This window comes from Sus scrofa, chromosome 9 (assembly GCF_000003025.6).
Source record: "Sus scrofa isolate TJ Tabasco breed Duroc chromosome 9, Sscrofa11.1, whole genome shotgun sequence".
NCBI classification, from domain to species: Eukaryota; Metazoa; Chordata; class Mammalia; order Artiodactyla; family Suidae; genus Sus; species Sus scrofa.
The window spans coordinates 38,130,337-38,240,598 of record NC_010451.4 but is presented as its reverse complement, the minus strand read 5'-3'; the positions used below and the strand labels follow the sequence as shown (position 1 = coordinate 38,240,598).

General features: G+C 40.4%; 1 protein-coding gene across 5 annotated transcripts; it reads right to left on the bottom strand.

The window, feature by feature from the left end:
• On the bottom strand, positions 31,234-107,159 carry ZC3H12C (zinc finger CCCH-type containing 12C). Of its 5 annotated transcripts, none has more exons than XM_021102346.1 (6): positions 106,861-107,159; positions 66,418-67,169; positions 46,962-47,101; positions 41,775-42,009; positions 40,172-40,278; positions 31,234-38,581 (listed from the first exon to the last, which is right to left on the bottom strand). In XM_021102346.1, the coding sequence occupies exons 2-6, from the start codon at positions 67,095-67,097 to the stop codon at positions 37,182-37,184; spliced, it is 2,562 nt and encodes an 853-aa protein (XP_020958005.1). In that variant the 5' UTR covers positions 67,098-67,169; positions 106,861-107,159; the 3' UTR covers positions 31,234-37,181. The 5 variants fall into 5 exon arrangements, with proteins under 5 accessions (XP_020958005.1, XP_005667367.1, XP_005667368.1 ...); XM_005667310.3 differs by lacking the exon at positions 106,861-107,159 and adding an exon at positions 102,380-102,478; XM_005667311.3 differs by lacking the exon at positions 106,861-107,159 and adding an exon at positions 87,176-91,149.

Genomic DNA, 110,262 nt, shown 5'->3' with positions numbered 1-110,262 from the left:
CCTTTCTTAAGTTTGTTCTAAGTGAACAGAACTTTAGCTTTTCTTACTCTGTTCTTCATTCTTTTTTTAAACTAGAAGATAATCTATTAAATAATTCTGATGTGATCTATCATGTAGAATGACAACATTCTAGTACATTTTAAAAGCACAGTGGATTCAGCAAATAACGATAACCATAAAATGTCAAGGCAGTATGAAGCTTCACATTCTGCCCTGTTAGCAAGGAAAAATTGGCTCATGAGAGTGCTTCATATGTTAAAGCTTATCACCTACCTTCCCATCCTTCCAATTAAATAATCTTAATTCCCATTTTTTCCTAGCAGACCTATTTCTTAATATCTCCTCCATCTTTAGTGATTTTTAGAGTTGCCATTTTCCCGTCTGGACAGATGACAACTTCTTGCCTTGTTGCCTCAATATTACAGCCACCCTTAAACTGCAAAACAAATTTTTCTGATTTGAAGTTACATATACTGCTTTAGGAGTTGAAATATCCATCATTATTTCTCAGCAAATTTTAAAGTTAAAGATCATGACTGAGATAATTGACTATCCCATGACACATCTTTTAAATTCAGGTTTATGTTTGGCTCTGGAGTTCCCTAGCTACTAAATGGGGTCAGGTTCTTTAATGACCTTCATTTAGGCAATATGCTTTTTTTAAATACGTCCTGTATATATTCTAGGGTACAGAAGCAAGATTAGAAGGACTGTGACCCTTTGTTTTGGACTGTCTTAAGTGTGAACCTTCAAATATTTATCTTAGCTCTTGGGTGATTTGCAATAACCTGTTCCGATACGAGATTTCTTTGGCAACACCATTTTGTTGCTTCACGTTATTTGTATGCCCAGATTCCTCCGTGCTTATATCTAGTCAGTTGCTTCCATCCATGTAATTATTACTCTGTTCTAATTGTTCACTTTTATTTAATGCTCATTTTTAAAATTTAGATTTGCTTTGGTATTTATGCATGATGCGTAGTGTGCTCCTTAAAGTTATTTACTGGTTTAGTTTATCTTTACTCTCAGTCTACGTAGCCAAACGTCCATCTTTGTGGTAGTAACATGGCATCGGAATTTCTGAAATTTATGTAATAATCCTCAGAAAAGTTTCTTGTGATAAAATACGGATTTGTTTTATCAAGTTCTTCTTGCACTGTGTTATAATGTATGCCATACTATCTCTTAATTTTTTGCAACTTAAGATGTTTTCCCTTTTGTTTTAAACCTAGAAATGCGTGTATGTCTTAGACTCGTGAGGCAATGCCAGCTTCCCCTGCCCTTTCCTTTTGTTTATACTGAGAAGTCTGTGTCATTCAAACCCGGCGTTTGAATCTTATATACCTTCATTCCATTTATGTAATTATTTTTAAATTTTAGCTAATTTGGATAAAAAGATACGCTGTGTAATGGAAGAAATTACAACAACATGAGGAAGAGCAATAGAGGAAAACAAGCAACTGTTGGAGAATAAGAATACACAGTATAATTTCTTAAGTGTGCTTGTTTTCTGACAAATCACTTAATTTTCACTATGTAGATCAGGTTCTTAACACTGGCCAATATTTAAAGATATCCTAAAAAATAAAGTGCCTAATGTTAAAAGTTTTTCCATCTTTATGAAAAGACTCATTTTATACCCAACTGTCAGTATATAGTAATTAGCAACATCTGTATTAAATACTGAGACATTTAATGGAGCTAGGAGATTTCAGTTTAATCTTCATTGCTTTATTGCATTGAAGTATTTTACATAACACAATACTATTTTAGCCACTTTTAAAGGTTGAGTGCCATTATTTTCACATTGTTGTGCAACCATCACTACCATCCATCTCCAGAACTTTTCATCATCCCAGATAGAATCTCTGTACCATTAAATACTAACTCCCCATTCTGCCCTCTTCCCAGTCTCTACTGACCATTTGCCTACTCTCTGTGAATTTGAATTTGACAGCAGTACCTCATATACATGGACTGACCGATAATATTTGTCCTTTTGTGTCTGACTTACTTCACTTAGGATAATGTTTTCATGGTTCACCTATATTATAAGGACATTAGAGTTTTATTCTTTTTTTGTTTGTTTTGTTTTTTTGCTTTTTAGGGCCACATATGGAGGTTCCCAGGCTAGGGGTCTAATCGGAGCTGTAGCCACAGCCACAGGAATGTCAGATACAAGCTGCATCTGCAAACAACATCACAGCTCATGGCACTACAGCCCGTGGCAACACCGCATTCTTAACCCACTAAGCAAGATGAGGGATCGAACCCCCAACCTCATGGTTACTAGTCGGATTTGTTTCCACTGCGCCACAATGGGAACTCCAAGTGTTATTCTTTAAGGCTGAATAATATTCCACAGTATGTATTTACCACACTTTCTTTATCCATTCATTGGTTAATGGACCAAATAATCTGGATTATTTCCTCTTCTCGACTGTTGTGAATGATGCTACGTATGTTGGTATACAAATATCTGTTTGAGTCCCTGCTTTCACTTCTTGGGTATATACCCAGAAATGGAATTGCTCAATGATGTCATAATTCTTTAATTTTTGAGGAGCTGCCAATATTTTGCAGCAGCTGTACCATCTTACATTCCCACCAGAAAAGTTTCCAGTTTCTCCACATTCTCACAGTAATTGTTATATATATATTTTTCATACTAGCCAAGTGGGTGAAGTGGCATGTCATACTGGTTTTGATTTACATTTCCCCATGATGCATTTCTCTCTGATGTTGAACATCTTTTCATATGCTTATTGACCTTTTTTAATATGATTTGCTAAAGTACATATTCATGTTCTGACAATTTTAAAATGGAGTTGTTGAAGTTCCTATCACGGCTCAGCATTGACGAACCCAACTAGTATCCATGAGGACGTGGGTTCGATCCCTGGCCTCGCTCAATGGGTTAAGGATCTGGTGTTTTCGTGAGCTGTGGTATAGGTTGCAGATGGGGCTCGGATCTGGTGTAGGCTGGCAGCTGTAGCTCCGATTCTACCCCCAGCCTGGGAACTTCCATATGCTGTGGGTGCAGCATATGGAAGACAAAAATAAATAATAATAATTGAGTTTATTTTTTTGTGTTTGTTGAATTGAAGGAGTTCTTTATATGTTCTGGATAGTAATCCCTTGTCATATATGTGAGTTGCCAATACTCATTCTGTGGGTTGCCTTTTCATTCTATTGATAGTAGTCTTTGAGGCACTAAAGTTTTTAGTTTTGATGAAGTTTGTCTAGTTTTTTTTGTGCCTGTGCTTTTGGTGTTCGTGTTTTTTTAAAGAGAAAAACTTATTTTTTTAACAAAGATGAGATTAAAAAGCCATAACAGAAGAGAGATTATGTACAATGTCCAGAGTCCAGTGAGATGAAAAGTAGACTGTTTTGACTAGAATAGAAAACATGATTTCCTGTATACTGACTCTGGGATGGTAAGGCTAGAGTTAGAGTGGGTTGGGCCACGAATTTATGGAGCCTTTAATCCTCTGCTGAGGTGGTTTAGTTTGAGTTGAAGACATCTGGTGCCTTGGGAATGCAGTTACAGGAAGGAATAATAACTAACTTTGCACCAAGGAAAACTTAATGCTGCTCTGTGGAGTATCCTAGAAAGGCAGAGGATAAATGGAGCTTAATAGAAGAACAAGGCTGTGGTCATGGGAGTGATATTACTACCTTCTGAGTACTTAAAGGAAATGTTAGATGCAGTTTGCCCTCACGTTTGCTATATGTAGTAATTTTTTTCTTCTGCTTATTTTCCAAATGACCTCTTAGGGGGACAGTTAAGACCTCCATTTTTATACTTTTATCCGTGGCTTTTTAAGAATGGGTTCTTTGGAATTCCCTGATGGCTCAGTGGGTTAAAGATCCAGAGTTGTCACTGCTATGGCTTGGGTCACTGCTGTTGTGCAGGTTTGATCCCTGGCCCTGGAACTTCTGCATGCTACCAGCACAGACCAAAAAACAACACACACAAAAAAGAGTTGTTCTTTAGTTGCACTAGAAATTAAAGTCACCCAAGAACAAATGGATTTGATTCTGAGTTCTAACTGCTGGTCTTACACACTCTTGTACTCTAGTTTTATAAGCAGTTTCATAGTTCTGAATTACATTAACTAGTTAGATTAACTAGTTATACAATCAGATAAAGACATTTGGGTTCCAGATGCATTGTTTCACCAAAATGTAATGACCACATGTTAATATCCATGTACTTTTGAATTATTAATACTTGTTTATAGTTGAAAAACTATTAACTGTGGAGTGTGCTTGCAACAGTTCTATCAAGATCCTTTTTGCTCTCAGATGATTCTAACATGTAGTGACTTGAAAGATGTTTTGAAATAGGTTTTAAGGAGTTAGGAAAATAGTTCATTTAGGTCATTTTGAAGGGGTTATATTCACCAAAACACCATTCAGTGAAGATTATCTCAGAATATACACATGTAAGTATTCACTGGAAGTGACAGCTTTGAACAAATTACTTTGGAAATTTCTGTAGGTTTTCTTCAAGTTGAGAGTCATTTGATTATGCTCATCAGCTTTCTTGCTAGATTTGATTCATGTGCTTATGCCCAAATGATGTTAGGGATTTTTTTTGTTGTTGTTATTTGTTTTCTTATTTTTGCTTGTTTTCCCCAGATAATTCCTAATACAATATATTTCTCAATTTTTAGGCCATAGAAATTTTGAATATAGGTAAGTATATCATTTGGTAATCTTAAGTTACAGGTAGATCATTTGCCTCCCTATTAACCATAAATGTGGTACTGTACCATTGATGTGTAGATTAAATGTAGAATTTTGCAACTTTTAATTTGTGTGTTTTAAAAGTACTTCCTATCAGAAAATGTAATATCTTTCACTGTTCGTAAAAGGAAATCATAATTTCGTGATTTGTTTACTTTCTAATTATTTCATTAGTATTTGCCAATGTACTGCATGATAGTAGCTCATTTAAGTTTCTTAGAACTTTAACATTGATTAAGCTATAATTTTTTTCCCAAGAAGTATAAAATCTTTTAAAAGTAGTGGATCATAAATACAGAAAGGTTTTTTTTGTTGTTGTTAGGAGCCAAATCAAATCACTGTTATTTAGCAGTTTCTTGTATTTTTAAATACCTAAGAGAAAACCTCCATTTTGTAAAAACTAGGGTGCCAAACAGTGTAAAATCTGGAATTAGAACCCAGAACCTAAGCATTTGTATCATTTATAGTATAATTTAATGTGCTGGGCCTCATTACATTTCAGAATAAGCTGATGTTTTAAGAATATGTCTAGTGAATTGGGGGGACGTAGGCTGTACCAAAGATTTTGCATCAAATGGATAGAAAATACATCCACCGGAAAGGTAGTTTCGTCTTTAGAGGAGATTATTAGCATTACTGTTTTTGGAATAGTCTCACGCATTAGGAAGACTGGAAACAAGTATGTCTTATGTACACAGGTAAGAAAATATTCTCTACTACCTTATTTTTGAGCCATTATGTTTTAGTCCTTAAGCATTAGAAATTTAAGGAGGCTTCAATTTAATGGTGTTAGGAAAGCTGAATGAGAAACAAGGAGGCCTGCCTTTTGCGCATCAAGTCAGAAGATAATACATATAACACATGTGTTCATAGAGGTAGTCACTCCTCCAGTGACTGACAGAGCGGTTGCTGCTGATGCAAAGCACCAGTGGATTTATATGAGAGAGACATGACCCCGTGACCATGTCAAGGAAATTGTAGTCAGGACTTGAGACGTGGATTCAAATGAAGTGGTAGAATAAAGAAATGAAAACCAAAAGAAAAACTGGGATAAAATGCTCAGGAGTTAGAGAAATGAGAGGTTATAAGTAGGTGCTAATTAGCATACAAAGAAGCATGATACTGACTTGACTAATGAAGGGAAATATTTTCTTGCATTTGTAAAATTACAGCTGCTTGGGAGCATCAGTTATAAATTAATCACTAGGTAGGCTAGATAATGTTAACTTGGTTCTCTGCCATGAAGGAATTGCATTTTTTTGTCTTTTTGCCTTTTTCTAGAGCTGCACCTGCGGCATATGGAGGTTCCCAGCCTAGGGGTCGAATTGGATCTGTACCTGCTGGCCTACGCCAGAGCCACAGCAACGCAGGATCTGAGCCACGTCTTCGACCCACACCACAGCTCACGGCAATGCCAAATCCTTAACCCACTGAGCAAGGCCAGGGATCAAACCCGCAACCTCATGGTTCCTAGTTGGATTCGTTAGCCACTGCGCCACAACGGGAACTCCAGGAATTGCATATTTTTAAAATAAAATGTGTCTGGTTTTCTTAGAGCCTACTGACTATATGCAACCTTAATAATAAATAATAGCTTATATTAAGAATAGCCAGTATTGAAATTAATTTAATATGAAAGTTTTCTTACAGCCTATTTTGTTGCTAATTTAACTTGCTGTTAAGTTTACCATTTTTTACTACAAATTATTTTTCTACCTTAAGTAAAAGGATATCCATCACCTTAAACATTACAGGTAAAATTTCCTTCTCAAGCATTAATTGTTTGTGTTGATTTTTGTAAACTTACATAGCAGTGGTTTGTATCATAGCAAAGCATAAGAAAACTGGGATATTTAAGGATTTTTTCCCCCCTTTGGTTATTTTCTTTGGAGATTATTTTAAAAATTAAAGTATTTTGTTATTGCCAGATTATCTCCTTTTTTATCAAAAAAATTTTCAACTATGCATAAAGAGAATTGTTTTTAAAAACTAGAAAAGTAGATATTAAATTACAAATATTTTCAGAAAAGTGAATTTTTCATTTGCTTCCAGTATTAATTATCGTGTTATGTGTTGAAGTTGCCAATACTAATGGTGCTTTAGGTCATACGTAGCTACTTTATGACTAAAGCCTCATTTAAAAAAAAAAAAACTTAGTTAAATCATTGAAGTTCTAAAAAATAAATGAACATGAAACAAAATTCAATAGATTGCAGTAGAAAAACACAAAAAAGTAAGCCTACTTTCTCTGTCCTCTGTAGTCTTCCAGCTCTCTCCAAAGGTAACTATTTTTTTCAACTCGTGCCTCTGGAGGTCACCTATACATGTAGAAACATGCATATATTTTATCCTTTTTCGTTGTTTACATGAGGCACAGCATTCTGTGTACTTCTTTCACTGAAGGGTGTTTTTTGGAACTCACTGCATGTAAGTATAAACGTACCATAGTGTGGAATTGTATGGATGCCCCTTAACGTGTGATGAACATTCATGTTTTTACCAGTGCTTTGCTATTACAAATAATACTGCCCTGTATTCTTATGCAAATGCTGCTTGCATTTTATCCTATTTAAGGTAATGTGTTACAGTCCAATGGATAAGGTAAGTTTGCTTAAGATTTAGGTATTCCTAAAAGATAGGAAGTTATTTCTTACTTAAATGATGTAGTTGTACCTTTGTAAGAAAAGTAGATCCTTTCTTTTCACAAATTGAAAAGGAAACAAAATTGGATTTCTGTATTTCAGGGTTTACTTAAAAGCTGACACTGCTGGAGTGGTCTAATGTATTCTTTAGGGCCCACGTGAAAAACATCTGCCAGTAATTAAAACTTCTCTGACTTTTCCAACTTTTATCAGAAAATGTTTTGTTTGTTTGTTTGTTTTTTTAAAGAAACAAATCAATAGGTGGATTTTCTAAAGTTACTTTGGTAGTTTTTGGTTTTTCATTTCCTTTTGAGTGCCACCATTTCCTCAGTGTAGAGTTTTCATTTGCCTACTTTTATTAAAATGGAAAATGACAAGCTCAGATATTACAGAACACTTAATAATATCAAACACTTGACCATAACACCAAACAATAGCAAACGTACTTCAAAGACTATCAAATATTCTCTTTTTTTAAGGAGGTAGCTCAACTTAATTCATTCTATCATTAATATAATGTTTCTGACTTTAAGAAAAACATCCTTTGATTTCAGATGTTACTTTTCACATCAAATATTGCTCTCATACCATAAACTTTTGGTTCTTAAACGATTTTCTTGGGCCCCAAATATCTCTTGCTGGGGGAGGGGTGGTTAGAGCCTAGATTAGTTTCTAAGTGCTAATGAGGTTTTCAGTCTCTCTTTCTTCCTCTGGTCCCTGAGATTCACACTAAATTCTAAGCTGATTTGCTGGAGAGGCTTGTAACTATTAGGTCCTTAGGCTAAAGTGGTCACCATCTTTTTATTGCTGTGCCAGCTGCCCAGTCTGCCAAGTTCTGATCCCTGCTGTTTCTGCAGAATTCGTCAGCATGCTCAGGAACTGCCAGGAGTCAAATTATAGACTCCATAGCCCATGGTCGTCCCCATTCTAGGGCTGCAAGAATCCTTTCCCAGATTCTCCTGCTTTTTCAGTAAATCTACTGTACCTAGTAAATTTGTTTTTTACCAAAGATACTTAAACATAGGTTTTATTAGTTCAGAGCACATTAGATACACGACCCGTCTGACTGGCTTCCAGTGTTTGGGATAGAGGTGAAGCAGCATGAGGAGTGTTAATTGCATCCCTTAGGTTTGAATGCTGGCCTGGCCTCTTTCTAGGTGCATGACATTGGGAAGCCACACACCCATCTGAGCCTCGGTTCTGTTAAGTGGAGGTAACACTGTTGATGCTGTGAGCACTCTCTGTAATATACGTGGAGTACTTTATGATTCTCTTCCTTGCCACCTCCAGGATTTTGCTTAAATGTCACCTCAGTGTGGCGTTACCTTACCACCCTATTTAAAAATTGCACTTTCCCCAGTATTTCCTACCCACGTCTTTTCATTAATTTTCTCTATAGCACCTACTATATATATACTATATATATATATTTTTATATTTATTTTAAAAAAGATTTTTAACCTATTTGTATTCTATCCTATTTGTATTGAGGGCAGGAATTTTACTGTTTTGTGCAATGAAATATGCTTAGTGCCTCAAGCAAGGCCAGGCACATGACAGAGATCAACATTATTTGCTTCATTCTGGGAGCTCAGAAGGAAGCACCTCATCTTGCTGGTGGGCTCCAGGGAAGGCGTCCTGGAGGGATGATCCCTAAGCCAATTTAAGAATGAGTTATACTTAGTGGGGGTGGGGCAAAGGTAAGGCTATCCAGAAAGCAGGAACTTTGCATGCAAACGCATTAAGGCACCACAAGATGTGCAGTGTGCTGGGACTGCCTATTTCTATTGAAAATATATAAAGTGTGAGATTCAGAAGGTGGTGTCATGAAACAGTGGGGAATCATGAGGGGAAGCAGGCGTGTGGCTGTGCTGGTGATGCTGCTTTTTGGACAACTTTAAGTTGGGAAAGCTGACAGAATGTCATGGAAGTTCCCAAGGAGAAAGTGTAAAGACATAACAGTAAGAGCCTTGGTGAGCCAAGGACTGGTGAAGTAAGAGGAGCAGGCTCAGGAGAGAGCTGCGTCAACACTGCAGGGCAGAGTTCAATACCATGCATGACTGCCAAGGCTGTAAAAAACAGGCCTGTTACAATGTTGAAATGTGCCTTGGCCTTGGCAGCTAGAAAATCGTTGGAAAGAGCAATTTCTTTGGGATTAGAATAGTTTTGCAGTTAGCTTAACCGTATGGTGTCCTCTGGCAAGTGCCTCCCATGAACCCACACATAGATCAGGAAAATGCTCTTTCTAGCAGTGTCCTCTGTCAGCACCAGGTATCTGAAGCATCTGGCGTGAACCCCACCCCACACCCCTGCTCAAGTCATGAGTCTGCAGCTAGTAAATGAAACTATGTACCTGTGTTTCATAGAAAAAAGTGTGTTCCAGGAAAAAGTGATAACTTACGAGTGATTTCCGTGCTAGAACCAGGGACGCCAGCTATGTGAGCAGAGGCTGATGAAGTTGAGACTGAAGCCACTGCTAGAGTTGAGGAGGGGAAGGTAGGACTTCCTTGGGCTGTGGTTCAGAAAAGTCCACTTACAACTTGAGCTACTTCTAGAAACCTCTAGGTTAAAGTGGGTTTTGTGTATGTTCTAGAGCTTCTAAAGAGCTTGCATTTATTTATCCAAATATTTCAGTGCCTAGTACCTTCCAGGCACCGTGTACCTGAGAATACAATGGTAGAGAAGACTAGACTTTCTATGGTGAGACATGAAACATGTACAGAATAATTAAGGTTGCAAATTGTATTCGATGGAATCATGTAAACCTGCCAGTATTCAGCCAGCTTTGACCTATAAAAGCCACCAATTCATATCTACTTAGTCCTATGAAAGCAACAGGGACTGAGTTGGGGAAATATGAGGATGATAATTGTCAGTAGGAAGATCAGAAAAAGTCTCTGTGAGGAAATGGCATATAAGATGGCCCCTAAAGAAAGAGAAGTCTGGCTTTTTAAATTTAAACCAAGGTGGCAAATGCAGAAGTCCAGAGGGACCAAGTGAGCACCCTGGGCCTGGGCAGGGGAAGAAGTGGGGGGAGGGGATGCTCCCGCCCCGACTAAAGGGGGCAGCAGCTCCTCTAAGCAGCAGGTCCAGTGCTGCTGTATCTTCTGGTTTTCCAAGACAAGCCAGAAGACAGCTTTTTAAAAATAGCCTCCAAAGAGCAATGCTTTAAGTATCAAGTTGAAGTGTAATTTTTATGCGACAGCTCTCAGATTTTACTTATCAGCTGTTTAACAAATTTTAGAAAATGTTTTGCAAGCCAGGCAATGTATGTGGCTCTCCAAAAGGGCCCTCCAGACGGCAGTTTGCAGTCTGCTTTAAAGTATTTCAGCTAGAACAGCATGTGCAAAGACCCTGTGGCAGGAAAGGGCTTGACTGGTTCTGGGAACAGGAGGGAGGGCAGCACATCCAGAGCTAAATCAGCCCAGGGAGTGTTGTCTGTGAGATGAAACTGGAAAGGAGCTCACAGAGGTACAGGGGCAGAGGTGGAAGGACAGACATACAGACTGAGTGTGTATGGTACAAGCATGTACCCTGGGGCCACACAGGCCTGCATCTACCCCCAGGGAAGGGACACCCTTTCCTAATCAGCACAAAGATGTCATAGATGCTGGAGGTGCCCATTTTAGAGTTGAGTAACCTGCCCAAAGCCCCCATAGTGGCAGTCTGCATTTGGGTTTGGGTTTCTTTGAATTGAAATTCCTCCCCTCCCCCCCTTTTTTTCTTTTTTAACTTTCCTATTGAGACATATTTAATTTACATGGCAGTGCCTTTGGAGGATTTTGACTGCATAACTCAAAAATGAATGCACCCATTAGTTTCAAGGCCAGAGAAGAATGCTCTAAATATTGCATTGAACACAGAGTAGTAGTGACGTGGGGAGCAAACCCCACCCAGTTGGAGCCCAGACTTACCCCCCGTGTTGTGTGGGCTGCTAACCCAGCCTGCAAAGGGCTCAGTACTCTCCTTTTCAGGAAGAGGTGAGTAGAGATGAGATTGAATGTTGAAATGTACCATTTACTCTGCCAGGGCGAGAAAGCCTCCTTTTCTTGATGCTGAGTGTCAGAGCCCTCAACATCACACAGAGGTCCTGGCTCAAGGGATCTTAGAATCCAGATGAAAATGAAATACAAGAAGCGAAGATGGATATGGGCAGAAATAGGCTTTGGGGGCTAATTAATGACGGTTAAGTAAACTATTTCTAAACTATTTCGGAAATTCAGTGCGCAGGACTTCAGTCATGTGAACTGAACTCAGTCTAGAAAAAACTTAAAAGGCTGAGGATCAACCGCCTTGGGGGGCCAGGGAGGAACGTGGCCACAGCGCGAGGCTTGAGAAACCAGTCGCTTAGTGGCCTTGCGATGAGTGCACAGTTGAAGGGAACCACCTGAGGAGGCGTCTATGGGAGGAGGTTGCTCAACTAGTTTTCAGAACTAGAGGTGGTAGAGCATTTTGTTAAAATTCGCCAGTCACTTGTTGAATATTTGAAGAGAAAGTAGCATAATTAACATTCTCCAGATGCTCTTGCGTGAATTATTTGGTTTACTCTGCAGATAAAATGGAACCGATTTAACTTTCCTAAGGGTTCTTTTAAGCTATTAGGTTTTTGCCTATGGAATTACAATGAAAATTGTATTTTTAAGAGAAAAATCACTATGATTATATTTTGCTTTGAGATTGGTACTATAATTATTGAATAAAGCAGGAGTTGACAACTTTTTCTGTTCAAATCCAGATATTAAATATGTTCACCTTTGCAGGCCACATCGTGTGTTGCAAGTACACAGCCCTGCTGACGTGGCACAAGGGCCACTGTAGGCCGCGTGAGGGAAGGAGCCTGGCCGCCTTCCAGTAAAAGCTTTATTCATGGACACTGACATCTGAATTTCATTTAATTTTTATGTCATAAAGTTATCTTCTTTTGGTTTTTAAGTTGTGGTCTCTGCAAAAAAGGATGGGAAGCTGGATTTGGTCCATGAGCCGTAGTTTGCTGACCTCTGAATTAAGATTTTAAAAACAATTATGCTCTTCCAAGGGCCAGGGGTGTGGCTCTCTCAGCTGTCCGGATTGTTTATTTCATGGTAGAGGCGTCTTATTTTGTAGTAAGGGACAGATTTCCTGACACATCTGAAAAACTTCCAGCAGTGGTTCTCAAACTAGCACACGTCAGAACCACCCGCACACTGGTGAGACACAGATGCCGGGGCTCTCCCTGGGCTGCGGGTTCAGTAAGTCTACACGGGACCCAAGAACCTGGATTTTTAACAGGTGAGGCTGACGCTGCTGTTCTGGGACCACGCTTTGAGAATCACTTATTTAGAGATGAGGGGATTTGGATGCTGGGAGTCACACAGCTGCTTCTTTTACTCCATGTCTGTAGAGTAGAAATTGACTTTTCTACCTAGACAATTTCTTTGAGACCCTTACAATTTTAATGGTTCAAAGACCAAGCTTGTAAGTGGAACCAAATTTATAACTTCCCTATCCATTATAGTGTTTTTCCTCCATCAATTTCTGACTGTTTTATACATTTACAAACTAGAGATTGTTTAACAACAGGGTGGGGAAAGAAATGTGCCTATCAGAAGCATCAATAAAGAAATACTTATATATTAAAGTACATAGTATTGCAAACATATGTATAATATTCATGTATCATTTTTTTAAAATAGCACATTGCCAGCAACTTAGGCATTTTGTATTCCTCTATCAAGTCAGTTCTTTGATTTTTACTGTTGCAACATAATGTTTCTTTTGCACACATAGGAACTTCACCTACTTTGATTACTTACACACATATCATTTTGATGAATGTGCTGTGGTTCATTCATTTTCACTGCTGTGAACTTATTTGTTTGATGACTGCACTACAATTTATCCGTTCTCCTGGTGATGGACACATGGATTATTTCCATTGTTGTTATTTCGAAACATATAGGCTTACATCTCCTTTTTTTCTTTCTTTTCTTTCTCTCTCTCCCTCTCTTTCTTTCTCTCTTTCTTTTCCTTCCTTCCTTCCTCCCTCTTTCTTTCTTTCCTTTCTTTCTTTTCTCTCGCTCTCTCTCTCTTCTTTTTGCCTTAAATCTTCTTGACCATGTCTCCTCCCGGGATGGGAAGGTGAGCAACACTATCGCTACACTAAGACCTAGGGAAGGGAATTGTCCAGTTTCAGGGGCATCTTCAATTTGTCCACATAACCATCAACTGATTTTCCAAGGGAAGGATGTATCCACACCTTCAGCACACTTGATATCCCTAGATTTTTAACTTTCTGCCAATTTGATAGGTTTAAAACATGCTTTTAATTGGCATTTTTTGATAGTTACACTTTAAAACTGTCTGCGGCTAGTGTAGAGAAATGAAGTTGATTTTTTGTTTGCCAACCTTATATTCAAGAACCTTACTTTGTGTGTATCTTGATTTGAGTTGATTTGGCTAAAACTGTCTGTACAATGTTGAATATAAGTACATCTCATTTCTGATTTAAGAAGAATGCTTCTAACATTCGCCGCCACATGTGCTGTAGGTTTTGGTAGATGACCTTTATCTGGTTAATAAAACTACTTTTAAAAAGTATTTAAAAACTCAGCAAAATGGGCATATATATGTTTTTTTTTTTAAATAAAAAGGATGTCTAAAATGTACCAAATGCAATTTCCGTGTGTATTGAGATGGCATGTGTGTACTTTTCTTTGTTTGTTAACATACTTAATAGGTTTTTCTAATATTAAAGTAAGCTTGTGTTCCTTGGATAACTTGATATGAGATGTGTGTCCTAACCTATGGCTTGGCGCTTCGCAAATTCCAAACCACCTGTATGGTGCATATCCCACTCCCCATTCGTAGGTTTCTTACTGCTCACCACCCCCAACCCCATCAAGGATTGTTGTTTTCTCGAGGTATTTTAATTTCATGGCGCCACCTGGTGGCAAACTTTCAACATTTCCTACTTGATCTTTTTTTCACCTCCTTTTTTCTCTTAGGGAAACATATCATGTAATTTCCTCTGTTATCACTGTAACCCCTCATTTAACTGTTTTCTTTCTTGTACCTTATATTTATTCACTTTACTCCCCATCCTTCTTCCTCTTGCTGTTTGAAATTTGCTCATATACTCATGCAAATCACTCGTTTCTTTCTTTTGTTCTTTTTCTCTGCTTTTGTTCCCTTACAAGTACAGTAAATCTACCTCAATTACGGTTAAAGATGATACGAGGAGTGCTGGTTAGTAGGGAAAAAATACAGCAAAACATTTTTAAATGACATTTGGTCCAATAAATACCAGCTCTGCTAATCTTCAAAGTCCTTGAATATACTTAGAATTCTCTTGAAAATGTTCTTAAACTTCAAATATTACTTAATCACCTTCTAATTCATTTTTCCCAGTTAATAACAAACTTCAGTATTGGGGAAAAATTTTAAACCCCTTATGTTTCATTGTTTCTGTGTTCCTTTATCCCAATTTGAAGGTTCTGTTGTATTTTACTGGAAAGACTCAGTTTTTCATCACCCTGTGAAACTACTTGGAAACCAAACTGATCATCTATAACATGGGAGAGACAGCCCACCACAGACAGGAGACAGCCCACCACAGATGCCCTTTTGATATATAACCCATTTATAAGATAGAGATTACCAGTAACTTCATTTCCAATTGCTTAACCTTCAAGCATAAAAAGTACTGCAATAATACTCTTCCCAGAGAATTGACACCTGGATAAGCTTCTTTGGCTTAGCAGTTTCTTTTTAGCGTTAATCGTGACTTTGTCTGTGGCATCTCTAAGGGCTGAATCTGAGAATGGCAGGTGAGTCAGCTGAAGAAGATAGACCAGAGAAAGTGGGGCTGAACTTGATCCCTTTAACTGCCGCAATGCTAACATGGCTGGAGGGGAGCTGGGGTTTTAAGTTATTTCTTTATCTTACCCACCCTAGTCTTTTAGTAGGCAGGTATAATATATTGAGTCTTTGCTTGTCCAAGTATTGGTTTCAGAGTAGGCACCACAAAATAGTTTGGGTACCTAAGTCTGATCGGTGTCTGAAAGGTATTTTAACAGTACCTAGACTCATCAAGAACAGGACCTCAAATAAAATCTTATCTTCAGCATTATTCTAAAACTTGCAAAGCTTTGATGTCTATGACTTCAAGATCTGTTAGTCTTGGGAAACTGACTAGTTTGTGAGCAGCTGCAACTATAAGAATCCTAGCATCTCTTTAAGAGAGATTTAAAGTTATTCTTATTTCCCCATTGTAATGGTAGAGATTCAGAAGTGACTGAAAAAGAAGAGTTGTGGCTCAGAGGGTTAAAAACCCAACATGACGTCTGTGAGGACTCGGGTTTGATCCCTGGCCTCACTCAGTGGGTTAAAGATCTGGTGTGGCGGCGAGCTTCAGCTCAGATCTGGTGTTGCCGTGACTGTGGCATGGGCAGGCTGTTCCAGTTTGACCCCCCAGCCCAGGAATTTCTATATGTCACTGGCGTGGCATTAAAAATACCAGAAAAGAAATTGAAAAAAAAGAAAAAAAGAGTTGGAGATTAAAGATTAGGAAGGAGGAGTTCTCTTGTGGCTCAGTAGGTTAAGGATCTGGCATTGTCACTGCAGCACTTGGGTCCTGCTGTGGCACAGGTTTGATCCCTGGCCTAAGAAGTTCTGCATGCTGTGCAATTATTAATTTATTAATAAATGATTAATTTATTAATTTTGTTATTAAGAAACATGCCACATGCTGTGGAATTGTTAATTTATTGATAAATTATTAATGTATTAATTCTGTTATCAATAAATATTCTACATGCCATGGAATTATTAATTTATTCATTTATTGATAAATTATTTATCAATAAATGACTATTAATTTTGTTGTTAATAAGCAAAAAAAGTTTGCTTAATGATTTAAAAAAAAAATGATTAGAAGGCGATGACTTGGGCGATTTGGCTACCCAGAGGGCTCGACCTCATGCGGGGTGACAAAGGTTCTGCCATCTGTACTGTTTGGCTTCCTTCTGTGTTCCTTTGCTAAGTGCTTTCTAACCTTTTGATGTCTCTTTTGAAAGGTGGGGACCCAAACTGTATGCACTGTTCCAGATGCGTTCTTGCCAAAGCAGCATAAAGCAAATGTGATAGGAAGGAGGCTCCCTCCCTCGCGGGGTAAGTACAGCTGGTAGCCTTGACCAGGGCCAGCCTAACGTCCCTTTAGACTTGCCACCCCCTCTCCGCTCTCCAAATGCTGCCTGGGACCCCATAAAACACGAGTCAGCTAATCCACAGCCCAGAGCTGTTAGTCTTGTGAATTGCCAGTCCAAAGAGCCCACCCAGAGCCAACCCCTAGTCCCACCCCCTCCAGGTTCTTTCTCAGTTGTTTGCATCTCTTTGGATCTTTGCCAATCAAGATATCCTCCTCCACTTTAATAATTTTGAGGTCAGAGTCTATTAAATGAGATTTTACCTGTAATCTTGGAGAACTGGAGTGAGTAAGTATTATAGCACCAGCTCACATGTAAAGCATTTGTGCACTGCTGGAGGGTTTTTTTTTTTTTTTTCTTATTAAAAAAATGTTCAGATATATATTAAAATGAAATGTCATACCTATACATTGAGCAGAAGAATTCCAGTATTGAAGTCTTAAGCCAGGTTAATATTATGCATTGACCTCAATTTGAAAATATTTAAAAATCATTGATCAATGTAACTACCATGACAAGAGGTCATTTTAAAGTTCTTTATTTTTTAGAATTCCTAATGTGGCTCAGCAGGTTAAGAACCTGACTAGTATCCACGAGGATGTGGGTTTGATCCCTGGCCTCGATCAGTGCCGTTGTGTAGGTCACAGATGAGGCTTGGATCTGGCGTCATTGTGGCTGTGGTGTAGGCCGGCAGCTGTAGCTCTGCTTGGGAACTTCCATATGCTGAAGGTGTGGCCCTAAAACCAACAACAACAAGAAAAGTTCTTTATTTTTTGACCCATCCCATTTCCAAATAAAACCACAGCGTTGCAGTTTATATTGTAGGTCTCGAATGGTGCATTTGAGTTCCCTCGACTTGCTGGTTAAGCTTCCCAAATTTCCATAAATCAAACTTTAGCTATATGTGGATATATTTGAGGTAGCTCTTTAAGAAGTGGAATAAATGTCCATTTATAACAATATTATGTTTTAGATTCTTTTCATGTGACATAAAAAATAGCGGTATACGTTATTCCACTTCCGCTGGGGCATTTTTAGAAATGATGTGCTCCTTTGGCCTTGACTCTTGCATTGCTCTGCAAGGAGTTTAAGGCCGTGCAAGAATCTCTGACATTCCATGGCATCACCAAAATATCTTCACTCTTTCAAAATCCACTTGAAGTGCTGGTGGCACATCCATCCTCGTTTGCTTTCTTTCACTTGTTTTGAAAGGGCGGTAGCTATTTGTGAATCCATAGAATCTGGTTTGTCTTATCCCTGATATTTGAGCTAAACTTTGGGTTAAAACATGTTCTTAATCATCCAGAGCTTGCTACAGACAATACTGCTCTTAGCTATTTATCTATAAACCATTTCTTGCAATGCAGGCATTTATATAACTCTTTCAATTTTGCTTGATGATTGGTAAAATCCCTCCAATTGAAATTTTGCAGTTTTTTCTCATTGACTTTTCACCCATTAATGTTTTTGATTTTTATGTTTTTGGCTATGCTTACAGCCTGTGGAATTTCCTGGGCCAGGGATGGAAGCCACGCCACAGCAGTGACTTGAGCTGTTGCAATGACAACACTAGATCCTTAATCTGCTGTGCCAAAAAGGAACTCCCTCTTTTTGCTTTTTATTTTTTTATTCTTATTTATTTATTATGGGAGTTCCTGGGCCATGGATTGAATCTGAGCTGCAGCTGAGACCTACGCCATAGCTGTGGCGACGCTGGATCCTTTAACTCACCGTACCAGACTGGGGATTGAACCCGCACCTCCGCAGAGACCTGAGCTGCTGCACTCGGATTCTTAGCCCACTCTGCCATAGCAGAAACTCCTGTTTTTGCTCTTTAGAGTGCATCCTTTGTGTTTGACTCTGTGCTGTTGCTGTCAGAAGTAGGAAAAAAAAATTTTTCTGCATGACTCACCAGAAAAGTCAAGATCAGGAGTTCCCATCATGGTGCAGTGGAAACAAACCTGACTAGGAACTATGAGGTTGTGGGTTCGATCCCTGGCCTCACTCAGTGGGTTAAGGATCCAGCGTTGCTGTGAGCTGTGGTATAGGCCGGCAGCTACAGCTCCAATTCGACCCCTAGCCTGGGAACCTCCATATGCTGTGGGTGCAGCTCTAAAAAGACAGAAAAAGAAAGAAAGAAAAATCAAGATCAAATAACAGAGATTTTGATTTGTCCAGAGATTAATTTAATTAAAGGATCAAGGGAACTGACAATCGCCACATCCTTCAGCTTGAAATGTCACACGGCTGGCAGCCTCAGAAAAATGCTCGGTCCCTCCTTATTGGCCCAAAACAGGGGCTTCTGACAGGTTTCCAGTCCTCCTCCCCCCTGTCCTGAGGGTTTCCCCACCAGAACCCTCCTCTGTCTCCCTTGTGATGGAGCAGGCCTGTGGGACTATGGTGGCGTGGAATTGGAGGTGACACAGATAGCCATGGACCAACCATAACTGGCGGGTTTCTTCACGGACAGAAACCCCTGCAACCTCAGAGGCCAGGCTGTCTCCAAATCACAAGTGAAGCCCCAAGGCCTCTGATCCCCCGGCTCATTCAGATCCCCGGCTTCTTGCTCTCAACCTTCAGGCCATGTCTTTTCTCCGGGGTGCCAGGCTGATGTTAGCTCAGGAGGCTGTGTGAGACCTGATCCGGACACCTTCTCTCCTGGACCCCTGAACGGGGGTTGGGGGGGGTGGAAGTATCCTGAGGCGGGTTAGACAGAGCTGGTGCAAGTAAGGTGACGAATCCTCAGGCTGCTCCACGGCTTCTCTTGTGACTCGTGTCACAGAGGTTCCCATGACTGTGACAGGAAAGGGAGTATGTGTATACCAAGGTCTCATCTCCACATCGTATTTCTGCATCTGAACACTGTGAGATCTACCACGTTTGCTTCCCTCTGAGAAGAAAAATAATTCCAGCTGGAGTGTGGGGTCTGGGGGACCCCCTTGGCTTTGGCACAGCCTGGACGTCACTGCATCTCCTGGGTGGGGGTTCCACCTGCCGCGTGACTCACCAGGAAAGTCCGTTTCTGCCACATGTTCCTGGGAAGGTATTCGAGGTGGTGCTCTTTGCAACCCTGTGATGCTGCTATTTAAAAGTGGGGTTTCTTCTTCCTGGCCTAACTTTCCTGCTCACTCTCTGTGTCTTCCTGCAGGCCCCTGGCATCTCCATGTGGCGAGTTTAGGATAAGGACACACCAAGACCTGCCTGAGGGTCTGAATGTCTGGATGCTCCAAAGTCCAGAATTTCAGCTGGAACCCCAAGGACAAGTGTTCCCCCAACCAGGGCGCTTGTTAATGGTTCTTTCCACATCTCAGTTTCCTGTTGATTTCCCCTTTCCTGCTGTTCTGTCGCTCCCTGCTCTCGATGGCCTTTCCCAGTGGCAGATCTCAGAGGGATGGGCCAGGCCTTGGGAACCCTGCGCTGCACCCAGCAGCCCTTGGCCAGCATCCTCTGCATCCTGTCTTCCAGGCATTGCCCCCAAAAGATGCCTGAAGGCATAAGCTTCGGGAACCCACTTTTTCTGCATGACTAGCTTGTAAGGAGGGAAAGAGGGGAAGAATTTCAAGAACCTTCCACTGTAAAAAAAGAAAAATGTATGTGATTTACTTTCGGCTTCACACTGAGCACCAACTCAGTGGTACAGAGTTCTGTTGACTTGGGCACATCTGTGGCGTCTGCAGAAATGGTTGCAACACCCCCTTTCCTGTCCGGGCTGTTTGTATAATTGTATATATATGTAGCAATAAATATATTCTCACGTGGGCCTGGGGCCCGACTGCCCACTTGGCGCTGCACACTCTGGGATAGTGTCGGCAGGGAGAGCACCTTGAGAAATTGCCCTACTGACCACGGGCTTGTCTGCCTCATCTCCGTTTCTCATCTTCTCTGATTTCACAAAGTGTTAACTTGGCATCGGCCAATGTTTGGAGAAAGAAGCTTGAGCAGTATGGTGGCGGGAGCCGTGACATGAAGCCACATGATTAATTCACCAGGTGGCACCCTTCTTGGCACTCCAGGGTGGCTTGAATGTCCAAGCACTGAAGCCTAGAGGATTGGGTGACAGTTTGGCGACAGGAGGGAGCTATTTTCATAGTCCTTCAACAACGTTTTGGGCTTCAATTTATAGGGCAGACAGTCCTCGCCAGGCACAGAGTTACCCCTTAAAGATTTTTAGAAAGACCCATACAAAATATGCCAACACGACATTGAATTTTTCTACCTGTCCCTGATGTTTCTCGAGGGCACTAAGTCAGTCTGGTTGTTTTAGAAACAGTGCCCTTCTAAAGGGTACACATAAGGAAACAACCTTTTTTATTTGGCAGAAAGAATGCTGTTTGTCTACTATCAAGGAGCATTTGTTCCGAAACTGGTCTCATAATTTATTTGCCATCTCTGCTTCTCAGGCATTTTTATAACTTGAAAGAAAACCACATACGTTGTGTGGTCTCTTATCAAATTGCTGTTTCTCAGGCCTCTCCTCGGGTATAAGCAGAAGGGGGTGTAGACTCATTGAGCCCTAAGACCTGGGGGGTGCAGTGGAACCAGAGGCTGGGGCTGTGCGGCAGGAGTTCCCAGGCTGTGTGTGAAAAACTACTTGTTATGTATTAAAACATAGAGCCAAAGACAGGAAGCACTTGAAATCATCTACTTGGGCCTTGGTGGTTCGACATTGATTGGGTAACTATCTGAACAATCATGCCAGGCATGTTCTTACTTTCACCTTTTAACAGAAGCATCAGAGGATCTGAGGCTCAAGATCAACAGGTAAAGAAGGCACAGCCTGGGCTGCTGTCACCATAGTAAAGTCCCATGTGCTCCCTCCTGACAGGCCTTTTCCACACAGAGATGTCTGGCCAGGATAGTGATACAGGGGGAGTTATTTAAAAAGAGGTTATAGTGTGATAAGAGGTAAGCACAATTCTAGGTGGCGATGCTGCGTATAAGTTGTTTGTGCAAGTTGGGGGGTGTGGGTTGAGGATTTTCAGCCTGTGGGTGTCAAGCCTGGGCACAGGGCATGGCTGTGCCATGAGTGCATGGGACAGGGGGGAGCTCCGGACAGGTCAGGATGCGTCTTCTGGAAAAGGAGGTGTTTGGACTAAGTGATTTCTAAGACCTATTCTGTTCTTTGAGTCTCCTCCTTTGGAAAGGGAAGGGGGCAGTTCCTGTTGTGGCTCAGTGGAAACGAGTATCCGTGAGGATATGGGTTCGATCCCTGGCCTCACTCCGTGAATTAAGGATCCAGCATTGCATTGAGCTGTGGTGAAGGTCGCAGACTCAGCTTGGATCCTGAGTTGTTGTGGCTGTGAGTGTGGCCCTAAAAACAAACAAACAAAAAAAAAAAAGAAAAAAAAGGGGGGATTAGCCAGTTTTAATGCTAAAGACAAAGGTCACAGGATGGACGGCAAAAGTGGGCAATCAAGAGGCAGAAGGGAGTTGTGAACATGACTTCTTTTCAGGAAACAAGAAATACATGAAGATAACGATCAGTTCAAGCACCACCTGGTCAAACCCCTTCCGAGGAAACAGCGTGTTCAGCTCTCGCTTCCCACCAGAGGGGGAACTGGCTGGATTCCTTCCCGCGCAGGGCAGAACGCCTGCTGTCTACACTCCGTGCTGGGACAGACAGGTAGGGAGTAGCCTCAAAGCAAGAAGCTGATTTTCTTTAGGAACCGCCCACACCCGCCAGATGGGGCAGTGCCAGGAAGAGTGGCCCAGGCTCTTGGAAACTGCAGTCACCCAAAGGGAGCAAGCTGATCACTTCCAACCGGGAGTAATCCACAAGCAGACTTAGGATCCCCCTGGTGGGTGCCCTCCTCACAGACACACCCCTCCTGCCCCCCTGGCCCCTCCTTCCCTTCCAGGCAGGTGGCAGGGTTGCTGGAGCGGGTGACTGTGGAGAAGGGCTCTGTACCCAGTCCTGCTCTCCATGGCCGTAAGGTCGGCCCCTCCATGCCCTGGTTCTGCTGACGGGGCCCGGCTGCCACACCAGAGGGGTGTCTGTCTGACTTGGGGTTCAATGTCAGGGAACCCAGCTGCCCCAGACCTGAGCCCAGATTCTCCAGCACGAGCTTCATCAGTGATGAGGGGGGCCTTGTGGGCTTTACCTGCTTATACTTTTGCTTGAATCAATTTAGCCCAGTGGGTCTCACTTTAAGGAGCATCAGCATCACCCTGCCAGCTGGTGAACCGCAGCTGTGGCCCCGCCCCCAGGGTGTCTGATTCTCAGGTTGCGGGAGGGGCCCGGGAAGATGGGTCTCTACCAGGTACACAGGTGAGGCTGCCGGGCTGGGGTCCCCACACAGACCCGGGGGCGCTGGACGGAGAGAAGGAGTTCTGTTTATTGGCCCCTCCAGCTCCAGAACTGAATGTTCTCAAGGCCGGCTGAGTCAGCTGGGAGCCCTTCGCTCAACCAGGGCGCCAAACGTTCTTTGGTTCGTCTGAGTAATTCTCCCAAATCAATGTCCTTGCTCAGGGACAAATGCTGGTGGCTTAGACTCATTTCTGTTCTAAGTAGAACACGAGATAAATCAATGTCGGCCATAAATCAGCCCTGAAATGCCAGTTTAAAAACAGAATCCACCACACGTGGGCGGTGCTCCTTTGATAAAAACTTGCAGAGCGCTGTGCACACATCAGCATGGAACTGGGCCTTTGGAGAATGCTGAAGTGAGTGCATTTAAAACACTTTCCGTTGAAATGCAAAGTACAAATATTTGCCGATTGGTGGACAGCGCGAAAAAGCTTCACAAACTGGATGCACTAGTGGAACCGGCACAGCAGGAGACCAGAAAGTGACCATTTCTTCCCCCGCCAAGTCCCCTGTGCTTTTCTCAGTCCCTAGGTCCTTGCAGAGGGCCAGTGCTGTCTTGAATTCTCACAGGGAGACCTAGGTTTTACTAAGCTTTACTCAGCTTGTACTTGTCAGTGAATTTTTTTTTTTTTTTTTTTTTTACCTCACAGATTCATGGATTCTTTTTTTTTTTTTTTTTTTTTTTTTTTTTTAGTATTTTCTAGGGCACCCCCAGCATGTGGAAGTTCCTAGGCTAGGGGTTGAATCAGAGCTGTAGCCACTGGCCTACACCACAGCCACAGCAATGTGGGATCCCAGCCGTGTCTGTGACATACACCACACAGCAACTCCAAATCCTCAACCCACTGAGCAAGGCCAGGGATTGAACCCTCAACCTCATGGTTCCCAGTCGGATTTGTTAACCACCGAGCCACGGGAACTCCAGATTCATGGATTCTTAAAAATCACACGCATCTAGGAGTTCTCATTGTGGCTCAGCGGGTTAAGAACCTGACAAGTATCAAGGTTCGATCCCTGGTCTTTCTCAGTGAGTTAAGGGGCTGGTGTTGCTGAAAGCTTCTGGGGCGTAGGTCAAGGCTGTGGCTTGGATCCTGCATTGTTGAGGCTGTGGTGCTCACAGCCTATAGCCGGCAGCTGCAGCTCCAATTTGACCCCTAGCCTGGGAAATTCCATATGCCATGGGTGCGGCCCTAAAAAAGACACACACACACACACACACACACAAAAATCACATGCATCCAGTCTGCCTTGTCGCCTACCTCAGGGCACTTTACTCTGACCTCTCCGGCTGCTGCTCACCGCCCCAAGTCCCCACCTGTTCTGGCAGAGCCGGTCCTCCCTCACCTGTCACAGCTGGGCTTCCCACCTCCAGGTCATTCCACAGGCTCCCCATCCCCATTTCTATTAGTCAGAATGGGTGAGGCTCCAGCTGGTCCTCCACGGGGCCCTCCGCTCTGAGGCTCACCCCTGCTGTGTGCGTTTGGGGCACGATGTCCTCCTGGCTCTTCAGGGACTGGTCATCCCTGAACTGCATAGGACACGTGGTCTCTTAGGCACTGTCGCGGGAGGGCTAGAGATGGGGACCCAACACAGGATCCCAACACCTCCCCCCCACCCCACATGACACGTGTTTCTTCTGCTCATATTTCATTGCTCAAAACTGGTCACATGCCCCTTCTTAGCTCCAGGGGGGCTGGGAGAAGTAGGGGGGCACCCAGAATGTCTGGTGAGCATCACCGTCTCTGCCACGCCAAGGGCACACTCCTCCAGGCTGGGTTATGTCCCCCCCTCACCCTTGGGCACCTGCCACGTGCCCTCTTCTGCATTATCCTACAGTATTTGTATGCTATGCACCCCCAGTTCTCAGCCAGGGCAATTTTGCCTCACAGGGGACATTTGATGAGATTTTTTTGGGGGGGGGCAAAGCATGAAGAAGTTCCCGGGCCAGGCATCAAACTGGTGCCACAGCATTGACCTGAGCTGCTGCAGTAACAATGCTGGATCCTTCACCTGCTGTGCCATCAGTGAATTCCTGAAGACCTTTTTTGTTGTTAGGAGCTGGGGGTGTAAGGTCCTGGCACCCAGCAGGGAGGGAGCAGGGATACTGGTAAATACCCTACAGTGTGCAGGACCATCCCTCAGTGAATCCCCAGCCTTGCGCAGCCCAGGGTCACTACCCACAGCCCCGCTGCCCACAGTGCTGTGTTCCTCCTGCATGGACCTGGTCACCCACCACATACCAATAGGGCACGAAAACAGCCAGACTGTGGCCTGTGGTCTGTCCCCTCAGGGGACAGGAGGAGTGAGGTGCAGGGAGACCAGGGTACAAAGTGGTGGTGGAAAAAGAAAGGGACCAGATAAACCACCTCCTTCTCCGGGACAGCAGGTCCCCTCACTGCACACAGGCTGACACTGACCTCAGGGGCCCCAGCCAGGAGCCAGGGCCCTGGGCTGTGAGCACATGGACCTCCATCTCTGGCACTGCTTTTGCCCCCTGTGCTGGCTGAACCAGGGCACCAGCTGGAACCCAGGTTAGCAAGTGTGAGTCATCACTCTTCCTCCTCACAGTGGACTGGCCTCTGGGGTCTGAAGTGAGACTCGGTCTAATTCCGTCTGCTGTGTGACCTTGGGCAACTTGCGTAACCTCTCTGGGCTTTAATTTTTACCTTGTAAAAGAATGAATTGATGTCTATGACATATATTTTTGGTCCCCAACTAGATAAAGTCTGTAGGTGCTCAGAACCCCCGTTTGGCTCCCTTGGGCTTAGTCGAATGCAGCAGGGCTAGTCAGTGTCCTTTTGCTCTGGGGAGGCTCTTCCCTTGGCCCCAAGGGATTCGTGCCAGAAGGGATGCAGAGGCAGGGGCTGAGGAGCGTCTGCATGTGGCAGCGAGGAACGAGGTTATGGGAGAGAAGGCCATTCTTTCACTCATTTGTCTGACAACTGTTTCGGACCATCCGCCAGACTCCAGGCACCAGGCTCAGAATGAGTGGCTGGAAGGAGGCCCGACGGTACCTGATAATTCATGGTGGGGATGGAGCTCTGTCCTCCAGGAGAGCTGCTCAAGCAGCAGGCCAGCTGCCGTGGGTCTCATCCCACTGGCTGTCTTCCTCAAGCTCTGTTCCTTCCTCCCAGCCCTCCTTGCTGTCAGCATCTCTGTTTGGCCCCAGGCCCAAGGCCCAGTGTTCCTGGCAACCAGGTTTTGGCTTTATCATCTGTCTCCCCGACAGTCCTCTGCCTTCTGCTAACTGAGCCGAGCTGCTTGATCCTTGAATGCACCTGTATTTTAACGCCAGAACCAGGGCTTGTGGCCGTATTCAAATATTCCGCATGCCCCTTTAAGCACCTAGCATGTCCCACTCCCCCCCAGCTGGGAAATGGCATAAGAAGTCTGTATAGTAAATTGTTGGAGGGTTAGAGGGGGTCTTTCAAAGCCAGTTGCCATCTTCTTTCTTCTTCCCCCACGGCCATGGCCTCAGTCCCCAGGCAAACTCTGGCTGAAGAGGGGAGGGGCAGAGCTGAGGATGCTCACCTTTCTGGGTGACTCAGAACCGGGAAGAGATCATGGGGTGTGTGAAGGCAGGAGCAGGGCAGCCTCCTGCAGGCACTGCCCCGGTGAGGGGTGGGGAATGGGGCCCCTCCCCTGTGCTGTCCCCCGGCTCCGCTCCCGCTGGTGGCCTCCTCCAGGCTCCCTGGCAGCCCTCCCGCCGCTCTCCGCTTCAGAGCTCCACACAGACTGAGGTTGAGCCAGGACTGGAAGGTGCATTGTGCTGCACTCCCTGCTTTATGATTTGCAACATTTTTTTTTTTAACGGCTGCCTTCACAACAGTGCAGTGCGCTTTGTCCTGGTCTTGTTAATTTGGTAACAGAAAAAGCAAACCGATAAATCTCCAGTTTATTGAAGAGCTTTTCCTGTAGTTACAAAATTGTATTTGCCATTTCTCTTAATCTTTTCACATGCATATTGGAAACAATTATTCAAATGGATGATAATTACATCTTTGGAAAATGGAGGGGGAGAGAAGAGCTTTGAAGGCTGTGCCCTGGACTCGAGTATCTGGTGCCGGCAGGGCTTGAGGGCTGAAGGCCATCTGGCCGCTGAGCCTGGCCGCGCAGGCCTCTGGACCAGGGCACTGGCGGGCGGGAAGTGTCCCTCGCCGGCCCAGCTCTCCTGGGGAACCGGGAAGGGAATTTGTTCCACTGCCTAATTAGATTTTTCTGTTTCTAATCTCATGATGAATTTGTACAAATAGAAAGCATGGGAAATGCAAATGGCAGCTGCCTCACATAAAAGGTGCATGTTTGCAGAGGGCATCGTCAAGGCACTGAAAGCTAAATGGGGCCTCTCAAGACACCCCAAAGGGCTCTGTGTATGGGAAACATCAGAAAGGAATACAAGGCCTTTTACTCGCCAGGACTACAAGGGGTGCCAAGGAGAGCAGACAGAGTACAGCCCGAAAATAACCTCCTTCCTCGGCAGAACCCAGCAGCCTCGCTCCCTGGAGTGGCTGTGGGCCTGTGCACTAAGGCGGATCTGCTGGCTTGGGTCCAACAAGCCCTGGGACAGGCAGATCTCTGGGGAGTCCTCCTTCCCCCAAATGACTTTGCATGACTCTGGGTGGACCAGTATGGATGTGTGGGGATCTAGTGAAGAAGAGAAACAGTTCTAGCTCAGGGGTTTCCTGGTCTCGCCGGGCCTCTGGGGAAGTCAGCATGTTTAAGAATATGCAACTAGGAGTTCCTGCCATGGCTCAGCGGTAATGAATCCGACTAGGAACCCTGAGGTTGTGGGTTCTATCCCTGGCCTTGCTCAGGGGGTTAAGGATCCGGCGTTGTCATGAGCTGGGGTGTAGGTTGCAGACGCAGCTTGGATCTGGCATTGCTGTGGCTGTGGCGTAGGCTGGTGTCTACAGCTCCGATTAGACCCCAGTCTGGGAATCTCCACATGCCATAGGTGTGGCCCTAAAAAGCCAAAAAAAAAAAAAGGAAAATGTATGGCTGCCTTGTCACTGGCGGTCAGTCCTCAGACTCAAATTTTCATAAAGAGCACATGCTAGGGATACTCATGGGCCCATCCCCATTGCTGTCTTGCAGCAGAGTAAAAAGATAAAAGGACTTTGGAAGCATGGAGAGGAGGTATTTGCCTTTGAGCAAGTGCTTTTTTTTTTTTTTTTTTTTTTTTTTTTTTTTTTTTGTCTTTTTGTCTTTTGTTGTTGTTATTTCTTGGGCCGCTCCTGCGGCATATGGAGGTTCCCAGGCTAGGGGTTGAGTCGGAGCTGTAGCCACCAGCCACCAGAGCCACAGCAACACGGGATCCGAGCCGCATCTGCAACCTACACCACAGCTCACGGCAACGCCGGATCGTTAACCCACTGAGCAAGGGCAGGGATCGAACTCGCAACCTCATGGTTCCTAGTCGGATTCGTTAACCACTGCGCCACGACGGGAACTCCTGAGCAAGTGCTTTAAAGTCTTTGTCTTCTCATTTCTAAAATGGAGCTAATGCTGCTTATCCAGGATTTTAGTTTAACATGTCTGTAGTACCAGACCTTCAGATGGGCCTGGTTTCCCCACCCAGCCCCTTCTCTCCAACTCTACGTACAGCAGTTCGTTATAAACCAGGAGGAGATGCTCAGTTAAAAACAATCACCCAGGAACTCCCGTTGTGGCGCGGTGGAAACAAATCTGACTAGGAATCATGAGGTTGTGGGTTCGATCCCTGGCCTTGCTCAGCAGGTTAAGCATCTGGCGTTACCATGAGCTGTGGTGTAGGTCACAGAAGTGGCTTGGATCCTGCGTTGCTGTGGCTGTCGTGTAGGCCAGCAGCTGTAGCTCTGATTTGACCCCAAGCCTGGGAACCTCCATATGCCACAAGTGTGGCTCTAAAAACAACAACAACAAAACCCCCCCCCAAAACTCAATCACCCAATTTCACCAGACATCTTCCCAGAAATGTGATTTTCCATCTGCGACCGTAACAGCGCAGACTGTCCAGACTGGCTTCTTAGTTTCTGAGGCACAAACATTCCCTTCCACTCAGGGTGGGGTGCAGACAAGGGCTGCTCAATGTCGTCTTCCAGAGTTAAACTGGAGCTCATGCAGCCCTCAATCTCGTCTTCCAGAGTTAAACTGGAGCTCATGCAGCCCTCAATCTACTGAGCTTCTGAAAGTTTTTTTTTTTTTTTGGTCTTTTTGCCTTTTCTAGGGCTGCTCCCGTGGCATATGGAGGTTCCCAGGCTAGGGGTCCAATCGGAGCTGTAGCTGCCAGCCACAGCCACAGCCACAGCAACTCGGGATCCAAGCTGCATCTGCAACCCACACCACAGCTCAGGGCAACGCAGGATCCTTAACCCACTGAGCAAGGCCAGGGATCGAACCTGCAACCTCATGGTTCCTAGTCGGATTCGTTAACCACTGAGCCACAATGGGAACTCCTGGAAGGTTTGTTTTTTAATCACTGTTATTTTTTAATTCCTCTTATTTTCTTATTACGATAGATAGAAAACCCTTGAGCCAAGACGGGCCCAACGACGAGGGTAGCAGGGAAATGGGGGCCACAATCTCTTTAAGGTTAGAGGGTCCCTCCTGGGACCCCCCTTGCACAGAATATACATGACACTGATTAACCCTACAGAAAGGAAGGTTCGAATAAAAACATCTGAGGAATATATATACATAAAGCACGTTGCATTTGCCTAACCAAGTCTGTCACTACGGATCTACCTGTTCGTAGGGTTTAACTCATTCAGTCTTAATAAGCCTAGGGTTTGGGTCATTATTACATTTGGAACTTGCCCATTTCCCCTAGAAGACACACGCAGTGGGATTAGGCTTCCAGAAGTTGTGCTCTTAACACCTGGGCTGATGGTTGCACGTAGACAGAAATACATTTTTAAAAATGTTACTTTAAAAATCTTTTTTTGGCTGCCCTGTGGCACATGGAGTTCCCAGGCCAGTCATGACCTAAGCTGCAGCTGTAGCTACACCAGAACCTTAACTCCCACTGTGCTGGGCCAGGGATGGAACCTGCATCCCAGTGTTCCCAAGACGCTGCCGATACCCTTGCCCCACAGCGGGAACTCCTACTTTAAAAATCTTAAAAAAGGAGTTCCCTTCGTGGCTCAGTGGGTTAAGGATGCAGCGTTGCCGTGAGCTGTGGTGTAGGTCGCAGACACTGTTGGATCTGGCATTGCTGTGGCTGTGGCATAGGTCGGCGGCTACAGCTCTGATTAGACCCCTAGCCTGGAAATCTCCATATGCCGCAGGAGTGGCCCTAGAAAAGGAAAAAAGACAAAAGAAAAAAAAAAAAAAAAAAAAAAGAAAAGAAAAGTCTTAAAAGAAAAACTTTAAAACATTGAAAAACTGGAAAAAAAACTTTATAAAAGCCTTTTAAAAAACCCAAATAAATATCCTTAACTTAAAAACAGCATCTGAGGCTGAGGCATAAATGCTAGTAAGTATACACCTTAACTAAGGAGAGGCCCAACTATAGGTATTTATTTTGAATGAATTCACCACTTTACTTGCTTTAAAAAATCTCTGCTTCCTAAGCATTGCTTGATTCATCAATGTGTGTGAATCCTTTCTCTTTAGACAAAGGTGCTAGGTGGGGGAGAAATAAACTACAAGCTCTGTCAATACTGCAGCCTAACCTAACAGTCGCCTAGATTCTCAGCTCAGACGCCCCCAGCTGAACATCAGTAATGAAATCTGCTGACAAAGCTGAAATAAGGTACCTAGGTGCATAAGACCCCTGTTAAATAGTTTAAGCGGGAAGAAAGAGAATACCTGACAGTGGCAAAGAGCAACTTCAGAAAAAAATAACAAGAAAAAGCAAAGGTCTAAAAAGCAATGAAGGGGGAAAAAATCTGCTATCTGAAATATACATTCACACAGGATGTAAGTAAAAGCATGAAGATTATGAGATGATTTCAGAATTATGCCAATAGCATAATTCTGTATTTTCAATTCCTAGGAGGACATAAAAGAAGGGAAGTGAACTTATTTTTGAGGGGCGGGGGAGGGTAGAGGCAAAGATCAATACAACAAAGACTAATAAGAGGTAACATGGAAGCCTCAAACAAAGGCAGGAACAGCTTAAGTTAACCACTGATAGAAAATTATTAGAAACATAAGGTAGGACTAGTCTTTGGCATTTAATTCTGGTTGTCATATGAGTTAATCATGGCTGTAACTCACACGCTGATACTGAACGGTCATCCTACCGAGGACGCACCTGTTCCTGGCCACAAGCAGAGACAGGCCGTGGGAGGGGGAAAGGATGCTTTTACTCATGTGGCATCTGTACTGCTGCATGTCAATTTCCTCATGAAACAAAAACAAACCACCATAAGAAAAATGAAATTTTTAATTTTTTTTTCTTCTCAGTGGCAGAATCACATGTTATGAGACGGATTTCCAGTGGGTCTAAAATACTGCTTTTTAGAGTTGTAAAAATTCCATTACACAAACACACAGAACACTCGGGATAAACAGAATCACATCAATTGATCAGATGGTTGTTCCAAACATATGCTTTGCCTTATTTTCCTATAAGAAAAGTCTGAAGGATCAAAATGGAACTTCCACTCTCAACAGACAACTACAGTTTGGCAGAAGAAAACCTAGAAGGAAAGGATGAAGTCCGAAAGCAGCCTCCTGGCAATGCTGTGTCAGGTCTCTGCAGGAGAGTGCATGTTGATGGATATTCTGTACTAGCTGGGACAGTTAGGATTTCCAAAAACCAAAGGAAATCTAAAACATATTTTTATAAAAACACCACTACTCTTCAATGTCTTTTGCCCATGAGGAACAATCTGCTTTAAGAAAGGGGTCAAAAACTTTCATGAACAACAATTTGTTATTTATCTGAACTATCTGAACAGGAAGCTAAAAAATCGGGTATGGTACATGGTTTAAAAAGTGAAACTTCTACACCTTTTATAAAACCAAATTTAAACATGCATTTTTTTTTTAATGCCAAATTGCCCAGTGGTCAAAACCTTGATGTATTTTTAAATCTGAAAGACTAAGGACCTTAGGGAAAAAACCACTCCAAACACAGGAAAGTATTATTGTAACAGAAGCAAAAAGCAGGTTAACAGAGGGCGTTAAAAAAAAAAAATTAAGTAACCATTTAAGACAGTAAACACCCATTAAAAGCTAGGGTTCTATTCCAATCTTAAAAGAAAGGGTGACTACTTGAGTGGGTGGCAATGCTCAAGACTACTTACTGTTACTATGGAAATGATGTTACAATGTTAACACAACTTAGGAGCACAGTGAATGAACATGCTCCGGGTGTACTCGGAGGATGAATTTAAAATCACACATGGTCATGATAATTCACCAAGGACAGTCCCAAACTGTCTTAAAAAATCTATACTGAAGGTTTGGACAGAGAAAGCAGGGGTACATTTTGTTCCTTATAAAGAGAGTCACAAAACAGCAAGTGCACTCACATTACAGCTGTAATTACACGAGTCACAATTTTTAATTTTACAGAATAAAGTTACAGTATGTGAACATACAATATATTGATCTTCTTTAAAATCGTTTTTAAAGAAGGGCACATTTGCCTTTTTTTTTTTTTTTGAGAAGTCAAAAATCAGCAGAAAAAATGTAACTGATAAACGCAGTCTTTAAAATATTTTATGGCTAATTATGTGCTAATTTTCAAAATACAACAGAATATTTGGTCCATGAGGCCCTTAAGAAACAAAAGGAAGGTAACAGATTCCCATTTATCAATAGAAATAGAAAGTTCCTGAAAAAATTTCAATACTTATTAAAACATCTTTTTACAGAATGCTTTCTTTCTTGAGTGGTTACATACAAGAAATGTCTCTAATAATGGTGTGACCAGGCTAAAAACACAAGCGAATTAAGATGCTTTCATATGACTGTCACAGTCTTCTTTTGAAGGCCATCAATAATAGGTTTTCTTGAATGCCAAATGAAAAATAATTATTATTTCTTACCTTTACATCTATCAGGATTTACTGCGTGATATGTCAGTTTCTTTCCCTCTAGGGCAGGAATCGGCAAACTACGGCCCACAGGCCAAATTGGTCCTGCTGCCCCTTAAAATAAAGTTTCATTGGCACACAGCCACACCCAGTCATTTATGTGTTTTCTGTAGCTGCTTTTACACTCTAAGGGCAGAGGATGAGCGGTTTATAGAGACCCTATGAATCTCAAAAGTTTGTCAGCCCCTGCCCTTGGGGGTGTCACGAATCAATCAATCGAAGCAAATGCATGTTTCTCTACCGTTGTTAGTGCTCTGCTCTCCCTTTGCTAATGCATGTGTGTCGTTCACACATCTTGTACATCATTTTATTTGTCGGCGTACACTCAGGAAGCTCAGCATCCCAGCTGAGTTCCCATGTTTAATATATTTGCAACATAACCCATCTGTCCGGCTGTGACCTGTCTGATTTGAGGTCACTCAGGAAATCTCCAGGAGTTGGATGATAACAGAATGGATGAACCATATCTAACAGAACGGCTGGGAAACTACATCTTATTTTGTCTTTAATAAGGAAGGTGAAGAGCAAGGAGAATGACAAAAACCAAATACCCCTGAGGGTAAATGTCATTGAGTCAGGAGAAAAACAGCTCAAGAGTTTTCAAAACACACACAGACATTTCCAGAGCCCTCCTCCCACCTACCACAAACCAACAACTACAACATAAAGTAGATTTATTTTATAAATATATTACTGTCTATGTACATATAGATACATCCATAAAAGGCATGTTAAATAATTATCTGTATAATCAATACTACTTTCAGTTTTTTTGTGTGTTTTAAAATTACACATTCTTTTAAAATTATCAAAATAATTATTTAAAAATACTAGGAAAAAAAAAAAAAAAACCAGTGAAGAGTTGCTTTTCATTCAAGTGGGTCTACATCTTATCATTGGTCATTTCATCTACACTCCAGACTTGGTCGTCCATAACTCAAAGAAACATAGTTCAATTAAGGAAAAGTTAGCCATCAAGCCGAACACTCTCCCATTTTTAATACTTCATAACAAATATGTATGATGTATGTATATATATATATATATATAAAACACTCTTTTTCAGTTATATTACATATTCTCATAAATGCATTTTCATAAAAACACAATGTTCAAGTTTCTACCAGTATCAAATACTTTACACTGGTGTGCATTTCTCTCAAATGTTTAGATCAATGACAAACTCTATCAGGACACAGAGATCATTCAATGGAGACTGAAAACTTTATGTATCACATGCAAGAAAGGAGGAAATACTAAGGGCCAGAATTTGGCCAGTTGGGTACTACTCCCTCTGTACTAAGACACAGAGACAACAAATTGGCTCATTACTGTGTAAAGTACAGTAACTGTCAGTTACTCGGGGGCAGAATATTCCAACCTGAGTCCCTCCTTTTCTATCAGTTGATCACGTCTGGCAGTTTCACTACTTACTAACGCACCTCTCTCCTGTTATTTGTTAGCAAATCTGGAAACAGATAGGATGAAGGCGAAAGTTTTGGCGGAAATGAAGGTTTGGGATCAGCTCTGGCTTTAATGGAACAATGGAGCATTTTACTTATTGCTTTATTAAAAACTGCTGTATCTAAAGTCAGCCAAACACCTCATTCTTAAGTCTGAAAGCAAAACTGGTGCTTCAAAAAATAAATAAATAAAAGGGGGGGGCGCACAAATTGCCTCTCGACCTAAGAAGACTGCTATTTCTTAACTCCCAATCAATTGCGCTGCAGCATCTCAGTGTGGCTCTTCAGAGCTATTCATTTTAGGACAGGCTGCAGCAAACCCCACTGTTTTCCCACAGTCTAAAATCCAGGAAGTAACAACCAAGAGTTAACTACAGACATGAGGAGGTCAAATTAAAAGGGTGCAGCACACATTTTACCTAAGATCTCACTGAAAGAAATTTAATAAAGTTTGGCAGACTCTGCAAATAATTAAAATGCAAAAACTCCAAAAATGGAAGCAAAACCTATATGTACAATTTAAAAATGATATCCTACTTAAAAAAAAGAAAGAAAGAAAAAAGAGGAAAAAAGCAAGCAAGCAAGCTTAGAATAAGACTGAAATGAAAGGTCCTCCACGTTTGTAACCCTATTTTTTGGCACTGGGTTAGCCTCTGCATTAGACTTGTTACAGAGAGTGACCGACAAAATCAGGAGAAGGGTTTCACAAGTGAGCAGCCCGCTCGGAGGACGCCAGCCGGTCCGTGTGGCAGCGCCCGTGTCCTCTGCGGGCACAGCGAGGGCCACCTCACCTCGCAGACGGCAGCAGCAACTGTGAACCCCACCTTCCTGAATTAGGTTTGCTGAACACGGTTCAGATTATTGGATATGTCAATATGCACAATGCCTTTTAGAAGCATTTACTGTAACCCAAATCCTACTTCAGGTGACACACAGTGTCACATGAGTAGTGAAAATGTTGTCCTCGTCAAAGATGCTTGGACTTTATTTTCAGGCAGCATTTTACCTTTATTTTAAGTTCACGCTAGATAACGTTTTAGGAGAAAGAAAATGCCAATAAATTCCTTTAATATATTTTAATATAGAAAACTAAGACAGACACTTTTATTTACCTAAGTGGTTAACTTTTATTTTCTACCCTATTCTAGACCTCAATTGTACTTTAAAAATTTGTATTTAAATAAGGGATAAAATGTTGCCCAAAAGTCTAACCATAGTTACACGTTGGTGTTTTTAACTAGATCTACAAATCAAAATAGTTCTTATAGTTAAAAAGATACAATTTGTATCAACAGTAATAGGTACTTTCTGGCTTTTCAGGGCTTTACTTCAAACTGTAGCAAGGAGAATAACCAGGATAACCAGGGCATCTAGGCAGACGACAGAAACACATCGCAATGAGTCTGTTACACAAAGTAAAACTCAAAAACTGGAGGCAATGGTGAAGTTGTGTCCGTCACACCTCTGCCTGCCGCTGATTGCATCTCACCTATCTTCTAATGACAGAAAGGAACCCACATCCAGCAAAACCCATGACTTTGAAACCAGAAAAATCCCTTACTAATACTAGCACAGACTCGAGTCTGTATCTAAAACTACACTATTAGTGGCAAGAATCTGGCCTTAATAATATAACAGGCCTTCCAAAAAACTACCGTCAGGAAAATGGAAAATATACAGTATCTTACAAAAATCTTAAGTTACCATTTACAAGTCCTCCATCACCATTTCTATAGTGCAGTATCAATAAAGGTTGCATATCCTCAACACATAAAACCACCTCAGGCCAGCCTTGATAAACAGCAGGAAAGCTAAAGAGTATATTAAATATAAAAGTTGCATTGCGAATAATTAGATTCATTAAAAACAGGCAAGTACTGCGAAAGGGTTATTTTATCCAGTATTGTTGTGCCCCCAAACAAAAAGACAAACACATTAAAAATACAGGTTAATGGAAGTCTAGGAATTCAATTCCATTTCTACTGTCTAGAAGCACATCATATAGCTGGATAACAGAGCTCTAAACTGTAACAGTTACGGCTTTTGCCTTTTTCTTAATAAAAAAAAATGGAAACTTTTTTTTCCATTGATTGCATCTGCTTTCCTTTAAATCAACCATATTAAATTAACTAATTACTTAACACAAAAATCCAAACAAAAAGAAAATGAAAAGTGCCATATTGTAAATTATTCTAATATATACCGTTACCCATTTCAACATAAACTGGTAACTTACATTTTGTTTAAAATATAAAGTCAGTGCTGTAGTATATCTTTGTTTCTATAAATAATGATTATAGCACAAAGAAGCCCACTTTCCCCAAATAAAAATAACTTAAAAAGCTGTAAAAGATTCCAATTAAGCTTGGCTTGAAAAAATAGTTTGCTAGGTTTAGTCAAATGTTCAACATTCTGAAAGTATTGTAATTGCTTGCAATCGATAGACAAACACCAAGTTAATAAAACATGAAACAAGGATAAAAAGTGCTGCATATAAACCCCTGGTGCACCAAAGATTAATATCAAAGATCACAGATACATCTAATAAATCAAACTGGAAAAATTTCCAGCCAAGGATAGAGCTTTAAAAAGGAAATGTTAAAAAAAAAGTTTGAATGTAAAGTAATCCCGTGATATTTCCACTATGTGGGGCTATACATACAGATTCCATGATACAGTATTTCACATAAATGGATACTATATAACCTCCTTGCTGAGAAGGAGATCACATGTGCTATTGTAGCAAACCTCCCTCAGCATTTGAGCTGAACAAAAAACTACTAAACACCACAAAGATGCATCATCTTTCAATAACCCAGCTGTGATTTCTCCACCAGAATGGCTGCAGCCAGCTGCTGGGCATCTGTCATGTGAGGGTTCCTTTTCATCACAATTCTCACAAGGTCGGGCGGGAAGATGTTGCACAGGTTGATGTAAATCTTTTCGCGGCTGTCCTGGTACCTCGGGGGGTCCTGCGGCGCTGCTCCGCAGTACGGGATTCGCCAGGTGGGCTCCGGCTGTTCCGGGAGGCTCTGGAAGGTGAACTGCTCGTAGCAGGGCTGCGTGGAGTTATCAGGCAAGGAGTAGGTCTGCCGGTAGCCATAGGCGTCTATCCCGTAGCTCTGCCTGTCCCAGCTCCCCAGCCCTTCCTGGCGGGAGTAAGGCTTTCTTCGCCTGGAAGGAGAACTGTCGTACAGCCGAGAGTCAGAGATGCTGTCGATTCTCGTGGCCACTAAGGACCGCCCCAGGTGTGGTGCCTTGGAGTGCGCTGAACTCGGAGGAGAGGGGTAGTCGCCGGGACAGCTGGACCGGGCCCCCACGGCGGGGTGCTGCAGGTGCACGGCCAGGTGGGGGAGAGGTGGCTTGTGATGGTACTTTGGTTCTTCGTGACTATAACTCTGCACTCTGGCTAAGGGGTCGTGGAAGTTCTGCAGGAAGGGTTGGGAATTAAGGCGGCTGTGGGGGTGCATGTGCTGACACTTGAGATTCTCTTCCAGCTGCGGGTCGGGGGAGCTGACATAGGAGCGGTCGTTGTACCCCACGTACGAGTCACTGCTCCCACAGCTCATGCTGCCTTCGCTGCTGCAGTCAGAGGCGACAGAGCTTATCCTGTAATCTGTGTCTAAGGAGAAACGCCTTTCAGGACTCCTTGGGCCTGAGATGCTCAGATTTGAATACGCGTTCAACATGGAGTAATACCCGACGTCGACAGGTGAGTCGCATTTTGGATACTGCTCATAAGGCATTGGCGTTCCATGGTTTTTGGTTGCCATCATCATTGGAGGGTACTGTCCCTGTGGTCTTTGATCCTGAGGTGGGAAATGAACTCCAGATGGAAGGCCATTGCTTAAAGATGGCGTGCTTTGGGGTTTTGCGGTAGAAGTAGCCGGTATACTAACTAAGGACGGTACAGACCTGGTTTCTAGTTTGTTTTTGGTGGGAAGCTTTTCCTCGAGGTCTTGGTAGACCTGAGTCCTTATGCTTGGATCCGATTGCCTCTTTGGAGCACCTCGCTTGACGTCGGAAGTGCTGTCAGCCTTTGTGCTGCAGGGGACACTGTTGCTTTTCACCAGCCCTCCTTCGTTTGCAGTTTTGGCTGCTGTGTTTCTAGACATGGCTCGAAGTTCATCGGCCACCGACCGCTGAGGCTGACTGCCCCTCTCGGGGTGGTAATATTTGCACTTGTGTCCATAGGTACACTTCTTTCCTGTGAGGAGGGAAATCAATTAGACAAAGGAGCATACCACCACAGCCGGACCTCTCAGGGCGGTGCTCCTCTTTCAACTTGGGCAACAAACAAAGGCAGAAACAGGAGCTGTGCGCAGTGCTGCTCTGCTCCTTGCTTCTGAGAACTGCCACCTTTCAGTCTGCCCACGTGACTACTCTCTCAAGAGCAATAAGAACGTCGGCTGAATGAGTAACAATCACCTGCAGAGTTTCGGTTAATAGCAAATGTCCTCACCTCCTACCTGCCTCTTCTCTTCCACTATGACTCTGCAATCAGGTCGGACGTTCTGTTTTGAAGAGCAAAATGTACTGGCCTGATGGGATAAAATCATGCTATTGTGATGTGTATCTAGATCTAAGAACTCCAAATTTTTATCTACCTGAAAACTAACTTCATGGAGAAGTAACTGAGTTTTTGGAACCATGTTTTAATTCAGGGAAATGCACATGCATTCAACCCACCTAGGTAAAACTATTTTTTTCATGGCTAAGATATTTTCTTAAATATTATTACATTCAGAAGAACCACATACTCCGCCATCCAAATTTTTTTTAATGGCTGCACCTGTGGCTTATGGAAGTTCTTGGACCAGGGTTTAAATCCGAGCTGCAGCTGAGGCAATGCCAGATCCTTTAGCCCACCGCAGGGAGTTCCTATTGTGGATCAGAGGGTTATGAACCCGACTGGTATCCATGAGGTCGTTGATTCGAACCCTGGCCTTACTCAGTGGGTTAATGATCCAGCGGTATTGCCGTGAGTTGTGGTACAGACTGGAGATGCAGCTTGGACCCTGAGTTGCTGTGGCTGTGGTGTAGGCCAGCAGCTGAGGGTTTGATTCGACCCCTAGCCTGAGAACTTCCATATGCTGCAGGTACGGCTCTAAAAATAAAATAAAATAAAATAAAATAAAATAAATAAAAATAACCTACTGTGCTGGGCTGGGGATCAAACCCATGTCTCCACAGTGACCCGAGCACTGCAGTTGGATTCTTAATCCACTGTGTCACAACAGGAATTCCCAATTTTTTTGATGCTACTTTATTGATTTTTATTTTTTTATTGTTGAGAATTTTGTTTTAATGGTTGTAAGGATTTAAAAAATTTATTAGAGTATAGCTGACTTATAATGTTGTAATAGTTTCAGGTGTACAGCAAAATGATTCAGCGTACATATACTTATATACATTCTTCTTTCCATATAGGTTATTACAGAATATGGACTAGATTTCCCTGTGCTACCCATCAAAAATTTTAAATGTCTTTTTTTTTTTTTTTGTCTTTTTGGCTTTTAGGGGTCTAATCAGAGCTGTAGCCACCGGCCTATGCCAGAGCCACAGCAAAGCGGGATCCAAGACGCATCTGCGACCTACACCACAGCTCACAGCAACGCTGGATCCTTAACCCACTGAGCAAGGCCAGGGATTGAACCTGCAACCTCATGGTTCCTAGTTGGATTCATTAACCACTGAGCCCGACGGAAACTCCATTAAATGTTTATTTTTAATAATCAAATTTAACAACATATTGTGTTCTAAAGGCATACATTAAATACTCATAAAAGAAAGTTACCATATGGACAAGGCTGCTTTTTGTGTTCAGGAACAATAGGTTTCTTCCTCAGAAAGTTATCCAGGCTTGGGCCATGTCTGCCAAGAGGGTCATCAGGAGGCATGAACCTGTCATGGACATAACACAAAATTATACCTAAGTAGGAGGTTGACAGTTTAATTCTAAAAACAAAGTGTAAGATTATTCACCCTAAGCTATTTTGGGGGGATTTTTTTTTTTTTTTTTTTTGGTCTTTTAGGCCCTCACCTGAGGCGTATGGAGGTTCCCAGGCTAGGGGTCTAATCCGAGCTACAGCTGCCAGCCTATGCCAGAGCCACAGCAACACCAGATCCGAGCCTCATCTGTGACCTACACCACAGCTCACGGCAATGCCAGATCCTTAACTCACTGAGCGAGGCCAGGGATCAAATCCACATCCTCATGGATCCTGGTCGGGTTCATTAACCACTGATCCAGGAAAGGAACTCCCTGCAAGTTTCTTAATAGCTTTCATAATCACAATTCTGAATTGGTGGATAATATTCCACCAGGAGATGTATCACGATTTAACTGATTTCTCTAATATTGTACTTTTAGTTGCCTTTGAATTCTTGCAATTATAAATATTCATAAATAAAATATATTTGGTCTTTTTTTTTCCTCGATACATATTCCAGGAAGTGAGATTATTGGCTTGGGTTGAACGGGAACTGCAGCTGTAGGCCCACACTACAGCCACAGCAATGCTGGATTTGAGCCATGTCTGTGACCTACACCGCTGTCATGGCAACACCAGATCCTTTAACCCACTGAGCAAGGCCAGGGATCAAACCCGCATTCTCATGAATACTAGTTGGGTTCTTAACCTGCTGAGCCACCATGGGAACTCCCGTAATTATTCTTTATAGCCTGAAATCTGCAAATTTCACTTTTAAAAACTTTTGGTCATGCAGTTCTGAATGAGTTGCTAAATAGAGGGTATTTTTAAGACCTCTGCTAAACCATGCCAAACTTTATCAGTTTCACTATACAGCATAAGAAAAAAACATGTTTTTTAATTTTGTGAATTAAATGGGTGAAAAAAATATACTCTGTAGATTTCGTCTACATTTTTGATTATCCACAGGTGAGCTTTTCCCACATATCTGTAAATCCAACTGACCCCTGGACAACACAGGTTTGAACTGTGCAGGTGCACAGATTCTTGGATACTTATTTCTCAGGAGACATTCTTGTTCATGTCACTTGTCCACTTATCAACTTCATCATGACTAGTCTCACATTGCTAGAATACTTTTTACAAATTACATATTTAAAAAGTCATCTATATAAGTATGCACTCATGCTCTAAGTGGCGGTCAGTATGGTGTCTGCCTCCTCAGAACCAGAACGTGGCCAGTCTCCTGCTGTCAGTGACTCCAGGTTATTTCAACAGTGCAGGCTCTGCTAGTGACTCAACACAGGGCCTCCTGCGGAGGACGCTGCAGTTTTCTGCCTCCCCCTGACGATCGGTGGGAGGAAAGCCGGTCAGGTCAGTGGCAAAGAGAGAAGGCTTCTGTAGCAACTGCCAGGGACAGTTACAGGGTGAGGGAAGCCGCATTACTAAGTGAGTGGTTTTACTTACTTGTCATTGACAAACGAATACATGAGTAATCGTTCATCTATGAACTTCTTCCATTCTGGTTTCTCATTGGCCAAATCCCTGTAGTTGTCATTGGATACGATTATGCCGTCCGACTCAAAGGCCAGCTTCACGATGAACCTGTCGTCATAGCACACCACTCGCCGCCCCTGCACTCGCCTCGACGGCGTAAACACCAGGATTTTCTCCTTCTCTAATTTACGGAGAATTTCTTGATCTGCAAGGATGATCAGGGTAGGATTTCAGTAATAAACATACACAAAGCACATCTAGCAACTTTCTCAGGAAGTGAGTGTTTTGAGTATGAACTGGATACACGTAACCATTTAATTAGGGATCATGATTTACAGTTTGCAAATGGAGCACATTTGTAACTCCCAGTAATAGTTTGCCTTCAAGATTTTCAATAGAAAAGGCTTAAAAAGTTTGAAATTTTAAAAAGCTTTAAAAATTTGAAGAGCATAAAACTTAAACACGATTGAGCAAATTCCGACTTTCATTACACAAAGTTTTTGCCTGACAGCTAGAGCCGCCAGCACTACACGTGAACCAGCTTCTCTCACGTTCCCAGCATAACCCCGTTCTAACGAAGCAGCTGTGCTGGGATCAGGTGTGAGCAAGAGTCTTTCCTCCAAATGTGTTTGTTTATTTTGCAGCTCCCTAACTAGTGGATGTGATGGGTGGGAGAGTGTGAACAGTAGAAGACGTCGAGGCAGCAAAGGGAAGAGTCTCAAAATGCAGACGTTTCAAAGAGAAAGGCGGCAGTGATGTCAGCTGTTGTTCTGGGCACAGCCACTCTAGGCTGTGTCCTTTCCTGTGGAACAGGTGCTGATAAAGGCCAGTCCTGTGGGGCTGAACTAAGTAAGAAATTAGAAGTGAGGAACACAGCCAGTGATTAAACACAGAATGCCCGTTTTCTCCTTGGATGGCACACTCTTTCAGCATCAAGTCTATTGACTTGCTTGGTGGGTTTTGTTTTTTTTTTGTTTTTTTTTTTTGTTTTTTAAAGGTGCCAGAGTTCTTATTTTGAATAATGATAAAATGCTCTTCTCACCATGCCTTCTTCTTCCTCCTCTACTCCCTGACTTTTCAACACTGCAAATTCTGGCACAGAATGCTGGGTGTAAGCTGACAGATGTCATGATTTTTTTTTTTTTTTTTAAAGGCTCACTTCTTCTCAATGCTTATTAACTGGTGTTACTAATTTTTAAAAAATGTCTCTTTTCAGCAGATAATTACTACATGCCTCCTCTACGGTAGGTACAGTGCTAAGTATCAGTGTCCCCCAAGAATGCTCTCTCCTCAGATACTGGACTGGACCAGCAGGTAAACCAGGTGAGCAGAGGCTGTAACTGTCACAACAGGAGTATGAGCAGGGTACGAGGAAGGGGGAGTGGAAAGTGTTATGGGTCAGCTTTGGCAGACAGATTTCACGATGTTCCCGACAAATAGATTCATTAAGACAGGAACTTTGGTTGAGAAAAGGAGCAGAGTATGGAAAACACACTTATGGTTAACAAAGGGGGAAGGGGGGTAGAGATAAACCAGGAGTTTGGGAACTGCGTATAAAACAGATAAACAATAAAGACCTGCTGTACAGAACAGGAAACTAGACTCGATATTCTGTAATCACCTATATGGGAAAAGAAATCTGAAAAAGAATAGACACATATGTGTATGTGTAACTGAATTGCTTTGCTGTACACCTGGTTGTAAATCAACTATACTTCAATACAAAGTGTATATAAAAAAAGGAGTGGAAGAAACATGAGTGCTCCAATCAGCAACTCATAGAGGAATCCCAGGTTCTGCCATTTCTCTGCCTGCCAATCAAAGTCTTATTGAGGCTCTTTCTCCATGTCTTCAAATGCAATTTGGCAGCTGTGAGGGGTCGTGAGTGATCATGTGTGCACGGTGCCTGGCAAGCTCTCAATAAACACTGTCCTTCAACTTGATTTTGTTTACTAGATGCATGTAATTGTTGATTTCTTTTGAAAATCAAAGAAAACCAATATAAAATCAAAAGCCTAGTCATGAGATGGTTACTGTGCGTGTCCCCTGACAAACACTTTGAAGGCAGGCTCCACATTTATGTGTCCCTCTCCCACGCAGCACAGGAAGCACCTTAGCACAGTAGTAGATACTCAATAAATGTCTGTGAAAGGAATGCACATGCTACTTAAAGATGTGTATTAGGAGGCCTTCGTTTATTCACTGCCCAAGATCCTCCGTAGCCCTTTATTTGTGGGAGTGTTTAGTTGCAGGGGACATGCCTGGGTCCTGGAAGTGACCAAGGGTGACGGGGTGGCCTACCAGCTGTCACCCTCTTGCTTAATTTGCATTCTTTAACAGCTAAGGAGGTTAAAAGGACATTAATTGGGAAATAATTAGTGATGGTTAATTATGATAAATAGTTCTAACTTAAATAAATCTGGGTTCAGTCAAGATGATAAGTTAACTGAACCTCTAGTTCCCAGCATGGTACCTGATCATAGCCTTGTGCTTGCTTGTTAAATATTTGTTCAATCAATAGAGAGCTGGCTAAAGCACGAATCTGAATCTATACCTGAGAACTTGAAAATATTTCTTATCAGGTTTCTTTTTTGGTATTGTGAAAAAACACTGGACTATTCAATTTACCAGGTATTATTTGATCGAGGCTTTTAGTCAAGAGAATGATTAACTGGGGGAGGAAGAACTTCTGAAAATAGCTGTGTATATTTTAAAAAGTAGCCTGCATACCGATGTGTTCCAGGCCCCGGCGTGCCGGTATTGTAAAAACTACACTCGGCCACACCTTGCACTGAGTGTTACCATTTCCCTTCTTGATCTCATATTCCTTTCATATTCAAAAAGCTTTCCCATCATTTACATGTTTCAATTTTTTTTCCTTTTTCAGTTTTTCTCCTCCCTAATCATTAATATATTAAGTTCCCTGTAAAAATTGGGAAAGTAAGAAAAAGTACTAAGAAGTAGGGAGAGGAGTTTCCTGGTGGTTCAGTGGATTAAGGACCTGGCATTGTATGCTGTGGTGTGGGTTTCCTCCCTAACCTGAGAACTTTTAGGTGTAGCCACACACATACACCCAAAAAGTAGGGAGAAAATAAGACTTCATAAAGCCAGAGCCAGAGGCAATTACTGTTCATATTTTGGCATATTTCCTTCAAATAATGTTCTGTGTTTTTTTCTTCTGTTGTTGATATGTGTATGTATGTGCGTGCACGTGAGTGCAAACACACGATAATAAAACCTGCCGTTTATGTAAAAGCACACTTCCTGAGATGATTAAAATTCTGCCTAAATGTTCTAGTACTACATATTCTATTATATAGGTATATATTAATTTATTGAGCCATTCTTCTAATGAAAGTATAGTTTGTTTCCACTTTTGTTCTTTTAGCGCTGCACCTGCGGCATATGGAAGTTCCTGGCTAGGCGTCGAATCGGAGTTACAGCCACCGGCATACGCCAGATTCTGGCCCCATCTGCTACCTACACCACAGCTCACAGCAAGGCCGGATCCTTAACCCACTGAGCAAGGCCAGGGATCAAACCCGCATCCTCATGGATACTAGTCGGGTTTGTTACCGCTGAGCCACCACAGGAACTCCAACTTCTTTTTCTATAAGTAATACTGCCCTCAGTGTCTTTGTGCTCAAAAATATTTGTTTCTATTTACCTTCTGGGGAATTATTCCTAGAAGGGGAGCTAGTAGATCCAAATATTAACATTTTAAGACCAAATTATTTTCCAAAATGTCGCAATAGTTTGTTTCCAAAGCAGTGTGGAATTAACTCCCTCCAGGCACTGAGGTTTATCAGTTTTTTAATCTCTGCTAACTTTGATGGGTAACAATGAACAGTTGTTTAAACCTGCGTTTCTTTACTCACGAGCTTGAAGGTTTTTTCCCTCTTAATTGCACTTGCATTCTTCTGTGAGCTGTCTATTCTCACCATGTTATCATGTGTATAGTATTTTATCAGTGCATAGGAGTTCTTTATATATTAAGGATGGGTATTCTTTATTTGTTGTACTTTTTCTTAGGCAAATAAAAAAACGTTCTTATTTTAAAGAACATCTCCCAAAATATGGAAGTTTGATACAATTAAATCTATCTTTCTCCTTGTAATTTCTTCTAAAAAATTTAAATTTAGAAAGGTCTTCCCCAGCCTTCAAAGATTATTTATAATCTCTAATGGAAATTTCTAACATTTAATTATTCAGCCATCTGCAATTTATTGTTATATGGTATAAGATAAGGATCTAAATATGTATATTTTTTCCAAAGAGTTACCCAGTCAATGTCTTGGTATTCTGATTGAATTATGCCCACCTTTCTCACTTTACAGTTTATATAGACTAGGGTCTGACTCTACCTCCACCATAACTTGTTTATGGATCCTTAGGCTAATTTAATAATAATTTAATACTTATAGATAAAAATAAAATCTTAAAATAGTCTTCCTTTTGGGTACATGGTGGGTGGTCTCTCCATTTGTTTTTGATTTGACAGGTGTAGTTTTCTTCACACAGGCTCCTCAGTTTTGTTAATGTTGGACAGAGAAGCAGTGGAAAGGGGTGGATGTTGGTTGAGAATCACTTGAACAAAACATCGAACAACAAAAATTCACATTTCTAGGGGACATCTCTGCCTGAAACTCAGGCATTTGAAAATTACAAGATAAAGCAAAATACAGATACTTTATTGGGATCAGTATTTTGACATTGGACGGCATGCCCCCAGGGTCTCACGGCTCTTTTTTGATGTGCAACCACTAGAATGTGACTGTCACCTAATTTCATACTGCAGATGAGAAAGCGGGTCATGGGTTGCCCAAGTGCGACGGCCAGTACCTGGCACAGCCGGGACATAAACCTGGGACTCTTGTCTCCCAGCAGGTCTCTAAAGGTCAGAATTTTATGAAATTTGAAGTAAAAACTTTCCAGGTGAAACCAACCAAACAAACAAACCCAAACCCAAAAAACAACTGGCTTGTGTGGCAAGAATTACTGTTAGGTAACATAACTAGAGAGTTTTTAAACTTGAAAATAACTTTACCGTCTCTCCCATGAGAATGTGACAGTCACACAGACTGAGTCAACAGAAGTCGTCAAACAGATTATTCAGCAAGACACCAGCGTGGTCCGTGCGAAGGAAAAAGCGCTCACCTGTGATGAGAGCGTCGGGTCGGGACTGCTCTTTTCTCCAAGCCGGTACAAAGACTGTGACATCCTTGTGGCCTCTTTCCAAAAACCAGTCCACTGCCAATTTTATTCCTCGGCAGGAAAATACTTCTTTGTTTCCATGGCTGAAAGATATGTTTAGAACACTTTTACAACACAACCAAACTGAAATTCAACTCAGTTAACTGAGATGGGTGAATAGAAATGATAACATAAGGAAAACAGTAAAAAGAAACTCAATTTTAGAAGGCGTTTTATGGCTCATTGAAGCATTAAAGCAACTGAGCAGTAGAAAATCTTTGAGGAAAAAAAAAAAAAAGAAAACTGGGATGGTAATTCCACGAAGAATAAAGCAAAGTGAGTTTTCAAATGTGAAGTTGCAAAGGGTCACGAGTTAGAAAGATACAAGCTCTTTTTGATAAGAGGGGAAAAGGGGCCTCAGCCACAGCAAGAGTAGTTTCAGTCAAAGGTAAAAGAGAACCTCATAGAAAAAAATCTGTAGAAATGGTAAAATGGAATACTTATGTATCTAAAAACTTTTCCTTCTCAAGAGATCTGATGTGTATATGTCAAGCCAACAATTAAGTAATGCACAACATTTATCTGGTGACCAATGTAAAACAACACACACACACACACACACACACACACACACACACACACACACGCATGCGCGCTCAGAGGAAAAACCCAAATGCTTAATCTCCGGCAGGAAACCCTTTCCATGTCCTTCATTGAAAAGACACCTGGTTTCTGTTTAACAACATTGTGTCGGGCAAGGATTAAAGATGACAAAGGGGCATTCAAAACTGGATTAGTGGTTTTAGTGCCTAAAAGAAAATGCCCAACTAAAAGTGCAGTCGTTCCATAAATATTTATCTAGCGCCAGGCTCTTTTTGTGCGCTTTAACCCGGTAAATTCAAAATAACACTTATTCTAAGGTTTTTAAAGAAAGAGTCTCCTGCTTTGAATGCAATAATGACATTCTTTTACAGTTTGAGCTCGGAAGGATTCATTCTTATTTAACAGAGGAGACAGATATTTTTTATTTCTTGGGGCTAAGGAGGGCTGAATGGAATAAAGTAAGTAAATGCTGTGAACTTTTAGCACAAATCAAACATTAGGTATACTGATACATTGTTTTAGTGGTCCCTTGGGAGGCTCTAGGACCATCTAAACATGGCTCATCACCAAGAAGAAATATGGCTAAATCATATCTGAAGGACAAAACAGAAACAGACCAATCTGCTCTGTAGATGGTGAAGGCTGCAGATGCAAAAAACAGGAACTGTTTATGTTCCACAGACCCGACCTCGTGGGCTGGGGCAAGATGAGAGGTGGAATCTGACGCACTGAAGTTGCAGAGAAAGGGGTAGGGGAGGGGGGAAGCTTGAGGGATATTACCTTGGGATCTGGGCTACCCCACAGCCTCGAAAATGCCCCAAACAAATGATACAGAGCAATGTTAGGTTTCATGGAAAATACTGGAATTTAATCAGCCTTCTGGAAAACTAGAAAATGATGGCACCATCTCTTGTGAGAAAACATAGCCTAATTATTCCTCAATACAAAACTAAACTTGCTAAGACCTAACTATAGTTTTATTTTGCATTAATGCTTTGAGATTGAAATGTACTATGCTCTGCTAGTCACTATAGCATTTGAGATTTGAGTGCTGAACTGTTTCTGGCTCTGGAGAGTGGAATGCATAAGCTTTTCCTTCCAGGTGACTTCATTTGGTAAAGGTGACCATCACATTTCACTGTAGAAAATAGAATATTCCATCCTCTAACTAAAGAACCTTTGTAAAATGTGTGAAAACAGCAAACCACTTATAAACATGGAACAAAGATTCTATAGATGCTAACACAGGTATTACATAATGTTACATACTACATTATTACGCTAATATTAATAATTACTCTACTAGGAAAGCTTGTTCTCATTATCCACTCCTTGCCCTCTGCCCACAGGACTGACCCCCATCCCACAACACCTCCCAGGGAGAACACAAGCTGAAGGGTGTGGGCACACCCTGGGAATGGCAAATGGAAACATATCCACCATCAATGGACCCACATCTATCTCTGATCTTGTTGAGAAAAAACTATCCCCCATCCCCAACATTTGTTTAAGAAACTATAGTCAAATTCTCTGTTATTTTCAGCTAAAGACATCCTTAACTGCTACCTTAGCCATAAGGTAAACCAACAGAAAACTGGCAAAGCTCTACTAATATCAGACAAAAATGTATCTTAAGGCAAAAAACCGTACTAGAGATAAAATGTTATTACATAATGGTAAAAAGGGAACGATTCACAAGGAAGCTATAACAATTGTGACCCCAGTCTCCATAGGAGTAATGCAAAAAGATCAGAGGATTATTAGAAGAAATGAACAAATCCACAATCATACTAATTGACAAATGATGCAGAAAACATTTAATAAGCATATAGGGAGTTCCCGTCGTGGTGCAGTGGTTAATGAATCCAACTAGGAACCATGAGGTTGTGGGTTTGGTCCCTGCCCTTGCTCAGTGGGTTAATGATCCGGCATTGCCGTGAGCTGTGGTGTAGGTTGCAGACGCGGCTCAGATCCTGCATTGCTGTGGCTCTGGCATAGGCTGGCAGCTACAGCTCCAATTGGACCCCTAGCCTGGGAACCTCCATATGCCACGGGAGCGGCCCAAGAAATGGCAAAAAGACAAAAAAAAAAAAAATATATATATATATATATATATATAGACAACTGAGCAATCAATTACAAGCCTCATCTAATGAGACACATACAAAACCATGCACAAAATTAAAGAGATCAAGAACCAAGGAAAAGTTACAAAATTGGCTGTGCACTGGGCCACAGAATATACCTCAATATATATCAAGAATTTGTATCATACAATGTTCTCTGACAATACGTTACTAATGATTAGTGTTACTATACACCAGAAACCAATTTAACAATGATCTCACTTGTAATAGTAACAAAAACTATGAGCTCTATAGCTCAGGGGTTAGAGCACTGGTCTTATAATAGTAACAAAAACTAAACAAATCTAAAGAAGAAAAGATATTATAAGAGCTTTATAGAGAAAATGAAAATCGAAAACCTGCATTTGAGGGCATAAGAGAAGACCTAAACGAAAGGAACAATATACCATTTTCATGGATAATAAGACCCAAATTAAACTGTAAGTGCATTGAAATCCCAAGAAAAGCCCTCAAAGGGCTTTTATGGAGCTGGAGATCCTAACATTAATACGGAGAAACAAAAGGCCAAAGAGAGTCAAGGAATTCTGAAGAACAAAAGAGGAGGAACTTCCCCGCTAGCTCTCAATACTTTTACAGAAAACTATAGAAGCCCAATCAACCTCATATTGGTACAAGCAGAGATTAAAAAACAGAAAATACGTAACAAAGAAGTGAGCCTAAGATCTCTCACTCTCTCACACACACATGTGTGTATAAATGTGTGTGTAAATAATACAAGATCTATGAAGAAAAGAAGGGTCATTTAACAAATGGTACTAGGGCAATTGATTATTTACGTGACAAAATAAAATTGTATTTTTACCTCATACCATACATAAACTATATATAGATCGAGGATTTATAAATGAAAATATTATAAAACTTTTAGAAGAAATATAAAAGACATTCATGCCAGGATAGAGAAATATATTATTTTTTTTTTTGCTTTTTAGGCCTGCATCTATGGCATACGGAAGTTCCCAGGCTAGGGGGTCGAATCAGAGCTACAGCTGCTGGCCTAGGCCACAGCCACAGCAACATGGGATCCAGAGCTATGTCTTGCAACCTACACCACAGCTCACGGCAACACTGGATCCCTGACCCTCTGATCGAAGTCAGGGGTTGAACCTGTATCCTCAGGGAGCCTAGTCAGGTTAGTTACTACTGAGCCACAATGGGAACTCCATAACCAGTCTTTTTTTAATGCAATAGATATGAACAGTGAATTCACAAAAGAGGAAACTCAAATGGGAAATACTTCTTAAAGAAGACACAACCACATACTATCAGGGAAAAGAATGATACATTTGAACATATAAAACTTCTTTATGAAAAAGACTCCATAAACAAAATAAAAATGCCACAGACAGGGAGAAAATATTAGCAATATACAGGACTAATGAAAAGACTAGTACTCATAAAGTATTCCTATACATCGAGACGGGTAACCAGTCTTTTTTGTTGTTGTTGTTCTGCTTTTTAGGGCCGCACCTGAGGCATATGGAGGTTCCCAGGTCAGGGGCTGAATCAGAGCTATAGCTACTGGTCTACACCAGAGCCACAGCAATGTGGGATCCAAGCTGTGCCTGTGACCTACACCGCAGCTCACAGCAACGCCAGATCCTTAACCCACTGAGCGAGGCCAGGGATCGAACCCGCAGCCTCATGGTTCTTAGTAGGATTCGTTTCCACTGAGCCATGACGGGAACTCCGTAATCACCTTTTTAATGCAATAGATATGAACAGTGAATTCACAAAAGAGGAAACTCAAATGACCAAGAAACATATGAACAAATGCTCAATGGTGAAGAAGTACAAATTAAAGCCAAAGTGAGGCATCACTTCACACCCATCATATCGGAAAAAGTAAAGTCTGCAAACACCAGATGTTGCCAAGGATGTGTGAAAGCAGGAACTCATACATCACAGGTGGGAGTGTAAACCGGTGTGACTATTCAGGAGAGCAATTTGGCAATACTTCATGGAGTAGAAGGCGTGTTTTCTCTCAAACATAGTAATGTCACATCCAGGTATGGTAAAACCCCACGGTAAGCTGAAAACAGATTTGAAGCGTTAGCAGTTGGCCCAGGCTTTAGATCACCCTGGGGGCGGCTAACGTCTTCTCCTCTGTGGGGTAGGTTCCCACACCTCCAAGACTTTCCCAGCCAATCTTCTCCTCATTAGGCCAAAGAAATGAATGCTAACTAGGAAACCCCTGCCTGTGCCAAGACCCAGAATCACCCCTGGTAATAGTGAAAGCCTGAGCAGACAACTACCAGGAGGCTCCAAACTGCACGTGGGACTTCCACAGACCGGGAGAGGCTGGGGAGACTGAATTTGACCTAACCTGGCTGAGGCGAGTTGAAGGATGTGAGTAATCATATGTGCTGGTTATGATATAAGAGGTAACTATAGGAAGCTCTGATAAAGAATTATAACAACAGAGCAAGCCTGATGAAAAAAATCAGGAACAAAAGAAAAAAAAGGATGTCAGAGTAGCTCAATGTAGCTATGGGTACAAATTAACTGTCTGTTGAGTGTTTACTAAAAAAGTAGGATGAAGAGGTCCCTGGTGGCCCAGTGGGTTAAGGATCCAATGCTGTGGCTCTGATTACAGCTGTGGTGTGGGTTTGATCCCTGGCCCGGGAATTTCTGTTTGCTGTGGGCACAGCCAAAAAAAAAAAAAAAAAAAAAGGAGGATGATGTTTATAAACTGTGGCTTTAACTCCAAATAAATAAAGAAGGAAATTCATTATACTTCTGTAGCCACTTATGGGCTATATCTGCAGGCACTGAGGTTTTTTTTTTTTGTTTGTTTGTTTGTTTTTTTCTCAGTAGTAAAAATAGCTAACTCTCTATTTGTGAATTGGCATGTTCCTTTGGGCCTCAATTTCCTTCTTATTTCAACAATTTGGCAATAAGGATGGTGTATCTCAAGTGAGTCCAGTGAAATTGTTAGATTTGTGGCCACCTTTGATTCAAGAGAAGGTAGGAGACCCTGAGTGTTTGCTAAAAAGTGTCCCTTTGACTACTTTGGCTCAGTGGGATTGGGTTCCCGGGGAAAATGCCAAACTCTCACTGCCAATTCTGAGTTACTATTGAGCAAAATGGATAATACTTGAAGGTTGCATGTGATTCAACCCTGGCTTTAATGTAGAAAAAATCCAAGGAGCCTGCCAACAGGTCTCTTTCTTAAAAGGCTTATTTTACTCTGTCCTGTTTGGAATAGGCATGCTTATAAAAAAAAGTCCTGCTTTGCAAATGGCCAAAGGAAAGCTCATTTGAAGTAGACAGATTGGTATATTTATATTTAGGAAAACCCTACTTAAAATAAAAAGATCATTGTATCTCTGGCTCTCAGGAAATAAATGAAAGAGTGAACTGGACAGCCCAAAAAGAATGAATAAAAAAAAAAGTGAAGGAAGAGATCAACAAACTGAAAGCACCTTTCTCAGCCCTTCTCTGCTTCAATCTGGGGCCGAGAAGGAGGAGAGGATGACCTCTTGGACTGATGGTTCCCAAGGGCTTCAGGATCTGGGCATAACTTCCCTTTGGAAGGAGGAGAGCTGCCCGCCTGACTTGTATGTTCTGGCGTGCATGCCACCTCCAAGATTCCCCTACACTCAATATGCAAAACACAGCCAAGGAAGCAGACATGACTCAGAGGAAGGAAAAGGACTCGGAGAATTTGAGTAAGAGACTGTCTAGCATTAAGGCAAGATAACCTATAAGCACTAACTTGGAAGGAAGGGCAAACAAAAGGAGTCAGGCTGCCGAACAGCAAAATGAGCCTGAAACTACAGCGCCACACAAACCAACCAACCTAGTTTTCACCTCAGTGTGGAGCTCCAGGGACTCATGCTTCCTAGAAATTATCCAGTACTACTGGGTGGATCAGATGTAGTAAGAGTACCATGCCCCTTCCCCTAGCTGATATCTATCCTAAGAGTTATCTTCCGGTGCCTTGGAAAGATGTGAAAATGTGCCAAAGTTTTCTCCTGCGTGTTTTCAGTTTACAGCCCTGTGCGTGATACTGGCGGATGCTGGAGGGTTGTCTCGGATGAGCCTGCCTGGCTGACAGGACAGGCAGGAAAGGGGCAAGGGGAGTGTGGTGGCCTCAGGCACCTTCTCCAACAACCCAGGCTACCCCTAAGGCCTTGGACACCCACTGTGATGCGCTGCTGAGGGTGCACTCCGAAGTCTTTGTGCAGAAGACAGCCTGGGAGAAGCTGCAGCACTGCCGCTGCCTGAGTGCCCTAGTGATCGCCATCGGTGGTTCACCGGGGCGTTTTCCAAATTAATGGGGGTGATTCAGGGGTGGATCAGAATATACCCTTAATCCCCTCTACTCTCGTGGTAGCCTTGTTGCTGGAATTCAAGCACAAGAAAGAGAAAAGGTGTCTGTACCACAAAGGATCGCTTCCCAGGTACTGGCCACAGTAATCTAGTTTGGGGGGGGAAATGGAGAAAAGTGAAGACAAAAAGAAATTTAAGATTTCAGGGCCATGTGCCTAGTTTGAGTTATTCACAAAGGTGTGGGACTCCAAGGCCTCTCCAATGAGATAAACTCATAGAGTCTCAGGATGTTAATGTTGCCGAGATAAAAATTACCAGACCCTCATGGCTCCAGTGCAATTGTTACAAAGCTCTTGAGTTCCTCCTGGGCAGCCTGGCCGGCTCCGCTCCCGCCCCGAAGAAGGAAAGGGGTTGGCCTGTTCCTCTCCCTGCCCCATAGGAAAATATTTGTTCCCAACCAATCAGCAAATGTACCCTAAGACCTCTCCTCTCTTCTTTGTTCCTGGGCTACAAAAATAGACAAAGGTGCACTGGGGGTCAGCTTTTCCTGATCATCAGGAAGTCAACCCGCTGTGCTGGCAGCGCTTCTTGTCTCAACGAACTCGTCTTTCTCTTCGCCCCACTCAGTCTGGAAATTCTTTTCTAACTGGCGTATGGACCATCACAAAAGGGAGCAGACACTTTTCTGGGGTGAAGAGCAAATAAGATAGGACAGACTGATGGGACGAGACCTCCTGTATAAACCAACGGCTACCATATTCCATACTTCAAGTAGAGGACTTTTAAAACTCTTGGGAGAGGAGGCACCTGAGTGAGTGAATATGTGCAGAGGTCTGTGTGCCATGGGCCAGATTTTGAATGGGAGGTTTTCTAGTATCAATGGCGATTAACTTGCCACACAGGAAACTAACTGCTGGTTTATCAGTCACTGCGACTTCCCTGACAGATTTCTGTAGTTCATTGTAGAGCTTATTCTAGACAATAAGATGAAATTAATTTGCAGACCAAGCTGTGAAAAGGGCTACACAGGTCTGGATTGGGGTAACCCATGTCCCATTACTTCTATCCAGGGGCTCCCACACACAGAGTTTTCAGACATAGGCAACTTCTAGTGAACTACAAACTGGAAACCAAGGGAAGTTAAAATGAACACAAATTATCTTGACAAACATTTTCTTCATAAGACTTGTGCTATCATAACTTTTCATTATTCTATAAATTTACTTGATCTCACTTTTATTTATTCATATATACAACAACATATTTGAAAAGCCCCTCAATTCTACTTTTCTGTCTTTGACAGAAGGGCAATTCCATAAGCACTCAAACTAAGATGATGTTCGCTACACCATATACTCTTTCCACTAGAGAGCTCTGAAACACACTTGCTTATTATGTGCCATTAAATTAGACACCTGTGATGGGTAATAAATTATAAAGGCAATTTTGTAATGCAGAGAAAAATTCAGGGGACCATATAGTTTAATGTAGTTTGCCTCAATACAGGACCGAGACGAGCAGGAAAATGGGTGAATCATTCCATGTACCTTATCTAGGAAATATAATTTCATGTATTATATATAAATATATACATATCATAGCTATGTATGTATATTACATATATTATATGTACAAATAATATACATATTTATATATAACACATACATAGTTATATATAAATATATATATCATTAACTAGGTTAACCACAGGACCGGAAGGGTCATTTTAGAACCATAACTGTTATCTTCCCGTGGTAGACACAGGGAGCAACTGAAAAAACTGGAGAAACCTAAAAAGGGAATGAAGGCATCTATCAAAGAGGACCACTTCTTCTTAATTCTTTTCAATTCTTTTCATGGCATTGAAAAAAACAGGAAGAAATAAGGAGTCTTTTACCAATTTTCTTTTATTTCCTCAAATTTGATTTTGCTTTAGTTGGAGCAATTGCTTTGAATTAATATATTACTTATGATGCTTGCAAAGAACCTTGGAAATCATAGGTAATTTTTATTTTCTTATTTTCTAAAATGTATGTAGTAAGTATATCCTTTATAAGATCAAAGGAAAGCCATTCTTTTTTTTTGCTTTTTAGGGCCGCACCCTGTGGCACGTGGAGATTCCCAGGCTAGGGGTTGAATTGGAGCTATAGCTGCCGGCCTACACCACAGCCACACCAGATCCAAGCCGCACCTTTGACCTACACCACAGCTCACGGCAACGCCTGGATCCTTAACCCACTGAGCAAGGCCAGGGATCGAACCCACAACCTCATGGTTCCTAGTTGGATTCATTTCTGCTGCTCCACGAAGGAACTCCCCAGGAAAGTCATTCTTAAAAGTTTTCCCATAAGTCATCTAAAAACTAACTGTAAAAATCACACCTCGAGTGGCATTTTTAGGACTACTAATATTAAATTAGCGCTACTAATTATATAACAGTAATAATACTACTAATACTACTGCTAAATAGACGTGGCTATTCATGAATAGGCCAAAACAATGAAAATAATACAGTGTCTGGAATCAGCCATGTATATTACATATATTATATGTACAACATGTGACCTTGGCAAGTTTCTCCTATTTAAAATGGAGATAATCCCACCAAGGTTACAGGGTTATGAGAACTGAACAAGGTACCACCCACAGAGCACCCAGCCAAGCACATGGTGCACAGAAGGCTTCAACAAGTGTGAGTTCCTTCACTTTCTTATGGCCCTTTGGTTCTAATTTTTAGAAAATGGAAAAAAGCCTACTTTGGAATGAAAATGAAACCATTAAATCTTTAATAGTTTTAATCTCACCACTGATAGTAAAATGTGCTTTTTAGATCAATGTGTTTGATGTGTGGAGAGCACTAAACAGTTTTAATTTTTAAAAGAAACCAAAAAGAGATCAAGGTAATTAGGGGACTCAAAATACAAACTCACTGCTTTTTTTTAAATAACCTTCTCTATATCATCTTTTATTGAAGCCCAAAACTTGACCCACAAGGTTGCTATACCCTTCACTGGAAGATTCAAGTATGATTACAAAACTTGTGACTTTAATGGGTCAGTATATCAAGCTACATATATAGTGATAAGGATACAAGTTTGTTAGTGAAGTGCCTACAATGAAAAATATGAGTTAAAAGTATCCTTTTAAACTGGAAAACCATATTTGAATCTCCAGTGCCAAAGTTCTTCAAATTTAGATACAGTTAATTATATAAATATAATAATAAAAAATATTTATTAAACACTAAATTATTAATAAACCTAGGTGCTCTTCAAGTAGTGGATGATTTTATTTTTTCAATTCTTAGGCCTGACTGTACATAACCATGTTGGATAGATGAAAGTTTAAAGGACACTTTTAAACACAAATGCCTTTCTGATGTTTGATGATGGTTACGCCTATTCCGTGTTCCTTAGGCAGGGAGGGAGTGCAGCTGGAGAGCATCTTTTTTTTTTTTTGGCTGCACTTGTGGCATGTGGAAGTTCCTGGACCAGGGATCAAACCTGCACCAGAGAACCAACCCGAGATACTGCAGTGATAAAGCCAGATCCTTAACTTACTGAGCCACAAGGGAACTCCTGGATATCCTCTTCAAAATAGAAGGGGATATTTTACTTCCCATCATTGTAGCCTAACTAAATTTCATATTGTATTTGAGAACCTATAATGAATCCTGTGTGCTGACTCATGGGCATCTAGAAGTTTTTCTTTTCTATTGAAGGCTCATAATGATTGCTTTATGCCTATTCTGGCACTTTTATAGCTACTCAGCTTTTAATCTCTGATGTCTTCCCTATTGCACCAAGACCACTTCGATCCTAAACCTTGTGCACAGAAAACTAAATTTATGTTTCCTTGTTACAGATAACTTAAGCAATGTTTATCAAGTTGTGTTTCAAATAAATCCCACCGAGTGGCTCAGAGGCCCTTCTAGGGAGCAAGAAAGGGGATTTTTAATTGGGGAACACAGCCCCCACCTAAATCCTCCAATTCAAATTCTGTGCTTTTGTTTGTTTTAAATACCAGGCTTCCTTGCAAGATTAGAAGGATTGTTGTTATCGATTTGAAAGAAATTAAAAGTCTGAAAAATTTTGATTTGGGACAAAGAAAATTTCAGCATCAAAATTATAGCGGCTGTCTTAACATGAAATAGCTATTACCCTCCTGGTACGGACACAGTGGCAGTGTGGCCAAGAGAGTTTACAGAATGGAAAAGGGTAAGGAAAAAGGAAAGGAGAAAGATTTCCTAACCTTATAAGGTCCATAATTTGAAGCCAAAATTAATAACAGGAAACACACTGAGCTAATCTAGATCCAAGTGGGTCATTAGTCTAAACACAATGAAGAGAACATATCTAAGGAGATGTTAAGTAGATGTAAAAATGTCTTCAATATTAACAGAAGTGGAAAACATGGACTTGAATCACTTTTTCCTATTTCTTCTGGAGTAGGATATCTTTTTAAAAGTTTCCGGTCCATTTGGTCGAAGATTGCTCAGCATTTGGTTGTAATTTTGTTTTTAGGAGAGAAGTTGAGCTCCAGTCCTTCTATTCTGCCGTCTTAATCCTGTCTCCTCCTATTTCTTATAATTGGGTAACATTTCCTATTTCTTATAATTGGTAAAACTAGTTAAATTCATTATGAACTTTATTCATGTGTAATAGGAATACTAATGTTGCTATTTCCTAGGAAAAGGTTTTTTATTTATTTTTTTCCCCGCTTTTTTTAGGGGGCTGCACCTGCGTCATATGGAGGTTCCCGGGCTAGGGGTCTAATCCGAGCTACAGCTGCCGGCCTACACCAGAGCCACAGCAACACCAGATCCGAGCCTCATCTGCGACCTACACCACAGCTGACAGCAACGCTGAATGCTTAACCCACTGAGCAAGGCCAGCAAATGAACCCACAACCTCACTGGGTTCCTAGTTGGGTTTGTTAACCACTAGCCATGATGGGAATGTCCCATCCTAGGTTAAGGTTTAAATAAGAACATTTGAAATAACAGGAAAGCTTACTGACCATTCATCTGTTAAAATTCATGATTGGACTTCCTTTGTCGTACAGCAGGTTTAGGATCCAGCATTGTCATTGCACTGGCTGGGGTCGCTGCTAGGCATGGGTTCCATCCCTGGTCTGGGAACTTTCATATGCCATGGGTGGGGCCAAAAAAGATAAACTTCATGATTGATGACAAGTAGAAGTATATACTTAGGGTTATGGAGAGATGCTGTAGAGTATAGCTAGTATCTGTCTTGGCCAGACTCCACACTGATATAATTTAAGTACAGAAAAAAAACTAGTTCTGATTATCTGATTCTTTTCATAGTATCTAAGGATCTTCTCTTCCTCTCTTTCTTTCTTTCTTTTTTTTTTTTTTTTCTTTTTACAGCTGCACCTGCAGCATAGGGAAGTTCCCAGGCTAGGGATGAATCAGAGCTGCAGCTGAGGCCTACACCACAATGACAGCAACACCAGATACGAGCCCCATCTTAGACCTACACCACAGCTCGTGGCAATGCCAGATCCTTAACCCACTGAGTGAGGCCAGGGATTGAACCTGCATCCTCATGGAGACTAGTTGGGTTCTTAACCTGCTGAGCCATGATGGGAACTCCCTCTAAGGATTTTCTTTAAGAGAGTAAGAGAACTGGGACCCAACCAATTAACCTGTTAGTACCTACAGGACTCATCTAGAGGGAAATTAAGCTGTCCTTCAATTAATGTTAAGCCTCTACTACAGTTGGGACTTAAAAAACATTTCGCTGAACAGATATCCAATAGAAGTATAATATGAACCACATACATAATTTTAAAAGACCTAGGATAGCACATTTTAAAACGTAAAATGCAAGTGAAGTTAATTTTAGTGAACTATTTAACCCAAAAACTATCATTCTAACATATAATCAGCATAAAAAGTTGCTGATATAATACACGTATTTTTCCATGAAGTTTTAAAAATCTGAAACGTATTTTACATATACAGAAAACCGCAATTTGGAGACAGATTTCAAGAGCTCAACAGCCACAGTGGCCAGTGGTCACTGTACTGGACCATGCAGGTCCACCACACCTAATTTTGACACATTTTTGTTGAGAGCTGAAACTAAATTTGAGTGAACTCTGGCAAGCTGTAGTCTCACACCGGTAGTCTACTCAAAACACTTGGAGTCGGTGTCCAGGAGGATTTTACTGACTATAAGACAAGTCTGTACTAAAATAGTAAATAGGCAGCAGGACAGCAAACCCACAAAACGACAGAAGGCAAGTTTCGGAGCCCAGGCAAGACGGCTTTCAGCATTCAAATTCACACTGACTGGAGTTCTCAAGTCCATATAGCCTTGTGCCTTTAAAATGATTAATCTATATAAATAAATCCCTCTTACACAAGCTGCTAAATTCTGCTTGTATTTTATAAACATTGAAGCCTTGCTTACTATTCTTGTTTTTGGCCATGTCCATGGGCAGGTGGACGTTCCTGGGCCAGGGATCAAACCTAAGTCACTGCTATGACAATGCCGATTTCTTAACTGATAGGCCACCAAGGAACTCCCACTGTTCTTGCTATAAATTAAAGTTATCACATCTTGGGCATTTTTCTGTTCATATTCTGGCTCTGATTTCTGTTGAGACTTTAAGAAAATGACTTCAGCGTTCACCACTCTTACTTCATATATTTGCAGAAGCTGAAGTAGAACATGGAGATAAAATTTTAATGAAGTCAGGTGACTATGTCAAGGAAACATACTGAAGAAATTAAGTCATCCAGACCTAAAATCACAGGTAAATTAAAACATTGGACTTGCTTAAGGAAAAATGAATTTAAACTATTGGATACCTGTGGATAGAGACTAATTCTATACTCCATACTGAACTACCTCAGGTTTAATGGGGTCTAATGGGTTTTCTGTTTGTTTTTTTTGGCTTTTTACGGCAGAACTTGCTGCATCCCTGAGGCTAGGGGATGAATTGGAGCTACAGCTGCCGGCCTACATCACAGCAATGCAGGATACAAGCTGAGTCTATAACCTACACCACAGCTCTCAGCAATGCCGGGATCCTTTACCCACTGAGCAAGGCCAGGGATTAAACCTACAACCTCACGGTTACTAGTCTGATTTTTTCCCACTGTGCCACGACAAGAACTCCCACAATGGGGTCTAATGTTTTGAAGAATTGTTAAGTTACTTGGAGGAAATAAAAAAGAATCACAATATTATGAGAATTTCATTTCAGAAACATGATAAATATTACTTATGCTTTATTTCTAGAGTATACATTTCATGTTATATCTATATTATCAAGTATCTGACCTATTAAGAAAAGAGGCGAATTTGCTGAATGACCAATTAGCTACATTACTGAGAGGTTTTTGCTTTTTTAAGAATTAAAATTAACTGCAGCTTTTTGCCAGTATTTGTTAGTCCAGTTCCAGTAGATATACATTGCATTCTGTTTCATATTTCAGAAACCAAGAACCTTTATGCAGAAGTTGAAGGCTTTCTCTAAACTAAGTTTACTCTCTTTTCTATTTTTGAATATTTCTGTCTTCTGTGTTCCTGTATCTCACAATGAAATTGTGATCACAATTATGCTAGACTATGATTTAGGTATGTGTCAATTTGGGGTGAACTGTTTATTCAACAAATGTGCCCAGAACTTCTATCACTGTGGCACAATTTTTAAGAAGATATTAATAAGCTGTAAGCAGAAGCGTGCTCCCTGCAAGGCAACACAGGATCCCTGCAGATTGGGGACCTACGCTGTATATTACGGATGTAAGGCTTGTCCCTGGGCAATTGTGGACTCACTCAGATCTGACAGTCCAAGTCTTCTTTACAAAACTGTAGAAATCATTGAACAACTGATGATATAGACTTGAAGAATTAAAAGTTATCTATAGGTCATAAGAATAAGATGGACTGCTAAATTGTTATTACTTGTTGAATAAAAAAAATGAAACAACTAAGTTTTCATTACATTAGTTGCTATATTCTAGATTAAAATATAGAATCTAGCTCTTTAATGTAATAACTAATTTACTGAGCACCTATTATATGCCAGGTACTTGGTGTTAATTATCTTTAATTCTAATAACAAGTTTGTAAGATTGGAGTATCCCTTTTTGCATTTCTGAAAATTGCAAGTGGAGTATTTAAACAACTTAGAATCACAAAGGTAGTATGTAGAGAATTAATTTTTTAAGTCTATTTTCATAATTTTAATAAATATGGCTTTCTTTCCTACTTTTAATTTACATCTAAAGAATCATTTAAGTTAGTTCCATGGCTAGCATTTAAAAGAAACTAAAATATATTCATCTTATATATGGAATATATCTGCCTAAGAAATCAGGAAATAAAATAGTACTAAATTTTTAACTCACCCTCAACTTATTATAATTTATGATGATGTGTACAAATTATGTAATAGATTTGCTAAAGTACCAAGAATAGGACATTAATTTTAAATATAAAAACATATTTATTGTTTTCCATGGAACAGGAAATGCGTAAAATCTCTGCATTTCTGTTAAATTAAAATTTTGAATCTAAAGTAGATATGCTTTTTTCTTTCTTTTTTTTTTTTTTTAAGAGCATGTGGAAGTTCCCAGGCTAGGGGGTCGAATCAGAGCTACAGCTGCCAGCCCATGCCACAGCCACAGCAACTTGGGATCTGAGCCCCGTCTGTGACCTGCACTATAGCTCATGGCAACGCTAGATCCTTAACCCACTGAGCAAGGCCAGGGATCGAACCTGCATTCTCAGGGATACTAGTTGGGTTTGGAATCCACTGAGCCACAACAGGAACTCCCTAGAAAATATTTCTAAATGACTTTTGTACTTTGTAGATTTCATGAATAGCAGAATGTAAAATTTTCATGAGTTCTGACACTTTCAAAGTTATGGACATGGTACAACATTTCATTATGACTGACAGTAAAGTGCTGCTATAATAAAAATTTTCTGCCCACCTGTCCTCTCCTGAAACGTCTGAGGCATCTCAGTTTATGTGTCAGATTAAAATAGATGATGCAGGGAAAAATCAAATCTGCACTGTCCCTACTTTGTAGCGAGAAATGGGTGGGACCAAAATAGTGTGGGGGGTAGAAGTTTGTTTTCAATAATTTAACGTAAGAGATTGTTTGAAATGCCTTAATTATGTCATTTATTTTTGTATCTCATCATGTGGGATAAGTAAAAGTTTAGAGTGTTATGCAAATTCTCAATTATCCAAGCACTTTTCATTGACACTGGGAACTCAGTTTCTATCATGTAAGTTGGTCCATTGATGTCCATTTAAAAATTCATTTCTATGAGCTCTAAGTTTTATAAATCTCCTGCTGTTTTTCCCTCCAAGGTCTACTTCTGCCTACCCCAAATGTATTTACCTCCAGTGCCAAATTCTCCACTGGTATCTTTCTTGTCTCTTCCTTCAGAACATTGCCTCCAAAATTAAACTCTCATATTATTTCTGCTGTGGAGACTCTGGTTCCAGCCTCTCAGCTTTTACAGCTCCATTCTTGAACACAAAACTAAAAATCCTTTCCTACCTCTTCTTCTCCACTGCCTTCCCTTCCTCTGTCAACTTTCCAGGATAAGGGTCTAGCTCTACTTTGTTTCTTGACATCTTATAACTGGGTTTCTCTCTTGAATGCCACATGGCACTCTAGAGGACAAGGACTTCTGTGCCCTCTGATCTTTTTTCGGTTCTACCCACAGAATATTCTCCCCTTAAAGCCTCCTCTTCCTTGAGTTGACAGCATTTGTGTGTCTACTGGCTTTTCTAGCAATAAGCTTTTTTCAAAGACTGGTGTTTTTCACACTACTCTTCCCCTGGATCATTAGTTTCTTCTAACCTTCCAATCTATAGATGTCCATACTTTTTACATTGAATGATTATCAACTAGGATTATACATCAGAAATACCCTGGCACTTAAAAAATACCATACAGCTATTTGGGCTCAACCATAACCCACGTATCAGATTCTCTGAGAAATGAGCCCTGTTAGGATGTATTTTAAAGAACCCCTCGGATGCTTTTGGTATGTGGCTATGGTTGAAGTTGTTTCTCCAGGACGTATTTCCTTCCTTCGTTATTCTCTCACCTGGTGATTCCAGTGTTTTGGCTTTGCATGTTATCACTCTGCTAAAGGTAATTGTTCACTAGTTCTGGATTCTTAGAAGAAAAAAAAAAATCATTTCAAGGCCAAGTTTGGGAAAGACTGGACCATACAGAGGTTATTTTACTGAAGGATTTGTTTGCATTCAAATTGATCTCCTACCTCCTATAACATCACAGCCAGATTCTCATTTAAGGCACAACTCTACTCCTGACATGTCCCTCCTCGAAAATCTTCAGTTACCTTTGCATTAGAACCAAGTTTAAATTCTCTAGTTTAGCATTCAAGGCCTTGGAAGAGCTGGCTTGAATCTTTTCAACTTGTTTCTTACCTTTCATTATATGATGAAGTGTTTAGACTCTGAAGTCAGACATATTTGGGTTTGAATTATGTTTTACCTTGGGCAAGTAACTTAAATACCATCTCACTTGCTTTAAAAAAAAAGATAAACCTTTCAGGTGGAGGCAGCATTATTTTGAGGATTATAAATTGGTCCCTTTTCTTTTCTTTTCTTTTCTTTTGTGGTGTTTTTAGGGCAGCACTTGCAGCATATGGAGGTTCCCAGGCTAGGGGTTGAATCGGAGCTACAGCCACTGGCCTACACCACAGCCACAGCAACGCCAGATCCTTAACCCACCGAACAAGGCCTGGGATCGAACCTGTGTCTTTATGGATACTAGTCAGATTTGTTTCTGCATGACGGGAACTCCCCAATTGGCACTTTTCATATTCTATGAAGAAATATTTGCTATCACCTACCAAAAACGGTGGTTCTCGAACTTCAGTATGCATCATTGGTGGGGGTATTTGTTACAAAAGGAGATGCCTGTGCTACATTTCAACTTGGCAGATCTGTGTGTGGACTTGGTAGCTCTCTGTGTGCATGTGGTATGTCTGTGTGTGGACCTGGTAGGTCTCTAGAACCACACTGTCCAGCATGTTGTACTTGCAGTATGACTGGTCTGAACTGAGATGTGCTATAAGGGTAACACACCCAATTTTAAAACTTAGTATGAAAGAAATACTGCAAAAATATTTCACGAACAATTTCTTTTATTGAACACATATTAAGATATTCTGGATCCTTAACCCACTGGGCCAGGCTGGGCATAGACCCTGCCTCCCAGTGCTCCCAAGGCACTGTCGATCTAATTGAGCCACAGCAGGAGCTCCTCACTTGTTTTTTGTTTTTTTTTTTTAATTTTTTAATGTAGGTACCAGAAAATTTTAAATGATACATGTGCCTCACATTATATTGCCATTGAACAGCCCTGCTCTAGAATGTACACTTGTTAGAACAAGTTTCCCAGATAATTCTTTGGCAGTTATCCTTAGATCACCTTGAGAATCAATATATGAAATTTTAGGCTTTCAGAGAGAAGAACTGATGCCTTTGCTTCTTTGTATTCCCACAGTATTCTGAAGATTGTGGGCAATTAACTATATGCTAATTGAATTATAATGCACTTTATGTTTTAAACCATCAATGGAAGTTTTGCTTTTGTTTCTTTCCCCCAGTTCCTAAAAAAATATTTTAATTACTTTTCTTAAATGGAACAGAAGGCACCTGAAATTATGGCTTTGATTTATTCCCAAATCAATAAAAACAATTTTGTAAAAGAATTGGGATTTTTCCCTGTGGTTATTTTGCTTCATGTAGAAATAGGTCATTAATCTCACTAGATTTCAAAATTATTGCATATGATCATACTCAAGTTTTTTAATTAAAACTAATGTTTAAGAAGTACCCGTTGTGGCACAGTGGAAACGAACTTGACTAGTATCTGGGAGGTTGCGGGTCAGTGGGTTAAGGATCCGGTGTTGCTGTGATGTAGGTCATAGACTCGGCTCAGATCCCGCACTGCTGTGGGTTGGTGTAGACTGGCAGCTGCAGCTCTGATTGGACCCCTAGCCTGGGAACTTCCATATGCCTCAGGTACAGCCTAAAAAACAAAACAAACAAAAACTGTTTAACTTTGGACTGGAAACATATGCTAATCTTTATACCAAAGTAATTTTACCCAGGTGAGATAAAAAAGAGACATATCTGGGGAAAAGGAGCTCTTTATTTAGGGACAAATGAGATGAGTATGGCTGACTGCCCCAGAAGTAGAGAGAGAACCAAGAGATTAGAAAAGAGATTTCTAACCAAGGATCAGAAATAGGAAAGCTAATGCCGGGACACACAACAGCCTTCACTATTGACTGTTAGAAGAGAAACAGGCACAAAATTAAATTAGAAATAAATCTAGTGAAGATTTCCCCACCTACCTCATTGCCACATTGCTGCCATCAATAACTATGGGTCTCAGATTTTCCCCGTCATCTGTTACAATCTCCTGCATTGGAGATTCTGACCGCTGGGATTCCAGGGAAGACGCTTCCCGAATTATACTGTTCATTGTACTGACAGTTTGTTCCGCGTCACTTTTATTTCCAAGTTTGACAAGTTCTCCCAAAATATCATTGATTAAAGCGTCGGTACCAAGTTTGTTTAGCACAAGCTGAACCTGTTCTTCAGAATAACCTAACTTAAGTGCAAACTCCAGTTTCGTTTGGTATTCTCGCACCACATTGGGGGGTTTCTTCATTTCCTTGGTGGTCGTCTGGGACTCCTCAGGTTTAAAGTCTTGCAAAATATCACTGTGTTTGAGTAAGTGAGGCTCTAAACAGGGAGACCTGCGCAGTTGTCTGTGAGTCTTGGTTAATAAACATGGCTCTACTGAAATGCTGCTCAATTGTTCTGACTCATTATCAGAATTTGTGCTTTCTTCAGAGTCACCGGAGCTCGCATTCTCCTCAGACACCTCTTTTTCTTCCTTCTCGGAATTAACTTTATCCATTGTTGGTTTCTCTACCATTGACCAAGGTACAGATGTACTTAAGTGTGGGTCAGTGCTCTCCACATAAAGGTGGCCTAGGTCATGCCCCAGATGATCCTTCAAGCCCATGAAGCTCTTGCGTGTACGTGACTCCACTTTGCTGTGTTTTCTGTACTCTTGAATGCAAAGCACCCCGTATTCCTAGAGAAAAATGTAGGATATTTAGAATTTCATTTTTACTGGTTCATGTCTGTTTCAATAAAGACGCTGGGAGAGATTTACCCAATGATTGAACACCACCTCTGTATTTTGTCGACACCCTCTCAGTCCTCATAACACAAGTCCAAGATAGTATCAGGCTCTGTTTTTCACTTGACAGAGTGAGGAATTAGGCCAAGTATTCCCTCCAACACAACAGAATAAATGAGAAGAGAAATGGATTTTTTACTCAGTTTTGTCTGACTCCAAACCCATGCTTTCCCCAATATGCTTTATCATGATGCTCCTCAATCTTGACGTCTTGAAGAAAATTTTCCCACAGTTAGAAAGGCCTATGTTTCTAGAGTGACACGCAGAATATTATTTTAAAAAGCACATTTGAGATATGCTATGAGAGGTTATGTACATTTTCTCTAAAAGAACTCATAAAAATATGCAAAATTCTTTTAAAGAGGAAGCCAGGTGGAAAGAAAAACATTAACCTATTATAACTTAATGGTTACTATTAATCTGGGCCACACTTGAAACAATCTAAAGACTTGCAAAAATAATTTAGGTACCGTGAAGAAAGAGGACATATTCTACAATAGCCAACAAGGAACTAGCCAATCACAAAGTGAATTATATTCCACTTTAGAAATGAATAGTTTTGCCCTGGTCACCTCTATTTTGTGACTGTTGAAAGAGGAACAGAGCGCCACTCTCCATTCTGTGCTGCCCTTATTAAGTGCCAGGGACACTGCAGTCTACCTCACCTCAGGGGAAAAGCTTTTACTCTGTGCACATTTATAGAAAGTATAGAAATGAAATATTCCACACAAAATTAGCAGCAAACAAGTAAGTACACTGAATAAATGTTATCTTAATTTCTTGAATTCTATGGCAGAAAATATTTCTGCATTCTATTAGGTAATGTGCTAACTGGCATCTGGCATCCGGTTAAAAAGTCGTCTTCTCTACTTTCCCTACCAGGAATGCTTTTACTCTTTAAAATGCTTTTGCTGTCTTATTATTTTCCTTATAGTCTACTGGGGATAGCTGTTACTTCTCTACCAAGAACAGGTTAGCAAAAATAAAATTATTTTCTCTTTTTGCTACATTGTAAGGGCTAGATACACATCAGTACTTTACTTATTAAGGCAATTCCAGTGTTCTATCCATGGATAATATTAGTAAGCTGGTGGTGGCTGAATATGAGACTGTCATAAAACACCTATTTAAATAACCTAAAAAAAGAAAATTGGAAAAACATTTTATTCTACAGCTCTTCAACATCTTATTTACACTAGAAAGGAGCTATTATATAAATGTTAAGAGAAAATGCGAAGTGATTTTCTAAGAAGTCACACATTTGAATGCATCTGGCGAACTTATTAGAGAGCGAAGCATTTCTACATAATGAGATAAATTATATTAACGATGGTAAATACTAGAGAAGAGAACACAGAATCTCTAGCTTGATAACAATACACTTAAAATTCCTTCAGTGTAGAACTCCTACACACTTCTACAGGAGTTTCTTCAGGTTTTATCCCTTGAGAAGACAGATAACGTTATTATCATTGTTCTGCCAATACAGCATTCGTTAGTTTTAAAGAAACGTCACACTTTTCTGGCTCCTGAATTATTGCACCAGTAATAAACAGCAATATTCCTTAGAGGACCTCTATATCCATCTGTTTTACTATAAAGCTGTATCCATTTCAGTTTTTTCTATTAATATGGATATGCCTGAGCCCAATTATTTAGAATTAAAGGAAGGGATTTTGAAAGCAAATCTTTACACTCAGTGATTTATTAACTACTGTAATATACTGACACCATAATGCAAGTAACAAATCACAACAGCATCCTAATAAAGGGATACAGTTATAAAGAAAAATCTGCACTGTGGCCTTCGTAGAGCTCCCACCAAAAGTATCTTAAACAAGGAAAACCTATTGGAAGCTGGGCTGCCTGGCAACCAGAGCTGGTTGCTAAGCGGCACTCTTTTAACGTGCCATCATGAATGCTAGCACAGTGAAAGAATAATTTGGTATGAACAAAAGCCTATAAAAGAGACTGGGACTTAAGTGCGTCTGGTTTACCCTCCAAGAACAATGCAGCTGCCAAACCAATCTGGAAGCTCCGACATCATTGTTCTGTAAACCCCACAATCTGCTCTGACTGCAGGAAGTGTATTTAATGGGCAACATTTTTGATCTCCCCTGAAAAGTTTGGGTTTTGCATAAGTGCTGTTGTGAGATAATTCTTCTAGATAATGACTCACTGACCAAATCCCTGAATTGAACTAGGAAATATTATTTTAATATTGAGCTGTAGTGTTTTTCTTTTGGGCTGTTTTAACTAAGATGAATACTTCATGAAAAATACAGCCACTGGTGAACATTAGCATGAAATGTTATGTTTAAAACATAGCTGAATTATTCTTAATTTTCACATTTTTTTCAAAGAAGCAAAACTGAATACTATAAAGTTTATAAACTGAAAATTATCCAACCTAAAAACTTATTTAATTCTTTATCACTTTTAGTCTAATATAAAAAAAAGTGTTGGTGACACCATGTAAACCTGTTCTGATATATAATTTTATTATATGGCTATAATGATTAAATAGGGAGAAAATGGGATTATCAGTTGTTTGCTTTTTATAATATTAAACAAGATAAAACTCATTTGTATTCAAATGGATTTAATGAATACCACACACCTTTAACTTGTGATAATTCATATAATTTATATGTATTATTTAAATAAAATGTTTTCAAGTGAGCTAACATGATTTTTAATATTAACATTTATAAGGGTAAGTTTCATCTACACTACTTAAAAAATTTTACACCTAATTTTGTTAGGCAAAGTCACTTTCAAAATATTCTGGTTGAACTTTTTTTTCCATATTGAAAGGCCTCTCTTCATTTTCAGATTTCATTGGTTACTTCAAGGAAAGTTACCCAATGTCATCTTGTACTAAACAAGCAGTTAAATAATTTTTAGTTCCTATAAACCAACAGACTAAATATGAAATATACATATAAGGACAAATTAATTCAATTACCAGGCATGTAAGCTACATATATTTTCTCCACTACATAATAAAAATTTGAAATAACTTATTTTTATTACCCAACTGGTAAAGATTTGGTTTTTAAAACTTGAATCTCTAAAATGTTTCTTTATCCACTTGTAATCAGTAAAAGATTCCCCTGAATTAATTTGCCACTAAAAAAAAAATAGAATTTGGCAATATTTTGAAATCATTCAATAGAAAAGTAAATGCTAGTCTTAAGATTCAAAAACTGACAAAAATATTTTCATAGGCTGCAGTACTACTTAATGTAATGTGTAAAACTTAGAAAGAATTATTATAAGAAATCTTAGAACAAAGAATGATATATGAACTTTATTTTTGTTCAGTGCCTTAAAAGTCATCAATGTAATTTTGAGAAAAATAGCAAAGACTCCAATCACATTACAAAATTCCCTACATGTAAGTGAGAAAAAACTTTTCTCCTGAACTTTTAAACCATTTATTAGACTTTTAAGTCTTGCCATTTACTCAAATGCAAATATATGTCATCTTTAAATTCATCCGCTATTAATTATTAAGGGTAATTTTCTTCACTTCATAAAGAAGCAACACAAAGTTTCATACACAAAATAGGTCAGTGTTTATACTCCCATAGTTATCAAAAAAAACCTCCAAGACATATGGCCTAATTTTTAGGCTCTATGTCAGGGATCCATTATAATTAGCCTTTACATACTATATTCATGAACACAAAAGGTACTAGGCAAACTTATTTATTTACTTAGAAAACAAATTTCTACATTAATAAACCTAAAGATTTCCCTCAGATTTTGCATTGGAAACTAAAACAATTTTTCTTGCTGAAAGCCTAATGACTTAAAAATCAAATAATAGTAAATGCTGAAGAACTAAATTTACACGCTAAATTTTGTAGATGGTAAAGTGATGGTAATGATTTTAATTGCCAAAAAGAAGCTTTATACGAGCAGAAAGAAAATTTATGATATAATGGCTATTTGCTGGAAATTTGTTACATACATAAACATTCCCCCATTCCCTGAGATTTTCCTGAAAGTTCTCATTAGATAACTTACAGAATCCTAAATCTCAAATCAAGTAATTTTTTTTAATCTTCTAAAGAACGTCATATTTATCAAGGATTTTAGACCATAAACTTGCTTAATCAATGTGTTTGTAATGTCAAGTTACACAGCCATAGAGTGGGTTCTGGTTATTATCCAAAGGGTAATAGTATGAGAACAATGAAAATAAAATAATGAATATGTAATGAATGCCTACTGCTGTAGTCTCTGTGTATTTAATTACCATTGTATTTCAGGGAGTGCTGTTGTCTGTATCCCTCTAGCTAACAAAGGAAGGATGTCCCTTTGAACAGATTGGTTAATGCTCTGGGGCAACAGATGTCTACTGGAACTGCAGGAGACCAGCAACTGGTGGCCTGCCCATCTTCTGAAAACTTTCAATAGACGTATGCATATGTTCACACAATAGGGCATGTGGTAGAAATGAAAACCTCTTTTTAACCCTTTATGCTCTTTCTTTCCCTCCCAACTGATAGATGAAAGTCTTTGTCTCCTCCTCCCTTCCCCATTACAGAGCTCTTGAAAGCAATAGTTCTCCGAGTGACGTCTTCAATCTAATAGCTGAAACTAATGCAAGGGGGAAAAAAAAGGGGTGGGAGAGAAGAAATTTGGAAACTATAATGAGTACTCAAAACTGCTGACAAAGCAACTGGATGCTTCATCATCATAACTAAAACAAGCTGTTTGAAACATCTACCTATATCAACCCATCTCCCCAAACTAGATTTTTAAGACAATGGAAAAAATCTATCAAATCTTACTATCAGCACCTTACTTACAGCACCTAGGTCTGACAGTGACACCTTAAGAAACCTAAGAATGTTGGCAAGAAGATAAAATCTAAATTCACTGTTTGTCAAAATATCAGAACATGTGATAACTTGTCTGTAAGTACAAATGATTAAATGTCATGGCTAATGCCTTGCAAATGTTCATGAAGCTGTCAGTAATTATTTACATAACTCCAGAATATAAAAATGTAAAAAATCTGCTTCACAGACATACTTTACAGAAAGAATTTAATTTTCTGGTATTTTGGCACTACATAACAATTTGTAGGCTTTCATCTGAGGTGCACTCTATCCTTTAGAGAGTTCAAATTAATATTCTGAATATTTAGCAAAGTTTAACTTCCGAGGCATTAAGTAGCACATATACTCACGTTCTCAGGAAAATACAAAGACATTGGTTTCTGTAGCAGCTTCAGCAGTAACTCCTTAACACAATTTTAGCTGCAGACTTCCAGGCAGGCAAGAAGAACAATGAATGGGGGAACAGATGGAATGGCAATGTCTTTGCTTAACCTATTACTGAGTGGAGCAACAGCCAATCATAGGCCAGAAAGCTCACAATTAGTTGGCCAGGCAGATGCAAGCCAACCTCAGCACCCTGCGTCAGGTTCGCAGGTTTCTAAGATAAGCAAGTTGATGTCATTCTCCGGTCGGTCGGCCCCGGGCGGCATGTGTATGAGGGAGGGGTGTGCAGCAACAATAGGCCATACAAAGCGGACTAGTAGGCAGCTGCTCTTTGAGAGCAGAGTCATTAGGGAGCGGGCTGCCAACAAGAAACACCTGGCTTGGGCAGACTTCAGCTTTTCCTCTTGTTTTTAATGCATGAAACAAAGAAACCAATTATATTTAAAAGTAGTAAAAGTTGCATGTTTCCAAAAAGTTGAGGCTATACTCTAGTCTATTAAGCTTTCTGTTCCTGAGAAATAATGAAAATGAGGTGTGTCAAAGCAGCAATTAACGACAGCAGCAATCCCTTTTTTTTTTCTAAATGAGTTTCTGGTGAAATGAGACAGAGGTTACAGTAAAACAAACTTCCCTGGAAACACTGGGAAATCTAAAATATTTGTAAGTACTGGTTGATTTGTTGCAAGACAATAAAATAAAAAAAGATGAAAATAGGAATGCAAAAGAAAAAGAGTGAAGAGTTTATAAACAAATGGTTGTTAAAAGTTCATTAAAAGTACAGTGTAGTAAGATAAAACTAGTCCAACTTTGTGCCAATGGAGTCATCTAAACTATCTGACAACATGATTTAACCTATACCTAAAAATCACTGAACAACCCACCGTATGTACATCAGAGGGCAGTGTAAAATTATTTTATTATGAACGCTAGTTAACCATGTAATTAAATAAAAGCAAAATCTTTCATTATGTTTTAATATACAACATGGTGCTTTATCTGTTTAAAGTATTTGAGTTTCATAAAATTTGTAAGATATACTACTCAAATTTCAGTTCAGGAACAAGATAACTTTACAAAGAAGAAACAATACATAAAAAATTAGCCCCTCAGTGTGGAAGGTTGCTATCCTCGACTTATTTCAAAGTTCCAGACTGCAGTATTTATAATGCTATATGCTTTCAAGAGCTACATAAATTATATTGAGTGGCCTCTGATTATGAAAAAATTCAATCAAAATTTAAACATGGGCGTTCCCACGGTGACTCAGTCGAAATGAATCTGACTAATGTCCATGAGGACGCAGGTTCGATCCTTGGCCTTGCTCAGTGGGTTAAGGATCTGGTTTGCCATGAGCTGTGGTGTAGGTGGCAGACATGGCTCGGATCTGGCATTGCTGTAGCTGTGGTATAGGCCAGTAGCTGCAGCTCCGATTGGACCTCTGGTCTGGGAACCTCCATATGTTGCAGGTGTGGCCCTAAAAACCAAAAAAAAAAAAAAAAAAAAAAAAAAAAAAATCAAAATTTAAACACCATTAGGTGGTGTGAAAATATTTCTCTACTAAAGAAAGAGGAAATCTAAAAAAAGGAAATCTAGAGCTGTTATACTACCTACTTGCACAATGTAGAGCACACACACATAACCCCTCTTCATTCCAGTGCAAATTAAAAGAGTAAAGGCAAAAAAGGAGCTCTTAAAATACAATTTTCTGATAGAAGCTGATTTGTGCAAAGCCTAGGGTTTCCCATTATACCATCATGAACTCTAAAGGTATAATATTTGGCTAGAGTACCCCAAACAATCTAAATCAACCCCTCTTCTCACACACAAAATACAGAGGCTACTCAGTCAGGACCATCTGTGAGTACTTGGAAAATAGTTAATATTGGTTGGGACTCTTGGCCATGTCCTTATTGTGCCCACTCAAATGTAAATGTAAATAAGATCTCCACAAAATGAGAGGAAAATCTATATCATTAAAATATTAGAAAAATTTTAAATTGGAAAATATATTTTAAATCAAATGCAATTATTAGGTTCTGAATGGGCCAAACTAATTTCTAAAGCAAGAACTATTTTTCTGCCAAGGGTTACAGTAATGTTTTTGCAACAGTTAAGCCCAAGGTCTCTAATTTCACGAGCCTATTAAAGATCAAGATAAAGCATTTCCAATATACACAGAGCTCAGATTTTATGTCTTGGGTAACTATATGGATATCATAAAAATCAAGAAAGTTAGAGTTTATTTTTTTTCTTTTTTGGTGGTGTGGCAGTACTTTTTTGAAAAAAATACTTCATGAGTAAAAAAGGTATCAACTCTGAAAAAAATAAGGACGGTAAGTCAAGACCACTAATATGGTTAGTACATGTACTTCTAGGAAAACTGAGTTTGATGAAATGAGATTAAAGTGAAAAACATATATTCATGCAGAACAGTTACAGCTAAAACCTATTAAAGCTTAAGCTATGTGCTGACTAAAGATACTGAGGTCAATATTTATGAATTTACATTAAACCTTTTTCCCTTTTGTATATCAAAAGGACACTCTTTAGGATGAATAGACAGTCTCTCAGGCTTGCTTTCTTCTCTTTACCCCTTTGCTACTATAGTTACTACTTTATGGCTTTAATTCAGGAGGAGGAGGAATCTTCTCACTAATTCCTGCCACTGTGAACACAAAGAAGGAGAGAAAACTACCCAAGGGCTCAGTGGGAAGCCTGATCCCTAGCACTGGATTAAGCTTTTTGGCAAACAGCAAATAAAGGCAGTGATCTGAAAAAGCTAATCAGATCCCGCTGTGGTATTTAGACTATCTTGGTTGCTAGTATTGGATAACGTTAAGCACATTAAAACATCTGTAGGTGAAAAGAGGCCCTTGCCTGCCTGCCATTCTTAGTCACATGGCTCTGGTCCACTTCCCACTGCAGAGAAAATGCAGTTGTACAGGGCTGTCTGGGTCCCTGCCATTAGTGATGGAGCACAGGGCACAGTTATGACAGAAGAAAACAAGACGGTGTGGCTTTAGAAGTAATACCCAAATCAGTCAATGCCAAGGGCCTTTCTAACATTTGAAAGTTCAACTATCTGCTGAGGTATCAATGTGACACATGTGGGTTTGGATGCTGCTATTAATTCTCTGTGTCAGCAGTGAAGCAAGCTGCCTTCCCGGTACCTTTCTCCTAATATGGATTTGTTCGCCTTCAATCTACAGTCTCCTTCCATCCTAACAATAACACTGCAGAAGAGTATTAAGTCAGAATTTCCCAATTGTCCCAGAAGATTAAAATTTTAACCAAAAACCCTTTTATTTTTGAGGCGCGGAGGGGAAACACCAGCCTCAAAAAACTGAATTTATATACACGGTGTAAATAAATGGGTCAAAATCTATCACTAACCTCTGAGCGCTACTATATTTAGTAGATCAGATGGGCATGAGAGCTTTTCTCTATTTCATTTCCTTGGGCTTAGATTACTTTTGTTTCTTAACTTATCTCTTCCTTGAATATCCCCTAAGTATATCCCTACAAAGTAATTTTCAATGACACCACTCTTAGGCTTAAAAAAAAAAAATCTCAGCAGTAGATCACGTCTATGCTTTGCTTTCAAGACTTTCTACCACTGGGGCTCCTCTAGCCTGTCCTCCGACTTCCCACTTCACTTAAGGTGAAGGAATAGCAAAAGTGAAGTCACAGATGCTCAAACAACTGTCCCTTCACCTTTTAAATGTTCTCTTGCATGCCAGCCCTGCCTACCCAGATCACCTCTGTGGTATTAAGCCCAGCGCAAGGGTTATTTTTCCCATAAAATCTTCTTGGACTGGTCCAGCTTGGAAAGGACTGGTTTCCAATTCCTTTGAGTTTCTATAACATGAATAGTATGTCCTGCATAACACAGCACTTATTTAGCTGTAAGCTTGTTGAGGACAACCATTTAATTTTCCATAATCCACACCAACAAAACCCCCTACACGGCACACCGCAGTGCCCTGACATCTAGAAGACATCTGAGTGAAAAATAGGACCAGTGAGAAAAACAGGCTCCTGCAAGTTTCAACGCAGGCATTCCTGTGAACAAAATGCTCCCTGCTAGTTTTTATTTCTCTTTGTGACAGACAGGGCGAGCTTATCAAAGAGCCCCGGTTCTGCCAGGGGGGCTGCTTTCAACATTAGGCTGTGGAATTGGGTAAGCACGAGCCTGGCAGGGATGAGCGGCTCCTCTGGCTTCAACTTCCCAGCTGGAGGGGCAGCCCTTGGAAGTGCGACTCTGGCCTCTTCCTATGCACTTTCGGATGCCTTATCTGATGGGTAAGTCTGGGGAGAGGAGTTGTGTATGCCAAGTGCAGCCCCTTCCTCGGCATATTTCTCCTGGGATCCTCCAGGTGCACAGAGCACATAGTTGCTTTGATCTCCAGCCCTGCCTGAAATTGGGTGGGTAAACATTTCTTAACTTGGGGAATGTTGCTAAGCCCTTTATGTTGTGCTCCTAAGACATGTTCGGCAGCAGCTCCATGAAAGAAAGAGCTGTTATTTTGATATCCATCTGCCTGGTTCCTCTATTTCTCAACTGTTTCAGAACTGCGATAAGAAAAAGAACCCCTCAAACAATTTTGAATGATAAAAAGTTTTGTTATAAAGAACTATTAAGGGAGAAAAAGGTGATAAAAAGACATAAGTTAATTCTCAACAGACCACTTTAAAGATACATATGAGGGGATAAAGTTAAAAAGAAACAATTCTTGCAGTTCCCCTTGCAGCCCAGCAGGTTAAGAATCCCACTAGTAGCCATGAGGATGCAGATTCAATCCCTGGCCTCACTCAATAGGTTAAGGATCCAATGTTGCCATGAGCTATGGGGAAAGTCACAGATGTGGGTGGGATCTGGCGTTGCTGTGGCTGTGGCAAAGGCCGGCAACTACAACTCTGATTTGACCTCTAGCCTGGGAAGTTCCATATGCTGTGGGTGCGGCCCTAAATACACACACACACACATAAAAATGCACACATACATAAAAATTCTTACTGATAATCAAAATAGGTAATAGTTCCTTATATACCAACTCCTTTAAGATGGGAAAATGAAATGCTTGAGTTAGGACTTCCAATGATCCTTATACTACTGATTTTAGACAATTACCCTGGTGTGCAAGAAATTGAAAAATTCTGAGAGGCTAACAGAATGAATGGTTGTGTTAGAAAAATGCTCAGTGAAATCAGCACATAAGTTTATAACACAGTTTTTCTTTATAGTGTTCTATTCATATCAGATGGTGATATAGTAATTTAGACATTAAATTTAGAATTCTGAGCATTTAGGAAAAGATGCCTACCAAATGCAAATCACCATATACTATAAGTTAAATCTAGACTATGAATCATCCTAAACAGCTGCCAACACAATTCAACTGTAAATTCTAACAGGCCAGGGATTCTTGTTTTTTTTTTTTTTTTTTTTCTGCTGTGTCTTCAGCACCTAGCAGAATCTAGCAGGCAATTAATAAATATGTGCTAAATAAATGATAGTATTTCAATATCTGGGCCAAGTCTCCTTTCCACATTTACTTGTTCTTCACTTCCCTTCACATAACCTACTCTCCAGCCAAATACAAGGATTTAAAGCAGCGGTTCTCTCAACTTGGTTGTACATTGAAATTATCTGGGGAGATTTAAAATATACTGGTGTCAGAGTCCCACTCCTAGAGATGTTAATTTTTCTTCATCTACATGAAGCCTGGAGATAGGCCATGTGATTCTAGTGTGTAGCCAAGCTTAAGAACACTGGCTTAAAGGTTCTTTGAAGGGGAAATACCTTTCTCCACAGCTTCACCTGTTAAAACCTTGCCTATCTCCTTCGAAGATTCAGCTAAAACCCGAAATCTGCCATGCAACCTTTTCTGGAACATTACTGAACTTATCTTTGGATTATGTGAGTTTTGCACAGGACCTGGCATATGGCTAGGACTTGATAAATGTCTAAGGGGTAAAGAATTCTGGGAGCATGGCACATATTAGAAACACATTAAATTAACTGGAAGAATGGTGCATAGTGGGTCCTTATTATTTGTGGATTTTGTACTTGCAAATCTGCCTACTTACTAAAATTTATTTGTAACTCTGAATTAATCCTCACAGTGCTTTACAGTCATTCCACAGACACGTGCATGTGCAGAGAGGTGAAAAATGTGAGTTGCCAAAGGCACACACGCCAGCTCTCAACTGAAACATGTCCTGAAAAGGACTAGTTAGTGCTTATTTTCTGCATTTTTGTGCTTTTTGTTGGAGTTTTGCTGGGGTTTTGTTTTGTCCTTGTTTTTGTTTTTGTTTTTTTTGGCTGCACCTGTGGCATATTGAAGTTCCCAGGCCAGGGATCCGACCCAAGCTGCAGCTGCAACCTATGCCACAGCTGCAGCAATGCTGGATCCTCAACCCTCTGTGCTGTGCCAGGAATCGAACCTGCACCACCACAGAGACAACGGCAGATCCTTAACCTGCTGTGCCTCAGTGGGAACTCCCAAATTTGCTATTTAAATGGCCCCAAGTTTAGTGCTGAAAAGGTATCGAAGCACAAGAAGGTTGTGATGTGCCTGCTGGAGAAAATATGTGTTGGTAAGCAAGAGTTGGCTGTGAGCTCAATGATAATAAATCAACAGTGTATATTTAATAAGGTGTCTCTAAACAGCTAAAACGCGTATAACAAGGCTATGTATTGATTAGTCTGAGAAAATGTTCTGACCGGAGGCTCATAGGAACCCTCTAGGAGCAGTATTTGCAGCAACCACAGTTGACCCTTGAACAACACTGGGTTTGAACTGTATGGGTCCACTTATGTGTGGATTCTTTTTTCAATAGATGCATACAGGACTACGTGATTCTTGGTTGCTTGAACCCAGGGGTACAAAACACTGGCTATAGAGCGCCAACTGTGAAGTTTTACTAGGATTTTCTGATGGCATGGAGCGTCAGTTCCTGAATGCCTGTGAGGTTCAAGAGTAAACCGTTCAAGAAAAAAGACTGACTGTAATTTCGCCCTCTCTTCAGAACTCTTAGAGATTTTACCTGTAATCTTTAATGCCAGTTTCATTCATCAAATGGACACCTCCTAGGTGCTAGGTGCTAGGTGGGGGTACGGCAAGAATAAAGCCAATCCCTCCTCTCGCCAAGATCACAGAGGGAGAGAATATAAACAGTAAGTGCATGTCAGGTGATGGTAAATGCTATAAAGAAACTTTCTATCAAGGAAGGCTTCTCTGATAAGCTCGTATTTAATGAAGTGGAAAGAATGTATAACAAGAACAGGGAAGGATAGTACAAAGCCCTGAGATGAGGTGTTCGAGGGACAGCAAGGTCGCCAGTATGCCTGGTGGCATGCGCACAGGGGAGGAGACAGCAGGTGATGTCAGAAAGGTAAGGTCAGGAGAAGGCATGTCATATGGAGCTTCGAAGGGCAGTGTTTCTCGAAACTTTACACAGCAATTCAGTCACAGGAGAATCTTGAAGATTCTGATTCAAGAAACCTGGGTGGGGTCTGAGAATCTGCATTCTAACAAGTGCACAGCTGATGCTATTGTTCTTGATCCATGGAACCTACTTTGAGTAGCAAGGTAGTAGGTCAGAGGATGGACATGGCTTTTATTCTGAGATGGGAAACCTTTGGAGGATTTTGATCAGAGTGAGTTATATGACCCTATTTTAATATTAATGTTTTATAAACTTGGGCTTACTTCCACACTTTCAGTTGTGTTCTATCAATCTTTTTCTATTTCTGTGCCTGTTTCTACATTAAGATTGTTGTTTTTAGCAACTTGGATGGATGTAGAAATTATCATGTTCAGTGAAGTCAGTCAGACAATGAGACACCAACATCAAATGCTATCACTGACATGTGGAATCTGAAAAAAGGACAAGATGAACTTCTTTGCAGAAGAGATACTGACTCAGACTTTGAAAAACTTACGGTTTCCAGAGGAGACAGTTTGGGGGGTGGGGGGATGTACTGGGGGTGTGGGATAGAAATCCTATAAAATTGGATTGTGATGATCACTGTACAACTATAAATGTAATAAATTCATTGAGTAATAATACATATATATACATATACATATATATATATAAAGAATTGTAGATTGATAATACATTGGTTACCCTCCATGAGTAAGTCTTCTATCATTATATATTTTTTCTCCTCATTTCCATATTTTTATCCTGGCTATTTTTGCATGTATATGCTTTCAGATACTTAAGCATTGCTTTGATAAGTTTTAACCAAAAAGCCGTTGGAAGTTCAATGGAGATTGTGTTGTAGTAATACTTGCTTAAAAAGCACTGCTGATTTATTACACTGTTTAATCAAGAGTAATTCATTGAATTTTCCTCTTTCAATACAGTTCCCTAGATTTTTGGCAAGAGGCTTTTAGATTTCTTTTTAAACTTATCTTAAAATATTTTGCTTTTGTTCTTGCTGCTATGAATGGAGGTTTTTTTCCCCTTCTCTTATTATATTTCATAACTAGTTAGTCTTAGGGTCAAAAATTATTCTTATTTTTGTTCTTATACATAAAACTTTAGTGAACTAGGTATCTCATTGAACTCCTAATTTTCTATTGTGTTTCACTAAGGCTCTTGGTTTTTCCAGGTATATATAATAATGTAAAATCATCAGATTGCATCTTCCTTAACTAATTTTTATATCTTTCTCCATACTTTTGTCTAATTACACTATTTTGTGGGTTTTTTTTTTTTGGTCTTTTTAGGGCTACACCTATGGCATATGGAGGTTCCAAGGCTAGGGGTCAAATCAGAGCTGTAGTTGCCAGGCTACACCCACAGCCACGGCAAGTCTAAGACCTACACCACAGCTAATGGCAATGCTGGATCCTTAACTCACTGAGCGAGGCCAGGGATCCAACCTGCATGCTCATGGGTACCAGTCAGATTCGTTTCTGCTAAGCCACAGAGGGAACTTCAATTACATTGTATTATTGATAACAACAATACACTGTATTATTGATAACAACAATACACTGTATTATTGATAACTCCAATTACATTGTATTATTGATAACACAATAATAGCAATTATTGTGTGTTGTTCCTGACACTAATGGGAATGTCTCTAGTGTTTTACTACTAAGCATTGTACTGATTGCTGGTTAGGTTGTACATACACACACATACACATAAAACATACACATATTATTACACTGGGCAAATTGATCTCCCCATGCCTCAGCTGTTAAAAAAAAAAAGAAAAAAATAAACTGTTTGTATTTGAAATTTAATGAATAAATATAAAGCATGTGACAGTTGAAACAGTGCGAGGAACACAGTAAGCACTTAATAAGGGTTAGCTATGTAATTATATGTTTATATACAGCTAGAGATTTACACTCTGCGTTATATACATATAGCCTTTAAAAAGTCATTTATAGAAATATATTTTCCTCCTGAATAAAAGATTTAGGGTCATTCCCCGACGTGGCTCAGCAGAAACGAATCTGACTAGCATCTGTGAAGATGTAGGTTTGCTCCCTGGCCTTGCTCACTGGGTTAAGGTTCCAGCTTTGCCGTGAGCTGTGGTGTAGGTCACAGACATGGCTCAGATCCTATGCTGCTGTGGCTGTGGTGCAGGCCAGCAGCTATAGCTCTGATTCAACCCCTTGCCTGGGAACCTCCATATGCCACGGGTGTGGCCCTAAAAAGACAAAAAAAAAAAAAAAAAGATTTAGGGAAAAAAATTAAAAAAATTAAAAATGTGGATTTCATTAAAATGGATGATCATACCATTTTTTTCTTTGAGTTACTAATATTGTGAATTAGTAACAGATTTCCTAATATAAAAACATGATAACATTTCAGAGGATTATATATGCAAATATCACCCTCCGAATTTTTATATCAATAATTATAAAGCTGGCTTGTTATTGTCTTTAACTCAGTTGCTTTGCCACATTTGGGTACCACTATTTTGCTGATGTTAGAAAAGGGATATGGTATCCCATCCAAACTTCTCAAAGACAAACCAATTTCCCCATGTACCAAAGGAAGGGAGACTAGATTGGGCCATGAGTTCCCATGCACTGTTATATCTAGATACCTGCTTTATTCATGTTCTGAAACGTACTGACCCCTTTACTATAAGTCCTGGGGGAGAGTTTACTCCAGCATAGGGTCCAAAGAAAAGAGGATGAGCAAGACAGAGTTCTTATAATTTATGAACATAAGAACTAACACCAAAAAGTATCGAAATATCCTGGACAAATCACACAACTTCACTGAGACTTCCCTGTGTCTCAGTTTCTTCTGCCATAAAATGGGAATAATAACACCAATAACATAGGGCTGTTACAAAGATTAAATAGGTTAATATGTATAATAACTTAGAACTGTGCTTGGTATACAGTAAATATTAAGTAGTATCTTAAAAGTTTAAACTAAAAGTGAAATTGCAGTACAAAAAATAGAAAACATGATTTTCATTATTTTATGCTCTTATTAATATAATTTTAAAGTTCTGTCTTTATTAATAGACAAGAAGGAATATTATGCAGGCAAAGCCTCCAACTATGCCTCACTACCTCTTCTGATCACGTTTAGAGAACCAAGAACTCAAGCAACATAGAATTTAAATGCCCTATGCTATGCCTCTGCTCATAATCTTACAATAGGAATTTCATTAAATTAATATAATAATTTACAATAATGTTTCTCGGAAGGAAAGGGGAATACCATTTAGTTTGGAAAAGCCAAACATACCTATGTTTTTTTGTAAGCAAAACTACTAAAGATTTAAGTGTCATGGAATACTTTGCTAGGAAGGATAATTAGAAGGCAATGGTATCAATAACTGGGTAGGATCTTTGTACGGTGACACATCATAACTAGACTTATCCTGGTGACCATTTAAAAACGTATAGACACACTGAATCACCATGTTGTGTTACTGGAACTAACTTTGTGTTATAGGTCAATTATGCTTTAAAAACAAACAAAAAAATAGAAAAAGACATCAGATTTGTGGTTACTAGAAGCAGGGGTGGGGGAGGAGGAACGGGATGAAGGCAGTAAAAAGATACAAACTTCTAGGTATAAGTAAGTATTAGGGATGTCATGTACGACATGATAAATAGAATTGTTTTTTTTTTTTTTTTTTGGTCTTTTTGCCATTTCTTTGGGCCGCTCTCGCGGCATATGGAGGTTCCCAGGCTAGGGGTCGAATCGGAGCTGTAGCCTCTGGCCTACGCCAGAGCCACAGCAACGAGGGATCCGAGCCGCGTCTGCAACCTACACCACAGCTCACGGCAACGCCGGATCGTTAACCCACTGAGCAAGGGCAGGGACCGAACCCGCAACCTCATGGTTCCTAGTCGGATTCGTTAACCACTGCGCCACGACGGGAACTCCATGATAAATAGAATTAACACTGCTGTACATTGTATATGAAAGTTGTCAAGAGAGTAAATCCCGAGTCTCATCACAGGAAAAAATGTTTTTTTCTCTTTCTTTAATTGTGTATCTCTATGAGATGACAGATGTTCACTAAACTTATTGTGATAATCATTTCATGATGTATGTTAAGTCAAATCTCTATGCTGTATACCTTAAACGTGTATGTCAATTACATCCCAATAAAACTGGACGAAAAAATACTCAAAAAAAGAAGATAACGGTAGAAAGCTTAATAAGGATCACGAGTGTAAAAATGGTTAGGAACCAGTAATTTAGAAAAAATATACTGATTTGATGGTAGGCAGGAGTGAAGAGATGTAGAAGAAAATGGAAGTAAAATTAGGAGAAATTATATCAGGCACCTGAAAGTAAACAAAGGTTTTCTTATGGAAAGTGAGAAAACATTTCTTTTTCTTTGCTTTTCTTTTTTCTTTGCTTTTCTTGTCTTTTTAGGGCCATGCTCATGGCATATGGAAGTTACCAGGCTAGGGGTCAAATCAGAGCTGTAGCCACCACCCTACGCCACAACCACGGCAATGCCAGATCTGAGCCATGTCTGCAACCCACACCACAGCAACGCAGGATCCTTTAACCCACTCAGTGAGGCCAGGGATTGAACCCACGTCCTCAGGGATGCTAACAGAGTTCTTTACCATTGAGCCATGACTGGAACTCCAAAAGTGAGAAAACATTTCTTTCAGTTTAGCAATATAGATGGTAGATTGTGAAAAAATAATTTTAAAATAAATGGCTGTAGACAAAGATCAACCATTGCTTCCCATCTCTCAATATAATACAGAAACTATGTAATTAATATTGCTGTAGGACAGGCTAGAAAGTCAGGATGTGGCCAGCTCATGGAAAATCTTGAACTGCCACACTAGAGTTTCAACTTTGTAACTGGGAAACTACTAAAAGTTTTTGAAAAGGGGAATGGTGTATTTCTACCCACGTTTTAGAAAGGTGATGGAGAACCACTGAAAGTTTCTGAGACTACAAATGACGTGTTTCCATCTACAGTTCAGGATGGTAATTTCAGCTGTGTTAGTTTTTAAGGGGGCAAGAAATTCAAAGAGAAGTGAAGAAGGAAGGAACAGTCTACGCAAAAAGTGACTGGTGTCTAAAGTTATGCAGAAAATAAAGAAACAAATATGAGATATTTTCTAAATGAGCCAGTGAGTCCAGTGAGGATTTGATACTAAAGACAAAAGAGGAAAGAGTGACAAAAAAATAACTGATGGCATCAAATGATACAAAGACACTGGAGAATGACTGAAAAGTGGACATTGGATCAAGGTTATTAGGGGCCACCAAGGGAGCTATTCCAGAGATGGGAAGACAGGCAGGGTGAACAGGCAGGCTCCTACCCAGGATTTTCTGCCACAGATCTTTTCTGTCTAATGAAAGCTAGAGACCTCTTTTCAAAGTAATGCTTTTAAATGGCTAAAATTAATATGTAGATTGCATTACAAAGAAACTAGTTATATTAAACAGTCATCAAAATATGTAAAAATGTGATACAATGAAATATATGCCTTCTATTACCATATTAAAATAACGAGCTGTAGCAGCAGATCTAATAACCACCATGATTTTGAAGGAGTTAAAAGTAAAAACAATATTTCAGAATATTTACTTCAACTGTTAACAGGGAAACATTTATGACTTCTATGGATGACAAAGTCACATGTGCTGTTATTAAAACTGAACTTACATTCATACTTGAGACAAACGCTAAATTTCAATTATAGGATATGAAGATAAAGACATAATTTTTTACAACATCACAGAATGCCCAAATTCTATCCATGGAGGCTTCATGGGGAACCATAGAACACAGGCTAAAAACTCCCAGTTAAGCAGTAAGTGTACGCTGAAGAAGGGATGATAGCATATGTATTCTTTTACTAAGTCTGGCAGGAAAGGGATAAGATATAGAAAGCTATTTTGGGGGCTTAGGAAGGGATATGTGGTTTTTTTTTTTTTTTTTTTTCTTTCTTTTAAGAACTTTAAACCAGGAGAATGGATTCAATGGGGCAGGAGAGAAAAAAATGTATGCACATCCATGTGTGAATGAAAGAGTGGGAATAAGTAAAAGGACAATAACTTAAAAGGAAAAAAAAAGAAAAAAAAAAAAAGAAGGAACAGCAGTGAACTGGGAAAACAGAGTTGGTTCAATGAGGTAAATGCTGGCTCTCCCTTATTTTGTAATTCTCTGTCAAGACTAACCAGCCTACCACCCTCATCCCTGCAGTCCCTTCCCAGCTCAGTCCTTCCCAGAGGACGACTAGGAGTGAGGAGGGAGAGACGAGGACCAGCACCCCAGTCAGGAGCAGAGGGCCCTTCTCATTGCTTTTCTGACTCCTTTTCCAAAGGCACCTTTCGCAGCTCTCAAGATGCCTCGAGCATAATGCTGCCCTTTGGCAGTCTAAGTACTCCCATCCTAGTTGCTCTGGTCCAGTCTCCCTCCCACCAAAAATCAAAACTCCAAGAAAAGATCAGTGAAGGTACAGTGATGCTCATATGAGTAAAGTAACTGTTAAACTTCTAAGTGAGAAAGATTTTTGAGGAAGGGGCATAAGTTAAATAGATAACTCTAACTCTAAGCTTGTTAGACCAAGTGGCTAATCAAATGATTGATGAGAAGGTTACATATAAGATCAATACATCAAATGACTGATGAGAGGGTTAAATATGAGAACCTTAGCATACTCCTGGGCTCTGGACTTCCTTCCTCATCTATGTACCTTTCCCCCTCTGCACTTGTGTTATGTGTGCGTGTGTGCCTATGCATACACACGCATGGAGAGAAGGGGTGCATGGAGGATAGAGCCAGCTCACCCCATTTCTCACTCTTGGAAGAGATGCTTAACCCACCAGGTTTGGGAAGCAAAAGCCTACTTTATTGAGACGCAAAGCTTTAGCAATTAAACAATTTAAATCAGTCTTTAGACGCAGTATTTCTAAAATAAGTAACTGATGGTTTTATTTTATCTTCTAATTCTGATTATCTTTTTAAGAGGTAATACAAAGAGTTGCAGAAGAAGCTGGCACACACTGACAAGAAAACGATCTCAGGATTTTGATCAAATGTAAATGTCGAACTGTCTTGCTTATATTAGGTGTTTATTATCAGACAAATACTCAATCTATTAAAATGCACATAAGTCTTAAGTACTCATTTACGATCAAAGTGGGAAATAAACATTTATGATCTACCTGTTACTTTGAGGAATGCTCCGGCCCAAGACTCAGCGCCTGGTTGTGCTCTTGCCAAACTGGCATTCTGGCTTCTGGCTGTCACTCTGGAATTCCAAAGTACTTTCTCAGCCTGCCACATCTTCGCTCAGGTGCTGTCCCAGCATGAACAGTTTAGAAGCTAAGCTGAAGCTGCCAATCTGGAACGTGCCTCCAGCCACCCAGGTCGGCAGTAAAATTATCTATACCAACTAAACTCGCAAAATTAATTTTGTCAAATTTTTTCTTATAGGCCAACTTCCGATTTGTTTTTCAAAAATCATATTTTAAACTTATACCACCTATTCTCTGAACCTAGTTTCGCTCTTCTCTAGGCCAATTCATCCTGCCCATACATAAACAGGTCAGGAAGGAAGAGCTAGTTTTTATCTCCAAAGCTATACAATTTGGAGGTGAGAGTGTGCAATATTTGGAAGATGCTCCCTGAGATAATATAAAGTGGTAAAGAGCATGGGAGGAGGGGGGAACCCTTGGAAAAACACAGCTGCTGGTTCAACTTCCAAGCCCAGGAAATCTGAGAACACATAGAAGGGAATATGGGGGTGGGGGCAAAGGGTGTAGTGATTTGCAAGCAGAGAAGCCCCATTTAAGGAACTCAAATACTTTAAAAACAAACCAGGAAATCGGCTTATTTTGAAGGTCACACCATCCTGTCCTTACACAAAGATGACAAAAAGCCCTAACAATCCAAAGCATTAGATTCACTTCTCTTATCCACAGGCCTTAAATGATGATGACGGTATTAAACTCCAGGGTAGAAAGGTATTGAAACAACAACAATAAAAATGACCCTCATCTCAAGTACTCACATCATAATTTGCTACGGCCTTCTTGACTTCAATGATAAGATACAGATTTATGCTAGATCAACTTTTTTCAAGGCATTTAGGGAAAACTCAAACACAGAGAATGGACGTATACGCTATGATACACAAAAATGAGAAGTCGGCATCAGATGGGCAAAAAAAATTTTTAAACCCTTAAAAAACCAATATCTATACATGAAAACTCTTTTCTAAATAACTCTGCAGTTAAAGAAATAGAAAAAGTAAAATTTTAGACATTAAAAATGGATGAAAGTAAGATAACCTATGCGATGTGGCCAAACTGATGCTCAATGAAAAAATTAATGGTGTAACTGTATTTAATAGAAAAAAAGAAATAAAACATTCAAATTAGAAAGGTTAGAATGAGCAAACAAACCAACATAAAGGTGGAGAAAGGAATAAAATTAAAAGCATAAATAAGTCAATTACGAAGCAAAAAAAATGTAGAAATGGTTAATACAATTGGAAAGCTGTTTCTAAATATGAATGAATGAATGAATGAATAATTCTCTCTTGTGACCAAGAGGCTGGGGAACTCCACAAATGTAATGTTCAATGAAATGGAAGAGATTGTTTGCATAAATCTTCCTGCCAATAAGTAAGAATCCATAATTGAAACTGACTTATGAAAAGGTTGTAAGTATGAATAATCATGGAAGAAATAGGAACTTCGTTGAAGATTTATCTATACCCACTATTTTATTCCTGACAAAGGATGCTATACCTATAGGTTCTATGGGTGTGCTCCAGCAAACTTCTATGTTACTGAGATGATTCTAGGGCATCTAAGAACACGGAAAACACCCCAACTGATTTATGAGGCTAGCATAATTATGTCGACAAAACATAACAAAGATGGCACCAAAATTAATCAAATATATGTATAACCTTACACCATATACAAAAATTCTAAATATAAGGTATATAGTATATTCAAATTATAATAATACATATTAACCAGTAGATTTTATTGTATAATAGATTTTTCTAATATTGAACAACAGTTTAATTCAATTCATTTAATCATAAGTGCTGATTAAAGGCTCTGGCATTGGATGGATGTGGGAAGTAAGAGAGACATGAAGATTCAAGAACTTCTAGATTTTTGGTTTGAGCTGCTTAGAAGATGGAAGTAACACTTATTGAAGTGGGGAAGACTTGAAGAGGGACAGATTTGGAAGGACAAAAATTCTGTTTTAGATCATTTTGTTTCAGATACTCATAGATATCCAAGTAGAGCTGTTATAAGACAGCTGGGTAAAAGAGAGAGGTCAGGATTGGAGATAAAATTTGTATGTAGATGAAAATATAGTATTGGGTGGATGGAAAACTGTAGAAAGGATTCAAATTTCAGTAATCTAACAATAGAAAGATATTACCTAGATTTGTGAATACCATATTTTCATGTACTGTATATCGCTATACTGAATCATTTGAAATATACTAAGGATTTTGGTACAGAAGCTATTTAATAAAAACCTTATAATATCACAAGGTGGTTTTCCTGCTAGCCTCTGAAAACTTCATTTTTAGTAGCACTGTCATTTTTGCGATTTGTAAATTATGTGAATTTTGGGGGGCGGCAGTTATTTTCTAAACAGTGTTCGAAAGATGCTTCAGAGGGAAGGAGGGCAATGGGACCTTGACTCTAAGACTTTATTTGAATAAAGGGTTTATTCCATGGGGCAAATTTGTTTCATTATAAATACGACATAATTGTGGACGATGGTGAAAAGTAGAGTGGGTCTCATAGTCTGTATCACTGAGACAAGGATGGAATCATTAAGTGTGTTGAAAGCAGTAAAATTTCAGCCCTACTGAGATTTAAACCTTACTTAAACTGACTGTATGTTTAATTTAAAAAGAAGAGAACATGAGTCAAATGCTGAAAATATATTTTTGAAGATGTGCCTAAAAGATACTTAGGAATTTAATATTTAAATCTTTTTTCAAGTTTCTCACATTTAACTTTTACAGATATTTGCAGGAACATGTATATGTAAGCAGGGGACGCCTATGCCAGGACCAACAGCCACTGGCATTTAAAAAGTGTAATGCCAGAGAGAAAGATCCATTAAAATCAGAAATAAGCCCAGATACCTATTATTGGTCAACACTGTTTTATGATTTTAACCCATGCAACAAGACAAGAAAAAGGTTGAAATGTTTAAAAATTGTTATTACTTTGGGGGGGGGGTCACCAAAATATATCCTGAAAAATCAAGAGACTCAACTAAAACATGTTGGAACTAAGTTCTGCCACATAATTAACAGGACATAAAAGAGTTCAGGAGGGTCACTAGATGGTTAATTAAAATTAAATAACTTTATAACTCCCACCACAAGGTATAAAATATAAGCATATACAGTATAAAATATAATGAGGGGAAATCTCATTCATAATAAATAATTATAGCTAACATTTTTCAAGGATTTATATTTTGATATACACCTTGGTTAATCTCCACAACCATGATACTATATGATATTACCATGATAATAAGTACTATCATCACAATTTCACAAAGAAACTGAGGCTTAGGAAAATATAGGAAATTTGCCCAAGATCACACAAATGTCAGAAAAGGAACCCAAACTCAGTCACTCTGATTCTACAGAAAGAGCTCCTTAGCACTATTAGGTAATTTGTGTCTATCACATTAACAAAGACAGTGCAGGGAAACAGTGATGGGTGCAGAGAGAGACACTCATGTATTTCTAGTAAGAATATAAATTGGTGTACCTTTTCTAAAGGGCATTTTGCATGATCACACCTATGAATTTGTTTAAAATACAGTCATCAATGTGTACAAAGATTCATTTACATGGCCATTTACCACACAGTTCATTATAACAATAAAAAAAAAAACTGGCCATACACTAAATAATCAACAATATGGCTTGATTAAATGGCGGTACTTGAATATGTGAAAGCCATTCAGCCAACAAAAAGGATATTTATCCAAAATGGAAAAGAAAAGCAAAACTTTCATTGTTTGCAGACCTAATACTATATCATAGAAAATCCTAAAGATAGTAGTAGAAAACTACTAGAGCTCATCAATGAATTGCAGGATACAAATTTAATACACAGAATCTTCTGCATTCCTATACACTAGCAACAAAAGATCAAAAAGAGAATTTAAGGAAACAATCCCATTTACCATCACATCAAAGAGAATAAAATACCTAGGAACAAACCTACCTAGAGGCAAAAGACCTGTACTCTGAAAACTGTAAGACACTGATGAAGGAAACTGAAGACGACACAGACCAATGTAAAGATATACCATACTCTTGAATTGGAAAAATTACCATTGCCAAAATGACTTTACTACCCAAGGCAATCTACACATTCAATGCAATCCACAGATTCAATGCAATCTCTATCAAACTACCAATGCATTTTTCACAGAACTAAAACAAAAGTATTTTTAAATTTATATAGACACAAAAAAGATCCCAAAGAGCCAAAGCAATCTTGAAAAAGAAAAATGAAGCTGAAGGAATCAGGCCTCCTGATTTCAGACTTTACTACTAAGTTACAGTCGTTAAAACAGTATGGTACTGGCACAAAAACAGAAATACGCATCAGTGAACAGGACAGAAAGCCCAGAAAGAAACCCATACACATATGGTTAATTAATCTCTGATCAAGGAGGCAAGAATATACAATGGTGAAAAAGACAGCCTTTTTAATAAGTGGTGCTGGGAAGAAATTCAAACATTCTCTCACACCATGTACAAAAATAAACTCCAAGTGGATTAAAGACCTAAGTGTAAGGCTGGATACTATACAACTCTTAGAGGAAAATATGGACAGAATACCCTTTGCAGTGATATCTTTTTTAATCCACTGCCCTGAATAATGAAAATAAAAACAAAAATAAACAATTAGGATGTAAATTTAAAAGCTTTTGCACAGCAAAGGAAACCATCGATAAAATGGAAAAGGCAACCCAAAGATGGGATAAAATCTTTGCAAACAAAGTGACTGACAAGGGAGTAATGTCCAAAATATACTAACCCATCATACAGCTTTATACCCACCAAAATAAATAAATAAATAAATAACCCAATAAAAATGGTCAGAAGATCTGAAGACAAACAGATGGCCAGAAAACACATGAAAAGATTCTCAGCATTACTAATTATTTGAGAAATGCTAATCAGAACTGCAATGAGATATCACCTCATATCAGTCAGAATGGCTATCATCAAAAAAGTCTATAAACAATCAATGCTGGAGAGGGTGTGGAGAGAAGGGAACCCTCCTATACTGCTGGTGGGAATGTTGGTTAGTTGATGCAACCACTATGGAGAGCAGTGTGGTGCTACCTTAAAAAACTAAATATAGAACTACCATACGATCCAGCAGTTCCACTTCTGGGCATCCACCCAGAGAAAAAACTAATTCAAAAAGAAACATGCATCCCAATGTTCACTGCAGCACTATTTACAATAGCCAAGACATGGAAGCAACCTAGATGTCCATCAATAGAGGACTGGATAAAGATGATGTGGTACATATATACAATGGACTATTACTCAGTCACCAAAAAAAAAAGAATGAAACCCCATTTGCAGCAATATGGATGGACCTAGAAATTATCATACTAAGTGAAGTAAGACAGAGAAAGACAAATACATGAGATGACTAATATGCAGAATCCAATAAAAATGATACAAAAGAACTTATTCACAAAACAGACTCAATTTCAAAATCAAACTTATGGCTACCAAAGGGGAAATGTGGGGGGACGGTGGATTGGCAGGTTCGGATTGCCATATACACACTACTATATATAACAAGGACTTGCTATAAAGCTCAGGGAAATCTATTCAAGACTGTGTTAGCCCATAGGGGAAAGAATCTGAAAAAATGGATAAATATGTATATGTATGGCTGATTCTCTTTGCTGTGCATTTGAAACTAACACAACATTGTAAATCACTCTCCAATAAAATTTATTTTAAAAAAGGATATTTAATGATACAGGAAAACACGATATACTGAATGAACAGTAAGAAACAAAACTATGTAAGCACAAAAAATTTTTAAGGAGTTCCCGTCGTGGCGCAGTGGTTAACAAATCCGACTAGGAATCATGAGGTTGCGGGTTTGATCCCTGCCCTTGCTCAGTGGGTTAACGATCTGGCGTTGCCGTGAGCTGTGGTGTAGGTTGCAGAAACGGCTCGGATCCCACGTTGCTGTGGCTCTGGCGTAAGCTGGCAGCTATAGCTCCGATTAGACCCCTAGCCTGGGAACCTCCATATGCCGCGGGAGCGGCCCAAGAAATGGCAAAAAGACCAAAAAAAAAAAAAAAAAAAAAAAAAAAAAATTGAGATGTGTTTATACTGATGAAGAGATAAAAAAAAAAATGAAAATATTGCCAAAATTTTAAGTTATCTCTAGTGGAGAATTACAGATGGTTTTTCACTATCATTTTTACTTTTACTCTATTTTAAAAATGTGGTAAAATAAATACGTTAAATATTTAACTCAAAGTTTAATTTTAAAAGATAAAATGAAGTGGTCAAAATAACAGAAATGCAATTTGGAAAACATCTCTCCTACTTAAAACTATTTTTTCCTATACATGATATTGCTAATTTTAACATAATTTATGGCCACACTTTTTATGTTACTTAAGGTACTTTTCTATCTGAGCAAAAATAGGACATCTATTTTATCAAAATAGATAAGTTACTGCATATTTTCAGCCTTTTAGATCTTAACTAATCATTTAAAATTATAGCAAAATTCCAAGAAGTGTCTAATACATGAAATCACCAACTCAGTGGGGTGATTCAAAGAAAGTGATGACTTAAAAAACATCCCAATCAACAATGAGGGGGCAGCTTCAATTATATGGGAAATCTATTTCCTGTAAGTGTACAAAATAATAAAAATAAATTACAAAGTAAAAGCCAAGATTGAAACAGACTAAGTCACAAAATAAGGATAAAATTAAGCCCACATAATTTTGAATAGGAAATGAGTACAGATGACTAAGAACAAAGAACAGAAACTAATTTTAGCTTCACCCTAAAAGACATGAAGTAATAGATTTGAAAGCCCTTTGAAAATACAAAGAATAAACTGACATATTGAAAGCAGTAACAGCAAACTTGATTTTATAGACATTTTTTATCTGGTAATCCAAACTACTCAGAATACAATTAAGAGGCAGTAATAAGTAGACAGAAAAACAAAACACAAACAAAATCTGTCTAATGAATTCAATGAATAGTGCTAAATCATTTTATAACAACATTAAGTGCCTTCCATGTGCCAGGTACGTTTTTGTTTTTGTTTTTGTTTTTTTAGGGCCACACCTGCAGCATATGGAAGTTCCCACGCTAGGAGTCGAATGGGAGCCGCAGTTGAGGCTTATGCCACAGCCACAGTAACAGGAATCTGAGCCAGAGCCAGAGCCACAGCCTATGCTGCTGCTTGTTGGCAATGCCAGATCCTTATCCCACTGAGTGAGGCCAGGAATCAAACTCGAGTCCTCATGGATACCAGTGGGTTTTTAACCTACTGAGCCACAACAGGAACTCCGTGCCAGGCACTTTTATGCTCATTAGCTTGAATCAGTAAAAACACCTTGCAAAGTATAGGATATCAAAGAGAAATGGAGTCTAGTCTAGGGTCACAGCCAGTAAAGGACAGAACTGGGATTCAAACCCAGGTCTCGCTGATGTCAGAGGCCACAACTGCTCTCTGTTAAAGTGCAGACTTTCAGTTCTTCAACCTAGACCATCTGAGCATTCTATAGGCCTAAAACAAATACTTTTGTTTTAGCCATATTAGCTGTTGTCATTTAGAGTCTACAGCAGTTACCTACTTCAAGTTAGGAGGAGGAAGTAACAACATCAGCCAGGAAGAGCTAACAGCAAGGAAAAAAGACCAAACATCATTGACATAAATCAATATAAATCACTGAGTTCTCCTGCCCTCACTGTCTAAAAACAAACAAACAAACAAACAACAAAACAAGCGTTGCTATTTAGTTTAGGATAAGTCATAATAATAGCTAACATTTACCAGGCACTAATTTTATGCCAGGTATAGATAGTATTAAGCACTTACATTATCTAATTTAGCTTTACAACAGTTGTATACAGTTTGGACTGTTGTTTTCCCCGTCTTCCTGGTGACGGTGACGGGACAGAACTAGCTTATCAAGATTTCTGACTTATCCTAAACTAAATAGCAATGCTTGTTTTGTTGTTTGCTTTTTTTTTTTTAGTTAGCTATTATTATGTCTCACAATAAGTGAAATTATAGGCTACATATTACTTGAAGGTAGAAAAATATAAAGCATGTATACCAATTCTTCCATTTATAACAATTAAAATGTTTTTCTCTTGAAAGACTTTAAGACCGTCTTTTAGAAATTCACTTTTATAATATCCATTCCCAGCCAAGTGGGATAGATAAGGTAAATTACAGTCTTACAGAGCAAATGTATATGGCTCCTCAAGCAATCAAATCATACGTTCTCAGTTAGTTTTAGCTGTTTGGGTACACCAGTTGTGTTACCTGCTCTGTATTGATTACTGTGACCGTCTCTCTCTCTTTTTCAAGTGGTCACAATAGCAGCTTACGTAAATTCCCAGGCCAGGGATCGAACCCACGCCTCTGCAGCAACCTGAGCCACTGTAGTCAGATTCTTAACCCACTGCACCACAGCAGGAACTCCCTCTTTTTTAAAAAAACAAAAACAAAAACAAAAATAAAATTCATATTGTGTACTTTACTTATTGGCATGCAGAAGTTCCTGGGCCAGGGATTGAACCCTTGCCACAGCAGTGACAACACCAAATCCCTAACCACCAGGCCACCAGGGAACTCTTGCGATCATCTCTTAACCAACTACTGGCTTTTATTCATCCTACTACATCAGCAGATGCATTTAAAGAACATACAATATGGCCTTTAACAATAAAAACACATTCATGAAGTATCTACTAAATGCCAAACACTGTAAAAGACTTGGGATAGGAGTTCCTGTCTTGGTGCAGAGGAAATGAATCCGACTAGGAGCCATGAGGTTGTGGGTTCGATCCCTGGCCTTGTTCAGTGGGTTAAGGACCCGGTGTTGCCGTGAGCTGTGGTATAGGTCACAGATGCAGCTCGGATCTGGTGTTGCTGTGGCTGTGGTGTAGGCCTGCAGCTACAGCTCCAATTCGACCCCTAGCCTGGGAACCTCCATATGCTGTGGATGCAGCCCTAAAAAGACAAAAGACAAAAGACAAAAAAAAAAAAAAAAAAAAAAGACTTGGGATAAAACAATGTAGGCCAGTCTTTGCCCTCAGGGAGCCTGAAGACTAAAAACAAGATAAAAAAGATCCTAGGCACAGTGTAGGGTACTCTTATAAATATTTTGTATTATCAATTAATCCTTAAGACATTCTATGCTCTCACTAGCATTTTTTTCTGTTTTATAAAGAGCAGAGACACAGAAAGCAAAAAAGAAATAAAGAAGAAAGAGTTAACTCTTGCCGAACATGCAAAAGGGAGATACAGTATTTTGAAAGCACTGAGGAATAAATAAATAATTGTGTCCAAAGATGGGGGATTAGAAAATGGTTGTTTTTTTAATTTGGAACCCAAGTAAAAATTCTGTAAAGTATAACTATAGGAATAAAAACTAGCAGTGTATTTATCAAAATATTTAAAGGAGTTATTTATGTGGTAAGGAGATCCCGGTGGCTTTATTTTTCTCTTTGCTTTTCCTTTTTTTCTTTTTTGCTTTTTAGGGCTGCACCCGAGGCAAAAGGAGGTTCCCGGGCTGGGGGTGTAATCGAAGTTAGAGCTGCCAGCCTATGCCACAGGCACAGCAATGCCAGATCTGAGCCACCTCTGTGACCTGCACCACAGTTCACGGCAACGCCAGATCCTTAACCCACTGAGTGAGGCCAGGGATCGAACCTGAAACGTTATGGTTCCTAGTTGGATTCGTTTCCGCTGTGCCTCTTTGCTTTTTCTTAATCAACTTGCACTACTTTAATATCTTAAAATATAAGTAGAAAAGAGTCAGAATTAAAATCAGATATTAATGCTCATCTAAAAAACTCAAAAAATTTTAATAGTGCATTCAAACATGGAACGGAATCAGCTTTTTCACTCTTTGCTGATGAGTGTACATATCAAGACAGTTTTTTGGGAAAGCTTTTTGGTCATCAAAGATCTTAAAGCTTATTCTCTTTGATCCTTAGTTCTAGGAATCCATCCTAAGAACACAGATAGAGGAAAAATTTTTTACTGGATGTTTACCTAAAACATGATTAATATTAAAACATGAGGGGAATTTCTAACTGAAATAGGAGAATGATTAAGTAAAATGATATGTTCTTAGGAAGAAAGAAAACATTTGAAATATTTTTAATGTTATGAGAAAAATCCTTAGTGTATGTTAGATGGGGGTAAGAAGGTGGGGTACCAAGCTCCATAAACAGTGTAATTCCAGTTATACAAGAAAAAGATGTACCCTTTTAGAACCAAACTCCCAAGAAAGATGATTCCATTATATTGTTTCAAACCGACAATAACCGATCTATTTCTTAACATGTATAAGGCTACAGAGACCTTAATATTTGGCACCTAGCCTACGCTGGGACACTTATTCTCCCATTGTTAACTGTGAGACCTCCAGCAAGTTATTTAACCATACTGTAGTTTGGTTTCTTCCTCAAAAAAAAGAAGTATTAAAATACTTCTTCATGGGAGTGCAGTAAATATTAGACACCTTAATATATGTAGGGCATTTAGAACAGTGCTTGCCATGGTAAGTGTTACCTATTATCAGTCTTCAACTACAATGGAGTAAACCAAGTGAGATCTAAGCTGAGGCCTGAACAATGAGGTCTGAGCCAGGCAAAAGGTGAGGAGGACAGGGGAAAAATGTTCCAGGCAAGCAGGAAGATCTTGGGATTTTCTACTTATTCCTTTTAGAGATCTGATAATTTATCTTAAAGGCAGAATGCTTTGAAGGTTCACATATCTGCTTATGGGCTTTACTTTAGGCGAGTTCACTGGGCATAAGAATTCCTGTCAGTGTTGTGATATAAAACCATGTATACTACACTTTAAGTGTGACTATTTTCTACTTTCATTTTTAAAAAGTAAAACAATTCTCTGTCACTGTATGGAAAAAAAGAAAGAGAGAAATCCACCATAATGTTAAGTTAGCTATCTCTGGGTTGTAACTGCTTTGAAAATTCTTTATCTTTCTCTGTATTTTCTAAGTTTTCCACAGTCAGTACAGTACATTACATTTCTATAGTTAGAGTTGCAAAAACAAACAAACCAACCAACCTACTCATAAAAACCTTTGAGATTTCTGCCAAAAAATGATCCTTTGGGGGCACTTTACTGCTGTTTAAACAACTGCCATGTCAGACTGAAACTCTCTTTGGATTTGTTTTCTTATGGACCTAAGCGACCTGCTGAAAAGACATGGTCCTTGCCTTCAATCTGTCTGGCTGGTCAGTACTCCAGTGCCGCATCACTTTAGAGAAAAGGCTAATATACTTCTCTTGTCTTCCATACCCATATTTCTGCATCTCTTTATTTTCAAACTGTGTGTATCAACATAGGAATACACACACAACGAAACACTTTTTTAGAGAACAAACTAAAAATAGTATCACAGGGAGGCAGAACTCCCAGGGCATGAGTTTTAAAATCAAACTCAGGGGTTCAAATGCCCTCCGGCAACTTATTAAATGTGTGACTTTGGCCAAGCTATTTTAAGTTTCTTCGTCTCAGTTTCCTCATCTACAGAATGAAGAGAATAAAGGCAAAACATTAGCATGATGCTGGCACATCAGTGCACAATACACAATGGCTATGATTTAATATCAGCTATACAAACCAAAGCAAAGAGTTGATATTTCCACATCACAGACCTGAAAGTTATCTTTATGCCATCAGATCCAAAATGCAGTGTGCCTGCCAGTGTGCACTTTTCATATGCTATCTCATTTAATCGGCTTAAAAATTCTATAAAGTTATTTTTTTCCAAGGCATTGGAAATACATTCTGGGATGAATTTTTTTTTTTTAAAGCATGCTCTCACTTGTTCATCATTTCCCTGAACTATGAGTAGTGAAACAGCAGCAATGATTGCATTTTTTTGGTGACTCTTGTAGGTGCATGAGACATTTAGCACTTAAAATACAAGAGTTTTTAGAACATGTGGTGTATTTGAACCTCAGAATCTTATTGAAATCTTGATTTCATTTGTTTTCGTTACTCACTGACCATCTTACTTAATATTTCTCTTTCCAATAAACACTGGACCCTGAAATCTTTGCCACCTTCATCATTCCCATCATACGGGAATGTTCCAGACACGGTGAACCATGACCCTCGCCCTTAAGGCCTAGTATGCCACATCCCCCAGTGCCTGAATTTCCTACTTTTTTTTTTTTTTTTTGGTCTTTTTAGGGCTTCACCTGAGGCATATGGAGGTTCCCAGGCTAGGGGGTCTAATCGGAGCTGTCGCCGCTGGCCTATGCCACAGCCACAGCAATGCTGGACCTGAGCCGCATCTGTGACCTACACCACAGCTCACAGCAAAGTCGGATCCTTAACCTGCTGAGCAAGGCCAGGGATCGAACCCTCGGCCTCATGGATACTAGTCAGATTCCTTTCGGCTGAGCCACAATGGGAACACCTGAATTTCCTACTTCCTTACTTATGGCACTCAGTACATTGCATCTAGCTTTGTGTGTTTTCTCTGTTCATAATCTCTCTTCTTGTAGAGGTCAGGTTCCTTACACTGCACCTAGACTGATATTAATTAATTATCTGCTGGGGGAATAGAAACTTACCAGTCTCATGTGAGTAATAACTTCAGAATGATTTATGACCCTAATTCTAATTCTAACACTGAAAGGATTTTTTTTTTTTTAAAAAAAAAACCCTCCTACTTAATATCTTATGTTTGCTTCTTTGAAATGGCTATCAAATAAGAATGAGACTAGATTTTTTTTTGAATGTATGTACAAAAACAATGGAAAGCACTAAAAGGGTATAAAATGATATTAAAAAGGTATGATGGCAACACTTTTACATGTGTTATAGTAATTGATGTGGAAACCATTTTGGTCCGCTAGAATGAAGACAAATTAACTCAGTTGCAGAGTGAGAAAAAAATTTTAAAAAACCCCGTTATTTCCACTGAATGTGTGGGGTCCAACTTGACAGACGTAATCCATGAAAATATAGCTCTAGAGAAGCTAGTAATATAAAATAGGATATTTTTATTAGTCTAGTAATTAGAATAAAAATGTAAAAAGGAAGTGACTAATAAAAACTTCCACGAGCATGCAAACATTCTAAGTTTCTTTTTCCTATCCTTTAATATTTTCCAATATAATAAACTAATTTCATTAGACTTTCATTATTAAATGCAGGTTAAAAAAATCAGTGGCCTCTTTTTTTCTTGCTGTTTTGCTTGTTCAGTTTACTTTTCTTACAGTGTTTAAGTGCTTGTGTGATGACCAGATGCTAGAGGTAGAACTGTAACTTACTTTGAAAGCAAAACCCATTCTTAAACCAAGTACAAATACTCAAACATTTCAAATTACAGATACACAGTCAGGAATACCTGTCTGGCTCAGCAGTAACAAGCAGACTAGGATCCATGAGGATGCAGGTTTGACTTTCTGGCTTGCCTCAGTGTGTTAAGGACCCCTCTGCTGCTGTGAGTTATGGTGTAGGTTCCAGACCCAGCTAGGATCTGGTGTTACTGTGGCTGTGGCTTAGGCTGGCAGCTGTAGCTCCAATTGGACCCTTAGCCTGGGAAATTCCGTATGTCAAGTGGGGCCCTAAAAATTAATAAATAAATAAATATATATATATATATACATATATATATATATATATATACACACACAATTACTAGACCACTATGATTTTTAAAGTACCTTCAAGCAGACAGGCTAAGGTAACTTAAAATCAAAATGTCAAATAGGAAGAAAACAGGTGAATAAGAGAGGCTAGTCTGAAACAGGCATCTCCCTGAGGTTATTACAGAAGCCGATTTTGCAAATTTTGGTGAGACTATCCTTATATTCAAACACCAGATAATACCAAAATTGAGAAATTGCTACTAAAGTTAATTGTATATGTAAGTGATTAAATCAATGGAAGTCATACCCGCATACCCTAAATATATTAAGACATTTAAACATATAACACGCTTTATTCCTAACTTCTTGTGGTCTCGGAAAGTCCTAAAACTTAAGAGGCATAGCCACCGCTCTCCGTTTATAATATGCATTAAAAAAACTAAATGAGGAAATAAGCTAAGAAATGATGAACTTCCCCAAATTTCTAAATATACTGAGTCCCAGGTATCTCTGCAACTATTCTAAGATGGTTAAAAAAAAAAAAAATCAATAAGCACCTCACGGACCTGGGGCTATTCCAACACAGTCTTGCAACCAATAGGAAAACTTTCCCTAAACCTGGATTAGTATTTCACCTCTTTATCACAAAACACAGAGCACAAACCGTGATAGTTAACGGTTACCCAAACGGCAAGAAACCTGGTTAGGGTAGTCAGTACTTGGAAGCTTAAGCGGGTTTTTAAGGACTTGAAGGGGCGAAGGATTAGACAGTTTAGGGAAGAAAGGCGGAATTCATTTCTCCAAGTTATATCTGTAATATCTCTTTGTGGGGAGTTAAACATGGGAACCAGTGACGCTAAGAAGAACGCAGGGTGGAAATGGGAATTCGGCTGGAAACCGAGTGGGTGCAGGAGGGGCGCGGAGGGCAGAGGGCTTTCCTCCGACCGTGCCGGCCAGGGGCCGCGACGGTTTGGCTAGAGGGAGGGATCATCAGAGCTAATGGCTGGGGCTGGATCCGAGATGTCGGATGCTGCCTCACCCACAAGCGCGCGAGGTCTGAGCCGCAGGAGCCGGGCTGTGGGTCCGTTTCCATCCGGGGCGCCCGGGCCGCCTCCATGTTCCGCCCCGGGGCGGCGGGGACTGGACCGGAGCCTAGGCCGCGGGGTCGGGGGGACCGGCCTCACCTCGCCCGAGACCCCGGTGCGGCCGGCTCTGCCTCCGGGGAGGATGCGCTGGGCTTTCCGCTCGGCCCCGCCGGAGCCTCGGGGGCCTCGGGGACTCAGCGACTCGACCTCCGGGGGCCCGACCCGCCTGGGCCTGGAGATCACCCGGCGCGGCCGCCCGGGCCCCGGCCCCTCCGCCAGGCGCTCTGGCACGGCCTCCCTGCCCGCGGCCCTTCCCCCGCCCGGTTCCCTCAGGGCCACTGCGGCCGCGGTCCGTCCCTCCACCCACTTCCCGAGGGACAAACCTGGGGGCCGCTACCCGGCATGGCCGACCCAGCGAGCGAGCGGCGAGCCGGCGGCGGGGCCCGCAGCTACAGTGGCCACCTCGGCCCTCCCCTCCCGGCGCCCCCCGCCGGCCGCAGCCCTGCGCCCCTCCCCGGCTGGCACCACTCGCACCCCCCACGAGCGCGCACCCCGGTCTGTTGCTCAACCTACTTGCAGTCTCTTCTCAGCAGCCATCACCACATGCCCTGGAAGCGGGGCCGCCCGGGGACCCTTCGGCTCTCGCCCTCAGCCCCCGGCCGCCGCGGCCGCCGCTAGGGCGCGGGGCGAGCGGGAGGCTCCCCCATGCCGCCCGCCCGGCCGCCGGCCACACGCCGGGGCCCCGGCTCGGCCCGCCGCCCGCGCCGATGCTCCGCGGGGACAGCGAGCCCGGCTCTCCAGCTGCCGCCTCGCCCCTCGCCCTCCCGCCCGCCCGCCCGCCGGCAGCCGCAGCCGCAGCCGCAGCCGCTGCGCCGCTTCCTCCTCCCCTTCCCTCTTTTCCTTCTCCTCCTCCGTCCGGAGCCGCGGTTGGCAAACCAGCACCTGCTGCTGGAGATCACCGAGAACTGAAACAGGAAACCCCGAGCCCAGGGGAAAACCCGGGAGGCGTGGAGAGGGGTGAGGGGAGCTGCTGGAACCTGTCGGGCTCCAAGAGGCCTCTGGAGCCGCGCGAGGTTCCCCTTGCGCCCAGCCAGGGGGTCCCGACCTCCCCGCCCCGTTCCCCCAGCCCAGGCCGCGCGGGCGCTCTCGGCTCGTCTACGCCTTCTCCACCCAGCTATAACACGGATCATCCCCGTGCAGCCAAGGGAATCTAGCGGCTGCCTTCCTTTCCCGTGGTTGTTTGCTTATTATCAATATTCCGTAATGAGGAAAAACCACACCCGGCATTGGCAAGACCAATAAGGGATTTTAAACAAATGAAGCTGTTGCGAATTCACCCAGGGGAAGGCCTTCTTTCAGCAAGGAAATTAGCCTTGTTGGAAATGGCAACATGTCAAAATCGAGGTGAAAGCCAGGATGAATCCAGATCCCATTTGGGAGGTTGGGAGGAGACAGCTCTCTGCACAGAAGTGGGCTCCATAGTCGCATGTTCGAACAGCACTGGGAGCAGCGGACCTTTCTACTTCTGTGAATTGTCCAACACCCAGCACAATCTAGGTCAACGTTTCAGAAAGATTCAAATCATCTCATTCACCAGCCTGTGGAATTGTCAGCAGGCGCCTCACTTCTAGCTTCGGGCAGGATGCATCTGCTTTTGGAGTGAGAAAGAAAGGAACATCCCTGGATTGTGCCCCTACCATGTGCCACAGACCAGCTGCTAGAAGTGCATTATCTCATGTAAGTGTCACCAGGGCCAGTGAGCTAGGTGTTATAATTCTCTCTATCCTATAGAAAATTGAGATTAGAAAATTTTCTCAAAAGTACACACCTTGAATATGAAGGATCTAGGTCTGCCTGCATCCAAAGCACATATTTGTTTCACTGGACCAAAGTTCACACCTTTGATCACACTTTCCACCTTTAATAAAATTGTTTCTTACCTGTCTAAATGGTTTTCAATGGGGCATACTTGGTGTAAGACTGGATCTGTTGAATCTGATTGGGCTGCATAATGGTAGTGATACTTATGATGCTTACTGAGGCTCAAACTTTATAGTTTCTCTATTAAAAAACAAACAACCAAACCCTGATTTAATGGCTCGATTGAGCAGTACAAATGTCCCCATTTCTTTGACCAGCATCTGTTGCTTTTTAGCTATGGATGATGTGGTACCAGCTGAGAGCATCCTTCTGGCTGGTACCCTTGGCCCTCGGACACTGCAAGATGATAGGAGAACAATGCCTGAGCCTGCTTTTCCACTTCAGCAGCCAGTCTTCCGGCCCAGCAAATGAAATAGCAGGTGGGTAGGCTTCTTTGGGGGCATATGAGAACTCTCTGGTCTATATTTTTAGTATCACCTTAGGAACTTGGCACCTTGTTCCCTGCAGCCAGGTTGGTTTGACTTGGCAGGAAGGGAGGGATGCTTGGGAAAGCACTCCCTGTTCACTGAGCCAAACCCTCAGAAGTCTCTTGAGCAGTATTGGGGAGTGGCAGGAACTTAGAAAGAGGCTGGCTGGCTGACAACAATAAGTGACGGCATCTGTGGCATGATTTTACTGATGCCAGGAAGTTCCCCTACTCCACGATATTCCACCCACACAGTCTATCTTATTTCCCTCCATTGACTCAACTAAATTCCATTCAATATCGATTAAGCATGGTTATGGACCAAGGCACTATACTATGTACTTGGAGGTTAAGAGACATGAGTAAGTATAATTGCTAAGGCTTAGTGAATGCTTATCATGTTCCAGGCACTATTCTAGGCCACTTTGCCTAAATACTCTCATGTAACACCCACAAACCCTGTGAGGGAATAACTATCACTGTTTCCATTTCACAGATGAGAAAACTGAGACCAAGTCTAAGGTCGGTAAATAACAGTGTGAGGATTAAAACGTACAGTCTAACTGTAGAATCAGGATTCATTATGTGAATGATTCAGCAACTGCCCTAATTATCTTACTATGTAGTTGGGAGATAAAGACATATGAAAGTTGAAAGATGACTAAAAAAGACAAGAGAATTTTTGTGTCAGATATGTGTTCTGGGTAATACATTCAATGAAGGGCTCGGAGGATGAGGAATCACTTTAGGTTGGAGTCGGAAGGAATTCATACAGATGATTCTGGGCTCCATAGGGGTAGATTTAAGCTGGATAATGAAGATGGATCATATTCTGACCAGCAGAGAGGATAAAGAAGGGCATGTGAGTAGAACAAGAAGCCTAGAAAAATAGAATGCCAGGGACATTTGGAAAGTAGAGATAAAAACAGCGGGAGAGGAAAAGGGGGGTCAAATTGCAAGGAGATTTGCAAATGAGAGCCGGAGAAAGAGAGCCAGAAACAGAGACAGACAGACAGACCTAGACAGAGAGGGTTTGAGTTCTCTGTAGCCTGTCTACAGTGGGGAACGCGTGAAAGGTTTTGACGAGAAGGTAACATGGAGAACACTCCTGATTTACCAACATCGCTCTTGTATTGGTTATTGGCTGGTTTGGGAAGGGAAAGGACTGAAGTAGAGAAACAGTGTGTAGGCCAATATGGGTGAATGGACGTGGCATAAGGAAGAAATCGTGAGGAAGGAAAAGAAGGGACCAGTTAGTGAGACATCGTGACTTAAAAATCTCTGAGGCTTTGTCAATGATTGGATGTACTGGATGGAGAAGAACTTAAGAAAAGGGAGAAGTTCCAGATGACTTAGGGGGCGTGAATGCGAAACCTGTAATATCACTGACTGGTAAAAAAGGGAAGTCTCGGGGTAGAGGAACTACTTTTTTTGAGCAAACGTTTAGAATGGTTTGGTTTTAGGCATGTATTTGTGGTAACAGTGGGGATATGCCTGTGGATATATTTCATAGTATTATCTAGAAAAGGCAAAGAGGTGGGTAAATGAGGTTTTTATCTGCTATTGAGAAAGAAGGTATGAACGTTTAAAATGGTCACATGTGATAACAATAACCAAGCATGGTTTTCTTCTAAAATACAACCAGAGTTGACAAAATTTCTAACAAAAATAAGTTTCTATGGCTCTGAGATAGATGACCATTAGGGAATTCCTCTTTTCTTTACTCCAAGTATGCTTAAAAGGAAAAGAGAACATAGAGGAAAGAAATGTCATGGGTTCAGAGAATGTCAGATTGATGAAAGAAAACTTGGCGATACTGAATCTGACCCCATTTTTCAGTTTGCAAATGGTGAAACTGAGCATCAAATTCTGAGTGTCTGCTATCAAAGCTTCAAAACAGGCATTAGGCAAATATGGCCCGTTGGCTATGATCAGTTCTGGATAGCCCATTTGTATTATAGTTATGAAGTCAGGTCTGACTTGTGACTTTGAATTACACATAAAGAATTTGAGGGACTGTGGTTCCATAACAGGCAAAGCCTTGGGACAGGCTCACTAGTTAAAAGCAAATGCTCTGGAAAGAACAGGTTAGGGGAAGTGGGTGGTGGCGGGGCGGTGGGGGTGGGGTGGGGTGTGGAGGACAGAAAATGGTTGCCAGGCCAGCCTTTCTTTGTAAATTGTGGCTTCCAACTAGACTACCTCACACCTAGATTCACATTTGAACCTTAAAAGAAAATGTTTCAGATGCCTACCACATCCTACGTGACTGCCTCAGCCTAGATCTTCCTATTGCCCAGCCACCTTTTCTCAGACTTCTAGGAGCTTTAAAAGTGATGGCCCATAGGTCACATCGAGTTCACAGCTGGCACACACCCCTTGAAGCTGCTTCTAGTTCTGTCTGGAGCTTTACTGGTGGTGTCCTTAGGAGTTTTCTGATTGAAAAATGTGTAGACCCACTGGTTATTATTGCTCTTGTTCTGTATCTCTCGCCTTTACCATTTATGCCAAAACACTTACCTTAGTTGAAATGATCAATAGTCCCTTGGATGTACCTTCATCTCCAGCTCTTTGTCCAGCACCAGATTTCCCTCTAGTTGAAGAGCTTCACACACGTAGCCAGGACTACTGCGATTTTTCACTCAGTTTCTTTTATGTCTTCAGAGAAGCTCTGGTTAATTCCAAAAACCATGAAATGTAAAGTTTCCTTAAGAGTATTACCCTAAATGACCACTTCCTAAGCACATGATCGTATAAGACAGACGCGGATACTAAAACACACTGTTGCCCATGTAGTTCAGTGATTGGTTAGAGTTGCTTTTTAATTGTGAGTTTTTAGGGAAAGGAAACTAGAAGGCACGAGATATGTGCTATTGGCCAATCCTAGGGCTTCTTTCTTTTGATGAGTTACCACCGATTCCATACCAGCAGCGTGACTCTTGTTTTCAACCCTGTGGGAAGCCAGACAGCAAGGTTTTCAATATGCTTGTGTCATACAGTCATGTGCTGGTTCTACTTGAACCAGACAGTGTGGCTGTCCTAATTTCACCATATTTGATCAACATGGGAATTCTGAGAACAACACACACTATGTATCAAATAAAAAATGCTCCCAAGGTGGCATTTTTCCCTCTTGACAAGGAGCACACCTGTCATTGCCATTCACCCCGCCCAGAAGTTTCAAAATTTTTGTTTCATCATGGAATTTCAAGTATACCCCAAACATCCTCATCACCTCTGCAAGCATCTGTTGTTTTAAAAGGAAATTGGTAAATGGAATTACACATGTACAAAATGAGGTAGATGGAAAGAGAATTATGAAATTTTCAGCTTAGAGGCATCTTATGTTAAAAGGCTCTGTCATAAGACTATTCAAAAAATTAGAATCAACTTAAATGGATTCAAATCCATTTGAATGGATTCAAAAAATCAGAATCCATTAGTAGGAGACTATGCACATCAGTTTTAGTATTGCCCTATGTTAGAATGCCATTCACCTAATAGAGCGAAGCGGCTTTATATGTATGGAATAAATTTCAAGACCCATTGTTTATTGAAAAAGTAAGATGGAAACCATTGTATATAGTATGCTACCATTGTGTGAAAAACAAAGAATGCCTCTGTGTTTGCTTATAACCTCTCTGGGTTACACACAAGAAACTGTTAACAGTGTTGTCCTGGGCAGGGAAACTGGATGATTTGGAAGAAAATGTGGAAAGAGATTCACTTTTTACTCTATAGCCAATAATGGCTTTTGAATTTTAAATCAGGTACTCGCATTACCTCTTCAAAAACATTTTTAAAGTCTGTATTTATTGGTGACCTGTACACTTGTCCATGCTTTTCTATCTGAGTCTATATATAAGCAGAGATTTTTTTTTTTTTTTTCCAAATAGTTGACAAGGAAGAGAAAGAGAAGAGGAAGTTGAGGGTGTCCTATGAGTTGTATGTGTGGAGTCTGGGGCTTCCCAGGCAAGGGAAGATTCCTGTGATCATGTGGAAGGGGAGATCCCATAATTGCTAAAGGACTCCCAGCCAGCATTGGTAGGACCGGTCACTATCTTTTTTTTCTTTTTTAAACAATGTAATTTTCAAAAGACCCAAGCTCAGATTCTGTAAAGATGTTTGATGGGAACTGCTTTAACTGAGGGAAACATTCAGGGACATTCTCATCAGCAAATGCAGAAGAAATTCATAGAAACTGAAGGCATCACAAGTCAGCAGGAGGCCTGGGGAAGATGGAGCATGCCTTCATTCATGATACTCATCATCTAGAATTGTATTTGCTTATTTATTTTACCGTATCCCCACATCAGAACGTAAGCTTCACAAAAGCAGGAACTCTGTCTGTCTTGTTCTCTGTAGCATCCTCAGTTCTCCTGGGCCTGGCGTATGGAGGGCACTTGGGTTGGTTTCAGACTACTGGAACTGGGGACCATAACACCCAGTGACTCTTCAGCTTGTGGCTACTTTTGTCAGAAGGTAGTAAAGACATAGCCAGGGGAACCAAGTTTTAGGGCTTCAGGGTCTGAAAGAGTGGGCGAAACGCATTTCGAGTCTTAAAGCAGCTGGGGAATTAGGAAAATAGTTAAGCATGGAAGAAAAATCTAAGGAGACAACTATTGAAGTAGCAGAACAAAGTAGGAACTTGGCTTAAAAAATAAAGAAAGATGGAGTTCCCATCGTGGCTCAGTGGAAACAAATCCGACTAGGGCTCAATCCCTGGCTTTGCTCAGTGGGTTAAGGATCCGGCATTGCCGTGAGCTGTGGTGTAGGTTGCAGACGCAGGGCTTGAATCTGGCATTGCTATGCCTGTTGTGTAGGCCGGTGGCTGTAGCTCCAATTTGACCCCTAGCATGGGAACCTCCATATGCTGCGGGTGCTGCTATAAAAAGCAAAATAAAATAAAATAAAAATAAAAAAATTTTAAAAAGAAAGGAAAAAAAAAGAAACTTATCCAATCAGCAAATAAATTAAAACAAAGCAATTTCCCCAGACAGCACAAGCATAAAATAGAAGAGACAGCTTCATGATTAGGGCTGCAGTTCACAGAAAGAGCAGGGCTATAAACAGCAGGTTTGCTGCAGAATCCCTGTACTGCTAAAGAGTTGGGTGGCTGGAGTGGGAAAGTCACCTTGATTTAGAATCTGCACTGGCTTCAGAGTCTAGGATTGGGGACTGGTGAGTGAGCCTAGATGCTGAGATCTAAGGGCTACAGGGGAAATTGGTGACCTAGGTGCTTCCAGGTACTCACTTCCAACCTTAGATAGAAATCAATGGCACATTTACACTGTCGGCTATTTTTGTTTGAACATGGACATTCCAGGGGATATTCAGCCAAAAGTATTTCAGGATATTTCGGGAATCAGAAATGAGGAGTCCAAGGCAGATGATCTAGGCTGAAGAGATGAATAGACTGGAGCTATGTGGTGGCTTTTAACACTTATGGATATAGAGCAGACTTTTATCTATTTCTGTGTCTCATAGTCCTTCATTTTGGTCAAAATATTTACCAAATCTAAAATAATGTCAGTATTCCCCTGAAGTGTTTCTCTAGCTCTTAGTTATCATGTGACTTCCTCTGGTTTTTATTTGTTTTATGCTAGGTCTTCTGGGTCGTTTTTACAAGCAATTTATCTATCTATCTATCTATTTATTTAGTCTTTTTAGGGCTACACCAGTGGCATAAGGAAATTCTCAGGCTAGAGGTCAAATCAGAGCTGTAGCCACCGTACTACACCACAGCCACAGCAATGCAGGATCTGAGCAGCATCTGCAACCTGCACCACAGCTCATGGCAACGCCGGGTCCGTAACCCACTGAGCAAATCCAGGGATCAAACCCGTGTCCTCATGGATACTAGTCAGGTTTGTTACCACTGAGCCACAGTGGGAACTCCCCAAGCATTTATTTTAAAAAGCG

Coding starts and splice junctions, on each gene's coding strand:
- ZC3H12C (XM_005667309.3), bottom strand. CDS start 102,593: ATGGCTGCTGAGAAGAGACTGCAA. Junction 67,170..102,569: donor CTGCTGAGAAGAGACTGCAA/GTAGGTTGAGCA, acceptor ATTTTTCTCTAG/GAATACGGGGTGCTTTGCAT. Junction 42,010..46,961: donor ACCCGACGCTCTCATCACAG/GTGAGCGCTTTT, acceptor TCATCCTTGCAG/ATCAAGAAATTCTCCGTAAA.